The sequence below is a fragment of the Humulus lupulus genome, chromosome 5, assembly GCF_963169125.1.
Source record: "Humulus lupulus chromosome 5, drHumLupu1.1, whole genome shotgun sequence".
In the NCBI taxonomy this organism is placed as follows: Eukaryota; Viridiplantae; Streptophyta; class Magnoliopsida; order Rosales; family Cannabaceae; genus Humulus; species Humulus lupulus.
Genome location: NC_084797.1, coordinates 242,107,576 through 242,227,099, shown reverse-complemented (window position 1 = coordinate 242,227,099; position 119,524 = coordinate 242,107,576). Strand labels below are relative to the sequence as shown.

The following is a 119,524-nucleotide window of genomic DNA, read 5'->3' as shown; positions in this document are numbered from 1 at the left end:
GGATTTAGTTAATTAATTAAAATAAATAAATAAATAAAAGGTTTTGAATTTAGGCCCAATTGGGATTTAAATTCAAAATAAAAGTATTGGGCCCAAGTCCATTTGTGGGAGCCCAATGCTTTTATCTTTTTGTTTATTAGTTTAATTAATTCAAAATTTAAATTTAAATTTAAATTTAAATAAAGCCCATTAAGTTGTCTATATAAGGAATATGATATCTAGGGTTTTCATAAGTTAGAATCAGTTAATTCATTGGGTAAGTGAAAACCTAGACACTCTAATCCTTTCTTAGCCACTTTCTCTTCTTATTTTCTAGATCTCTTTCTCATGTGTTGAGAACCAGCCCACACTAGTTCTAGATTGATCAAAGGCTTGGTGAGGAAGACTGTGTTGCTAATCTAGTTCAATCTCTTGATAATACTCTGCTACAGAAATGAATCAAGAGTTAGAGAGATTGAAGGAAGGAGTTGTTCCAGTTCCGCTGCGTATTCGTAAGTTTCTACATCATTGTGTTTATGTTAATTTACGAATCTAATGTTCATATGTATGTCGTGTTATTCTATGTTTCTATTATGTGTTTGGAAAAATAATAGGAAGCATGCATCTAGATTTAAATTTTAAGATCCTACAAAATACGTGATCCTTTCACTAGCTTAAACAGGATAGGAGCATGATGATTAGTCACCAACATAACCTTCCTCATGACCCTAGAGTCATAACTATGGAACAGCGTTTCCTAGCCATGTGACAAACAGTCACCGGGGCCCTATGCCCTGGCTCTGAGTAACTAGTCCTAGACTAGCAAAGCACTTATAAGTTTCATCGACCCTAGGTTCGGTCCAGCATTAATGCCATAGAGTCATTCAATACTGATATCGATTAGATCTAATCTTCATTTGGCCCTGCGTTCATGACGCTATGCCATTTCTGACTCTTAGGTCAGTATCCCTGACTAGTCAGTACATATACAAGTAAGCAATGCCACCAAACATATATCATATGTCAAATGTCCAAATAAAGGGCATTCAACATGCTTACTCAATAATTACTAGCACAACTAGGATCATGCATAAACACAGAGGCTCAAGCTCTGAACAATATCATACTCAGTATATAAAGCATGTCTTAATCACATGTTTCTCGTGCATTACATGCATCACATTTAATCACTTGACATGCCTCAATAATAACCATGCATGCCACATTTAACTATCCAACATGCACAAAGAATAACCATGCATGTCACATATACACAGGGTGCAGTTTTCTTACATTTGGTCCAAGCACAGGTTACCAATAAATGAGCCACAAGCACGACCCTGATTCCAAGTCTCTCAACATTAGCACGATATGGGTACGATAGAAGGTTTTATTGTTACTATATTCATGTACGATTGGGGTACGATAATGGTACGATTGGGGTACGATAGTTACTATATTCATGTCTGATAGTTTTTTGTTTATTTATTTTGGTACGATAATGTGGTTGTTGGAAAAACTTATACAGGATCTTTATTTATTTTCATGTATATCTGATATTAAACAAATTAATACGAGATAGCCTAAAACATGTTTCTAAATTGAATTCAAAGAGAAACAAACAATATAATACTTACAGTATACGCAGCGGAATTCAGAGTCCTTCCTTCAGTTTCTCTAACTCTTGTATCCTCTCTGTCGCAGAGTATTATCAAGAAACTGAACCGATCTTCTATTTTCTTCACGATCTTCCAATGTATCCTTAGAACCACCTAGACTAGTGTGGGCAATTCTCAACACATGAGATAGATATAGAGAGAAGAAGAGAAAATACAAAGAGGCTTAGAAAAGGACTTGTGTTTAGAGAGAATATAAAACTATTAGAAAATCTGACTTATCAAAAACCCTTCTTTTGACTTCTCTATAAGCACTCATTTTATAGACTCAATTAGGCCATTTAATTTAATTAAAAAATCAATAAAATAACAGCCATTTTGAAGCCCTAGGTCAAAATTATCATGGGCTATAGGCCCGTGAAATTTCCCATTTGATTATAAGCCCATTGGACTTAAAATCAAGGCCTGTATTATTTTCTATTGATTTAATTAATTAAATAATTATTTAAATCCTTTATCAAATTAATTATTTATAATTTGAACCTTGATTTAAATTTATTTATTAATTTAGATACCAATTTATCTTAATTAATAAATCTGCCATAATTTCTCTTTTCTTCTCAAAATTACACAACTCTGTGAAACTATCCAAAATTGACCTGGTCAACTTTGATAATTCTAATTGATGATTAAATCAATTAATTGAGACTATCTAGATGATTTTATCCAAGGTACAATGGGGACCATGGGCCTATGAAATCAAGCTCCAATAAGTTATCATAAATCTAACAAATAAATTTACTAACTTATTAATTCCTCGTGACTCCACTATAGACTTGGAATTGCACTCTTGAATTCATAGAACACTCTATAACAAATATAGATACGCTATTAATTATCCATTGTTACAACCATAATTGTCACTCAATCCTCTATAGACGGTCTACAATGAGATAGGACTAAAATACCGTTTTACCCCTCATTGTATTTTATCCTTAAAACACTTAGTTCCTTGTAAATGATATTTCAGTAAACTAATTTAATTACTGAAATGAGATCTCTATCATTTAACACCTTGAACCAAACTAAAAGGAAACCATCGTTTCACTTCTTCATCAGAAGCTATAGATGTTCATATCTATGATTAACACTCCCACTCAATTATACTACCGAGTTCCCAAGATGTAAGTATGGGCTAGTCCGTAGGGTAAGTTGGTAACGAACAAGTCAAAGAACTCAAATAATACAATCAGTTAGAATACTAACCACTCAGAATTGAGATTGAATTGACCTATGGTCAACTATATGATATGACTAGAATAGATAATAACGGTATGTTTACTTATCTTATCAACTGTCAATATCGGTCCTGTCCGATGTAACAAGTACATCCGATCTTATCTACTTTGCTAATGTTCTGGAAAGAACATAACACTGTAATGTGTAAGAAGATCATATCGTAGATTGGCAAGTCAGTGTAAATCCGGTGCACTGACTAATCTTAGGACTAACTTATTTTTGAACATATAATCATATTTATATTCCACTGTGATTACGTCACTATAAATAAGATTAGCTATATGCTCGGGATTTAATAGAAGTTTATATTAAATAAATAATCATGAAAATAAAACATGTGAGCAAAGTGATTGACCAAGTCAAAAAATGATTTCTATTCTTTTATTGATAATAAAATTAGATTACAAAGAATTTGGGTTTTAATTAGGGCATAAAACCCCAACAGTTACTGACTTAATTTTCCTTTAATGTAGCATTTAGATGCAGCATTCCATCTCATGAGGAGGCGTCTAGAATTTTATCCTAACGTGTACCCTCAGAAATGTGTTGTTATGCCTACAATTTTTCCCGAATCATTGAAGGGTCGGTGGGACGCTTTTCCAGGTTCTGACTACTCTAGATTTAGTTGGGATGACAGTATATTGGACCTGGTTAGGGGTGATGCAGTCCAGTTCTTACCGAGTTGGCAGAACAAGGAGTTCATTTATTTTGCCCTCTTCTTGAAAGACCAAATGCATTGGGTAGCTGTAGAGGCAGACCTGAATGGGTGGATGCTCAACATCTTTGACTCCAGTATTGGATCAATTTCCGAAAACGATTTGATCAGCTTGATGGTTGACTGGTGTACCATTTTCCCGTCGGTCTTGCGACAGTCCGGTTTATTTGAGAACCATGACGTTATACTCGCGCCTCAGTTGACAGCATCAGAGAGTCAGGTCAGACCCTTCGATTGGAAACTCATTCCACGTGAATTCGTACCGCAAACAAAATCCAGGTGAACTTTATTAAATATCACATATTAATTATTATTTCTTAATTACAAAACTTTATTAAATTATTGTTTATTTTCTAATGCAGTGGCGATTGCGGATGTTACGTAATTGAGCATATTGAACATAAGCTTCTACAACTACCATTTGATAATGTAACTGACAATAATATGAAATTTTTTAGGCAAAGGTGGTGTGTAGACTTATTCTACCAAAACTTATGTTGAACGGTCTTAATTTTTTTGAATTGTATAATTTTTTTGATTGCTCTTTTTGTAATTACTACATTTTAATGTGCTTAATCTTTGCATCGTACTATCGTCGATCACTATCGTACTCTATCGTACCCTCACATGCCTCACAAATTTCACGAACTGTACTGAAACCATACCATCGTACCATTATCGGACCAATATCGTACATTATCGTACCCTAATGTTGTACATTAACTATCGTACTACATCGAGCAACGTCGTACCATATTGTAAGATACATTTAAATAATCATACAACAAACAATATCGTGCATTGTCGTATCGGCATCGTGCACTATCGAACCAACATTGGATTATTACATATTTAAGAGTTTCATAATGGAGAAAAAAATAGAAAAAAACCTGCAAAATCCAGCACATAACAAATATTACTAGTTCAAGCAGAAATAAAACATAATAGGTCAACTAGAATACAAACAAAACAAGTTAACCTCGGTACTTGCAAGACGCTTTGTTGTGCCCTTTACCACCACACTTGCTACAACTTCATCTGGCTTCTTCAAAAGCATTGACAAATATAAGCTTACACCCTTGTCATTCCTTATAAGTTCAGGCCGATACATTAACCCTTTCATGTACTTATAATTCACTTCTAATTTCAGGTCATACTGCACTTTGTCAACCTCCAGCTCTGAGTACAGAAGTTCAACAAGTTGTGAGTAAGTTATGTCCTTCTCCAACTCGAACGTTAAATTTTTGACTCCATTAAAAACTCAATCTCTACCTTCACGCTCTCAAACACCATTATACATTAAGTACGCGAACAAAGTTGACCCTATCATGTACAAAGAAAAAAAATCAGTAAATGGCAACAAAATGTCGAAATTTAGTTCAAAAGTTTTGGCATCGTACCAGTATCGGGCCATATCGGGCGGTATCGGGCAAAGTTTTATTTATGTTTTTGATCACTTAAAACACTAATATCGGGCAAGTATCGGGTAACATCGAGTACCATCGTACTATTAGGTCCGCAGTAACTTAATAATAACAATCGGGCATATATCGGACTACTATCGATCCATTATCGTACTTAAAAGGGTGTATAGATTTAAAATAATAATCGGGGCAACCATCGGGTAGCCATCGTACCTTTATAACCATCGGGTAACCAAACTATCGGGCAACCATCGGGTTGCCATCAGACCTTCATCCCTAACCTTGAAACTCAACAACTATCGTGCCTGTATCGGGTCTCTATCGGACACTATCGGGCATTTAGAAAAAAACTCAGGGAACCCAAGAAAACGCAGATTTTCACATAACACGATTTTCACCCAAAAAAACAGCAAAAAATACCAACAAACTACAGATCCAACATCTAAACAGCATTATGAATCATAAAAGCAACCAACAACAACAAGAATCAAAGAAAATCACTTGCCCATTTAATCTCTTTACTATGAGCAAAAATAACACAAAGCTTGGTGTTTCTCCTCAAATAATCCACAATGTCCGAATGTGTATCTTTCTTGCAAGATTTTAGTATAAAAATCTTGTGTGTAAAACGTATGGTGAAGAGAGAGTGAGAGAGAATGTATGGTGAAGAGAGGTAGAGAGGAAGAGGGAGAATAGAGAGGAAAAATGTTATGAGAGGAGTATTTTTTGTATTAAATAAAAGATGAGCATTGATATCATATGGTGGTTAACTTTGGTTCAAATTTTAATTATTAAGCTAATGTAAGTATGATTAATCAAATTTCCCATATTTTATTGAGTAGATACCCAAACGGTTACCGTTTCATTTTCTCGACAGTACTACAATGAATTGAGATGTTCTTGCTGATAGTTTATTATACTTTAATGGTACGATTTAATGTTCTTGCTGAGGTGAGGTTTTGTTATTGTTCTTTATATAATTTGTCAGTTTGACTTTGAACATTTGTTTTAATATAAATTGTTTGAAGCAATTATTTATGCAGTTGAAATGTCATGGTCTTAGAGTGTTTTGTCGTGATCTAAAAAACTAGGAACATATTTTGATTGCTTCACCTGAATATTTTAATAAGATCTATTGTCAGTGTTCCACTATCTTTTTATATCAGATATTTTTTTAATAAGTTGACTAAGTTAGAAGTTGTTTGGTAACACTTAAAAAAATAATCTTTTATTTAATTAATTAAAAATTTAAAAATTAAATATAAAATGTGTTTGATAACTTTATTTTTATTTATTATTTTTTTAAATTTTAATTAAAATTTATTAAATTTTAAAAATAAAAAATTTTCACTTTCAAATTTTTTTAAATAGTTTTTATTTTTTTCTTCTCATTTTCAAATCAACACCTCATATTGTTAAACAAAAAATAAAAATAAAAGTTATCAAACATGTTTATTATTTTTTGTTTTTAAAAACAAAAATTAAAAATAGTTACAAAACATATTTTTATTTTTTAAAAATAAAAAACAAAAATAAAATAATATTTCTATTTTTGTGTTTAAAAAATTCAAAAATAAAAATTTTACCAAACGGGCCCTTAATATGAGTGAAAAAATAACAATTTATTTTGCTGCACTTATAAAATATAAGTTGATGAGGTGTACTTATAAATAGATACATTTTGCAATTTATGAAATGATTTGTATGTACTTTCATTTTTTTCTCCTAATCTACTTTAATGTTGGATAAAGATTTTTAATGGAGTATGATTGAAATTCCTATTGTGATGAAATTTATTCTTTTGAAATGAGTTTTTCAGTTATTCAAATAGCAAAGCAACGATGGAATGGAAAAAAATGATTAATTTTTGTATAAAATATGTCAATTAAACAAATTAATTCCGAGTGTGTTATTTAAATTAAATTACCACCCGTACTGCTAAAGTTGACTTGCATTCCATGTGCATCTGTCTTATCTGTCTTATTAAAAAGATTGTCCAGTTCCAACTGAACTGTAAAATAGCAAATATATTATTAAAAAAAATAGCACAAAATCAAATCAACTTTATTTATCTCATTATTATATTGGTAAACTATAATGCCTCACCAAATATGGTAGAGTAATGTAGCAACGGCAAAAACAAAATGCAGTATTATTTTACTTTTTATATTAGATTTAATAATAAATATGTATGTATATTATTTTATATATAAGATAAAATAGTTTATACTTTTTTGGATCTTGTGTTTTGTTTTATTACCTATTTGGACCTTGTGTTTTGACAAATTACTTTTTGGATCCTGTGTTTTGTTTTATTACCTGTTTGGACCTTGTATTTTGACAAATTACTTTTTGGAGCCTATGTTTTGTAAAATGGTTAAAATTGAACCATTAACTGAATTTTGATGAAGAAAAAATTGAATATAACAACACAGTTTTTAAGCAGAATGATTTTATTTTTGTTTTGAATTGTTAGTTTGGTAAATTATTTGTGATTTTAGTTAAGAAAACATTGACCAAAATCGAGTTTAGGGTTCTATTTTAACCATTTTACAAAATATAGGATCCAAAAAGTAAGAGGAAATTACATTTTATATGAGATTTTTAATAGAATGTGCAAAAATATGGCTTTTTTTTCAAAAAAAGATAATCTATGGCTTTTTTTAAGAATTTTCACTTTTATGAGTTTATCTTCCCATATTTTTGTATAAAAGTTTGTTTATGTCATAGTTTTACTCTTAATCAAATTTGGAAGGGTGTGTTTGTAATTTGATTATTATTTTTTTAGGTTATTTGTTTTTTTATATTGTTTTTATATTACTAATTTTATATTAAATTTTTCTTTGGTTGTTTTGCAAAATTTTTTTGTAATATGAATTGTTTTCTGTAAAAGGGTTAAAATTGAACCCTAAACTAATTTTTGATGAAAAAAAATTGAATATAACAACACAGTTTTTAAACAAAATGATTTTATTTTTGTTCTGAATTGTTAGTTTGGTAAATTATTTGTGATTTTAGTTAAAAAAACATTGACCAAAATCGAGTTTAGAGTTTTATTTTAACCATTTTACAAAACATAGGATCCAAAAAGTAAGAGGAAATTACATTTTATATGAGATTTTTAATAAAGTGTGCAAAAATATGGTTTTTTTTTTAAGAATTTTCACTTTTATGGGTTTATTTTCCCATATTTTTGTATAAAAGTTGGTTTATGCCATAATTTTACTCTTAATCAAATTTGGAAGGGTGTGTTTGTAATTTGATTATTATTTTTTTAGGTTATTTGTTTTTTTATATTGTTTTTATATTACTAATTTTATATTAAATTTTTCTTTGGTTGTTTTGCAAAAAAAATTTTGTAATATGAATTGTTTTTTGTAAAAGGGTTAAAATTGAACCCTAAACTAATTTTTTATGAAGAAAAAATTGAATATAACAACACATTTTTTAAGCAGAATGATTTTATTTTTGTTCTGAATTGTTAGTTTGGTAAATTATTTGTGATTTTAGTTAAGAAAACATTAACCAAAATCGAGTTTAGGGTTCTATTTTAACCATTTTACAAAACATAGGGTCCAAAAAGTAATTTGTCAAAATACAGAGTCCAAACAAGTAATAAGACAAAACATAGGATCCAAAAAAAGTATAAACCCAAGATAAAATAATAAAATAATAAAGAATATACTTTTTGGTGAAGTGGTTGGAATGGAAAAAAAGATGAGGTTAATTCTTTAGTTTTTGTGTAGGTGTATCATGTATAATATTATGGGTTGTATAGAATTATGGGTTGGAGAAGGACTTTATGTCCCCTCCCCTCTTTGCCACTTTTACTTGGGTGATGATATGACTTGATGTTACGTCTCTCGTACATTATTATTATTTAGTTTTTGTTCTATTTTGGAGTTTTATCAAAAGCATCTTCTTTGTTCATTTCTTCCAAATGCTTATCATCGAAAATGATACATGGGAAAGTGGAAAAAGAGCCCAAAAAAATTAACAAGAAACAAGTAATATAGAAGAGGATTAGACCTCTTAACATGTCTGTACTATATAACAAGTAACATGTTAATGGAGCTTTAGAGTCTTCTTGTCTGAAATTAATAAACGTTTCAAGACATTTTAAAATGGAGTTGAATTTTGGATTTTGGGTTTTCTCAGCTTTGATAGGTGGCCTTGTTGCATTAATTTTGATCGTGAAGAGAGCTAATGAGTGGTATCATGTAAGCATGGTGGCTGGAAGGCAGTGCTCTCTGCCTCCAGGTGATATGGGTTGGCCTCTCATTGGGAATATGTGGTCTTTTCTCATTGCTTTCAAATTTGGTCACCCTGATTCATTCATCTCCAACTTCATTTCCAGGTCTTCATCTCTCTCTCTCTCTCTATATATATATATATATATATATTTATATGTGCATAGAAGTATAGACTGGAATGTTTATACACAAATATATGGCCAACAACCCAGAAAAACAAAATGTGTTTTTTCTTACTTCTCTTGTGGTTGTTACAACTTGCAAGCCTAGATATGGCAGAACAGGAATTTACAAGGCCTACTTGTTTGGAAGCCCAACAATCATTGTCACAGCACCAGAAACATGTAGACCAGTCTTGATGGATGATGCACAGTTTAAGCAAGGCTGGCCTAAATCAACTTCTCAATTGTTGGGAAGGAAATCTTTTTTAGGCCTTTCTGCAGAGGAGCACAAGTGTCTGCGCCGCCTGACTGCCGCCCCGATCAGCGGTCAGAAGGCCCTCTCTGTCTACCATGAATTCATGAAAGATGTTATAGTAACGTCCTTGGATAATTTGTCAAAAGCAGAGAGGTCATTTGAGTTCTTGACTGAGATAAGGAAGATCACCTTTCAAATAATCATGCATGTTTTTTTAAGCTGTGAGAGTGGCCCAGTGATTGAGATAATGGAGAAAGAATATGCTAAACTCAATTATGGACTTAGAGCCATGGCCATCAACCTACCTGGCTTTGCTTATCATAAAGCATTAAAGGTCAATTTTCTTTAATTCATAACAGCAATGCTGTTGAGACATTTTTATTTACCATGGAGCTATGCCATCTTATAAAAAATAAAACTAATTATTAGTGTAAGTTCAAGTTTGTTACCCAACTTATTTGGGAGCTTAGTTTGGTGATATGTCATTATAGGCACAGTGATTTTAGTAGAACTTGTTTCATAACATCAGAAGAATAAGTGCTATCTTTGAAAAAATTTGGTAGTAATGACATTCTTGTATTGTACAGGCTCGAAAGAAGTTGGTGAAGATTCTTCAGGGTGTTATAGATGGAAGAAAGGCCAGGAGAGAGAATAGTTTTTTAGAGGATAAGACAGACATGCTCGATTTACTGCTGGATGTTGAGGACGAGAATGGCGAAAAATTAGATGATGAGCAAATCATAGATGTGATCCTCATGTACTTAAATGCTGGTCATGAATCTACAGCTCATGCCACTTTGTGGGCAACCCTTTTCTTACATGAACATCCTGAGTATCTCCAGAAAGCTAAGGTTGGTCAAGATATACTCTTAGGATGAACCGACCTATTATGTCTTCTATAAGCATGGGAGGTCGGTTCACACAGAACCGACCTACCATGTCCACATAGTAGGTCGGTTCTCGCGCAACCGACCTACCATGCTTACCTTGGACATACATGATAGGTCGGTTCGGTGTAAACCAACTTATGAACATGTCTTAAGTCGGTTTAAGGAGAACCGACCTCTCATGTCCGATGGCTGATGTCCAAATTGTAGTAGTGTTGGTTGGAATATGGATGCACTTACTAGCTTTATGTGTTGGCTCCGTTCAAAGTTAACTACTTTCCTAGAAAGAGACTGCAATGTTTATTGTCTCCATCTTCCAAATTCTCTGTTATAGCTAATTATTCTAGCTTGATTTACTGAACTACACTGTCTTATTTATTAAATTTAGAAAGTTTGAAAAGAAAATTTGAAAGTAGAACTGAGGTGCTTGGGATTTTTGTCTCAAGTAAATTTTTGCAAATTGGTTTGTTTTGTTTTGTTTTCAATTCAATAATCTTTAACTCGCTTGAATTTTCAGGCAGAGCAAGAGGAAATTCTGCTGGAAAGACCAGCAACGGAGGAAGGACTGAGCATCAAAGAAATTAGGAAAATGGAATACCTCTCCAAGGTTACATAAAATTTCGTATGGTATTGTTATCAATCAATTGAGCCATAATAATCATAAAGAACTATAATAAGTACCATTAGCCTCTTATAATAATAATAATACTATGCAAATTTGAGTTCACTTTCTATAACAACATTATGTGTGTTGAATTAATTAGGTAATTGATGAAACACTCCGCGTGGTTAATGTCTCATTGTTTACATATAGAGAGGCAAAAACAGATGTTAGCATTGGGGGTAAGTCGTTATTAATCTTTTTTTTCTCTTTATATATATATATATATATATACATATGTAGATATAATTAGTATATATATATATGCACCACAACTTAGTAAGAAGTTTCCCTTTCAAGGATACACGATACCAAAAGGGTGGAAAGTGTTAATCTGGTTTAGAGGGATTCATTTAGACCCGGAATGTTATCACAATCCAAACGAGTTCAATCCTTCAAGATGGAATGTGAGTAAAATGAAATGTGAATTTTGTAGTGAATCATATGCATGGATTTTTATGTAACACTGACTAAAATCTAAAGTGGTGTGAATATGTTTAGGAATGCAAACCCAAGAAAGGAAGTTTCATTCCCTTTGGAACAGGAAGTAGGCTATGCCCAGGAAGTGATTTCACTAAGCTTGAACTCTCAACTTTTCTTCATTATTTTCTTCTTCACTATGAGTTAGTTCCACATCTCTCTCTCTCTCTCTACATTATTAATAGCTTTTTCTACTTAACAATCGTATCATTTTGAGTTAAATTGTTAGCTTAAACTAACTAGCTAGCTAGCCAGGCAATTTACAAATTTCTTGTACAATCATTGTCAGGCTTGAACGACTCAACCCTACTAGTAGCGTCAGATACTTACCGCATACGAGGCCCAAAGACAACTGTCTTGCAAAACTCAACAAACTAACTTAGCCATTCACATGATTGTTCCGTCTCTCTTGCAATTGCATTTGTCTTCGAAATTTATGCAAAGCTTCTAAGTACTTCTCACACTGCATAATCTTTAAATTTACATTTTTATTATGGTTTCTTTTCTATGTTTTATTTTATTTGGGGAAGGGGATTTGAACTCGACATCTTTTCAGTGCCTTATTTCGGGGGAAAAAGTTGAGAACTACTCATTTTTTAGGGGTAGTTAACTAAAATTAGACACTAAATATATTTACTGGAACTTTACCCATTATTATCATGAGATTTCTCAAATTACTCTTATTTGAGCACATGATTAGTGTTGTTGTAATGTGTATTATATGTGTCATATTATAGTTAAATTGGAAATACATTCTAATTGTAGTGTGTTTAAGGAGAAAAAAAAAACATTTAATTGAAGGGGTATAATGGGTACATCAATTAAAAATTTGGGTACTAAAATAAAAGTTAAAAATAGTAGGTAAAAATTAAATTGTATCATTTAAAATAGATACAGGATCTAATTTCCACTTATTTCGGGTGTAGGCAAGCCTTGCCCCCAAGTTACTAAGATTCAATTTTATATCAATTTTTATGAAAATAAATCTTGAAAAATATTATTATATATAATATTTATAAAAATATCACATTTTTGTATTGAGTCCCCCCCGTAAGTTCAGGGTACATTTATCACATGACAAAATAAGTATAAAAAAAAATGCAAAGAGAACAAATCTGGTAGAGTAAATGATCCCTCACTTGTAACTACAATCACATTCTTAGACACTATTCAATTTCTATATTTAGATTTTTTTATTTTAATTCAATAAAACATCAATCGAACCCTAATATATAATATACACTAACATAATATAGCAAAAAAGAAAAGAAAAAAAGTAAATATGATGATCCTTAAAATGGAAGACTAACTAAAAGTTTTGAGTATTAAATCTGTTTTTCTTTTGATAAAGAGTTTTTTAATAAATAATTAATAAAACCCTGATAAATACATTAACATAATATAACAAAAATAAATCCTTAAAATAGAATACTAACTCAAAATTTGAAGAAAACATTAAATTAAATGGAAAAACGTAAGTAGAGAGAGAAGAATAATTAATTATGGAATAATATTTTGCTTGGTTATCCTGGGTAATAAACATAATTATTTGACCATATCAGATTAGTAAACGTGTCATTAAAATATTAAAATAAAAAATTTAAAGGTTAAAAAGACTTACAGATCATATATTAGTGTAGTTTATGTGTGTCACGATAAAGTCAGAATTAATATAAAAAGAGGATTAAAAAAATGGCTAATAAGTGTAAATTTATACATATATTTATTAAACATATATATTAAAAAATTTGATAAAATATTTAATTAATGACTATATTATCTTTTATTGAATCTAATAAAAAAATAACAAATATAAATTATTTAAGTTATTAATTTACTAAATTATATGTGTAATTTATAAAAATATATATTATATATTAATTTATTTTTAATTTAAATGAGAATAAAAGTAGAATCTTATAATTTGAACGGGAATGAGAATCGCAATCCATCCAACTTCATGCTAGTATAAGTGAAGTTGAGTGATGTTGTAGCTCTACAAATTAGAAAGCTTCACTAATATTTAAATTTATTATTTTATCCTATTTAAATTTTTAAAATTGTTGCACCCAATTTTTGAGTACTGTAATTGGCTCGAAAGTAAATAATTGTTCAAGAAGATTTTCACATGATAATTACTTACGCTTTGTTTGTTAAAGTAGAAAAATAAAAGGAAAGAAAGTTTTTGAGAGAAAAGTGCGGAGAAGTAAATAAGTGGAGTAGTTTGGTAAGAGAGAAGATGGAGGGGAAAAGAAAATTGGAAAGAAAAAATTTGGTGGGACCCATTTGAAATATTTTCTCTCCAAATCAAAGAGAAAACCGAGTGGAAACAAATGTTTTGTAATTGATAATTAATTGACTAATATAACCTTGAAAAGTTCAGTAAATTAGGGTATTATATAGTTGACCAATGTAGGAGTAAAAGTGTAAAAAATAATTATCTTATCTCAATTTTAATTACAATAATAAATAAATATATAAAATAATTTTTTTTCTATTTTCTTTCCACTCTTTCTACCAAACATACACAAGAGAAAATACATTTACTTTCTTTCCTTTACCTTTTTTTCCCCTTATACTTTTTCTTTCCATCCTATTTTCTATCCCCTCTACCAAACATAGGCTTAGTGTTCTCTAACAATTTGTACCTATTATACGAAAACAATTAATAGATAAAAACGGAGTTCTATTAATTGTTTTCGTTTAATAGCTACAAGTTACCGGAGAACAAAAATAAAAGTAAAATTGTCAATATATATTTCAAGGGGTGATATGAAAGAGATAATCTCATTTCCTTAATCCAAAATTTGTGGGAATTCACATAATTTATTCCCATTTTTTTATTAAAATTAAGTTTTTTTTAAAAAAACATATTTATTAGACATTATTTCTATTCCCCAATCCCATAGATTAAAAAGGATAAATAAGATAGTTTAATAGATGAGATATCTACATTAATTATTGATATCAACTTTTTCTCAAATACAAGTTATAATTGATCTCTTACCTTTACTCATTGATTTGTCATGCCTTTAACTTACAATGAAGTCCCCATTCCACGATAAAGCTCTTGCGAATTGAGCTTTTTTTTTTTTTTTTTGTTAGTTTATAAGTTATATATATATATATATTGTTAGTATGTATATTTGATGTTTTACACTTGATAGAGTTAAATACTCCATTTTTTATTTTTATGGTAAAAATACTTAATGTTCAATATATCTTAAAGATAAATACTTAATTTTTTTTCTTTACGGCAAAAATACCTAAAGTTGCTAAAATATTACTTTTGTCAGTACCACATGTATTGGAACTGTTAAACATATTGACTAAGCAGACAATCACTTTGTAATCGGTTCATTTCATATTTATTTTTTTAAAAATATTTTAAATTAGAAAAATGAATTTAAAATACATTTTAAATTAATATAAATTTAAAAAATACATATTTTGATAACAAATATACCTAAATTACAAAGTGATATATATCTGTTGAGTTAACATTTAAAATCTCTATTTTATGAGGTATTGAAAAAAAATAATGTTTTAAAAACTTTAGGTATTTTTTCTTCAAAGAAAAATAATTAAGTATTTATCTTTAACATATATTGAACATTAAGTATTTTTACACTAAAAATAAAAGATTAAGTATGTAACAGTAATAATTATAAAATTTTAGTATTTATGCCGCAAATATCCATTTCTTGAAAAATATGCTTTTTTTTTTTTAGGAATGTTTCCTACTAATTTGATGATTTGTATAGTTTTTTATATAATTATGTAGATATCATTTTTTCAAAACTTGGGTACTTTCTTCCAAATAATAATTTCATATTCTGTGGATAGTGGATACATTAATTTTCTTTTCATTACTTATCAACCACATTACAATAAAAATAAAATAAAAAACAAAACAAAACCAATAATACTCATCCATGTATATTTTTTTACACTCCTTTCTCTGGTTGGGATGGTAAAAAAAATACAAAAAGAGTACAAGTTCATGAGCTTTATAAACTTGAAGATAGAGATAATATTATTAACAACTAGCAATGAATGTACAAACACTTCAAAAGAAAAAATGAAACCATACACGAGCGTGTGTGATGAAAAGGGTTCTCATATGATGTTTCACTACTATTTGTTCTAGATGGAAAGGTTATAAAACAAAACAATCTCCACCCAATAAAAAAACTTCAGTAAACAATCACAGTACCAAATAAATTATGATCAACAAGCTATCTGTAGCTATAGAGCTTGGACTCCAATTGCATATCGTCTCTCCACCATTGGTGAATTCCATGAGCTTCCTTCAAATCCCGGGCTGGGGTGGTATTGATGATCAGGTTGGCTGAAGGAATGAGGTGCATTGGCTCTGACTCCCTGCCTATTGCTTTCAAAAACAAACCCCCAACTGAGTTCTGAGTAGCTAACCTCTCAATGGCTCCTGCTCCTATATCATCCATCTTCTTCCTGTGTTCAAAATATCCAATATATTCGGAGCCTATGTGATCGGCTGGATTCACAAACAGACAAGGCATCCATGCCGAGAGAGCTGCAAATGAATCTTCTGAGTGACTCCTCTGCTGGGTAGCCTTCATAGCAATGGTCAGTCCTGCTGTTATCACACTGGCTGCAATGCGAATTCCATGTTTGACGTCCTTATTCTTGATTCTCTCGACGGGGGCAGAAAAGAATGGTGGATTAAAGAGGAAAGAGTTGAGAAAAACGCCAGTCTTGGCCATATTTTTCCCAGCAAGCATTGCCATGGCTGATCCCAATGAATGACCAGCTAACCAGACATTTGAATCGCCCACCGAAGCAACCATATTGCGTACTGCTTGAATAGCAATCTCAAAGCGAGAAGTTCGGTGAAGTCCATGCTGTAGGAAGTGAATATTCAACTCAACGTCCCTTGAAAATGAGCCAGGCTTTGTTAAGGTACCACGAAAAGCAATTACATATCTTGGACTTCCATCTAATGAGTGGTTTAACTGAGTAGTGGGAGGTTTGAATTCATAAATTGCACCAAAGATGGAAGAATCAGCATCATCCACTAGTTGACGAAACAGCTGAAAGTGAAAAAACTCCCACCATGGAGGCGCAAGGGCCTGGGGACCTAACCGTTTCTCCTGGCGGTCTCGCTCTAGAATGTAGACACCTTGAACCAAACTGGCAGCAACGGACCTTCTATGATTTGCATTCTCCCTGCAAAGTTCAAACAAAAGCCGGATAAAATTGGTTTCCTCATCATCTTGCACATATCAAGCACATAACAAAATTGTATAAAAGGATGTTATCAGAAGCTGCTTGGTTCAATCAAAACTAACGTTTTCATAATCCATTATTGAAATGGATGAAAATTAACCTGCAAAAGAAATAAAATTAACACATATTATAACATATACAGATTTGTATGACTAAAGGTGGCCATTCCAAATGGCATGCATAAAAGTTCTGTGACATTGATACTAAGCCAAAGCTCATTACAGCAGCTATTTTTCCATATACCCTTATCAAAGGATAATCGAAAATTAGCCACTCTTGGTGGAAAACAGGCAATCCATTTTGGAGGGCTTGAACTGAAAGAGATAAGCCATCTCAACATGGCTAATCTTATCCAGGTACATTTTCATCATTTGGTTTATTATTAGCCCAAATGTACAAATCCGAATTATAAATCAGCTCAATTTTGTTTTCTTAGCCCTTCAGATGAACCTTAAAATCATTTTTGTATGGATGAAGAATTCAACCTCAATCCTCATGGAAAACACCCCTCATCTACTATGTGTCTGACCACTCAACCTATTCCTCATCTACTGTGTACTAGCACCCATACTATCCCTCATAGGTCACCATCTTAGATTAGTTCAGCAGTAAATATTGAATTGACAGAAATCCACATACCAAACAATTAGAACATATGATTCCAAACAATCTTTTTCCTGGGGAGAAAGAAAGATCTTACCAATCAATGGAAGTTAGATGGAGTGGTCCAGAAAGGTCAAAACATTCTCTCTCAGATGCCATTAACATTATCTGAGAGAAAAACCTCTACCTATAACCTCGAAAGCTTTGACTGTTCTGCATTGTATACAGGTCCAAAAACTAGTTAGCTCTGAGAAAAGCCTCAGAGAAAATCCATAAAATATATATATTGGTAAGAAGGAAAAGGGTCAGAAATCTCTACCGAAATTTCCAAAAACCAAACAGAAAAATACAAGAAATGCAATGTATAGACAAATGAGATTGAAAAAGAACATAATCAGACACTTAAAAACCAACAAATTTATGGAATTGAACCCAAAATTAAAAATTAAAAAAAGTACTTACCTTTGAAGAAATCACAGCCAGAAAAAACAAACCCAGATAGGAACGAACAAAAGAGATAACTTTTATCAATAAATTAGAAGTTGAAAGGTCTTGGTGGGTTTACTTTACTTGGTGTTTGGGGAAGAGAATTTGAAATGAATATTGAATATTTTAGAGCGAGCAAATGAAACAAAAACAAAACAACATTTACACCTTTACACGCCAAAACTACATGACATCACACAAAATAAAAGTAAACCCAACAAGGAAAGAGGAGAAACCTGAGTTGGTGTGACGAGAAAAGATGTCGACTGATTATATGTCATTGTCTTCCATTATTGGCTTTCTCTACCTCTGCGATCTCGAATCCGAGAAATGCTCAACGTAAAACGATGTCGTTTTGTATCCCTTGAGTTGGAATGTGTCGGTCGATTCCTAACTGCATTACCACTTCTATTTTTTCACTTTTTAATTTTTGGGAAGAATTTTTTATGTAATTTTTATTATGATATTTTATATTGTAGTTATTTAAAATATTTGTAAATTTTTAAAAAAATTCGAATAATATAATATGCCAAAAAAATAAGATTTAATTATTGCATGAGTGACTTTTTTTATGCGCCAAAAAGTAAAATATTATTTTCTGCTTAATAAATTATTCAAAATTTTGTAAAATACTGATGTGTCTTTTTTGAGGTGCAAAACAGAATAGGAATAATTCATAAATATTACACATACTTATAATTTAATTTAAGATGGGAAATATTATTACTCATAAAATATTAAGCATTACACTATATTATATCCATTTTATAAAAACAAATTATTTAAGAGACCTGTGATTGTTCAAATAAGACTGAAAATAATCTCAACCTCATTAATCTTGTAATAAAAAAATCTCAAAACACACCTAATTAAATTCTAGTTAAACAAATTTGTCAAAAAATTATAATTAAATGAAACTAAGTATTTATGTCATTTTTTTAATTTTCTATTTTACTATATTTTGTTTCAATATTTTATAATTTTTATTAAAATAATAACATCAATTTGGCCAATATTAGAGTGAAAGTTGATGTCAGCAAAGTAGAGATTCTCACCCTTTTGATTCTTGTCTAACTCGTCTCTGCATATTTGCCAAATATGTGCAAAGCTACATTTAGTTAATTAAATAAGAAAAAGGGTTTATGGTCTTTTAGACCCTCTATTTTGTTATATTATCTATTTTGATCCTGTATTTTGACAAATTATTTTTTGAACTCTATATTTTGTAAAATAATTAAAATAGAACTCTAAAACTCAATTTTGATGAAGAAAAAATTGAATATAACAACACAGCTTTTAAGCAGAATGATTTTATTTTTGTTCTGAATTGTTAGTTTGGTAAATTATTTGTGATTTTAGTTGAAAAAATATTGACCAAAATCGAGTTTAGGGTTCTATTTTAACAATTTTACAAAATATAAGATCCAAAAAATAATTTGTTAAAACACAGGGTTCAAACAAATAATTAGATAAAACACATAATCAGAAAAAGTATAAACCCTACAGAAAATCAAATCACATTACATACAATTCATAATTACTGTCTTAAAATAAAACTAAAAAACTTTAAAAATATAAATAATTAATTATATTTAATATATAAAAAAAAAAAAAGTAAATTATGCTTTGTAAGGGTGGGGAATATCATGCCAGCCCCCACCTTGTTTAATATATGAAGACAAAAATAATCGCTAATCCATCTATTTTATTTTGGGAATAACCTAATCCATTAAGAAATTCTTTTAAAATATATATCTATATATATAAAAAATATAAACATATAATATTTAGTTAAAAGTCAAAAGTAAAATATATTATAGTCCCCACCCTAATGTGTGAGGGGATGGAGTTCCTATTGTATCAAATATATATAAATATATATTAATATATATATATACTAGTGAATGGCTCGTGTCTAAGGCGCGAGCAACCCGTTAACATTATTACTCTTTTTCTAGTATTTTGTTTTTTGTCAAAAGACTAAAATTTATTTAAAAATAAATAAGTAAATAACTATATTTTTATTTTGAATTCTTGTAGGTGAAGAAAGTAAATAATAATATAAACAAATAGTTCATAACTAATAATTTTTTTCTCTTGGGTTTGAAAATTGAATTGACTGTGTTACTTATTGAATTTAAGATTTTTTTATCATTATTATTATGTATTTTGTCACTCACCTGATTTTATGATACACATACAATAACATACATATCTAGCAAAAGTTAATACACATGCATAGTTTTAATAATATAAAAATAATTAAATTAAAAAAAAAACAATAACAGATAAATAAAATGAATGATCATTTGCCTTAAAAAAATAATGATAAAATACTATTTTTTCTTTATTATTTTCAAAATAATTCTATAAAGTTGTAATATATTTGCTTATAATTAATATGAAACTAATATTTTTTTTTTACAAATAGTATCATTTTATTTAAAATAATCCTAAATAAAATTACGTTTGATGGATATCTTTTTATAATTTTGCTAGATATTGTAATATGATATTTTTAAAAATATAAAATATGATAGTAAATTATTAAATAACATATATCATTTCATAATGTTAATTTTTTTTTTTTAAATTATGACATATAGAGTACAAATTTTATTTATTAAATTTAAAAAGAAAATATTATAAAAAAATAATATGATATTTTTTAAAATATATAATATGATATTAACTAATATATATATATATCATATTATAATGTTAATATTTATTTAAATGATGAAGAGAGAACACATTTTAATTACTTAATTTAAAAAAATACTATTAAAAAATAAATCTCAATACAAAATAATAGAAGAAAGGGAATACAAATAATAATGAAAAATAAAAATATTCGAATAAATTTTAGTGAGTAATTAATTTAAGAAAAAATAAAAGTATACAATGATAGTATAAAAAATTTATATGATGGATGATGGTTCTCTGGAAGGAAAAAAAAACTTAGACAAAACAAAAATAGGTAACAAAAAATATAACAAGTAAATAATATTAATAATAAAATATAAGTGTCAAATTTTTATTTATTTAGTAAAAGATAAAATAAGGTAATACATAGTGTCTACACGTGTGATAATTTTAGGATTAAAGAAATATAAAAAAAAATGAAAGGAAAAAATAAAATAAGAAAATAATAAAAAAGAAGGATGACCGTATATGATATGTGATCCACACACTAGCATAGTATGACTCGAGCAACAAGCCTATCAATACATGTAACTTCCACCTGCATTAAACCACGTGGCCTTCGTATATATTAATATTCAACAAATAATGATAGGCTTTTATTATATTACTATATAAATGCAATAGACTTAATACCATATAATCATACATATTAAATTTATATATATAGATACTATATTGTATATCATGCATATACAACTACGAATGAACACGATATAATTAATGTATATTATATATATATACTGTTAACAGAAAAAATAAAAAATAAAGATGACCCCGTATACTTAATACAATATAATGTATATTGTGCATATACAATTACGAATGTCCATGATATAATTAGTGTATATTATATATATAATATTTAACAGAAAAAACAAATTAAGAAAAAAACAAAAAAGAAGAATGACTCCGTAGAGGCGATCCACATATATATATAGTATGGATATACATAGTAGGATTTATATATTTTTTGACCCTGTGTTTTGTCTTATTACTTGTTTGGGTCATATATTTTGACAAATTACTTTTTGGATCCTATGTTTTGTAAAATTGTTCAAATAGAACCCTAAACTCGATTTTGGTCAAAGTTTTCTCAACTGAAATCACAAATAATTCACCAAATTAACAATTCATAACAAAAATAAAATTATTATGCTTAAAAACTGTGTTGTTATATTCAATTTTTTCTTTATCAAAATTGAGTTTAGGAGTCTATTTGAACTTTTTTACAAAATATAGGGTCCAAACAAGGTATAAATCTATTATTTATTACATTTATGAGCACTAATGTTACTTAATTGGTGTCATTTTTTAACAATGAATGTAGACATGCTCTTGATCAAGAAGAGAAAACATTATGGAAATTGGTGTCATTGCTCGAAATTCGTTTGGGGGAAAGGATCGTTCTGTCAAAACCAAAGCTCTCTCATCATTCTCTATTTAATCTTCAACATTTGAAGAATGTGGCACATTATTATTACCATTATTCTTGATTGCAAAAAATATGATAATAGACATTTTGCAAAACAATCACTGAATCAAATGTCCCAATTTCATGTAGATTTTTTTTATGAATAGGAAAAAAAATAATAACAAAATTCACCATCAGTGGAACCCGATATCACTATGCATAGCATCATAGAAAGAAAGAAGTAAAGAGTAAAATGATGATACAACCATATTATATCATAAACATATGATGATGAGTATATAATAAAGCAATTTCAAAATCAAAACGACGACAAATAATGTCATCCCTCTAAACGATGACACACCCCCAATTCATGTAGATTTTTTTTATGAATAGGAAAAAAAATAATAACAAAATTCACCATCAGTGGAACCCGATATCACTATGCATAGCATCATAGAAAGAAAGAAGTAAAGAGTAAAATGATGATACAACCATATTATATCATAAACATATGATGATGAGTATATAATAAAGCAATTTCAAAATCAAAACGACGACAAATAATGTCATCCCTCTAAACGATGACACACCCCCAATTCACCCACCCACCACCACCACCACCACCACCACCACCCCCTTTTTCCAATTTTACATTAGTACACAAAAATACAAGAAGGACAAAACCCCAAATTCTCCTTCCTCCCTAGGAATGTATATATATATATATATATATATAATCCGGGGAATGAATGATATTATATGATATCACATATATATATCAAGCATCCATAACCTCTCTATTTGGACCAAGCAACTGAATCGATTTCAGCTTGAGCAGCCCTGTACAGCTCCAGCCTTTTCGCAAGGGCCGCCCGTCGCTCCATGACTGCTGGATCCTCGTTCAACAAGGAGGACAATCGCTTTTGCTGCTCATCGAAATTTCATGTAAAACACAATCAAGTTCAGACTCGGGAGAAAAGAAAGTTACAAGAATGGGAAAGAGAGTTTATTCCAAAGCTCACCTCCATTTTACCCAAGTCTGTGAAGAAATGGTCGAGTAAGCTTCGCTTTGCTTCTCGGACTTGACAATAGACGACGGACTTAGGAATGGAGTTTCGTAGGCCTGCACAGACCATATTGACGTATGCCAAAACTGTCGTCCCTGTTTATGTAAAGTTATGATCAGTAAGTAATTAGTCTTCCAGAGAGAGGACAGAGGAATTTCATTTTAGCAGAATTTAAGTTTAAGAGATTTACCAATTCGCCTCAGATATGAATCGTTGTATCTATCGAAGATGGAATGTGATGGGTTGCCACCCTTTTCAACGTCTTGAGGAAGCTTGCGGAAGAAATCAACGGTCAAGTAACCACTTTCCATATCAACAAGCAGAAGTGTCGCTTTCTTGCTCTCATCTCTCATTCTTTCAAGAGACTCGATAGCTGCATTTGTCACCTCTACTCTAAGACCAGGATACTGCCTTAACTCCTGCAATTTGAAAATCGAAACCAACATATTTGTAAGCCAGTTTCCAAAATTTTAAACAACCCAATAAATAATGTTATCTGAAAAGCAAAGCTCATGTTGCTCATGCATCTGCGAGAATTAAATATGTATCTATATCAATATATATAAATGGAAGCAATAAATTTAGTCAAGGCCACATACCAGAGTCTCATTGATAGCCTTGTGAACGAGATCTTTCAATAGGGAATGGACCTGGAGTCAAGAAAATGACGACAAATTATTCGTTAGTAATTTCACAAGACAAAAATACTTGAAAAAAAATCTGACACATAAAGAAACTTTTGTGGTCACTTAAAAGCCTACAAACTCTCAAGTCTATCATGCTTAATGCATTATACTACTTCTAAATTAATTTATTTTTCACATACAAGTATTCAACTCCAAGCTATATCATTGATATATGCAGACAGAAGTTATAGCTTAATACATACCGCATCAACAGCTGCCTCTGCAGGACCTCTGATGGTAACTAAAGTAGATTCAATTAGTCGACGGTATCCTTGCTCTGGGGCTATCAAGTGAGGCTGATAACCATCTGCCTCAGTTATGAGCTTTCTTATATTTTCCATTGAGAGCTGCTTATCAAATTGCAATCTTTTTAGGGCAGCGGGAAGCTGGTTATCAAATACATTGTAGATCTTATCACCCCCGGGACGCCTGTGGGCCAACATTAAAGGTATAAAACCAATGCGATTTTGTCAGTAGAAGAACAAAAAACTTATAATAAATGTAAACTACATTGAAGCAAAAGGCCCAAGTTAGGATCATTAAGTGTGATACATACACGCCATCAAGATGCTCCTTGTATATCTGATCGAAAATTCTACAAATCTCCATGATCGAGTACAACTTTCCCTGCAGGTAAAAGCAAGCAATCAATTTCTGTCAAGTATCAACGGTTTACTACTTATTGTGTAACGTTGTTTAGAAAGAACTCCAGCAAAACCTATATTTTATATATGATCAACTAAGATCCAAAAGAAAAGACAATAAATAAAACTTACTCCAGCATCAGCAGCAATAGGCTTTCCAAGACGAGACAGTTCGGTTTCAAGATCAGAAACTGTCTTGCTAATAAGGGACTGGATGCCAGGAATTTTGGACTTGATAACAGTTTCCAAATGCTGAATAATTAACCATTCAAACAGTAAATATAGCATAACAATGATCACCTCAGTAATTTTTAATCCCAAAAAAGGAATCGTAGATGATGACCCTATGCTTACCTTTGAAAGCATCTTTGCTAAATGCTCAGATCCCATTCTGTGAGCTAGGTGCTTATATTCTGGTGTAGTAGCAAAATATTCACGCTCTCGACGTCGGGCAGCAATCATGTCAACATTCTTATTAATATCTTGTTGTGAGCGATTGACAACTCCAACCCATGGAAATTTAAGCCTGTAAGACTTCCCTTCCAAAATCTTCACAGAGCCAAAAGGGAAATAACTCAGAGCACAGAAATGCAAATGGTTTTAACAATTATTAAACATTTTAAATAAGCATGTCACTGAGTAGCTACACAGATAAAATTCACCATTGGTAATGCACAGAAAAACATGCAATTTCCTATCCTTTATCACCTATAAGACTTCCCTTCCAAAATCTAAGCAGAGGCAAACAGAAAATGACTCCGAGCACAGAAACGCAAATGCTTTTAACAATTATTAAACATCTTAAATCAGCACGTCGCTGAGTAGCTACACAGATAAAATTCACCATTGGTAATGCACAGGATACAATTTCCTATCCTTCATCACCTATCACATACGTTTTCAGTTATATCTGCCAACTTAGAAACCATAGGCAATAGCTATTTTTTGAATAATTTCAGGTTCTTGGATATGTCAACAGAAGTCCAACAGAGGGATCCGTGCCTTAAAGACAGTCTGAGCAAAGAATGCAATAACTGTAAGCACTTCAATGCATGATCACAAATGTTTCAGAAAATATCTACCAATAAGATTAAAATCTTCGCAACAAAATAACAGCCACAGATTACAAAGAAATGGAAAAACAAATAAGAGAATAAAACTTGGCACTCAAAATCTTAAAGAAATATCTTGAATTGAAAAGGAAATGTTATTTTCCATCTATCCTCTATAATAAAGTAACTTACCTCAACTGCGTCAGTACCCTTGTCCATAAGATCAATCTTTGTCAAGACACCTAATGTCCTCTCCCCTGAAGACATTAATTAAAAAAAAATCAAGTAAAAATTCATTAATAAAAATATAGAGATATAGCACAAAATCATGCACTCATGCCAATGTCTTACTTTAGTCTCTTGAGATAGAGAAAGGCAATCATTGGAAGGGGAAAAATAGAGTGCAGCGATATTTGATGCTTAAAAATTCCTATAATGTTACCTGTAGGATCTACTTCACGAGAAATCTTAATTGCATCAGATGTTGCAAGATCTTGATTGGCAGGTGAAACTGCCAAAATAATGCAATTAGGCTGCAAAGGTAGTGAACAAAATAATGCAAAAGAGTAAGATTATTTATCTGCAACATCCATCAAAAACTACTTAGAGAAACTAGAAAGATGAAAGACTAAAGAGAAAACCAAAATTAATAATGAAGTGATATTTTGAGTAAAGTTTTATAAAGAACTGGATCAGCCAAATAGAAAAGACTTGTAAATAAGGTTACGTGCTTCTGCAATCTGATATTACCTTCTCAATGTAGGAACGAACCATATTCTCAATGTCTTGCACAATATTTTCAGACTGACCATCTGCCTCATCAAAGAAAATATGTGTCATGCATCTCTTTACCATATTGCATTTTTATTTCAAAAAAGAAGGAAAATAAATAAATTTAAAATTTATGTTTACATAATAGATTCCTAGAATAGTAGCAGCAGAAAATACTCAGTTACTTCATGTAGTTGCCTTCTTAAATGTTGAAACACAAATGATAAAGATTCCAAATTTTCTCTTCATACCTTTCTTAAACTTCTTCACATCATGTATAAGATTCAAGGTAAAATAAAATTTCATGAGCATAAGATGGACATATTGCCAAATGCCCAAATCTAAGAGATGTCAATACTTACCAACTGCCACTTTTGTAAGCCCGGGAAGATCAATAAGTGTCAAGTTGACAACTGCCATCGGCGAGCAAAAGTAATATGTGTCAAAATTACAATTAAGAACAAAAACTGTGCTTCCAATGCTAATATAAAAAAAATTAAGATAGGAAGACAAATACATGCCCCTTCTTACCCATTGGAGAAAATATGCTGAGATGAATTGGAACGCTAGAGATTTGTTTGCTGCGACCAGTTTCTCTATCTGTCTCATCACTAATCTCCTTCCTCACAGCAGCTACACAGATATGACAAGCATTGTCAAGTAAAGTTAATATTTCAATAACTATATGCTTCTATCTAGATCATAACCTATCCCTAACCAAGGTGATGTAACGGTGCGAAGGGAAGGACAGACAAGTATTTTATATCACAGTAATCAGTTCCTCGCAACAACTAGACAGATATGGCAAGCATTTCATGTAAAGTAAGTAAAATCAATAACTATGTCTATATGTATCTATCTAGCTCTCAATCCACCCCTAACCGAGGAGAGATGTGGGTACATAGGAAAAATATGTTAGATTACGGTGATCAGTTCCTCTATGTTCAGGGCTGTTAGTATAATCCCACAAATTTCAAAATGAGATAATGAAATTTACCAAAATCAGTAAATCTTTTTCTCGGAATGTGGAGAAACTCCGCATATTCTCTGCTGCCTTCAGAAATTTTATGAAGCTGTAACACAAGAGGACGCCGAGTAACAATTCCTGCACACATTTTGCATGCATCATTCCCATAATGTTCAAGAAGAACAAAATTCAGTACTCAACTGAATGCAATTGTTTCAATGAAAATGCGAAAAATTACCAGATCCACGAGGTAAAAAGTCCTTGCCAACAACACTCTCCAACACAGAAGACTTCCCTGAACTCTGTTTAACAACAAAAGATAATGAAGGAGCAATCGTTATTGCAAACTGACATTGTTATCATTATATAAATGAGTAAAGCATACAAATAATACAATAAATTTTGGTACAACTTCCTAGTTCATGTTACCACATGTATAAACAGAACCCCAATAAATACATTCATCCATTACATAATCAAAGTTATTAACAAATTTAGTAAAGACCCGATATCATTATTAGTTTTCTACTCCATTTTGACCAATTAGTCAAAGTATACATTAAATTTTTCTAACCTGGTCAAAATAGATCACCTCAAAGTTATAACATGCAACATATATATATATATAGACACACACATGTCACAGATTGAAATAGCCAAAAATCACCGTTAGTGCAGTAATCAATAATGGAGTTGTATTAAAAATAAAGGAACCAAGTTTTATCGATTAATACAGCACAAAGCTGCTTCTTTTAATGCAAAGTATCTTCTAACCCTCCAAAAACTCGTAAACACCCAAATCAATTCCTCCGTACAAACACGCAGAAGGACTAACGTTGAACCAAGTCCACATCCTTGAAACGCAATCAAATAGAAAGGGATCGGGAGCTGACCTGGCCACCGACAACCGCGATCGCCGGCAAGGCGTCCCATAGAGTAGGCAATGCATTGGCTTCCCCATGATCACCAAGAGCAGTACAAGCCCTCTGGATTTTGTTCACCAAAGAGATAAGATTCTCCATTTCTCGATCACAACAAGATCAGCGCCGGAGATTACAAACGTCAGACTCAGATCACCTCTGGATCTGAAAGATTCGCCGGGAAACGGCGTCGCAGAAGCAGAGGAAGAAAGATCCGCGGCGGTGACGATTCGCCGACCAGAGAGTTAGAGAGAGAGAGAGAGAGCTTGTGTTTGAAAAAACAAACAAAAAGAGAAATGAGAGAAAGAAAGCGTGTGATTTGGATTTAAATTTATAGCGTTTTCTTAATTTTTGTTTTCGGAATTTGAAAACGAAAACGAGAACTTATAAAATTTGGGTTTCAAGACTTATGCTATGTTTGGTTCAATGAAAGAAAATGGGAAGAAGGGAAGAAAAAATGAAAGAAAGAAAAGAAATGTATTTTCCCTTCTTCCTTTATTTTATTTGTTTGGTATTTGAGCTGAAATTGAGATGAATCTTTACATTAATATTTATTTTTATTTTTATGTATTATTCATATATTTTAAATATATTTTTTCACATATAGCATAAATAAAAATAATTTTTTCAAACTTATTATGAAGATAAGATAAATAATTAGCAATACATATAATTATAAATATCTTATTGATAAAGATGGTATTTATGTGTTTTATTATGTATGGAATATTATCTATGATTCTTGATTAGGGGTGAGCATCTAAACTATCAAATCGCGGTGACCGATCGCTCCGCATCACACTACACTACAAACTGCGGTGTCAAAAGTAGAATGGTTCGGTATGATTTGTATTTTAGCTAAACTGCACGGTGCGGTGCAGTACGCGGTTTGACGGTGTGAAATTTTGGTTTGCACCACACCGCACCGTATACTTACAAATATGTTAAAAAAATTAAATTTTACATATTTACTATTTTTTAGTAACCCAATCTAAATCTAGGAGTCCACTTAAATTAGGGTATAACATTATTCTCTAACACATTATACACGACAACAACTTTTTCCTCTCTTATCTCATTTACGCCTCCTCCCTATCATCATCTCTCACACATATTTTTTAACACACTTACACCGTGGAAAACCACCCAAACCCCACCACAAAAATAGTTTGGTTTGGTCGGTTTGGTGCAACGAAATCACACTACACGGTGTGTTCTAGCTACTACGCCACACTTGTGGCGCGGTATATTAAAAAGTGTTCAAACCGCTCAAACCACACCATACACACCCCTATTATTGATTATATGTAATTTTATAAAATTATTTTTTAGAGTTAAAATAATAAGAGTTTAATAAACTTAATAACAAATTTAAATAAACTAAAGTAGTGATTATGTCTTGAGATATTTGACATTTGATGTCAAAAATATAATTTAAATTTTTTTATTTTAACAATAAATATATTAAAAAATACTACTACAACTTTTTTAGTCAATGATATTTTGGTCCTATATTAAAAAAAAGTACTTTTTTTATCTTCATTTTTCTTTCCTTTCCTATTTACTCTCCTACCAAACTACTCATTTTCAATACTCCCACTTTTCATCTCTAAACGTTAATGGGAAAGTAAAGAGAGATTCAGAGTTTTTAAAAACAGTATATTTCCAAAAATGATCCTAATTTCAATTTTTTTTGCTAACATCCTAGATCTGCGTTGCCTTGTCATTTTCCAACATTTAAGGCCGTGTTTGTCATATTTTTTTTGAACAAGCTATTTTTTTCCTTTTTTTTAAATAACCTTGACTTTGGAAATTAGACTATCAACTTTTACTCTAGCAAAAAAAGCATATTTTCAATTTTTTTATTAATTTTTTTTTTCTTTTAATAAAACATATACAAGTGGTCATAACTACACTTTTTTGAGTTATATTTAGTTTGATAATGACATAATGAATGAAGAACATTTATTTCATGGCTAGTGTTTTACCATTTATGATTAATAGTCCACCTATTGTCAAAATTTGGCTACAAAATATGTAAAGATTTTATAATGTTGAGTGTTGAGCCAAAAATTCATATTAGGGGTTATTTGTAAATTTTTTTTTTTAAGAAATTCTCATGCAATTTTTTTTTATACTTTTTGAAATAATATTAAAAAAATTGAGTCCTTACCTAGTTGAGACATTACTTGTAATTCCTTCAAACCAAAACACTTAAACAAATAAATAAAAGTACTATTTTTAAAACATAAATGCCTCCAGAATCTTTTGTTGTTTGGCAATTCAATCTTTGTTTTTTCTATTGCAACGTTGGTGCAACTTCATTGATTGAAAGAAAAATTACATATGATAAGGGTTCCATTGCGAAGAGTTGCACGGAATTCTTGGAGGAACATCCTCAACAAGAATGGAACCAGCAAAATTACAAGATCTGGCCTACGAAGCTAAATTGTGAGCTTTGAAGCTACAAGATCATACTAGGGACTTGGTGGAATTAGTGATTACTTTGTAGCAGTTTGCTATCTCTCTGTTAGTAATTTGGCCCATGATAGAATGGATAACCACTTCTGAATCCCCCTCGAAGATGCAAAAAGTGAGTCCACGAAAAAGTGCTTCTTGAACAGCAAAAAAGGTAGCATTTGCTTCTCCCAGAAGAGGCGATGTGTGGCAAAGTTTTGTAGTAGCCACAAAAAATACATTTCCTTAGATAGTTGCAACCAACTACAGCGCCAACTGAGACATCAAAATTTAGCTTGATCCATCCACCAGGTGGCGAGTTCCAATTGGAATGTAGTAGAGGAAATTAGGGCACTATTACCAAAGAGAAGGAGCCATAGGAGGCCTTTAACTCCCTCAAGAATTTGTGAAAATCAAGCTGGACTTGATTGTGTATGACCGCATTGCGTAGCTTCCAAATATGGTCTACAAGGATTGACGCGAATAGGATATGATATTCTCAGCATTCAGCTAAAACAAGTTCAGAGAATTAAGATAAAGAAATCCGTCCTGACAGTTGAGAAAACAAGTATAAGTTACAAAAATAATAACAATTAAGTTATTTTAATTAATTTTTTTAACAAAAATCTAAATTTGGAAAATTGAGATATTTTTATTTTTCTAAATATCACACACATCCAAATATTTGTATTGAAAGAAAAAAAAACCATTTAAAAACTAAGAATTTTATTAATTGCTACTATTATAGAAACAAAGGACTTGATTGTCATTAAACTTAGGGACTAAGTTGCTAGACATAATGAAACTTAAAGGGCATAAATGAAACACATGCAACGGTAAAACTCACCCACCATTACACACATACATGTGTTTTATATTGAAAAATGCCCCACTTATCATTTAACTTTAACTATAGTCACATATGACAATAATAATGCAAATTTGAAACTTTTTTCAGCAAAAAGCCAAAAGCAAAAACAAATTTTGAAATTTCATAGTCCAACGGCACTAAATTGGGGAAGAAGACGTTGGGACCAACGTTATTGTACTTTATATATATTAAGGTTTCCACAACAATTTTTTGAAAATTCTCCATTTTTAAACACTGAAAAGTCTATCTTTTAGTTATTAATCATTCCTTCGAGTGAGGATGATAATGTCAATATTTATGAGATTATGCCCATGTTTGAAATCATTTTGCTCATAATTATTAATGACAATGTGAGTGTCCAAAAATGAGTTGATTTTATAGCCTTTGGTAACCATGCTTTTTTTTTACAATATTTGAAAGAAAAAAAATTGAGCAATGTGGTTATATGAATATGAAGAAATTGAATATTAAATACAAAAAAATACTAAAAAAATATGAAAAAAAGTAATTGAATATGCGATTAGGACAAATATTAATGTATGTATACTAAAAATATACCAAACCTATTTACTTAGTAGCATGTAAAAAAACAATTATTGTAATTTACCTTTCAAATGGCAAATGTATATGAATATAAAAAATATATATTTTTAGTTTATAGTTTGATTTTGTGAAACTAGTGTTTTTATTATTATTATTACAATTTGAGATAATACTATGTAGTACATAATATGTTATGGTAAACTCAAACGTTCTTTGTTAGAATTTTCTCAAGTCGAACACAATCTACCATTGCAGATACTTCAGCATGACGCTGGAGAAAAAAATGTCAAACAACTCGTAAGGAGGGGGACCAACAACACCAGCATAAAAGAGGATGTCAATCACCACCATCATAGAAGAAAATGTATAATACGTACATAATACACATTTATTAGACTTAATCTTAGCCATGATGACCAAACCTCCATCACCCAGTGAAAATACTTATTTTTATTGTAAAAATAGAGATAATATAATAATAAAAAACATGTTATTTACAATAAAGTTAAATATGAAAAAGACTAAAATAACTCTTAGGAAAAAATTTAAAGTAAACTTCTACAATAATAATATTTACTTTAACATCCCTTAAACTTAAACTGAGGAATCATACTGGTAACCCCTCCTCTATATTGTAAAAAATAAACATTTTATAGGGTTTTTTTGGCAAAATAATCTATTTTTTAAAATTATTTTGCACTTTAGTATAATTTTAATAATTATTTATAAAATAATCTCTCATAATTTAAACCGCTAGTAAAAAATTTAGACAACTGGTCAAAAAATTTAAACCGCTAGTAAAAAATTTAGACAACTGGTCAAAAAATTCACACAACCGATCAAATATTGGACAGAGATTATTTTGCAAAAAAAAAATATATCAAAAGTACACCGGAGTACAAAATCACTAAAAAAAAATAAAATAAAAAAAAGTTCATTTGGACAGATTTCTTCATTTTATATTTGCTATTATTTTAGCCCTACATTCAACTAGGACTATAGTCATCCTCAACTAGGATATGGAAAGCTTTCCACCACTATTCTTAGTCGTACAGTTGAACCATTAACTTCACAAATGTCTTTACTTCAAGACAAAATAGAGACCTTGATGTCTTTACTTCAACCCTATATTATTACTTATTGGACTTTGATGTTTTCAACCGAAAATACTTGACCCAAAAACCAAATTCCACCAAGTAATGATAGGACCCAACCAACCATAAAGTGTTGAAATAGAGGCTTCTGTTGCCATAGATATCAATGGTCAAAAGCTATCAAAAACAACTACAATGAGACCAAAGTCGCTATTGTGATAAATTCCATGAAAAATAAAATAAAAAATTCCATTGATCAGTAACTAACATTCTCTTTGGACACGAAACTAAAAAATAAGAAATTTAGACAAAAAAAAATAGCCAGTAGAGTGGTCCAGAGCACACTAGCATGCAAAAGATTGGATTCTTTTAGTTGCTTATAAATTAAACCAGATACAACGCAGTAATGGAGTCAAATGGATCAAAAGAGCTGCTGAAATAATGGGACTTTAATTTGACTATTATTATATATATAAATTATTCTATATAATGATATATACACCTCAATGGTTATCACAGCTTTCACAGGATCTGCCAACAAAAGCTTTAATTTCATACAATGGCCAAAGCTGGACACACCACGGGTGACAAATGATCACTAAGTTAAATAATAATATTAATAAAAATAAGCTTATTATATATGGTTACAAGTATCAGTTTTTGTTTCTTTTTTCAGTTGCTGTTTTCTGGTGATCCATCATAGCCGTAAGGATTTTTACTAGCCCAGTTCCATTGATCCCGACACATTTCTTCGATGCCAAATCTTGCCCTGCAACAAAGTTTTAAGCTTATTAAGAATGTTACCAACTTCATCTGTCAAATTTGATCAAAGAACTTATTCAAGAACTGCAACAAGAAGAGTTTCCTTAGATTATAATGGTTTTTGCACAGCTGTTACTGATTTTGAGTAAGGTTTAGCACTTACTTCCAGTTCAATTCAGTTTCTGCCTTTTTTGTTGATGCATAAACTACTTCCGCATCACCAGGTCGCCGTCCAGCTATCACAAGAGGAATTTTCTGGAGAAGTTGAATGGTAATGGTAACATATTATTAGCTCAGTTAACTTAAAGAATGTCAGACAAAAATAGCCCTACAGCAGAGAAGTTTTATGATAATCTAATATAGCATCTTTAAACATGAGAAAGTGATGGTGGTTATTGTGCGGTTATATTTAAGGCTAAGGATGATGGGGTTATTTGGAATCTTTCCTGATTATTACATGGGCTGCAGTTGGTTAGTGGTTTGAATAGTAAGTGAAAAAGGTCCAAACTGTGCTTATTTATGCCAAAACATATTTGTAGGAGTGATTTCCTAGAGTATAAGTGTAATATATTCTGATTCTGGTGAATCTATAAATTTCTTAATTCTAATTCATTCTGCTTAAATAATCTAAACAAACTACAAAACCAGTATCCTTTTAATTTCTCCTTGTCCTAAAAGCACAGTGTTGGTATGGAGATATAAGATTTAAGCAGAGATCTCTCTTGGGACAATTTTGAAGTTAGGAGTACACAATAAGCCTAAATTTCTATATCCACCCAACTATAGTAATGCATGTTCAAGTTGGATTTCATGAGTGAAGACCTAAGTACCCTCTGGTCTCTTACTTCCTCACAAAAATCATGCAGTCAGCAACGCAAAGCACCAAAGAAAGTGATTATCGAATACTAAAGTCATTGCTGTCAAACAGTTCAATACACAGTGAAAGATGAGAAAGGAAAAAGGTGTATAACCTTTTCGGATGCCTTTTCAAATGCTGCAACCATCTCCAACACCGACGTTCCTTTTCCAGTTCCCAGATTGTACACCTCACAACCTGGCAGTAAATACTTTATATCAAAATTGATGCACTACATGTACATAACAGCCTTCTAATATTGTGTCACAACTCACAAGTACTTTCACTAACTTATCAATAGCCTAAATTGCAAAAGTAGAACAGACCAAATTTTCGAATAGTGCAAAGAGCCAGAAAAGAAGAAACTAAGAGGTGAAGATTCAATACTAAAATGTGTAAAGATCTTATGCTTCCCTCTAAAAGCAAGAGATATTGACACAAAATAAACTTGAACTTAAATTTATCAGCTATGACAAATGTGCAGGTTCCATTCAAATTATAAATACACTAAAACAAGCATCACAAAGAGAAAACCCACAAATATAATACCTATTTTTGCATCACCGAGTTTCTGCAATGCAGCAATGTGTCCTTCGGCTAAGTCAACAACGTGAATGTAGTCACGTACCTAAAAACAAAATATCACTATAAGAACTGATGTCTTTTAAAAAAATATATGTGAAGTGGTCAAATCACATAAAAGATAATCTGAATTCTCCATTTGTAAAAAATAAAATAAAACATAGGATTGACTTGCAGCAAACACATAAGAGAAACCATATCAAGCATGATATGCAAAATCCATAGAATCCAAATTCACCAGAAGGAAATGCAATGGAGAATGACTCTAAAAGAAAATAAAAGGAGTAATTAATATATCCATTTTGAAGCTTGTTTTAAGGGGAAAATTACAACTTCAGATATCACCAAGTTTGAAAGCAAAATAGAATGACACAGCTTCCCTTCTAAACATCCAAACTACAGCTATAGAAAAGATTTGGATATGTCCACTAAGTACTAAGACAAGAAGTGAATCTTAAAAAGTTTGCAATAACTAGAATACCTTAAAATTGAGTTAGTTCTAAAATGTTAATAACATCAGAAAGGCAGAACAGACACCTACCCCAGTTCCATCTTTTGTGCTGTAATCATTTCCATACACTGTCAAGGCTGGTCGCCTCCCAACAGCAACTTGCTGCACGAATGGCATCAGGTTGTTTGGAATTCCGCGGGGATCCTCACCAATATATCCACTAGGGTGTGCTCCAACGGGATTGAAATATCTGAGCAATATAATTTTCCATTCTGAGTCTGACTGGTATATGTCACGACAGATTTCCTCAATAAAAAGCTGGAACATAACCACATTACACATGATTATTAATCCAAATAATATATCTCTTTAACAACATATGGTTTTTCATGTAAAAAAAGAAAAAAGCAGAAAAATTTATTCTGCCAATGAAGCAGAAAAATCCGTTTATACAGCAAGAAAGGTGAAACTGTTATAAATGATTAATCAAAATATGATTTCTGAGCCAACTAAAAAGAACCCACTTAAAGCCTAACTAACCTTAGTTCGTCCATATGGATTGACTGCACCAATGGGAAACTCCTCTGTGCATGGAACCTCCTTTGGACTACCATAAACTGTCGCTGAAGACGAGAAGACAAGCTGAAACAAACTTTTGAAATCAGCCATTACACTAAATTCAATTAAGAAAAGATAAAAATGGCTGCTGCAATAACTTTTGCCAGACCAGTAACCACCCAAGTACTAACTTAAGAACCAAAGAAAGATAAAATTTTGTATTGTGGCAGAAGTTTTCTAAAACTAAACCTTGTTCGAAATTCTAAAATGAGAACCTTGTAAAAAAGAAAAGAAAAAAAAAAGGTGGATATAAAACTAATGTGGGTAGTGGCCAGTTTTTTTAGCAGCAAATGGAGCAAACACTTTGACTTGACAGATAAACTAAAAACAAAGAGTACCTTCTTGCATCCATGGGCAGCCATAATTTCCAATAGAGTAATTGTCCCAATTAAATTGTTGTTATAGTAACGCAGTGGCTCTTTCACGCTTTCACCAACTGCCTTCAGTCCGGCAAAATGTATGACAGCATCAAATCTGCATCGTAAATGGGACACGCAGAGGAATTTTGTAAGAGTTATGAACAGTTACAAGAATCAAAGCGAAACAGAACCGTTTTACATAATTAGAAGGGAAATAAAAATCTTTGAACAAGTAGGTACGTACTTTGTTTCAGAAAATATTTTCTCAAGAGCTGGTTTGTCACGGAGGTCTATCTGCTAGTGGACACAAATAATACATATCAGAGAGGCAGGTCCACCATTATATTCAATCAAAACAATGATGAAAACAGAGAAAATATTAAAAAAGGCAAAACTTTTAGTGGCTGTAATCATCACAAAAGAGACTGCAATCATAGTATAAAGAGTCAAAAACTAAGAGAGGCCAGAAAAAAACAAAACAAAGACAAATACAAAGAGAGGGACGGACCCCAAAAAGAAAAAAAAAACAAATTGACACACTTAAACATGTTGAAAAACATATAAAAGGGTTCTTAATTCCATGCATTAAAACGGCATTTTAATATTGTTTAGGGACAAAGTTTTGCATAATGCCATTACATTCCCCCAAAAAAACAGAACACATACAAAGGTGGCATTTATTATTGTATTTAATCAGTTTACACAAGTTTTTCAATGAAATTTGTCAGCAAAATCACATGAACAACTATAATAAGAGGGTCACCGGTCACAGTCACGGACTTGGTCACCTCACCTGGGATGTACTAGATACACAGAAACTAACCAATACACAATTGACAAGACAAATTTTTTTAAAAAAACTTAGGACAATTCAATAACATTAATTTTGTGTAACCCAAAGTACGAAGTTCATAAGAAAATTAATTGAATAAAAAATGCGGAAATTAAAAAAATATATAAATTCGTCCAAAGAGGTATTCATGAACCATTTCACACCACCAATTAAAATCAAAATTCAACATAATTAACCAAAAAAAAAAACCCAGAAAATATAAAACTAACGTCTACCTTATGAAAGGAAAGGTTATGGCCAAAATCAGCAGCGAGTTCTTTGACTCGGTCAATAGAGATTTGAGAAGCGTTGTCTAGATTATCAACGACGACGGTCTTAAATCCACCAAGCAAAAGCTGTAGCACGGTGTGACTACCGATGTAGCCAGCTCCACCAGTGACAAGTATACTCTTCGCCATGAAAGAAAAACTTCGAAGAAACCAAAGAAGAAGAAGAAGAAAACGAATTATCAGAAGCTAATATTGAAACCGTTTACTCGGATCGCAACAACCGAAGAATGACACAGAGAACTATTTATAGCGATTGGTACCAGAATTACGGTCTTATGAACACGAAGAAGAAGATTTATAATTAAAAAATAAATAAAATTAAAAAACAAAAACCCAAAAAAAGAATTAAAATTAAAAAGAAAATAAAAAAGAAGAAGTTAGAGAAGAAAAAGGAGATTTGGTTTTGATGGTATTTGGGTGTAGAAGGAAAGAGGGCCACGTGAGGCAACGTGGCGCGATTTCGTGAGCTGTGATTTCAAATTTGGCGAAGCACCCAGAGACGGTAGCATCTCCGTTCTAGATTCTACCGTTTTCCGGGAATGTGGAATTACTAAAATGCCCTTGGGCCAATTCTATCTCGCTCGCTCTTGGCTTCGCTGGATTGGAATTTGCTCTGCCCTTGTTTGTCCTTTTCACCGCCTCTGAAAGAGAATTATGTATGGAACCTTCTCACCGCAACTTTTGGACTTTCGGTTAAACCAGTCAACCTCTTACTAAGACTATTTCTTAATTGTTTTATTATTTATTATTATTATTGCTTTTTGAGTTTTAAAGTTATTTAATATTGAATTTTTTATTTCTTGAAAATGATAACTAATTTCGATTTGTTACTAAGATTGGTGATGTTAGAAATGACACTGATATAATTTCTCCTTAAATTATTTTTGCACAAATTTTATTTTTCAATAATTTCTACATAAAATTAGACCAAAAGTAGGGTTGTATTATGGCTAGATTATTTTTTTGTAAAATATTATTTTTGTACTCTTTTTCCTCACCAATATTCGGATGATACTCTATATTTTAAAATTATATATATTTGACACTTTAAATACAAATTTATTAAATATGACCAAACTTTATATGTAAATAAATAATTATATTTGAATTTAGAACTCATATTATTGAAAATATATTGATTAAATTAGTAAAATATTATTTATTAAATTTGAGTTTATAATACTAAATATGTACGATTTTAAAATATAAAGTACTAAATGAGTATTATTATAAACACAGAGTACCAAAATAATATTTTATAAAAATACACATACCAAATGGTTACGTGCCATTTTTTTATTTAATTTAAAATTAATTTTTTAAGTTTTTTTATAATTAATAATTGTTTTAAATAGTGTACCAATCAAAAAGTAGCACGTACTAATCATGTCATCACTAATGGTGATATAAACTATTTTTGTCATAATAAAATATTTAAATGCAATTTTTAACACAATTTAAATACTTTCTCCTAATCAAATTATTTTTTATTTCTTAAAAGGATGATTAATATTGATTTGTTATTAAGATGGTGATGTTGGAAATGACAATGACATAATATGTCCTTAAATTATTTGCACAAAAAATTATACAAAATTAATTATTTGGATAATTAACTGAAAAGTGTTATTTTTGTACAATTTGGTAAAGTTTTGATGTTGATGAAATGTACTAATTCATTGAATTGTAAAATTAATAATGATGTACTTTATGTTTTTTTTTTTCAATAACAAAAGGTTTATTCTCATTCCTATTTAAATATGCCTCTTCAAAACATTTTTCACAAATTCTTTAACAAAAAAAAAATAGAAAAAAAAAACTTCCAATTATAATTTGTTTTAGTATATTAATTTGAATTGAAACTATCTATCATTTAAGAAACTATGCAGACATTTCACTTTTTTCCCCTTATATATGTTTTTAGATGAGTATACATAATATAATTAAAAATTGAAATTAGAATAAAAAAAGTGAAAATTTGAAAATTCATGATAGCATTAACTCTTTTATAAAACAAAATATATTTCATATTTTTACAATAACAATTCATACAAAGTTTCCGTTTTGAAATTTGTAAGGTATCTTATGTTGTAGTAAAGTTTTGAACTTTATAACTTTCACAAAGAATAAAAATAAAAGATTTGATGATAATTGATGAAGAATATATTCTTTTATTTTTTTTCTTTTATTACAAAGATTCATCGAGAACATATTCTATAAATATCATGTTTTGTTTTTTGAAAACACTCATCAATGATTAAAAATTTTGATTCGCCTTTTTAGAGTAATAATTTACATTCGGATATGATTAATTAAAAAAAAATTATTTTTAAAAAAATGATATTAATGAAAGGGGTTACTATTATATTTGCACAAGATTTGATTAAGACACTCAATTTTTATTAAAAATTAATATATAATATATATTTTTATTAATTTATGTTCACATTTTTCTATTTTTTTTCTTTTTTATATTCTAAAAAATACATATAAATAATATATACTTTAAATAAAATTAAAATTAAAACAAAAAATATATAAAAACTTGTTAAAGAATGAGTTTTTTAATAAAAAATAATAATACATTATTTAAAAGGGTTTATATTTTGTTGTATCATGTATTTTGTCTCATTATCTGTTTAGACCATTTGTTTTGATAAATTTATTTTTGGACTCCGTATTTTGTAAAATAGTTCAAATAGATCTCTAAACCCAATTTTGATGAAGGATAAATTGAATATAATAACACAGTTGTTAGACAAAATAATTTTGTTTTTATTTTAAATTGATAATTTTGTGAATTATTTGTAATTTTAGCTCAAAAAACTTTGATAAAAATCGAGTTTAGGGTTCTACTTGAACCATTTTACAAAATATATAGTCCAAAAAATTATTTGTTAAAACACAAGGTCCAATACAGGTAATTTAACAAAACATATAGTCTAAAAAAATATAAATCCTATTTAAAAAAATATATGAAAACAAGGTGAAATAAAAATTATTGAAATTAACAAAAAAAAAAAAAAATAATACTAAGAAAGAGTGTAAAATATTATTTTAATTTTTTTGATTAATGGGATGGCTATATAAATTTTTGAAGTGCAAATATATAAGGAACTATCGAGAAAATGAAAATGTGGTGGTGGACCTACCTAACTTTTAGGTTACTTAAGGTGAAGAAGGAAGACGCGTGTATTGACTATAAAGGTTTTCACATTTTTTCTCTTTCAATTTCAATACGTAACTCATATCCCACACTTTATAATAATATATAAATACTCTTCTCGTGAATATACGTTAAAAAATCGAATATACAATAATAAAAAAGAAAAAAGAAAAAGATAAGAATGGTCATTTTATCTAAACGTAATCTGGAAAAAAAGCAAGAAAGAAAATTTGGGTCACAATTCAAAATAAATGAGAACATGAGTATCTTGAATTGGGTGTGAAATTCCAAAATTCTTGCATGTGAATATGAGTTGACATGCCATTCATTGTGGTTTGACTTCTACGAAGTTGTTTTCCTAAACAAAATAAGAAGAAGGATTGAAGTGTAGATTTGTGATTTAATGTTATATTTTGATGTTTTTATTAAGAAAAAAATACTAATATATTCCTATGTTTTCTTAATACAGAATCTACTCTTGTGTTTTGTTAAAGAGTAATGATATGTGCACTTAAAATATGCACCGAAACATTATATACAGTGATGTGTCACTGTTTTTTAAAACAGATGTATGATTGGCTAAGCTAAACTGCCACATGACTATGTGTAATGTTTTAGTATATATTTTGAGTACACATATAATTACTCTTTGTTAAATGATAATTCAAATTTTGTATTTTATAAAATGCATCAAAATAGTACCTTGACTTATTTTTGGTCAGAATATGTTAAAATATAATATTTTATTATCTACATAGTCATGTGGCAGTTTAGCTTAGCCAATCATACATCTGAACTCATCGCATCTTATTTTTGCTCATTAACTACATTTTTTGCTTTTCTGAACTCATCGCATCGGCAATGACCCAAAAATTGATATTATAATTGAAAATATTTTGACCAAAATCAAATCTAAGATATTATTTTAATCTATTTTGTAAAACACGGTGGCCAATAAAACACATAAGTTGAACGCATATTTTAGAATACATATGCTAAACTGGTATTTTATCTTTTATAAAAAATATTTTAATCTATAATATATTAAATTTAGTACATGTCAAAAATTATATCAAATGTGTTATAAGATATAGTATGTATCAAATTTAGCATAATAATAAATATATTTTTTAATTATAATATTATCACTAATCACAAATAAAAGATTTTAATATATTAATGGTAGATTTTTTTAATTATTTAATTAAATGATTGTTAATGATAGTATATTTTTAATATTAATTTGTTTTTAATAATATTATTGTGTATTGGGGTACACTTGTAAATAGTGTTAAATATAGCATTTATTTATTTTATTTTATTGCTAAATTTGACAATATATTTAGATTATAAATTGGAGATGACCTCATATGGCATGTGAGTGTGACATTAAGTAATATAAGTGAAGTAGTGAGTTGTTTTGGTCACCAAAATTACAGCTAAAAAAGTGGTTGTTGTGGCTATAAGAAGAAGGAGAAGAAGAAGAAGAAGAAGATATATTATTAATTGTGACCTATTTTAATATTTCAACGATGACTCTATGAGTTATGACTAGGTTACTTTGCTTACAAAGCCATCTAATATTTTTATACATATAATATATATTGGAAATTTTTCATACAAGGTTTCACTTTAAGTCTTATTGGTGGGGCTCTCTGTGTTCTCGACCTTTGAACAGTTTTTTGCACGATTTTTTTTATGACCGTATATTGTAGCTATTTAGACCATCATCGTGATTTTTAGAAAATTATAAATAGTTAATAATATCGAAAACTAGGTTAAAAAATGTTGTTGCACGCGTGATTAATTTTTTTATGCGGGTAGAAAGCAACATGTTTTAACCTAGTTTTCGGTACTGTAAACTATTCAAAATTTTCTGAAAATTTGCAAGATGCTCTAAATAACTACAATATATACAGTCATAAAAAAAATCGCACAAAAATTGTTCACGAGTCGAGAACATTGAATAACTCCACCGACAAAGTTTAAAATGAAACTACTACAAGAGAATTGTTATAATGGTTTAAAAGCAAGTTTGTATACGTGTAGAATGAGCTTTAAACCGTCGGTAGCATTTGTGTTTGGTTAATCGATTAAAAAAAAGAAGAAAAAGAATGGGATTAGTTGGTTTTTTTGGTTTTAATAAAAAAGACAAATTTTGGGTTGTCTTTGCAATTATACAACTATTACAACTGTTTTTGAGTGTTAGTAGTATCATTGGAATTAGATGGTTTGTCAAATTAAATAGCTCACTTTTTATAAAAATAAAAATAGAACACAATAATTATGAGTCCAGATCCTCTTTTTTTTTTTCTTTCTTCACTTTAATTATTTATTTTTTCTGACAGAAAGAACCTAAGTGGCACTCTGTCTATGATATGTGTAACTAATCATTATGAATGTTCTGTTATTTGGTTCTTTAAGTTTTTAAATTAATTCTTTTGCTAAAAGGATAACATGTGAGGTGAGCTACTTACCTCTTTTGAGCTCTTATGCAACCTTAGACATTGGGTTATTTTTACCTAATTTTTATTTTAATTTGGAAATTTATAGCATAATATATGAAACTTTATACTTAAGAAATTTAAGTAAATTATGTAGTATTTAAATAGAATGAAAGTGACTGCAACTATATTTTTCTATTGAAATTATTACAAATACCAATATATATATGTATATATATGGGCACTTTTACATTTGAGAAATGTAGATATACATATATATATATATATGTACCAAATTAGCTACACCATATTAAGTATGTATTAACTCTTTCTTTCACAATATATATATATATATATGTTTTTAAATGGTATTTTGTGAAAAGGTTTGTGTTATTTATAAAATAGCATTTATGACTATAATGGGCACCTACTCAACACATCAACATTAAGGTGCTGTGTTGTGTTTGGTGTTCTTTTTCTTTTAATTTGGTATTCATGGATGTTCTGTCCTTGTGGCCTTCTAATGCTTTTTTTGTTGTCATGCTATTTAGGAGGCTGTCTTTATATTTATATATATATATATATTTTAAAAAAATAAACAATAAATAAAAAAATATTGAGTGTGTAAATAAGGTAATTTTATATCCAGTATTTTGCTAAAATAATATCTTAAAAATATACTATCTTTGCTGATTTTTTATTTATTTATGTATATATATTTGTTTAAAAATAATCATAGATATGACTATTATTTTGGCATTTTTATATGAATTAGTGGGGTTGTGCAAAAAATTTTGCAGCCCACCACCCGAAAAAACCACAGAAAATGCAACCCGAATAACCCGATATTTATTTTAAATCGCCCAATTATTATATTGGGCAATCAAGAATTTGTCTACTTTTTTTTTAATTTTATATTTATTTAATTATACATATATAAAACTAAATTCAAATTACTTATTTTTTTTAAAAATCCTATATTTTAGTTACAAATACTAACTAAAAATAGAGAAAATAATAAAAAAAATGAGTGAAAAATAATTTTTTTAATAAAAAAAAAAAATTGACGGTTTGGGTTAGGAATTGTAACTCATTTTAACCCGCTTAAACTGCCGAAACTTTTTTTAAAAAATATTTTGTTGGGAATCCTTAAGAAACGACACACTTTATTTCAAATATTAGATTATTAAAAACAATTACGTATATTATGGTATTTTGCAAAACCTTTTACAGTGTATGTATATAACTCCATATTTTGTTTGGGCCCAAGATAAAATAACTGGCCCAAACCCAAATTTAGGCCCACTTACTTTCACATAAACCTCAGACCTCTTTCACTGTTCTGTCCTAACTCCACCGCCGTTATCGGCTCACCGTCGGACTGTATCTTCCACCGCTGAAAAAGCTCAAGCAGTACCAAGGCCTTGTTTGGATGACCCAAAATTTATTCGTTACTAATTGAATTTATCGATTATTCATTTATAATGGCTTTTGAGCAAAGCGAAGAGCTCTTTACTTGAGCTTTTTCATGTAGAAGAATGTGGAGAACCGCCCGGAATCGACGTCTCTGGCTTGGTACCAGACAGTACTCCAGAATTCGTCCACCGCCGCCGGCTGGGGCCCAGCCCATTATTCGAGTTTCCAACAACGTAGCCCGATTGGGCGGCCCAAAAGAAGGCCCAAAGCCTCGCCAACTTCTATCTTTGCCTCCTTTCCCCGGACTCCCTTTGCCGGGAAAAAACTCGGTGACCGTTCCAGGACGATCCCCACATGTCACCGCCATTAGCTGGGTTAAGTATTACTTTGATGAGCTTCTTGACAATGCCGTTCAGTCTCATTTCAACAAGGGTCTTGTGAGTTTACATATATATCATTCATTGAAAAAATTATAGTTTTATTTGGAATTTTTGGTTTTTAATGGAAAATTATGTTTACCCAGATTAGGATTTTGCATAATTGTTGTGGATTTGGATGTATAAATATTGGGTTATGCTTATTTTTATAAATTTCTGGGTTTAGGTTCAGATAAAGAGCTCAAATTTTAGTGACTCCTTGAGTGATAAGGATGGAAAAGCAAACCCAATGATGAAGGTAGAGAATTGATCACATTGATTTGGTTCATTTTATTATGAGAAGTCTGGTGTGTTTCATTCCTATTTGGGTTTAATTAATCTACAATACTACAGATATGAACTACAGATAAAGCCCAATGATGTCATGGAGGAAGGGACCAGAGTTTATGTACCTGTGTCAGTAGCAGAGAGTAGGATTTCCAGGAGATTTGATACTATTCCAAGTGGAACACTATACCCAAATGCTGATGAGATAGCGTACTTGCAAAGGCTTGTTCACTACAAGGCATGTCTTAGCTGAATTCTTAGTTAAATTTCGATCATTTAAAAAAAATTCTTATTTGTATTTTAAGTGACTATGGTGGTTTCTTTTCCTCGGGTAATTTCAGGACTCTGCTATACTTGTTCTGAACAAGCCTCCAAGAATGCCGGTTAAGGTAAGGAACTATATATGGAATCATATTCTCAGCAGCAAATGAATGTTTGCTTATTGCTTACAATAACTCTGGGTTTCTTACTAGGGACATCTACCAGTTCATAACAGCATGGATGCATTGGCAGCAGCAGCACTATCTTATGACTATGACGAAGGCCCTAAGTTGGTGAGTGCCTTCGTATTGATTTTTCTGAAAAATTTCGTTTAGAGCAATAGTTTTGGCCGTTCATTGTATCTTCCTTTTCGTACAATTGGTTTATCTCATCTTGAGTTATGTCATTATTCGAACTGCTTCTGTTTTCTAATACATTTTGCTAATCTAATTTGATATTAATTCTCTTCAGAATCATTTGGTTCTCATATAGATTTCCTTTTATTAGGTTCATCGTCTTGATAGAGAGAGTAGTGGCCTCCTATTGATGGGAAGAACAAAGGAGAGCATAAACCATCTAGAGTGGCTATTCAGTGATGCCAAAATGAGATCCTCGTGTAAGGTAATCAGCAATTGACGCAAAGGGCCGGTGAATTTCTAAAATTATGATTTACATTGGTTGATCACTCTTAAATTTATGGCTGATAAGCTTAATGGGTCATGTTAGGCTTGGAACAAAGCATGTGATGCTACATATCAGAGGTATTGGGCATTGGTCATAGGGTCTCCCAAGGAAAAGGAAGGCTTTATTTGTGCTCCTCTTTCTAAGGTTCCTTTGCCCTCTTAACATTACTCTGTATATAATTCAAATTCTTATAGAAGAATATGTGATTTATTTGTTTGATTATTCAATGCAGGTGCTTCTTAATGATGGAAAGACAGAAAGGGTCATCATAGCTCATCAATCAGGTTTTGAGTCTTCTCAAGAAGCAATAACTGAATATCGCATGCTCGGACCAATGATAAATGGATGCTCGTGGCTTGAGCTGCGTCCGCTTACTAGTCGGAAGCATCAGGTACAGTGTCTACATCATCCTCTCTCTCTCTCTAACATAGAATGTATAGCCTTGTTTTCTGAAAGATTTTACTTTGTTCCAGAACAAAACTTATAGCCAATTTAGACATAATGAAAAACATTGTTTTTATATTAGTACCATTAAAAGAGGGGCACATAAACAAAACTAATTGAAAACTTTGTTTGGTTTGGTATTATCAAACATGATTTTGGAGAATTCACAGCTGAATCCTTTTGCAATCTGTGTATGGTTTATAAAGTGTTGAATTTAAATTTATGTTTTGCCTCGGTAACCGGGTTTCAAAAACTTTTTTTTTTGTTTGTAAAGCTCCGTGTCCATTGTGCCGAAGCTCTTGGCACGCCAATTGTGGGTGACTATAAATATGGATGGTTTGTGCACCAAAGATGGAAACAAATGCCTCGTGTTGATATTGAGCCGACGACCGGTAAGCCTTACAAGTTGCGCAGGCCAGAAGGACTCAATGTTCAGAAGGGAAGTGTTCTATCGAAGGTCCCTTTGTTGCATCTGCACTGTAGAGAGCTTGTGCTCCCCAACATTGCTAAATTCCTTCTAGTTTTTGATAGAAAATCAGAGAACCGGGACCCTGCACTTAGCTCAAAGCCAGATCTTCTTCGGTTTGTGGCACCTATGCCATCCCACATGAAAATTAGTTGGAATCTTATGTCATCCTATTTAGTTTAAAGATTGCCAGACTGGTTTCTAGAGTCTGCTTTAAACAACAGCTTACAAGATAGTCCTAGATTGATATTTTGTACCCAAATCTGAATTGTTAGGATTTTGAATCGAGCTTTTGTTACTATTACAATTTTGTATATCTAAACTCCCCAACAATTTTGTAAATTGGTTTGGCATAGATAAGAATGTTGTAGTTAGTGGTTGGCAATTTTTTAGTGGACAAATTTTGTCAGCATAATCCCTTTTGCAAGGATGTTCACATGAATTGCATCATTCATAAATGAAAGAATAGGCAGAGTTATTATTGTACAATTTGATTTCTTTGTTAAAAACAACAGTTTTTAAGGAAGATGTGATCAACTGATTTGAATTCTGTTGCCCAATTTACATAAGATTCCTTCTGTAATCCTAATTCTCAGTCACTATGAACCGTCGACACTTTTTTTTTCGACTCAGTGATGAACAACCACCTAGTCTCTATGTCGTCGATCTCTGAATACCATGCCTAGAAATCAATTTCTTCCGGAGGTATTGGTGGGGTTTCTTGAACATCTCACAAACATTTAGCATTGCTTAGATGGTGCAAAAGATCTTTGAGGCTGGAAGACATTTGATTTTACACCTGTTCTGTTGGCATTGGTTGGGAGCTAAGAAGTCTTTCTGCCTCATCATTTGCTTCAGCTTGTAACTTCCATCTCTGCAAAGAAAAAATGAATGGCTTGATAGACAAACACTGAAAAATGGAGGATCTCAGGGTGAAGTTAATATTATATTTCAACTTATTCATGGTTTTTTCTTTTTTTGGGTAATATATTTTAAAGATCTCCATGCTCCAAACCAAGAAAACTGGTTTGTTGTTCTTTTCAATAGTATGTTAAAAATTTGCATACCTCTTCAAGATTTTCTAACTCCATTATCTGCTGTATTTGTTCAGCAATACTCTCCTGCAAGTGAAAATCAGAGTGTTCAGATACTATGAGGTATTACAAGGTTGGAAGAAATGTAAAAGAACCACTTCATGCATACCACATTGCTTGCTGCTTCTGCAGCAAGAACGTCTGAGTCCAATTCTACCTCAATTTCAATCATCGAAGATATCTGAACATTGAAAAGCCAAACCACATTAGCTGATGGCATTTGGCCAAATTAAATGAATCTATACTGATTTCAGTTTCTGGGATAATGAGTTAAGAGTGGAAGGACTAAGTTGTGCTTTCTAATAATGGAACATACTCTTGCATAGCTGTCAATCAGTTCAATCCGTCCCTTGAGAGAATTTTCCAGTCCTTCTCTAACTCTTTTGACTTTAGTTCTTCGAGCACTATATGTATTTTAACAAATCAAAAACATTGATTAAGAAAAGTGAATTTCGAAAATTCTACTATACATGAAAAGGTAATAATGTTAAGAAGGTTTCACCGGTAAGTAGGCTCTCCTACAGCAAAGATTTTGTTCTCAAGTTGGCACATCCGAGCCAACATCCAAACCTACAAAGCAAGCGTGTATCATCAATCAGCATACAATCCTGTTTTAACTATGTGCCATGATAGTTCCAGAGCCTCAGCTTACCTCTTTTTCAGCAGCTTCTTTCAGGCCTCTAATGCGAGACTGAAGAACGTCGTATTGAGATAAAAGTTGCTGCTTGATAGCTATTGCATCCGCTGATTTTTGAGGAAGCTGAGACCATGGAGAAAAAAAAATACTATTACACAGAAATATTTGTGGAAAAATGAGACAGCAGCAAAGTAGTTAACTCAACCATTTTAAATATTATATGTTAGCAATTAGCAGCTTTTGATAACTTTAGCCAGTTTGATTAGGAAATGTGCACTGCCCAAGTTTGGAATGCATAGGGGCAACCTTGTCAAAATTTGCAACTAAAGATTATCAGAAAAAAGGAACCTTTAAAGCATACCTTACTCAATTGGGGAAAAACCAATGTGTTCAGAGTAGCTCCAACAGCAAGAGATGCTACTGCTGCAACTGAAATGAATTGGGGGAGGCTGGGGTCTATAACGCCAGAGGCGGCATCTCCACTTGCTAGCAATGCAATGACTGGAAAGAGAATGGAGGGGTTAGTTAAAGATGAGCCTTTATCTTTAACTGGGGCCCTTAATAGTTGTGATTCTCTGTCATCTTCATGGTTTGTCAAACAGATAGGTTCTCCTGGATAAAAATTTGGGGACTTTGGACTAAATTTTAAAGGACCTATTTGTCTATAAACACTGGATGGAGCTGCTAAAGCAATGGTTACTCTTTCTCCTTGTTGTGCTGGGACATCAACAGTTTCAGTAGCAAACCGGTGTGTCCGTGCCATACCAGAAGGGGTCTGAACCTGAAAATAAGAAAAGTATCTACAAAAACTTAAAGCCGCTTAGAAGGTTCATCAAGTACAGGAAGCAAACAGTATCATTATAAGAATGATGATAAATTTCATTAAAAAAAAAAAACTAAAATGTTAAGCTCCTTGTGCTCTGAACTTTGTAGAGTTTCATTTTTTGGAAACATTAGAAGTTTATGTAATATTTTTTAACTTACAATTTTTTTTAGTGAAAAGTATGACCTTTTTAAGTTGCATTAAATGGAAGGAAATGTGCAAGAAGACGCTCAGCATGAACAAAAATTATACCACAATAGAATGAACAGCAGCAGGAATGCTTTGCTTATTAATTTGCAGGAATCTGAGCCCCCTTTGCCATGCTGGAACATCCATGCTGCGTTCGGCAGGATGAGATCCTTAGAAAAGGCCAATATCCCAAGATCAACACCACACACAGGTACATTGCAATCAACAGACAAAAAAATGTGATAGCTTTCAATATCTATTTCCAAGAATGGCTAGTATACATATGAATATTGTTATGAGACATCAAATGGTGTCCAACACCACTTGATGCGGCATTTTATGATCGGTTAAATTTAATATCGGGCTCTACATATTTTAATTTAAAATATTAAAGCCACTATACTTAACCGCCCTACTGGATGCCACATCAAATGACGTTGAGCACAATATGGTGCCTCATAGTAATACCCTATGTATATACAATAACTTCAATTAAATTAGCTAAAAATAGGTCATGTGAGGTAAGATCATTATTATTACAGCCATTCTGCAAATGTTCTTTATATATACGTGGATCATCCCCAGTAGCCAAATATAGTTCTACAAGCAAATAGCTTCTAGATTGACACAAGAGAAGATGGAAGCTGTCCCACCTGATTTCTTCCGACTCAATGCTAATTATGTTTCCAGAAACAAGTTCGTACTGATAGCGGCACTTTGAACAAGATGCTATCTGCACCATAAGGACTATGCTGGATTAGAACATCATCATATAATTATGTCTAGAGTATAAAAGTAATATCTTAACTGAATCTGCCTTCATTTATCATGCTACTGAAACTATCTTCAATGTCATGAAACCACACAAGAAGTTACTGTAGAGTCAAATTTATATATAAAAATGATTCCAAATTGCATTGCTTGATAAAATGATATGACAAATTCGAATAAAAATCAAACTCCTGGTGGTAGTAAAGCTTATCTTCAAAATTAGAACAAAACTCGATTCAGAAGTCAAAATCAAGCTTGACAGAACCAACTAATGGAATCAATATGCCAAAAGCTCAGACATATAATGGTTTTCCATAACTGCTGTTGATCTTTGGGCATAGTCATTAGTCACACAAGGTGAGATTAATATTTGGATACTTAATCACTCAGATTATCTTCCAAAAAAAAGATGAGGGCTAGATATTACCTCATTTAAAGAATGGAAGTTCAAGCCATACCTGAATACCCTGTTGAGGTTGTGCAACCGCTACAGCTATCATACAACTTGGACATCTCACAACCTTCCCAAAGGGGACCTGCAAAACGCTCCCAAATTACAACCATACCAATTGTTTGGGAGCCCATTTCCTCACTAGCTGATTAGGGAATGGACTCGATATAAAGCTCATTTAGTAAGACAAGGAAAAAGGCAACTGAATTTGTTTTTAGCATGACTTAGAATCAAACTGATGCAAAGTGGGAAAGAAGAAGACATACCTCCTCAGCTGGAGACACTCCAACTTGGCAAATGTTGTTGATTATTCTAAGAGCATCAGAAACCCTTAGCGATGCTGCAAGACCCTGAACTAGTGACGTGTAAACGCGAACATCTGGCCTTGACCACTTCCATTTCTCAACAAAAGAGCCAGTTTCTGCAACCCCTGCTCGTGATCAAGAATGTAAATGTCACTAATTGACTAATGCAAGATATAGATATCAAAAAATAAAATTAGTAACTCAAATACTAGTGATCGTGCAGGATAACAGGCAACGTCAATTGTTTATCTTGATCAAATGCCGCTCTTTAGTATTCAAAATGAACTTAACACGATTATATCAGAAACCCAATACATTGTGACAACTAACGAGTATAGTTATCGTGATTTGAACACTATTTAAACTTAATTTCAAAGCTTTTAAGAGGTGGGTCAATACTGAATATTTATAATTCACAACAAATAAATAGTTTTGATCTCAAAAATAAAAACACCTTGATCGAAACTCGAACGCATTGCATAGAAAACAGACAAAGCCAAGTCAGGATTGTTCCGTTCAATAGCAGCCGAAATGATCATCAAGCAATCTGAAACAGACACAACACCTCCATTTCTCTCAGACCTTTCCTCGATCATCTGCAATACCTCATAAGCATCCTTAGCAGCCGAAACTTGACTCAACAACTCAACGTCTAAAAGCTCCGAAACCGGGTTCTCAGCCAACCCATTAGAGCGTTCGCTCTCACCCAGAGAGGCTTTCGTTCTGAAAGACTTAGAAAGATTGAGAGTGAAGCTTTTGAAGAGCAGAGTATGGTTATTTCCGAACTGGTTATTGGGAAGACACAAAGCAGGGTAAGAGAAAGAGAAGCGCAAAAGCCATGGAGAGCTCAAGCTCAAGGCCATTAAACAAAATGAGGGTTGGGACCAGAAGAAGAAGAGAGATGGCGGTAACTGAGTTTTGAAGGAGTTTTTGGATTGGAATGGTGATAGATAAAGATGAGGAAGGAGAGGTGGTGACTGGTTCGGGGTTTTTGGGACAGTGACGGACTGTTCTAAGCCATGTTTAGATGCATGTTGGTGCACCACAGCTATATTGGATCGCTAATTTTGAACCGTTCGATTATTTGAAAATTTGAAAAATAGATGAACGGTGATGATGATTGATGAGACAATATATATAATAAAAAATAAAAGAGTGAATAAAAAGGTGGAGGTGCGGGGAATCGAACCCCGTGCCTCTCGCATGCGAAGCGAGCGCTCTACCATATGAGCTACACCCCCTAATTGAAATGTTCATTGTTTTGGAATTTCTTATTCCTTATATAGTCACGTTATTCACAGAAGATGTCGTTTTGTGAATTAAGTCTTTTTCAAAATGATGTCGTCTCCTAGTGAAATTGTTGTTTTTCAAAATTAAGTCGTCTCTCATAAAGATGTCGTTTTCTCGTGGAGTCATTTCGACGAATGATGGTGTTTCCGAAATAGTGTCGTTTATTCTTGAAGATGTCGTTTTTGTGAAATATGATGTTTATTTTTAGGATATTGGCAGTGATAATGCTTAAATTTTTCCAAAAGTTATATTTTAATACCCAAATTTTTTTTTGGCAATAATAATACATAAATCTACAATTTTTGTGTAACCGTTAGTACTCAATGATTTGGGTATTATCGCTGTCAATATTCCTAAATTCTTTAAATACTATAAAATTCATTTTAAATTTTATAATATTTAAATAATTTAGTCTAAAATCATCCAAAAATGCATATGTGTCACGTGGATACTTAACAATGAGTACTAACAGTTGCACAAAAATTATAGATTTAGATATTACTGCAAAAAAATGGGTATTAAAGTGTAACTTTTGAAAAGACTTGAATATTATCGCCGCCAATTAGACTAATAAAAATATGACACGTGGATACTTAACGGGCAGTTAACGGTGAGTACTAAGAGATGCACCAAAATTACAAATCTAGGTATTATTATTGCAAAAAAAAAAGATTTAGGTATTAAAGTGTAACTTTTAAAATTTTTTGAGTATTATCGCTACCAATATCCCATTATTTTTTTCAATTACTCTCGCTTTTTATTTTAATTTTATCGTCAAATTAGTGATGCAATGTTAAAATATAGCATATTCTATAAAAAAAATATGTTCTAATGGTGTGATAAAAGTTTTGTCAAATTTAATATGGAATATTGTATGATGCATATTTTGCATCACCATAAATGATACATTTTTTTAATATTTTTATTATTTTAGCATTATTTTTATCTATCAACATTAAATGCTAGATTTTATATCTTATTGTTTTATTATTATCTTTAACTAGAGCAATAAAATATAGTGGAAAATTATTAATTTTCAATAAAATATCAAATAAGCATTAAAAGCAACTTCAACCATGCTCTCTATTTTTTAATTAAATTTGAGTTAAAATGGCTTAAAAATGATTTTATGAGTCACTTTTAACTTAACAACTTCAATCACACTCTATTATAGCTAGCTATCGAATAATTTAATATTTTTTATAGAACACACTTTGGTTCTATAAGCATACATTTTATTAAAATAATAATTAAATAGCAATGATAATGATAAAATAATAATCAAATAAAGTTTAGCTTTGATAGCTAAAAAGATAAAAGTTAAAATGACTAAAATATAGTGAGTGATTAAAAATACAAAATAAATTACTTTTTAGCTAACTAAAATAAGATTTAGCTAATGTTGGAGATTCTCTAATGACACTAAAAATTAAGTCAAATATTTCCTATGTGTTTTTTTTCCCACAACATAGCACATACTGAAGATGGTCTTAAAAGAGCACATCATTCTTTTATACCTTCAGTTATACATGAACCAATAATTGTTTATATCATCTCAAAAAGCTTATATAAAAAAGGGGCTACATTTAAACAAAACTAGTTCACTTGATTTTATAATTACATTAAATTAATATTTCCAACATATAATCAATCTAATTGAACACATTAAAAAAATAAAAAATAACTCGGCCATTCCAATAACTAGAAGAACAAAATGAACATAATAAGCACTTATGGGATTGAACTAGAAAAATCTATTTACATCACATTAACTAACGAGGGAAAAGATAGAAGAATCACAAGTAGCCACAACCGAGAAAGAAAGAAAAACCATAAAAACCAGAAAGGTATTCAGCTGCCCTAAATGAAAGTAGGCATTATCAAGGGAACACCAAGATGCCCAATAAGAAATTCTACTTCTAATAACAAACATGAAGATGTTGGCATTGGTTTAACAGCTTAGTTGCCAAAACGACCTCTTCCCCGGAAAGGCCTTTGCCGACCGCCCCTGTTGTGTTGTTGTACGCCATTGTTCTTCTGTCGAAGAAACCTCATCCTCTCCTCTTTCGTGTTTGCGAACAATAAATCCAGTGTTTGAGGCCTCCGCTTATGCATCACAGTAGTATTCCACTGCTGATGCCGATGCTGATGCTGATGCTGAGATGGTGGCATCTGCTGCTGTTGTGGAGGCTGTTGAACAAATGATAAACATAGTTAAGGTGGTGATATTCTATGGCTGCAGTGTGGAAAAATATACCAGGAATTCCAACCCAAGTAGGGTTTTTGATGAAACTATACGATGTGTAGTAGAGCATTAAACTTATTATGTTTTACTTGTTTGCTTTAACAAATGTGAAGACTGGGATAGATTATGAAGCAACCATATTACTGTTAAAACTTCTAAAAGCTACCAATTCTAACTATCAAATCTTAATAAAGCTGTAACTTTCACAATCTGATGACTTCATAGCTGTACCTATACTGGTCCAAATTCCATCAACCATAACGTGGCCCCTATGCATCAAAAAGATGAATGAGCATAAAATAGTACCTTAGAAGCAAACCTTCCATTTCCGAACCTTCTTTGAATAGGTGGAGCACCAGCCCTGCATCCAGTAAAACAGAAGGACAATTGACAACCAATATACATTTGAGAACAAAACCGACAAGAGAGAATCACTATTCAAGATGCTGGTAGCAACAATAGTAATTATTATACATCGATTAGGGATCGGGAGTGTGCATGGCTTGAGAGTGGAGATTCATACCGCTATAAATTCTATAGTATCCAACTCACAGACACATAATACAACCCAGTGCAAGACTATACAGTAAACGAAAAAAAAAATGAAGATCCTTCTGCAGTAGAAAATCTTCATGCCCAGCAATAGCTCTTCACAACCAAAAGCCGACTTTGGAGTTCAAACCTAGCAACAAAATGCTTTGGTAAGAAGTCCCAAACTAAATACCACCAATAGAAGTGAAGCGGGAGACCACCACCACTCTCTCCATAGGCAAAAACTTAAAAGACCTTGTCCAAAACCAAACATAAGCACATGCAAAGAAGCTTCTGGTAGTAATAGATACAACTTTCCCACCCCCATAGACTAAGTTGTATTATTTACAGTGCTCATCACAACTTCCACCCGCTAAAGGTACTCCAGAAAATTATAATGAGCAAACCTATGCCCCCATATATCAGCCCATTTTCTCCCTCTTGTTATGATTTTTTTACAAAATTATCCATACAAGCTCTATCCCGTAATGCCTTATAACTGAGAAAAGAAATCCATCATCCAAGAAGCATGCAGGTAAATTTCAAGAAATTCAGATGAATTATCTTTCAGCATAAAGTAGACAAAACCGGACAAGTTTCCAAAAATCTCAGAAATGGTGCTAACAGCTAAGTTGCAAACTAACAGCCCTGCAGGCATTGTCTTCTTAGTTCACATCCACCTTCAAAATTTTGAAAGGCCAATCGACATATACAAATATTAGAATGCAAAACGGAACAAAATAGCAGGGGCCACTTCCAAGAACAGGCGCTCTAGCAGCTCAAATGGTAGATGATAGCACTGAATCTATAACATGGAGGGCCAGCAGAAAAGCAGTAACACTGACTATAACTCCCCAGAATGATTAAAATCCAAACAAGAACTAATATAGTGTGTCATGCTCATCATATTAATAACAATAGCATCAATACTTTAACACTGCAAGATGTGTAGAGAATCTAGATTCATAAAGTCAAAAGGAACACAATGTTCCCTGATCCAGAGCACGTGTGCAGGCTTCTTTGCGTGAAATTGTGATATATACTTCAATAGTTGAATTCTAAACGAGCTTTTGAAAACCAAAAGCAGCCCCTTTCAAATTAAACCCCTCCCCAACACTTGTAATCCATTGCTTTGACAGCTAAACCAAAAACAACACGACTCCAGTTCCCATTACTGAATACCCACTATCAAAAGAGATAAGCACCGCACAACATGTAATTTTTCATTCATGAGGTTTATGATGCAGAAATTCAATTCTTGATGCCAATTATGAAAACAGTCAACACTTCCCAAATTGGCTGCTTGCCACATAACAGGCAATATGAATTATTCCAGTTGAAGATACTTCAAATCAAATCTGAAGTATATGGAAGATGTCAACAGTAATGTAGAGAGATCTTATTTACCTGCCAAAGAAAAATAAATAAGATGACAATAAAATTAGCGTATTTGAAGTTAACACACAAACTGGACGTAATCAATGTTTATTTCGCTGAAAAAAATAACAGAACATGTACCTTGCTTTCCAATTGGCCACCTGGTTGTATGAAAAAGTTTTATTGCGGTATGGAGCACTTGCAGCCTTTCGTGCAACCTCAGTTGCCAACTCAAATTGGTTTCCCTGGTAATTCGACCTTCTCTGAGCTAGAGCACCCTGAATCCAATAAATAAATTAAACAACAGATACAAGATCAGAGATAGTTTTCACTACGAGAAACATATAACAGTTAACTTCGTCGGAAACCCTTCGATACCTGTCTAACTGAAGATCTTGAATCCATATACCGCCTCATCTTTGAGGATTTTTCATGGCCAGCAGTTTTCAGAAAGCTCTGACTTTTATTCTGCGGGAAAATACTAAATAAGGTACTACTACAGCAATCAAACATCATATAACATAAAAATCACCACCATAAATAGAACGAAAATAACACAACTCTTACCGAAACCCTACGCTGCTGCTGCTGCTTCTTGTTGGTTTTCGACATCTTGATAATGTCATCTACAATAGAGAAAACGTAAGGAAACAAATTAATAATCAAGAAAGTATGAAATTAATTAGAGATCAACAGAAGCTTAGGTTGAAAGCACACCTAATGTCATATCCATTTTCTTTTCTGTGAGAGCAATTGCCTCAGTCGTAAGTGGTTTAGTAGCAGCCATCTGAAGAAAACATGAAGAAGAAATAGTCAAGACAAGTCAACCACACAGAAGCATTCAACAAGAACTAATTAATCAGAACCCCAATACAATTTTGATAAATTTTACTAAAAAGATTCACTTCGACGCAGCCAAAAAATAACAAATTTTCACTTCGCCTAATTGTCTGTATAAATCCTAAAATCCCCCCATACACTCCAAAAAAAAATATAAGAATGCAACAAATTTATATGCTTATCTCTGCTGTTTTCTCACATTGCAGACACAAGTCTAAAAAATCAATATGAAAACTAGGGTTAATTAATACTAATAACAAATCCAAAAAAGGTAAGAAAAACGATTTATTATGAGATTGAGAGAGAAAATATACCGATTTGGAGGAGATAAGCGAAAGCGCTAAATTGAGAACAAATTAGGGTTACGAAGCTCTGAGAAAGGAGAAAATTGTCGCGGGTTTTCTGAGAAAATCAGGGGAGACTAAGACGTGGGAGGGATTAATATATAGGCAGAGCCAAAGCGGCGGATTTCAAAAGCGGAATTAAATGAGGGATATAAAATCCATTAAAAAAACCTTAAAATTTTCAAAATAATAAATTATTTACAAATTTTATAAAAAAAATTTGACAAAACAAAATTTATAATATATTAATTGACAAAAAAAAAAGTTTATTTGTTTCAATTCATTTTGAAATAAATATACTAATGTATTTTAAGTAACAAAATTTTCTAAATAAAAAATATGACTGAAAACAGATTGAGATGTCCATAAAATTACTATTTAAAATTATTGTTAATTTGCTAAAATAATAATAACAATATATTTTTTTAAATTTAGTAATGAACTATAATGGTAATTCTTCCTCAATTAATCAATTTTGGGTCACTTTCAACTACATAAAAAAATAAAAATCTTTTGTTCCGTTTATTTTGGCTTTAGTTTTCCTTATGAAACATGATTGGTTATTATCTAGAAAAAGAGAGATTTTATTTTATATTTATATTATATTTTTTTAACCTTGTGCCTAATATTAGTAGTACCAATTATTATGTTATCTTGAGTTTGATAGGCAGCTATTTCTGTTTTGTACAAATGGTAACTAATTATGTTAGACTAACATAACCTATGTTTAGTGATTCTAACTACTTACCTATATATAGGTCAATCCCTTTCTTTGTAAGGTTACAAGTTTTTCAGACTAATAAAAAATAAAACTACATTTCTTTTTCCCTCACTCTTCTTCTCTCTAAGTGCTTTGCACTAATATGGTATCATTGTTCATCATCAACATTCAAGATTGAATCAATGTTGTTGATAATCCCAGCAACATATATCCCTTTGTTAATGGCGATTCAACTACTGTTGTGATAAGGTCACTTTTGGTATTAATATTTGTTAAGTTTTTCTATGCTTTGATGGTGTTATGATAACATTTTTAATAGTTTTAACTAAATTTCGTGATTCTACAATATATTTTCTACATTGCGTTTTATGATGATAAATCTGACATTTTGATGGCAAGTGTAGTTAAAATAAAATTTTAGGAGTATTCCAAGCTTTCGGGATTGATATGTTGAAGTGGTGACAACGTACAAGCTATCTATGATCAAGAATTGAAGAAATTGAAGGTAGGTCGCGGCTCATAAAACTCAGACTGCGGCACTTTAAATGGAATTTGAGTTTCAGAATTTTTTTCTTCCAGACAGGCCGCTGCTCAACTTTTTCAAGCTACTGCCTAGTGTGCTAGGCCGCTGCCTGAGTGGCAGATTTATGCACAGATTTTGTTCTAGGCCGCGGCTCGCATTTTCCAGGCCGCGGCTTGCGACATCGTTTTCAGATTTTTTTATTACTTTTTAATTAGAACTTAATTGAGACTATAAAGGATGATTAGGGTTAATTGGAGAGGAGATTTTTATTACGGTTTAGGAGAAAAAAAAAGACGGCAAAAAGGCTGAAGAAAATATTACAAGACTACATTACTCTTGTTCATCAATCTAGTTTCTTTTCTTCCCTTAATCTCTTTAATTTTAATTATAATTATGTTTGTGATTATGATTACTATTATAGAGTAGGTTCTTTTTAGGTTAAGGGTTAATTCAAAACCCAAGACATGAATTCTTGATTGTTGATAACGAATATCATTCTTTAATTTCTCTCAATATTAAATTGTTTCTATTTTTCCAATTGAATGTTATGAATTTTGTGATTTCTTGTTAGGTGGCCAACTAATTAAGGTTTTACATTGTTCAATTGTCATCTTATAATTACCACTCACCTAATAGTTTAGGATTCTAAGTGTATGTAATAAATTGCAATTGATAGTGATGTCAAAAGAATTGTTGATTGTGATGAAAAATAGAACCTAGGTTAAATGAATTATATGCTTCATTAATCTATTTCCTAGACTAACTTGTTTCCATAGGACTTAATGCTTTATCTAAGTTAAATAGATTGTATGCTTCATGGATTTATTGCTTAGATAAAAGAGTTAATTATTGAGTGCTTCGCCTTGATTACTTATAATAGGGAGACTTGGATAATTGACTGCTTCAGCGTTATCTGCGGGGTTAATTGTTTAATTGAGAAATTTGAATAATATTTATTATTAGTGATTAGGAATGATTGTTGAGGGTGGAGATTAATCTTTAACTGTTTCTTAATATCATAATATCAATCTTTATTTGCTTTATAGTTTATGTTATTTAATTTTGAGTTAAAAATCAAAATCCCCTTTTAAGTTTTAGTGTTAATTATTGAATAATAAAGTGAACGATAGTCCTCGTGGGTTCGACCTGTGCTTGCTATTATACTGAAATTATTGGAAGTATTGAAAGAAAAATCATTATTAAATTTGTGTGGTATACGACAGCCATCATGTTGCTAGCTCTACTTCTCTTCACACCACCGATCGACTAGTTCACGAGGATGTTTCAAGTCCCTATTTTCTGAGCTCAGGAGATCACCCTGGATTTGTTATTGTCTCTGATTTCCTTATGGGTCCTAACTTTCAGTCATGGAAAAGGGTTATTTCCATGGCTCCTGCGTTAAAGAATAAGGCTGTTTTTGTTGATGGGTCTCTTCCACACCTTAATTCTATTAACCATTTGTTTAGTTATTGGACCAGGTGTAATAACATGGTCATGTCTTGGCTGTTGCATTAAGTCTCCTCAGATATTGCTCAGAGCATTATGTTCTTCAATCTTGCTTCTAATATGTGGAATGATCTTGCAGAACGTTTCAACCAGGGTAATGGACTAAGAATCTTCCAATTGAAGACTAATATCTAAGGTCTACACCAAGGAGACAACCCGATCACCTCATACTTCACCAAGCTCAAGACCATGTGGGACGAGCTTAAAGAATTCCAACCAACCCCTAATTGCACTTGTGGAGCCATGAAAAAGATCCAAGATTACTTCAACCGAGAACAAGTCTTACAATTCTTGACGGTATTGAATGATTCATACCACTCGGTAAGGGCACAAATTCTTCTTATTGATCATCTTCCCTCTCTTTCAAAAGCTTTTGCTATGATTGTACAAGAAGAGAGGCAGAGGAATCTTGTCAATTCCCATCCCATTTCTCTTGCCTCTGCTCTTACTAATCCATCAAACCCTTCTCGGAACAAGAAACATCGCCCTTCATGCACTCATTGCCATAAACTCGATAATTTGGTTGATAAGTGTTTCTTTTTACATGGATTCCCACCTGGCTATGGTGACAAACGAAAATCCGATAAACCAACTCCAAACACTAACCAAGCTTCTATAAGCCAAAACCCATCTGCCATAACAGCTTCCACCACCACTTAAGCTCTCAATACCCACTGCCAACAACTTTAGCATAATACCCCACGGGTTGAAGCTACTCGGGTCATTAAGACTCATCCTGATGAGGCTACTCCAGCTCAAGACGCATCAAACTTTTCTGGTAAAACTAAACGTTCATTTACATATTATTGGGTTCTTGATAGTGGTGCTACTCACCACATTGGTCATGACATGAAATTGTTTCGTTCATTTAACACATTTTCTTTTCCATCTCATGTTCTTTTACCAAATGGTCAATATGTTTTTGTTCAAAATATTGGTATAGTATATATCAACAAAGATATTGTTCTTACTAATGTCCTTTATGTTCCTACATTCACGCTTAACCTATTTTATGTCACTCGTTTTCTCAAAGCCTCTTCTAACATCATGGTTTTCATTGCTGACTCATGCATAATTTAGGCACCAGCTTAGAATTTAAATATTGGGGCTACTGAAAGATTCAATAATCTCTACATAATTGAAGAATGTCATATACGGTATCAAATTTAAATATATTTTATCAATCACTTATACCAGCTGTTGACCATCGATTTGGCTAATGACACGGAGTCAAAATAACGACAATAAAATAAGAAGGAAATGAAGATTGGAATCAAATGGGAAGAGGGTGACACAAATGATTTATAGTGGTTCGGCCCCAATTGTGTGGTAATGACCTACGTCCACTTAGTGTTCTTATTGATGTTGAATCCTAATGTTGTGATCAAAGAACTAGGGTTCTTGAGTTTCACAAGCCTTAAGAGAACTACAATTTTTGGTGAATAAAGAAAAACTATCTTCAATCTGTGAGTATTCAAAAATCAGAAATCAGGTCCCTCCCTTCAGTCTCTCATGCATATTTATAGGCTAAGGGGGGTTACATGGGCCAATGGGCCTTAATTATCCTTAATATTAGCGTATCAATGCAATAAAGAGAGAATAATAAATGTAGTTATTACAAGATTTCATATCTTTAAAGGAAATAAACTGAAGCATGCGACCAGACTGGTCGCACTAATCACGAGATCTAATGATGCAAGGAACACCTAGTCGATTATCGAACAGCATTCCTTCATTTCGATGCTGCCACGTGCCAACCACGTGTAATAAATTATTGCCACGTCATTAGGAGCCATTTTTAGGTAAACACCAGCTACTTCAGTATAGCGGTGAATAAGGGTCGAACCTACGAGGACTATGATCAAACTATTATTCAAAATAAAAACTAAATAGAAATTAGATAGAGGTATTGATTTTAAAAACTAAAAACATAAAATGAAATAATGATCAAAGATTAAATAACTAAGGATAAAATGATATTAAAAAAATAGTCAAGAATTACTTTCCAACTTCGACAATCAATCTATCAACAATGACAAATAATATTTCCTATTCCCAATTAAACTACTAACCCCGCATATAACACTTAAGTTGTCAATTATCACAGTTTCCCTATTATAATTATTCAAATCTAAGCGCTCTTAAGTAATCATTTTTACCCAGCAATAAACTCATTAAGCATGCGATTTATTTAACTTAGTAAAAGCATTACGTTTTATGGAAACAAGTTAATCTAGGCAATAAATTCATTAAGCTTGCAATTCATTTAACCTATGTTCTATTTTTCATCACAATCAAGATATATGTCACAATATCCTAATTGTAGTTTATCACTCTACTTAGAATCCTAAACTATTAGGTGAATAGTAATCCTAAGATGATAGTAGAAGAATGCAAAACTGTAACTCCCTAGTTAGCCAAGACCGTTACAGTGTGTATTTTAAATAGTGCTAAACTCGCTAAACGAATCATTTGGCCATAAACGTGCAACTAAATATGATTAACGGTTCACAGTTAAAAATTTAGGTTAAAAGGGATAGATATTTCATTAAAACATTAAGTAGTGCATGAGATCCCATAATAAACATTTACAAAGCTGTATGCAATTCCAACATGGTAATTACATCTCAAAAGTTACAACCCACCGACCTAAGCAGCAAAAATAGGGTTTAACCCTAGTTCCTCTGAAAAACATTGGTTGTGGTGGTCAAGCGGTCACATATGTACACATTGCCATCAAAGCTCTCAAACTCATGGTTGGTCCAGCTACCATTTCCCCTTACCTGCACCACATAACACCCGTGAGCCAAGGCCCAGTAAGAAAACTTAAACATGTTCATAAGCAGTTAATAAATACATGACCAAACAATAATAAGCATGCCTAACAGTAATAACATTACCCATGCATGCATACCATTCATATAAATGACTACAACATCATATGGGGGCCACTGCCCTAATTAAATGATTATTGAATCATATCAGGGCCCGTTGCCCAAAATACATGATTAGTGAATCATACTAGGACTCTGTAACGCCCTAATTTCTCATAAATTATCGAGAACACAGCGTTGGATCATAAACATAAACATTTCTATTTTATTGAATGAAAATTTTAAATAAGTAAATGGATCGATGGTTTTACAAAAATAAAATAATTGTCTTTAACATACTAAAATGAGCAACATTAAATAAAACTTTAGAAGAAACATGCTTTAATAAAAATAGGCCCGCTTGATCTTCCTCGACTATATGGCCCCCACGAGTACATCACGAAGCTCCTAGGTCCCATTCACCACCGGCCTTTCTATCTTTAATTGTCTGAATCAACAACATCATAAAGGGTGAGCTTCTAAGCCTAGTAAGGAAAATACAAACAAGAGTTAGTCATATAATCATACAATCAAACATATCATTGTTAGGAGTGTGTCCTAAAAGCATGTAAAGACATTTGTTTTTTTCTGTGAATAAATAAATACAATGGTTTAATTATTATTGTTATATTTAGATTGTTAAATTATTGTTTGAATAATTTTGTAAATATCAGAAAAATTCCATATTCATTATTGAGGATGTGATCTTGTATTAGTAAGAAAGAATTAAGATCACATGAATGAATAAAAATAGTCAACAACAACAAATTAAAGTTATGAGATTCTTTAATTGGAGTTGTAAGTACGGTTTACTGAGTATCATAATGATACAAATAATCTAGATTCAGATTATTGATGTGGTAAGACATCTCGGTAAATGTGCTTTATATAATATGATTATTTATGACATAGAACGATATGAATTAAAGTCTTTATCCAAAAACCATTTAATAATAAAGACTTGTAATTCATATCATAACTGATGATTATTTATAGATCAACCTAAATCCTGAGTGTTCATGAACTCATGTTCATGTTTATTAAATCTTTTGATTCATTCGTTAAGGTCTCTTCAAATAATGAAGCTAATGGCTTTTGTTTTGGAGATTTAATATCATGGATGGCTGGGAACATGTATCAACAATAAGGAATCTAATCTTTCCTAACGGATCGTATATTAGTTCCCTTAAGGGTTAATTCTGAAATTGAATGATTTTGAGCTCAAATCTATAATTAGATTATAGATTAATTATTCACTAGTGAATTAATGGTACTTAAGGAATAAGAAGTAAATTAGAAAGGTTAAATGGTGATTCTCCCATTCTAATTTATGAACTAATTAATTAGAGGGTTGAACTATTGTAAGATGGTTATATCAATGGACGACTTAAGAAAAAAGATTTCTGTAAAAGTATATCTATAACATAAAGAGTGCAATTCTGAATTTATAGTGGAGTAATATCAGAATTAATAAATTAACTATTATAATTAAAGAGTTTAGTTATTTAGTTTCAATTTATTGGAGCTTAATGTTATAGGTACATGGTCCCCAAAATGGCTCAAACAATCACTGTCAAAGGCAAATACAAAAAAATGGGCAAAAATGACTTATGTGATAAGTAAAATATTTTTCTATGTATCAAACATAATTATTGTTTAATTATGTGTAATTAATTAATTAAGAATTAATTAATTATTTGATTTAACAAATATATAATTAATTTTGAATTAATTTATTTTTGGGATTTTTTTGTATTTAAATAATAATAAAAATTGGGAAAAATCACATGCCTGCACAGGCATGTGGTACACGTGTGGCACAGTGCGCAGGCACTGCTACACGCATAAGAGATGGACTGAGTCTCTTGATTCTACAATTTTAGTTATTTAAATATTAAATAAATAATGAGATATTTTAATATGATTAAATTATTATTATTTAAACAAAAATCTTATAACTGATCAGTTATTTTGAATTTGTTTAAAATAACAAATATTTTAATATATTGGATATTATTAAATATTGGATATCAGTTTTCACATAATGTAATTTTTCAGGGATAGAAAAATATCTAGGAATCTCTCTTAGAGAAAAGAGAACACTGACAAAAACAAAGGTCATTGTTTTTCACAAAACCTAAGTCCAAACTTTATCAGATCTCATGTGTTAAGAACATCTGATAAATAGTTTATTGCCTATTATTTGTATAGCGAGCCCACACTCGTTCTTTGTGTGACTGAGAACATTTTGGAAGATCTTGGTGTGAGATCTCAAGGATTCAGCCATAGGAAAAGATAGCAGCAAGGAAGGACCTGAGGTAATTTTTCTATTCTTGTCCTTGATTCAATATATATATATATATGCATGTGAAGAAGTAGATCTATAAATTTTATGGGATTAATCTGACAATTTGATTGTTATTCTGCTGCGCTTAATCTCTGATTTGATCAATAAAAACCAACAATCATAAATTTCACAAGGGTCATAATATAACTTATTTATACTAATCATACAACATCATAAAATCCTAGGTCATAACATAGCCTAAGTCATAATCATAAATCATAGGTCATAAGTCATAATAACAAGACAGATATAATAAAAAGATAAGTGCTTATACAGGGGTGGCAATTAAGCCCCGGACAATAGTCCATCATACACCAGACATCAACTGAGGTCCGCCATAAAATTTTGGCAACCGAACCTACCGGACATAGATCCGTCATACATTATTGGATACCTTAGGTCTAGCCACACTTTGTAGCACCCACATTATTTTGATATTATATAGACAATAATCACATGATTGCATTGCATTACATTACATATCACACAATATGATTTGAGCATATGCATATTCTTATAAGTGTTTCCATGTATAAGTATAAAAGTTGTGTATATGATGTCTATGTGTATGTTCAATATTTTTAACCTTGTGGCGTTTGAATTGTCTTTTATGGGTGTGTGATGTGCTCAAGATATAATAAAGTATAAAAAATATGGACAAGGCATGAAATCAAGTGAGATATAGAAGGCAAAAGATGCTAAGCGGTGAAAAATAGTACATGTCGAATACTAGTATTCGGTATAAAATTGAGTATTAGTGGTGTTATCCCAAAAATCAGAAGTGAATGACATGGCAAGCATTAAATACACGTGGCTGACATCTGGCAGAATCCGTGCTCGACTATCGACCAGGAAGACATCTATTGTCACGCGATCGACTTCTTCATACGACCAGCCTGGTCGTACGCACGCTATACACGGAGGAAATCTTAGGCAGTTATGATTGAATCCGAAATAATCTCCCATGATTTCCTGAGTATCCGATTATTTAGGAAAGAATATCTGTAACAAATTAATGTAAATCTTCCCTGAGTTTATAAATAGAAGAAGAGAGCTCAGGAAAAAGGACTGATTTTTCTCTTGGCTAGAGGATCTTTTGAGATTAGAGCGAGATTACACTAGAATATTTGTATCTTCTTCTTCAAAGGTCAGTGAAACTCATTGAACCCTAGTTCTTTGATCACCCCTTTGGATCTCATTTCAATAACAATTCAAGTGGACGTAGGTTATTACCAGATCCTGGGGCCAAACCACTATAAACTCTTGCGTTCTTATTGTTTTCATCATCACATTCATTTCAACATATTTGTCCACGTCAAGCGTATTTTGACTCCGTGTCAGTTGGCCAAAATTAGGGTCAACATTCTGGTGCTTTCATTGAGAGCTTGATACAGTATCGTTGAAGATCAATGGCGAGAACCACCAAGAAAACTGGACCGGCGGCCGACGCTGCACCTTCTCACCCGCCTCCTCCTCCGAACGTGACTGAGGACGAGCCGCATTTGGACTTTGATGAGGAGGAAATGGATTCTGAGACGTTGAAAAATACCCTAGGGGTATTACAAGAAGAACTGGCCAATCTGAAGGCCAGCCAGGAAAGTGCTGCCGAGATTATGGTGCGGCAGCAACAAGAGATTGAACGACAACGCCTGGAGCTTAGTGAGAGGCAGGCGGAGATGGACCGCCGTCAGAGGGAGGCCATGGCAGCCCTACAGCTGGCTAGAAGTCAGGCTGCGCCCGCATCACAGCCTAACCAACCCACAAATGGACTACCCCAAAGGGGTCCTAATTCTAGCCCGCTTGTCCAGCCCTCGAGCCCACAAAGGCTCGAGCAGCCGACGATGCTTCAGGAAGATCTCCCACCAAGGGATCCTGAAGCACAGCCTATTTCGCAGGCTGGTCGTGGCAATCCCCCGCAGTCAAGGCAGAATAGGGCCGGGCAGTAGCCCCGTAGTCCTAGACGCCATAGGGGTGATGAGCCAAACCCTCCGAGCAGAGGACAACGTCCTCCTGGTAACAGAAGGAACTCAGAGTCAGGCTCTGCGGTCTGAGGCCCCCCACGGCATGATAATGCACGGGGACCTACCGACTAGCGCAGGCCACCCTCTAATGCTCGAGAGGTACCAGCCCGGGAAGGCAACCAGGGGAACGATCGATCCCATCGTGACCAGTCGAGTTTTAGGGATGGTCACGATTATAACGAGGCCGACTCAGGCAAAGGTAATGCCGGTCGGAGGAACGAACAAAGAGGAGGGGCAGAAGCCCACCACTTAGGGACGACTACCCTGAAGGACGCGATGCTGGGGGACAGCCCAGACATAACAACGTCTTTGATCAGCTTGGAGCTAGCGAGCAGAGAAGAGGAGACGAAGATCCGCGAGACATACTCAACGATCGCTGAGAGCGACACAATGAATACGTCCCCCCAGCAACAGCAGAGGCCCCGGCAATTCCTAGCGCCGTGCAGGCTCAAATAGATGCCCTCAACCAGGCAGTGCAGCATCTGGTCGGGGGAAGAACATCTTATATTGACCATGATAGGAGAAAGGGTACTCCTTTCATCCAGAGGATAGCCATGGCGGAAACTCCTAGCAAGTTCAAAATGCCTACGCTTCCGAACTTTGACGGGTATGGTGACCCAGTATCTCATGTCAACAAGTTTGATATACAAATGGACATTCAGAAAGTGTCCGAAGACGCTTGGTGCAGGATCTTCCCTGCAACACTTTCTGACGCTGCACAGGAGTGGTTTTTTAAATTCCCTCTTGCATGTATAATTTCCTGGGAAATGTTCGTGAAGGATTTTTACGGACAATTCTATAAGGGTCGTGTGCACCCTACTGTAACGCCCTACTACCTTAGAGCCGTTACTAAGTGAGTTTAAAATAGAAATCGTGCTTTTGACTGACTCTAAGTGGTTTCTAAAACCAAAAGTGTGGATAAATAAGAATTTAAGGCTGTACTCTTTAAAATGTTTAACTTCATTGAAAACGTAAGTATAAAACATCTGGGATCCCAAAATAAGGTTTACAAAATATTTACAACTCAAAAAAATAGATTTACATCAGGTTAACTATCAAAAGAATGGATCAATACAGCCATTTACAAAATGCCCCCAACCAAAGCAGTCGGGCAGGCCGAACATGTACGCGCCGCCCCCACGCTCTCCATACTCATGGCCGGTTGACAGACTCCTTGCTTTTACCTGCCACACGGAGCACCCGTGAGCCGAAGCCCAGCAAGAAAACCCAAATAACACATAACATATGCAATAATAATATCACTGGCATAATTCACTAAAATAAATAGGAAAATCATCGATTTAAACAAGCACGGCCATGCCGCCCCAGAGGCCTTACCAAAGCTTGGGGTCTCGGTCATTACCGTAGGATAACTCACGTATCCCTTGGGTCCCACCCTCGCTATAGCATCCCATGTGCTGAGCGTTGCTTCCGGCCCCGCTGCCGTACCCGGCTCTTGCCGCTCTCGGCCTTGCCGTTCATTCAATTACAATCACACATATCATACATTATGAAATAGCCATTCAAACATACAATAGTTTATCTAAGATTACACATTTGCACACAATACAAGCTAGGGCCGTGCCCTACAATCACACAATGGGCCCATGCCCTAATCTCGGGTGTTACGGTTTTCTTACCTGTAATCCGTGCTTTCCGATGCACCACGGTCACGAGCACGGTCCTCTAGCACGAGCCTCTCCGAAATCCTAGTCACAACACACATAAAACACTTTTAATACTAACCAAACCCAAAACCACTTCCCGGGACCAATCCCGCACTCTCAGGACCTCTAAAACCTTAAAACAACACCCCGGAGGCATCCCCCGAACCCCCGGAGTTAAGACCTAAAATTGCCAAAAAAAAGCTATCCTGAAAATTGCCTTGTGCCGCGGCACCCATCAGACAGAAGCTCCCTTGCCGCGACACACAAAAACCCTGCCGCGACACACCTTCGCAGACCCATAATTCTGGGTTTTTCCTGCAATTTTTCCCGAGCTTTAACCTCTCCAAATCACCCCAAACCAAAACCTAAACCCCAAAACTCAAATCCAAACCTCATATGAACAATCTAACACCCCATAAACACTAGAATCAAATCCAAAACATCAACACACACAAGATCCACTCCTTTGATTTCAAATTCAACAACCCAAACCAAAACCCATGAAAATCTTAACTCAAGCATTAAATTCCTCAACCAACACAGAAAACAAACTTAAATAAGCATAAGATCCTTACCTCAAGAGTAGAATCCACCCTAAAAGTTCCCTTGATCTCCTTCTAAGCTTCTCACTTCAGCCCCTTCTACACCTCTTCTTCTTTCTTCTTCTTTGCCCTAGCCTTTCTCTCCTCTTCTTTTCCTTCTCTTCTAATTTTATCAAAGCCACAAGTGAACCCAAATGCCCAAACCGTACCCCCTAAATCCCAGCTGCAAAATGTCTATTTGCCTTGCCAAAAGACCAAATTACCCCCCCTTACTAATCCTTCTAAGCTAAACCTTCAAGGGTACTTAAGTCTTAACACTTTCATTTCAATTCTACCACTTCCTATCTTAAAACTTGTTACTCACAGCAGTTACAAATGGTTACCAAAATACCAATAACTAATCACTCTTTCTAAACTCAACTTATGAGATTCCCGAAGTACCCCTAGGCTCCTCCCGAGCTGGGTACAACATCCCGTTGTGACTTTTAGACTAACTGGCTCACTAAGACCGTCTCGATGCGTGCATCCTGATAAAAACATCACACTCACATGGCACAATTCACATAGTACAATTATCACAGTTATGCCCTAACATGGCCAAGTTACAATCATGCTCATTCTAAGACAATCCGTTCTACATGCATACTGATTCACATAGTCATGCATCTCAAATAATCAAATAGTCATATAACGTGCAATAAATCATAATGATGCATTAAACTTAATAACGTCATACATAAAATCTCATCGTGCCCTCCAGGCATACTACTCCAGGCCTTAAGCCTTAACACTGAATTTGGGTCGTTACACCTACTGAGGCAAATCAGCTGGTCGAGATACACCAGCAAAACGGAGAATCGCTGAAAGACTACGATCAGCGTTTTATACGACCAGCCGCCAGAGCAAAAACGGTGGGCGATGAAGGCAAGATGATGGCCATAACAGCAGGAGTTAAGCGTCGTACCCCTCTCTGGGAGAGCCTCAGAAAGCATGGGGTTAGGACGACCCAGGAATTCCTAGATCGAGCTAATCACTATATCAAGCTCGAAGACGCCATTGCCAATGAGGGAAAACCCCCAGGCAAAGATAAGGGGATAGCCGAGCCCACCAAAGCCGCCAATGGGTCGAAACCCAACGGCAACGGCAAAGGCAACGAGAACGGCAATGGCAACGGCAAGAATGGTGGGAAACGACCACACAACGAGCCCTCCACCTCTGATAATAAAAGAACCAAGGGTAATCATTATGAACCTCGGTTCACTAACTATACTGCCCTTATTGAGTCTCGGGGAGAGGTATATCAGGCCACGAGTTCCAGTGTGCCTTATAAGAAGTCTGCCCCCATTCGAAAGGATATTTCGAGAAGAGACACTACCAAGTTCTGTCGTTATCACAACGACTACAGACATGATACCAATGAATGCAACCAGTTGAAGGATGAGATTGAGTTCCTTATCAGACAAGGACACTTGAGGAGATATGTACGGGCCTCGGGAAATTCCCAACGAGAAGCTCCAGGTGGCAACGAGCAAGCGCCCACACGCCAACGCTCGCCACCTTTGCAGCCTAATCCCATAGCTGGCACCTTATTAACCATCTGCGGAGGCCTGCACCTCGCGGGAAACAGCGGAAAGGCCAGGGAACGATATGCTCGGACTCTGCGCCACAACCAGGACATCGAGATGATGGCTGTGGAAGATCGCGCGCCGAAAAAGGCTCGATCAGAGAAGGGCGAGATAACCTTCTCTGATGACGATGCTCAGCATGTTCGGTTCCCACACTCCGATCCGCTGGTCTTAGACATCCAAATGGCCAATATGATGGTGAAAAGAGTGCTAGTTGACACAGGAAGTTCAGTGAACATCCTGTACAAGTCTTCTGTGGAACGCATGAAGTTGTCCGTCAAGGACTTGGAGCCTTGCAACCAAAAAATATACGACTTCTCTGGCGAGGGGCTCGCCCCCGTAGGGTCAATCAAACTTCCAGTGACAGCAGGTACAGCGCCTGCTACCAGGACATTACTCGCTACTTTCATAGTGGTCGATTGTCCCTCGGCGTACAACACGGTCATTGGAAGGCCCATATTGGTTGACCTACGGGCCGTCACCTCTATATGGCACTTAGCCATGAAATTCCCGGCAGACGCAGGGGTAGGACGCGTGTTGGGAAACCAGAGGGAAGCCAGGGAGTGCTACAATGCCTCGGTCACGAAGGCAAAGAAGGGAATGCTAAAAAACACTCCCCCTGATAGGTTGCAAATGGCAATTGGTACACAAGCCCAATCCGGTGAAGGAGTCACCAAATAGGGTGTTGCCCAAAGTGAGGATAGAGATTTCGATCCTCGCTTTGGGGATTTTGAGGATACTGTTGGACCCGTTGAGGACCTGGAAGAGGTCCAACTCAACGAAAAAGACCCGACCAGAGTAGTAAAGGTCGGGAAAAATTTGGAAGCAATCACGAAGCATGCACTGGTGGAATTTTTGCGACAGAACCAGGAAGTTTTCGTCTGGTCGCACAAAGACATGGTTGGGATAGATCCTGCAGTTATCAGTCATGTCCTGAACATAGACAAAAGTTTTCCACCTGTGCAACAAAAGAGAAGGCTGCTCGATAAGGATAGATCGAAAGCCTTAAAGGAGGAAGTCGAAATACTAAAGGAGAATGGATTCATCCGGGTAGCGTTTTATCCGTCGTGGGTCTCTAATCCAGTGCTGGTTCCCAAACCTAACGACAAATGGCGAACTTGTGTGGATTTCACAGACCTCAATAAAGCCTGCCCAAAGGATTGCTTCCCACTCCTAAGGATCGACCAGCTGGTCGATGCAACTGCAGGACATGAGATCCTCTCCTTTATGGATGCTGTTGACGGTGAGAACTCGTCAACTAAGTTGAGTTGGAAAAATTATCAGATCAAGATCACTAATCGGAAAGCTGTAAAAAATTTGAACAATAACTCAAGAACAATGATAGAACAATAATGGAGAATTCAGTCTTTCATTCACACTCAAGCCTCTGCTACAGTAAAATTTCCAACCCCTTTTCAGGTGGTCTTAGAGTCCATTTTATAGTAGGCTCTAATGACCTTAGGTACATAGTGGTCCAGGAGACCATAGGGTACATAAGTACTATGTCAGGGGAGTGGCTTCAGAGGTTGTGGTCGTACATCCAGCACAGGAGCAGGTGTCAGGAGAATGCCTCCACTACTTGTCTGTACCCATGTCTGATGAGTGGTGGCAGGCGTAGTGGCGCAGGAGGTAGTGGTGTCGGCTCTGACCTATGGCCGTAGACGTACAGACCATGACTCTTGCCCCAGCAGTCTCACTGGCACTGGTATCCGTACTCAGTACTAGGTCGTACAAATATGTCCCATTCGACTCGTACTGGATCTCTTAAGCATAGGGGTCTCAAGGTGTAAGGAATGAGACCCTTGGTGTGAGGTGGAGATCTTGGGTCCTTGGTATGAAATGCCTGAAGCCTCCTGAGGTCACTCACAAGTCTGGGCGATAGGCATGTGGCCCTGGCAGACGTCTAAGGATGCATGACGAGACGCCCTCCTTGCGACCCCCTTGATGGCGTGGCTCCCTAACTGTTCAGGAGGCCCTCCTCCTCTCGAGTGGCCATGTGATGGTGTGCGCAAGCCTTCTCGGAAGCTCTCACAAAGCATGCTTTCAATATAGTGCTCTGCCTCATTGTATGAGGCTCTCAATATGTCGCGTCCTCGGAGGAGCCCACCCCTTGCATGGCCCCTCGCCCGAGTGTTGGCCCCGCGAGACGGTGGCCTCGCCTATGCGTTGGTCTGATGCGCGCGGATGAAGGCCTCACGAGAGGGGCGGCCTCGCGAGATGGCCTCGCCCATGTGTAGGCCTGATGCGCACGGATGATGGCCTCGTGAGAGGGGTGGCCTCGCGAGATGGCCTCGCCCACGTGTTGGCCTGATGCGCGCGGATGATGGCCTCGCGAGAGGGGTGGCCTCGCGAGATGGCCTCACCCATGTGTTGGCCTGATGCGCGCGGATGAAGGCCTCGCGAGATGGGTGGCCTCGCCCATGCGTTGGTCTGATGCGCGCGGATGAAGGCCTCGCGAGATGGCCTCGCCCATGTGTTGGCCTGATGCGCGCGGATGATGGCCTCGCGAGATGGCCTCGCCCACGTGTTGGCCTGATGCGCGCGGATGATGGCCTCGCGAGAGGGGTGGCCTCGCGAGATGGCCTCGCCCACGTGTTGGCCTGATGCGCGCGGATGATGGCCTCGCGAGAGGGGTGGCCTCGCGAGTTGGCCTGGCCCATGTGTTGGCCTGATGCGCACGGATGATGGCCTCGCGAGAGGGGTGGCCTCGCGAGATAGCCTGGCCCATGTGTTGGCCTGATGCGCACGGATGATGGACTCGCGAGAGGGGTGGCCTCGCGAGATGGCCTCGCCCATGTGTTGGCCTCGCGAGATGGCTGTGGTGAGGTGCGATGGCTTCCCGAGTCGACAGTGGCCCAAGGGCCTTGCCTCGGCCTCATATTTTCTCTTGATGAGATTATGAGCATTAACAGATGCATACTCAGGCTACAATCAGATCAGCATGCATCCCCCTGACGAGGATCACACCAGCTTTCGGACCGATACGGGATTATACTATTATAAAGTGATGCCCTTCGGACTGAAAAACGCGGGTGCGACTTACCAGCGATTGGTTAACCACATGTTTAAAGAATTGATCAGAGCAAACATGGAGGTGTACGTGGACGACATGCTAATAAAGTCGAAAAAAGTAGAAGGGCATGTGAAGGATTTACAAGAGTGTTTCGATGTATTAAACAAGTACCAGATGAAACTAAATCCTCTCAAATGTTCCTTCGGTGTCGGATCAGGCAAATTTTTGGGGTTCATTGTTAATTCAAGAGGAATCGAGGCCAACCCTAACAAGATAAAAGCCCTGATCGATATGAAATCGCCAGAAAAGATCAAGGATGTACAAAGTTTGACTGGAAGAATTGCGGCCCTAAGTAGATTTATTTCCAAATCAACGGATAAATGTGTCCCTTTCTTTAATCTACTTAGAGGTAGCAAGAAGTTTGAATGGACGGGAGATTGCGAGCAAGCTTTCCAGGCCTTGAAAGCCCATATGGCACAACCTCCTATTTTATCAAAGCCTATCGAAGGAGAAACTTTGTTCATTTACCCGGCGATCACTAAAGTTGCTGCTAGTGCGGTACTGATACGAGAAGAAGAAGGCGTACAAAAAGCGGTTTACTATGTAAGCAAGCGGCTAATCGGAGTAGAACTAAGGTATCCCCCCATCGAGAGGTTAGCATATTGCTTAATCCTGGCCTCAAGGAAGCTACGTCCTTACTTCCAAGCCCACCCCATCACAGTCTTAACTGACTAGCCCCTTCGGCAAGTCCTCCAAAAACCAGAAGCGGCTGGGCGTCTATTAAAATGGGCAGTCGAACTAGGGTAGTTCGATATCATATATTCACCGCGAGCAGCAGTAAAGGGACAAGTCTTGACCGATCTCATTACAGAGTTTACCGAACTCCCAGACGACGAGCAGTGCGAAAAGCCTAATGCGCCTGAGCCTCAAGCTGAAGCTCCCTCATGGAAGTTATTTACGGATGGGTCGTCAAACGAATCTCACGCGGGAGCAGGAGCGATTTTGATAACGCCAGAAGGGCATCGATTTCACTATGCCATTAGGTTTGACTTCGTAGCATCGAACAATGAAGCAGAATACGAGACCCTCCTCGCTGGATTAAGATTGGCAAAAGACATGAATATAAAGGTGCTCGATTGTTGACTGTGTTTTTAGCCAACGACGTGAGAACGTCAAAAACGACAAACCTTCAAGAGAAATAAAACGACACAGACGGTTTTTGAACAGAAAGTAAATAACACACGCAATTTTTATAGTGGTTCAGCCCCAATATGTTGGTAATAGCCTAATCCACTTAGAGTTGTGATTATAGATCTGTACTCAAGATCAGATGAACTGAGCCAACTGAGTTTCTTCAGTACAGATTACAATAATACAAGAATTCGTTATGATACCAGCACTTTCTCTCTCTAGAAAACTCAAACCCAAAATTTCCCAAAAGTCTCTCAAAAGAAGAGGAAGCCCCTTTCTGATCTCATAAGCCATATATTTATAGGCTTAGGATCATACATCTGATATCCCCTAGAATCGGGATATTTTATTATATTTATTACATTTAAATTACAAAAAACATTCAAAATGTAACAAAACCCCCAATTTGTGGGAATAATGAGAGATTCCCGCGCGTGCCAAGACCGGTTCTTGTTGAAGCCGTTTCTGGGAATCTTGACTTAGTCCTCCTCTATCTGGTCGACCCATATCTCCTACTGACCACTCATGCAAGTGCTGGTCGGACACATGCATGCTGGACATATGCAAGTGCTGGTAGGACATACACTTGCTGGTCGGACATGTGCATGGTGGTAGGACATGTGCATGCTGGTAGGACATGCACTCCTCTCGCCTAACATGGCACTCTCCTCTAGCATGCCATATCTCTCCTCTAACATGGCACTCTCCTCTAGCATGCCATGTTTCTCATCTAACATGGCACTCTCCTCTAGCATGCCATATCTCTCTTCTAACATGACACTCTCCTCTCTTCGGACCAAGATCCGACCACCACCCTTGGGCTCTCCTCGGACCAAGGTCCGACCACTCCACCTTGGGCTCTCCTCGGACCAAGATCCGACCACACCATTGGGCTCTCCTCAGACCAAGATCCGACCACTCCACCTTGGGCTCTCCTCGGACCAAGGTCCGACCATGCCCTTGGAGTACTCCTCGGACCAAAGTCCGACCATACCTTTGGAGTGCTCCTCGTACCAAAGTCTGACCGGGCACACGTTAGCCCAAGTACTCTCCTCGGGTGCACTTGGCTTGGACATGCCACCTCTCAAGCAGTCCAAACTCTTCACTGATGCACTGGGCTGCTGCTAAGCCAGATCACCCAACTACTCCATGCCACTTGCCATTTCTATTGCCACATCATCATTTTCAAATTTTGAGGATAACATCGATATTTACAGTGATTCACAGCTGGTGGTGAATCAAGTTCTAGGGGAATATCAAGCACGGGGCCTCAAAATAGGGGCCTCCTTAAACAAAACTAGAGATCTGTTGGCACAGTTCCAGAAGTATACCCTCCAGCAAATACCTCGAGATCAGAATTTGAACGCAGATGCCTTAGCCAAACTCACAAGCGCGAAAGATGCTGACACTTCGAACATTGTGCCAGTGGAAAGATTGAGCGAGCCGAGCATACGAGCAGATGTGACTAGCATGGAAATCCGGATGGAAGACACATGGATGGCACCATACTTGGAGTATTTGACCAGTGGTACTGTAACGACCTCCTTTCTTAACATACATATATATAGTGTAAAAACAAAGTTTTACCTGAATATAACAATACTGAAATTCTGAATTTACAAAAACTTTATTAAATAATACATAAACTAATGTTCATAACTTCAAACCGTACAATACTCACAACTAAATAAAAACTTTATCTTACATACAAATCTTAATACTTTTATAAATAATTTCCGTGGCGTTACTACACCTTAACGTAGAAATGAAGATGTATCCAACCGATAAATTGAAAAGCTTTATGTAAATTACAACGTTCATGAAATACTTTTAAAGCTTTAAGTAAATTATAAAGTTCACAAAATAATTTTAATGAAATATAATTATAAAATCAAGTTTCTCGTTTATTTATAAAATAGCATAGCAGAACTCTACTCCCTTCAGGTCAGCCCCATATTTACAGTCATGTTGGCTCCACGTATACTCATCAATAATTTATATTTGGGGCCTCTTACCTACAATACAAAACATTATTTGATGAGCTAAGGCTCAGTAAGTAGAATAACTACCTCATATGCATTAAAATAAACATGCAACATGCTATGTATTTTCTTTCTTTCTTTCACTTTCCTTTCTTTTGGGCCCTAGAGGATGCTGTTGCCGGCATTACATAGGGAATCACAATCCCACCTGAACATAAACATGATAATAGGGAATTTCTCCCTCATAAACATTCATTATATAGGGACGTACATCTCCCTCCTTACATTTTTGGGATGTAGGTCTCCCAAGCAGCACCTCTACTTTAACGCTTTCAATAACTTGTTTGTGAACATTAAGCATGCTTATGCATAAGAAATATAACATTCTTAAAAATAACTTATGCATAAAAACATGTCAGAATAACATATAAAGCATATAAATGCACATAAGACACATAAAAGACTTGTATTGTAGATGAGGATTCTACTTACCTTGCGTCTTGATAAAACAACTGAAATTGTTAGCTTCCTGATAAAAACACAAACTATTAACTTACATAAAATCTACATGATGTAATTTTAGTTTATAGTTGTTGTTATTCTATTTTTCTTTTCTTCTTATTTTATTTTTTATTTTATGTCCAGGCATATGGTCATACTATAAATGTCCATGGCAAGATCCCGGTCTAAAAGTCATGGTCATGGTCATACGGAAATGTCCAGGTCATAGTATCAGTCCATTATAATAGGGAATAAGGTCATATAATAAAAGTCCAAATAGTCCAAAGTATGTAACAATAGTCTATATAAGTTTAGTATTATAAAGATACATAAAAAAAATAGTTTATATTTAAATTTTGGCATTGTAAAATATGACGACATGGTAAAATAATCCATATATAAATTTTAGCATTTTAATGGCATAGTAAAGTAATCTATATAACTTTTGGCATTATAACGGCATGGTAACATAATCCATATATAAATTTTGGCATTATAGTAAAATAATCTATATATAAATTTTGGCATTATAACGGCATAGTAAAATAATCTATATATAACTTTTGGCATTATAACGGCATAGTAAATTAATCTATATATAAATTTTGGCATTATAACGGCATAGTAAAATAATCTATATATAAATTTTGGCATTATAACGGCATAGTAAAATAATCTATACATATATAATAACTAAATCACTAAAAAGAAAGGTTCGAGAAAGAGCTTACCTAAAAGGTTTTCATAGGCTAGCGTTTCAGACAGAACTTCGCCTAGATCTTCAAGGTTTAGAACTTTAGAAGGGTGTTAAGAAGATTTTTGGGTAGAGTAAGAGAAAGGAAAATGAGGTTTTTTTGTGATTTCAAGATGAGTTTTGGAAGGGCTATTTATAGGAAAACTTTGGGTTACTATGCTAATAAAATATTTAAAATATAAAGCATAGTGGAATAATAAAATATTCAAAATATAAACATGATGGTTTGCTAAAGTCATCATTATATCACTATTGTATCATCATGTGGGAACCATGGGGTGGACCCCGCTGTGGGACCCATGTGGACCCTACTGTGGGACCCTTGTGGACCCCACTGTGGGACCCACTATGAATAGTACCCGGTGAATAGTAAAAAAATGAAAATTTCCCAATCTTCTTATATTACTTAGTTTAACATTTTTTACTCACAAACTTTTCTGAAAATGTTTCTCTAACACCCATAAATTAATTATTCCCACCTGTTGGTTACTTCAACAACTTACAATTGTTAAGATCCCATAATAGAAAACAACCATATCCCCAACGGTCAGGATCACTATTCACCAACGGTCATAAACGGCTAGTTTTTGTCCTATAAATACTTGTTCTTTCAACCATTTACTTGCACAACTTCTTCATCTCTTAACCTTCTAGATAAAATTCATCATCAAATCATGAATTTCTCTTTATTCTTCATAACGTTAGTGATCGTTTGCTTGTATTTAGCATCATTCTATGGGTATTATACTAATGAAATGCCCATGAATGTTATAGTTGCATATTCATTAGTTATTCTTCCACTTTACTTAATAGCTATAGCATTCGGTTAGCATTGTAATGCACTCAAAAGTATGAATAAAAAATATCTTCTCTTATTTTTCATAATTGTTGTAATGTATTTGTAAAAAGAAATGGGAGTTACAGGTACACTGCCGACAGATAGGAACAAAGCCAGAACTCTACAAAGGCAGGCTGCGAGATATATACTGGTCGATGGTGTTCTGTACCGAAGGGGATATTCCATGTCGCTGCTTAGATGTATTACACCAGAGAAAGCTAAGGAACTGATGAGGGAAGTACATGAAGGCTTTTGCGGAGATCATGCTGGGGGGCAAAGTTTGGCAAAGAAGATTCTAAGGCAGGGATATTTTCTAGCCAACTATGAACGAAGACTCGGCGGAGTACGTGCGGAAGTGCGATAAATGCCAAAGATTTTCCAAAATCCCACCTCCAGCTCCAAACGAGTTAAAGCAGATGCAGAGTCCGTGGCCTTTCGCAGTATGGGGCATAGATTTGATCGAATCACTGCCAACAGGAAAATGTGGGGTGAAGTATGCAATTGTAGCAGTCGATTACTTCACCAAATGGGCCGAAGCTGAACCACTCGCTACCATAACGACCAAGAAAGTTCTTGACTTTGTCATCAAGAACATTATTTGCCGATATGGTTTGCCTCGTAAGATTGTCTCAGATAACGGAACCCAGTTTGACAGTGACTTATTCACAGACTTCTGCGAAAGGCACATAATTATTAAAAGCTTTTCTTTAGTCGCGCATCCGCAAGCAAATGGGCAAGTAGAAGCGGTGAATAAAACGCTTAAGTCCACCCTGAAGAAAATACTAGAAGACGCAAAAGGAGCATGGCCAGAACAGCTGCCTGAAGTCCTCTGGTCGTATAGAACTTATCACCAAACAACGACAGGTCATACTACGTTTTCCTTAACATACGGGTATGAGGCCATGTTGCCCGTCGAGTTAGATCCGCCCTCGCATCGAGGAATTACATACCACCAGGACCAGAATAGCCAACTGATGATGGAGTCCCTAGACTCGCTTGAAGAAAAACGAGAAAAAGCCCAACTCCGAGTAGCTGCGTACCAGCAAAAGGTCGCCTGGTATTTTAATTCAAAAGTGAAAGAAAGAAAATTCAACATCGGAGATCTAGTGCTACGAAGAGTTTTCTTAAATACCCGCGACCCCATTGCTGGAGTACTCGGACCAAACTGGGAAAGACCTTACCAGATCGAAGAAGTCCTTCGTCCAGGCACCTACAAACTTGTACGCTTAAATGGAGATCTCATTCCACGCTATTGGAATGGAGAACACCTGCGCAAGTACTACCAATGAACAATCCTTCTTAAAGGACTGACTTGTATTAATTCTTACTTTTTACAAGTTTCGAAAAAGGGTTAGCCACGTTGTATGGCTAATCGCTTATAAGTGTAAGATCTTTTTTAAGATCCCTCGTACATATATGTTTAGTCCACTTTAATACGAGATTATAAGGGACTGTGCGCAACCAGTCATTCTTGCCAACCCTTGTAAATTTATTTTTACAAGTATTTGTTCATTACGTGTGTTGTTTTGCTGTATTATAAGTGTTGAATTTCATAACGAGCAGCAGTGTTCGAATAGGTCGTGGTCAAGGCAAGTGACCAAGGACCTAAAGCTCCTCAATCACTTGGGGGGCATATAAGGTACATCGATAGCAAAGCATACCATGAGGTATGTAAACACATGAACAAAATGAGTGAAAGCATGCTACGGTACTTAGAGCATTTTTCAAAATTTATGTTTTGTTAAGTCAAACCAAAGTACTATGCTAAGTTCGGTCATGCGAACATATATTATAATAAAAGAAACATTATAATATCAATAAGGCAATCATTTACACCGTGAGCATTATTGCTCGGATGTAATTGTGTAAAAGAAAAAGATTTTACACCGCGAGCAGTACTGCTCGGATGTAATTGTTCAAGTGTAAGTAAAAAAGCTGCCCTCGCAGCAATAAAAATAAATTGTCTTTACAAATAGACCCGTGGGCCATAAAAGCATAATGAAAAATAAAAAGAGAATTACTGGGGAGCAGGAGGGTCTTCCGGATTAGGAGGAGTGCTCTGATCAGCCAGAGGACCAGCTTCAGTATCAGCAGCAGGGGTCTTGGCCTTAGCTCTCTCCTCTGCCTCCAACCGAGTGGCGCACTGCGCCATCAGCGTCCTTTGCAGCCGCTCGGAGAGATAGTTAATGTTGGCCTCCCGGTTGTGCTTCCAGAAATCGTAGAAACAGAGGAAGGTGGCTTCCTTGTACTTCTTCAAATTTCTGGCCCCGTCCTCCTCGAGCTCCTGCACACACCCCTCAAGCTCCTGCACCCGCTCCTCGAGTCTCTTTGTCTCTTCCCTGCTGCCGGTCAGGTCAAGATTAAGCTGCTTACATTCTTGGGTGACGAGTACAGCACTCTCCCTTCATGTCTTCCGCTCCTCGTTGGCCTTCTTCAATGTATCTTGGGCCTCCTGAAGCTCCTGGGTGAGAGTGGCTTGGTCCTCGCACAGTTGTTCGTTCAGCTTGGACAGCTCCTTGTTCTCCTCGAGCAGCTTATTGTTATCAGCCTCAAGCGCTTGCTTAGCCTGGGCAAGCCTGGAGTCGAAGTTCTTTTCTCGAGAGACCAACGCCCCAGCACGGCGCCAGCTAGCAGTTAAAGACAGCAGCCCCTGAAGAAAAAATGAGATAAAGTTAGGAAAGGAAGTCTGACATAAACGATAAAGTAGCAGAAAAATGACTTACGCTGACTATCTCATTCAACCCTCCATTGATGATTTGGTCAACTTCCATTGTGGCAGTGTCATTGATGGCGGTCTGGCTGCGTCTGTGCTTTGAGAGCTGATATATCCTCTCCCTGGCCATGCCAACTATGTGGCTGGGCAGGGAGCCTTCGGACAAGTTATCCAAAGTCTCCTTGTCGGCAGCCTTAGAGGAAGGCTGGAGATTGACAGGCGTGGGGGTCGTCTGCTCAGAGGCGGGCGGATGTGGTAAGTCCTCCTTGGAGGGGGCGTCGACAGGAGCATCTTCTGTTCGGGTCTTCTTCGAAGGGGTCTTGCTGCTTTCCCCTCGAGCCCTCTTGCTGTCCTTCTTCGGGACAGAAGAGGCAGCGACAGCCTGATAATGCTCGAAGAAGTCTCTAGAGTCCATACCTGCACAAGGGGAAACAACTCGAACAGTGAGATTAAATGGTCATGGGAAAACAGAGATAAAAGTAAAAGGATTACAAAGTAAAGTACCCGGGCTACAACTACTGGTCGTAACATTATCTACTGAATTACCTAGTTCCTGGAAGAAATCTGAGTTTAAAGAAGGGGCGTTCCTAAAGTTGTCATCCCCATCAAATAGATGAGAGGGAATTGGCAAATTATTTTAAAACGAGATTATTGTACCGTTTACATCCGACGAGTCGTCAGAAAGTTCGGTAGGCTCGGCAGCCTTTTGTTTCCCCTTGCCCTCGGGGACCGAAGATTCCGCTGCTTGGTGGGGAAAGGCAGGTTCCCTGATCGTAACCCCAGTTGGCCTCCTCCGTGGAGGGGGTGCCTGAGGTTGCTGCTCGAGTTCCTGCTCAGGTTTCGCATCGACTTGGACACCACCCGCCGAGGGTTCGCTCGTCGCAGATTGGGAGCCCCAAAGGCCAGCCAGCCTAAGGTTAGCCTCATTGATTAAGTTTTTTACACTCTTAGCAGCATTTGGCATGCTGGCTAAGAGTGTTGCCCTCGACTCCATTCCTGGAGTGAGGGTCGGGCGTAACCATGGGCTTGGAACACAATGGAACAGCGAGATATTATGACAAGAAAGGATTAAAGTACAGAAACTACTGGTGTAGGAATTGTTTTTTTACCTCCCTGAGTGAAGGCCAGATTATCTACGGCAATGTCGGGCGTGAGGAAGTACTCGTGATGGTACCTCCCCACGTTGGAGATGTGAGTGGTGTCGGACAGAAAGGTGCGCCCGATCTCCTGGTGGCAGAAGTGGAAGAACCCCGTACCATCATGGTTGGGGTTGGACTTGAGGTCAAACAGAAAATTGACCTCATGTGGAGAAGGAGCTGGCCATTTTTTGAGCTTGTAGAGGATATAGAGTGCGGCCAGCATCCTATACCCATTCGGGGTGATCTGAAAGGGGGCTACTCCAAAGTAGTTTGCCACCCCTTGAAAAAATGTGTGAAGAGGCAGGGTGGCACCTGCCTCGATGTGGTACCTCAACCAGGCGCTGTAAGCCCCTCCTAGCAGGTTGGCTCGCTGGTCGGTAGAAGGTCTGACCAGGGTCACCCCCGTCAGATTGTATCTGTTCAAATAATTGGCGATCATACGAAGCGTCATCGAACTTGGGGGACGACGTGCCACTCAACAGCCAGCTGGTCAGCATGGCGAGGACGGGCACGCCTCTGGACATTGGTCTCAGGGGAAAATTCGCCTCGACCACTGGTCGAGGGGGCATCAGCAGAAGGCTGACCTGGAGAGTTAGGGTTTCATCTTTTTCGAGCTTTGGTTTTTGTTCTGGCCATTTTCTGATTGGGAACTGGTGGACAGTTTGGGCTAGGACGAGAAAAGGGGATTTCTGGGATCAACGTAGATGGGTTCTCTTCGCCTTCGAGTAGTTGGGCCAAGAGCTCGTCTTCAATAGGTCTTTCTCCTCCCCAAGGGTCTTGCATATGAACTGCAAACAGCCAATGGAGGAGATAAGACACAATCCGCGAAGTAGTGTGGAAGATTGGGATAACGTTGCTCATGTCTAAATAACCAGCAGCATCCTAATCCTACGCTAAGTTCAACGCGAATAGTTTGAAAAACGGATAAAAAAAAAAAAAGTAAACTATTTTCTGAAAGAGAACTTTTTCGACTCTTAAGGGGCGGGAAAAAATTCAGTTTTTTCACCTGGCTTAAAGGTTAAATCTTTCATCAACCTAACGTCCCAAACCAATGATCCTAACTATCAAACTAAAGTCCTGACCTATACAAAGCGTAAAGACGCACTCTTACCGAGCAATGGGCGGTTTATACCAAAAAACCCTTAAAACCCTACTCAAGAACACAGAAATCACAGAGCATAAAAATGGCATGCATGGCGTAATGGAAAGCTTAAAGAACGAAGTGCTTACCTGGGCAAAGATGGAGATTCGGAAGAAGGCGAAAAATTCGAATCGGAAGACCTTCAGCTAGACGTCGGACTGGTTTCGAAGCTCTGTATTCTGGGGCAAGTTCTTGAAAATCTTGGCAAAGATGGTGAGTAAAAAATTTTAAAAAAGAAAAAAAGCTTACTTATAGGGACCGAGGTATGGCCAAAAAGCAGTAATCATCACTTCCCATTTTCGAAACGTGGGGAAGTGTATAAGCCGTCAAATTGCCTTTTTGGAAACTGAAAATGCTTGATTAGACATAATTATGTCATAGTTTTCGAAAACGCATGGGGATCCTGACAGACATCGTGGGGATGTGAACGGTTGTTTCCTTAAGTTTCTTTATTGCTGGTCGCACTAAACAAACTTGGGGGGCAAACGTTATCCAAAAAATCAGAGGTGAATGACATGGCAGGCATTAAATACACGTGGCTGACATCTGGCAGAATCCGTGCTCGACTATCGACCAGGAAGACATCTATTGTCACGCGATCGACTTCTTCATACGACCAGCCTGGTCGTACGCACGCTATACATGGAGGAATTCTTAGGCAGTTATGATTGAATAGGAAATTATCTCCCATGATTTCCTGAGTATCCAATTATTTAGGAAAGAATATCTGTAACAAATTAATGTAAATCTTCCCTGAGCTTATAAATAGAAGAAGAGAGCTCAGGAAATAGGACTGATTTTTCTCTTGGCTAGAGGATCTTTTGAGATTAGAGAGAGATTACACTAGAATATTTGTATCTTATTCTTCAAAGGTCAGTGAAACTCATTGAACCCTAGTTCTTTGATCACCCCTTTGGATCTCATTTCAATAACAATTCAAGTGGACGTAGGTTATTACCAGATCCTGGGGCCGAACCACTATAAACTCTTGCGTTCTTATTGTTTTCGTCATCACATTCATTTCAACATATTTGTCCACGTCAAGCGTATTTTGACTTCGTGTCAGTTGGCCAAAATCAGGGTCAACAAGTGGATTTAACAAATATAATTGAGGTATGATTAAGGTCTCATTGATGAAGTAAAAATGGTTTTAGAACCATTAGATCAAGTCTTGATGGGAGGTATACATAATCAGTGGTATTGACGCAAAGTCAAAACGAGCTTAGCATAAGTGCGCTACGCTCAATCGGGTAAGCATAACTATTGGGTATAAACTCATATGGACCTAAGGTTTGGTGTGAGTGTTTCACACATAAGGATAATAGGCATAATAGATGATTAAGTCGAAATTATTGAAGTGATAAGGTTTTCATAAGTTAAAAAGTGATATGATAAGGTGAAAGGTGTCAAATTTTGATACAATAAGGCCAAATCATTGAAAATAAAGGATTGTCATCAACCTTATCACTTTCCACGACCAAGACTCTGAAAAACAGAGATAAAATAAATCCAAAAACCATTTCTTGGCTGGTTTGAAGAGATTCTAAGGAGATCCAAGTGAAATCAAAGCCAAAGAAGTGGATTAAACTTAGTTTTGGCATTTTTATAGTAAGTTCTCGTATTTGGAAGTTAAACCATGTTTTTGAATTTTGCTGAGAGCTTATCTATGGTGTTTTATCTTTTTTAAGATATTTCTTGGTGGTTTCCATGTGGATTAAGGTTTAGAAAATCTAGATGAGATTGTTTTCGCTGAAAAGTTGCTCAATAAGTGAAAATTTATGTTTTATGAGGTTTTTGTGGTTCTTGGAGTACTAACTGATTTTTTGTTACTTGATTGAGTATATAAGAGGGTAGATATGTTTATAAATGTTTGAATAGACGTGGAGACTCATTTAATTTGGGTGATGATCTTGGAAATTAGAATTTTATCAAAATCGGTATATGATAACTTCGTGATGAATAATTATGTTGGTATTTGGGATATATGGTTATGACATATTATTTGATGTCTAATACTGATTGATTTTGATATTTGGGGATAGATAAAATAAAGGGGAAACTCTGTCAAAATTTCTCGAAGTGTCTAAGATAAATCTAACGCTCGATCTAGGTGGTTTAAGACATTTTAAGCATGATTGGATATGAAATTTGATATGATTTTTATGGGTATTTTTAGATGATAGTTCAATGTATTATTGCCATCATTATGATGAGAAATCCATGCCATTGTTAGGATAAGCACATCAACACCTAAGACACCACTTGTTACACGGTGAAATATATTTTGGACAGAAGGTAAGTAAAGTACTCAACTACAACACAAAAATTACATGTTATGTGAAAGTATGCATTATATAAATATTTTGTGAGTAAGTGGTATTAACATACATTGACACTTCATCATAAATTTGTATGCATGGCATAATAGTGATATGATGAATTATTGTATGATATATGACCATGCATGATATTATGATGATTAATTATGTGATGCCTTAGCAAGTTTTATGCAACATAAAAGTAAGTTGTAATAAGAAGTTAAGTTGAGTGCCACTGTTTTGAAAAGGCAAATGAAAGTGTAAGTAAGTGTAAACGGATGCCTATAGTTAGGCTCATAGTGGCAGCCCAATAATTTGGGCTAGGTTTTAGCGAACCAATTATATTGTTTGCCATGTTCCCATTTTTATTTATCCTCCATATGAGTTATTGTTATATGTATTGACACCACAATGTGTGGCTGCCTGATAAGGTTGGTCGTGGTCGTGGAACCAATAATTTGGGATAGGTTTTATTTTCTCTCTGTTTTTCAGAGTCTTGGTCGTGGAAAGTGATAAGGTTGATGACAATCCTTTATTTTCAATGATTTGACCTTATTGTATCAAAATTTGACATCTTTCACCTTATCATTTAACTTTTTGACTTATGAAAACCTTATCACTTCAATAATTTCGACTTAATCATCTGCTAGACATATTATCCTTATGTGTGAAACACTTACACCAAACCTTAGGTCCATATGAGTCCATACCTAATAGGTATGCTTACCCGATTGAGCGTAGCGCACTTATGCTAAGCTCGTTTTGACTTTGCGTCAATACCACTGATTATGTATACCTCCCACAAAGACTTGATCTAATGGTTCTAAAACCATTTTTACTTCATTAAATGAGACCTTAATCATACTTCAATTATATTTGGTAAATCCACTAATACTCAATTTTACACCAAAATACTAGTAATCGACATTGTACTATTTTTCACCACTTAACATATTTTGCCTTCTATATCTCACTTTTCTCACTTGATTTCATGCCTTGTCCATATTTTTCATACTTCCTTATATCTTGAGCACATCAAACACCCATAATAGACAACTCAAATGCCACAAGGTTAATAATATTGAACATACACATAGACATCATATACACAACTTTTATACTTATACATGGAAACACTTATAAGAATATGCATATGCTCAAATTATACATATTGTATGATATGTAATGTAATGCAATGCAATCATGTGATTATTGACTATATTATATCAAAATAATGTGGGTGCTACAGAGAGTTTGGATACTTAGGTAGATATTGGCTATATTTGCTTGATGAGGTTCAATATTTAAGCTATAATAGGGTTTAGAAAGACAATAGTATTTAAGACAAATTAAAGAAAATAGAAGAAATATCTTGAACACTATAAGGACTAGTGTTTCGGCTATGGTTATGTAGAGTGTTTATGACAAAATAGAGAGAGCTTTCTGGACTATGGATTCCAAAATTATGAGAGGTTTTTGAGAGCTTTTATGTAAAAAAGAACTAAAAATAACATTTAGAGAAGTAAATGATATGATTTGAAAAAATTGGAGACTTAATTAATACAAAATCAATTTTTGGGACATAAGTAATACAAAACGTAAACAATCATAACGGGAGCTAAAAACAAATTTATTACTATGTTTCAAAGTAGTTTCTCATTTCATTTTCAACACACCTTTCTTTTTATCTTCTTTTCAGAACACTTTACACGCAATTGACCCAAGCTCCCTTAATTTTTTTATTTTTTTCTGGTTACTTTTCTTTGTTCAATTATTTTATTTTATTTGTCTTTTATTGAATGTTAAAGTAAAAGTTGGATTAAAAAGTCTTTTCCTTTACTTCCCATTTTTCATTTCTACAAGTAAAGATTTTGAGAAATTATAGAGTGTACCCATTTCTTGTTTTCTCTACAGGAATGAACAATTTTTTATTGATAATTTACGTTATAATGATTTAGAGCATTTTGTAAATATTTTTTTTTGAATACTTTATGATATAAAAAATAAGATTAAAACATGTTATTTTTCATAATCATAAAAATAAAAAACAATCAGCCGTGCAACTATTTCAACTTTGTTTTCAATACTAAAAATAATTTGAAATTATCTAAAAATTTACTAAATAATCTATATAATTACAATATACAGTCATAATTTTTTTTTTCAAAAATCATCCATGTATTAAAAATAGGAGGGGTTGCACTCTAGCAGCACCCAATGGTATTAATTTATTCATTATTATTATTATTTTGCAACATAGAAATTGGAATTACAGCATGGATTATTTTATTTGGAAGCAAAATAGGATATATATATATATATAAATGTGAAATGGTATTATGTGAAAAGTAGTAATGAATAAAGTGGCAATGTTAAATTATTGAATGAGATTCTACTTGGCCAATAATATTATTGGCTCAACTCACCTCAATAAAAAAACAACATTATTATTATAGTAAAAATGTGAAATCTTATTGTGCTACTCTTCATGTGGACTTAGCTTAGCATAGCCGGAAATGTGTATTATTTATTGGAAGAAAATTTCATTAGTTGTCTCCATAGACCCACTTCTCTGAATTGCTTGTGTAACTTACCAACTCTTCTGGCTTGAACCACAGATTGATTTCATCTTTTGCAGTCTCTGGACCATCACTCCCATGAATGATATTTCTGCATATACAACATATATATATATACACACACATATATATTAACTGATTTGAGCTGTTGATAAAAAAAACACTAAGATTTCTACTTAATTTTATTATATCAGAAGACCAGAAAACTATAACAATTGTTACGTAGGTACTCAAAAGGACTCGAATGTCGGACCTTGTGGGACAAACTATTTGAGCTACCCTTCTTGGGTACTGTTTTTATTTGTATTAAAAACTATACTAAGGTAAAGATTGTCTAAAGCAACACAAGTATACCTAAGTAGGGTAGCTCAAATGGTCACACATGTGGTTTGCTCTTACAAAGTCCGAGTTTTGAGTCTCTCTTGGGTACCCATATAGCAATTGCTATAATTTTCTAGTCCCCAAATATTATAAGATTAGGCGGGGAGTCTAGTTTTTTTTTTTAAAAAAAAGTATTCAAAGCTTAAGTATTTAGTACCTTCCAACAACCACAGCTAGATCACCTCTGATGGTTCCAGGCTCTGATTTTTGAGGATCTGTGGCTCCAATGAGTTTTCTTCCGTACTTTATTACTCCTTCTCCTTCCCAAACCTGAAAGTGGTAACAAAAGAATAGAATTATTATTAGCTTGGTAAAAATAGTTGCTGGTAAAACTGAGAATGGAATAAGTAAGAGTTCTAGCTAACCATAGCAATGACAGGGCCAGAGCTAAGGAAGTCACACAGGCCATTGAAGAAGGGTCTTGCACTCAGATCATGGTAATGCTTCTGAGCAAATTCCTTTGAAGGAATCACAACTTTAATGGCAACAAGTTTAAACCCTTTACGCTCGAACCTGGCTATGATTTCTGAAATCTGGATAGGAACAAAGAAAAAAAAAACATAAAGGTATTGGCTTAGCAAAAGAACATCTGAACATGTAATACAAACAATTGTTCTAAACTACAAGAAATCCTCCACACTCCCTCTTTTTGGGACGAATAAGAGAAAAAAAGATGTAAAAAAAGATGGGATTCGGATTCAAACTCTAATAGAAAACTAGCAACATGTAATGATAAGAATCAAAGATAAGTATATTGAAGTTACTTTCCCCTGTCAACTTAAGTACAATTGATCGTTTCAGCTCAGCTATTATGAATGGTTTTAAGTGAGATCCCCATGACAAGTTGACAATATAAGAAAAGGGAAAGGAAAGAAAGAAAGCATGGGAGGGAAAAGTGAAAAGAAAATAGATTGCTTGGTAGGAAGAGAAAAGTGGGGTCAATTATTTTTCTTAACACCAAAAAAAAAAAATATTAATAATTTAAGGGTAATATAATAATTTTACAATAAATCAACTTTCTTCCCTTCCTACACACCAAACAACCAAGAAAGAAATACACTTTCCTCTCTATCCTTCTAATTTCTTATCTCTCATATATTTTCTTTCCATCATAGGAAACACCAAACATAGTGATGGAAACATAAGTTATATAGTCAGCTTACCAGTCCTCTTTGCACCCCATCAGGCTTGATAGCAATAAAAGTGCGTTCGAACTGGATGGAGAAGCAATGGATTCAGAATAAAGCAAGAGAAAACAATATTTGAAATGAGAAAAAACATCATTAGAAAATAATTTTGAGAAGTTCAGAATACCTCTGCAGCGTGAACCTCCTGGTCCAGTACCATGTAGGCTACATAAGTAGAAAAAGAAAATTGATAAAGTGTAAGTATTAGGAAAGAGTTTGAAGTTGTTAAAAAAATGCATGAATTATCACCTTAATGTGAGGCTAAAATAGTCATCTCCATGCTCAATTAGTAATTTGAATCTATTTGATTATCATCTCCATGTTCAATTTTATCTACATACAGATAGTTGCTATAGCCCCCATTGGGTCAATAAGTCATTTTTTTTTATTAAGAGTAAAGTACTCTCTTCTTTCACTATTCCATTTCATATAAAACATGCTGCCACTTATTAGCAGGTTGAACCAATAGGAAAGGCCCAAACATATAAGTCAGCCAATGTTAAAAATTCATTTTAGAATATTTGAACATCTACAGTGGTCAGTGACAACCTACCCTGAAATCCCAATTTTGCTTTTTGTGTACTAAGATACTATAAAATATGACAGTTTGAAGGCTCAGCAGTATTTTCCCAGTACCGAATTTTGATGATTTACGCACTATCGAGAAAAAAATGATGAAGTATGCCACATTTCCCCAAGCATCAAGGCCAAGCAATTATTCCTAACCCTCAGGAAAAACGCCAAAACTAAAGCAGGAGACAATAGCCCCTTTCATTTAAGCTATGAAATAAAAGAGTTAAAGTGTTCACATATGTAAACAAGGAAATACTGAACTTTGAGAACAAAAACAAAGTCAAGGGGAATAAAAAGAAAAAGAAGAAGGAAAAAGATTCTATAGATATGTTTTGTTATGGTCTTACTCTTCTCAATTGAAAGAAAAAAATGTCAAAATCAAGACATACTATCAAAAGTACATTGTATGAAAGTCGAAATTGGGAAAATAATACACAATGCCACTAATAGTCATAGATATACATTTGTGTACAGGATATAAAGAAAAAAACAATTTTTATTATTTCCTATATATATACCTGCGGCATGGATGGCAAGAGCTCCAGAAATCCATCTGGTGTATGCATTTTCAGAACCAGCTTTTCCAAAGTTTGAAGCTAAGAAAGACCCATTTCCTCTTGCGGCTAATGTTGCTGCTGCAGCTACAGTTCGTCCCTCTAAAAAGGGGACAGTCACAGCACTAGTTATACAAAGATATATACACACACAAACAGCTTCGAGGGTAGTTGTATATACGCACACCCACATAAACAATTTTGAGAGAGATCAATATTTATGCAAATAAGAAAACTTTGGAATGTTACTGTACTTGGGTTGTCTCTGATTATAATGGTTAGGTTATTTCGGGAGGGTTTAAATCAAATCAAAAAACATATAAAGTTATCATAAAGATTCATATACATACACAACTACGTACATATGTACATGAACACACACACATATGTATATATACGATTAAATCCCAACAAAATAATTACATCTTTTCATTTGATTCACTTTTTTTTTTCTCTCAATGCTGACAACAATTAATTGTATGATTACAGCAACAGTTATAGTTAAAGGCTCCTACGTCCACACCAAAACCATACACAGTGATCAAACATTTCAGATCTAATGTTCCATCAAAACAAAATAGCGAACAGTAATAGTAAAAACTAATAATAATCATAACACAAAAAGTTGTTTCTTTCTCCCCCCACTTTTTATATTCATCTTAATTTCTTTTCCTTTTTTCGATCTATAATTGACTTGAGAAAAAAAAATCCAATCATTTCTTCTTATAAAGCTTACCAACTCTTAATTCAAGACTAAATTTTTTGAGGGGGTGAAACTATTTTCCACCAAAACAAACACATACCCAGTTCAAAAATCGGCATGAAGCTTTGAAATCATAACAAACCCAATACATTTATACAAAAAAAAATATTGAGTTACATCACCAAAAACCGAGTGAAACAGATATGAATGAAAACAGAAAAATACACATACCAGGGTGAAAACGAGCGTTCTTAGAAGCAGCCTGGAAGGATCTAAAGGCTCTAGCGGCAGATCTGGAAATCTGGGAGCTCATCTTTGGTCGATGAATGGATGAAGATATCAGTTTGGGAGTGCGTGAAAGAGTGAGTGTGTGGAGTGAACGAGTGAGTGTGGACCTCGTAGTTGGCCTTTTACTTGGCTCTATTATATGTCAAAACGACACCGATTGGCTCTTTTTATTTTGTGTGGTTAGGTCAAACCTTACCCCATTGGCTATTTCGGAACCAATATCACGTGTGAGTAAATTTTCATTTCGGTACCTAATTTTCCCCAAAAAAAAAAAAATAGTAAATGTAAGGGTATAATGGTAATTTTACAATCTTATAATTAAAATAGAGTTTTCCTTTAGTTTTTTTTTTTTTAAATTATATATAAATATTTTTAGTTTTTGAGTTGAATCTTGGATTTTAGATTGGAAAGATAAATCAATTTCAAAAAATGTAATTTTTTAGTGTTTGGATTTAAACAAAAAATTGAGAATTTTTTTATTTATTTAAATGTAGTATAATTTTATAAAATTTAGAATAATTATAAATATATCCAAGAAAATAAAATAAAATATTAAAAAAATCTCTTATAAAATTTTAGAAAAATATTTTTCACCATTTTTTTCTTAGTAAAATTCAAAATCTATACATAGCCTAAGAAAAATTAAAAAAAAAAGTGTGAATTTTAAGAATTGGAACTAAGGGATCATTGTTTACTACTTTTATAAGAGTTTTTTTTTTTTTTAATTCCAACTTTGTTTTAATTAAAATTTAATGGAATTAATTAAGAACTATATATATTTTTTCTCTTTAATTGTTAGTTGACATGACATTATTATGTGCATGGTTGTTTCCCTTTGTTTGGTCCTTTTTAACTTTTGTAAGTAAAAAAGAAACTGTGCTAGGAAGCTTCTTAGTTTCTAATTGTGGCCAAAAGAGCACCATATTCCACTTCCCTGGTGAGAAGGAAACTTTTCAATCAATAGCCAAAAATAGGCCCAAGAAAATAAAAATTAAAAATTAAAAATTAAAAGAGAAAGGAAAAGAAAAAGTGGGTATTCTTCAACAGTTTTAAAGACCACTTTATTCTTTTAGTTAAGGTTGGCCCTTGGCACAAAGCAGATACTCTATTCTGTATTCAGATATTTTAGGTTGGGATTGGAAGAGTATTCGAATTCAATTTTATCATTTTAAAAACTTAAAAATAGTAGAACCTACAATAATAAGTGATTGGTAGAATATTTTTTAAAATAAAATTCAAATCAGTATTCTAATTTTGTGTTATAAAATCAAAAACAAAAAAATCACGTTTTCTCTGATTCTAAATTATTGTCTCCTAAAATCCTACAAATCTATCACTTTTTTATATTTTTAGATTCCATACCAATTACATATTCAGTTTTTTAAAACTTAAAAACAGTTTTCAGATATTAAACCAATCACATTTTCAAAAGCATATTTTCAAACTATAAATTCAGATTTTATTTTACAAACACACTTTTTGAAAATGCAATTTTTCAATCACGAACCAATCAAGCCCTCACCTTTCTATGTAAAAACTTTTTTCAAATTTACCATTTTGTTACACTATGGAGCTAATATATTGTTTATAGCAAAATAATGATTTGTTTAGAGTCTACTTATCATGTTTTGGTACATAAACTTTGCTATTATGTAAAAGTAAATTAGGCCTTTGCTTTTTCTAAAGCACAAAGTAAAAAAAAAATGGTTAGAATTGGTTTTGAAACATTATTATATAAGAAATCTGAAAAAAGTTTGAGAGTGTCCATGTTAATGAAGCTTGGAATCATTTTGTTTTATTTTCTATTCTTGAGAATATAGTTAGAGAGCTTTATGGCATATTGAGTAAACAATATAATATAAGTGATTCTTATAGAGTAGAGGGCTAATCTTAACTATTAAATGTAAGAATGAAAGATAGTGAGTCTTCAATTTAACGATAAAATACATAGGATTTTTGTCCCCCCGTCCTATTGCTACTACCAGATCGTTTCTTTTGAATTTTTCTGCTTGTTAAAAGTTCCTCCTAAACTATGTCCGTTACTTACATTTATGATTTATATTAGTTTTTGTCCTAAGTAGCTAAAAAAAAAGAAGCTAATTTAGCATTTTGGACAATGTCACATGTCTAACTCTAATTGAAAATTAACTTAAAATTAAAAATCTAAAAATTATAATATCTATTTTCTTGTTAAAAATTATTTTTTCCTATTAAAATTTGATAAAATCTAAAAATTATTAAAAAAATATATAGTTTTAAATATTTTATTTGAAATTTAATAATTTAAAATAAATTATTTAAAGAAAACATGAAAACATTTTGATAATAAAATAGATTTTTTAATTTTCTAATTTTTTAAATTAATATTTTTATTTGAATTATACACGTGGCAATGTCAAATGAGGTAGATGAAAACCAACAAAAGTTTTATATTTCAGTAAAGTTATAATTCAGAAACAGATTTTAATAAGCAAAAAAATTTGGGATACAATCTGGTAGTAGTAACTGTGGCAAAATTCATATTGATGATATCTCATGTACAAGAGACATAATGAATGAATATTATGACAATTTACTTGAAAAATTATAACTTTTTTCAAAATGACATAATTCTTGGGAAGTGATGGTTTTTAAAAAACGACAATTGTATTTGGAAACGGCAAATTCTAAAAAACTACAATTTTTATTTTAAAACGACATAAATATAGAAAAACGACAACTTTTTATAAACGACATCATTATTAAATACGACAATACTTTATGGAACACAGTTTTTTGAAAAACGACAAAAATTACAAAAAACGATCATTTTCAGAAAAACGACATAGTATCTTTAAAAACAACAGTTTTTTTTTTTTCAAAAAAAAAAACGAAACTGTATATGTTAGGTACATCTTAATAGTTACCAAAAAAAATGACAATATTTACCAAAAAAAAAATAAAAAAATTGAACGTACATCTTAATAGCTTCTAAAAGTTGCCACTTTTTTCTTATACATTGAATCATTGACCTCACAATACAGTAAAATCTTTATAAAGTGTTACTTTATATTGATTCTTGTAAAATTGAAAAAAACAAATTTAGTTTCAATTTAGCTTCAGCTATAAATATAAATAATTCATATTATAATAAATTATAATATTTTTTATCTCTTCTTTAGAAAATATGTCTTCACAGAGTATTAATTATCTTAATATTAAATATATTTATATATATGTTATCTCTTACGTACTAAAAACTCACGATAAAATTAATTATCAATTTAATATTGTAAAATAACTTTTTATATTTTCAACATTATATATAATTATGTATATTGTATCTATATCTTTATGTCATTTTTGTTTATCAACGATTTACATTAAATTTGACATGTTTGATCAATTATTATGTAATTTAAATTTGAATGTGTATATTTATAATATTTTATAAATATAATTCTATTAAGTTATAACATCGTTGTAGTAATAAAATATGTTCGTCTCAGTAGTATTATAGTAGAGTTTGAATTGGCTTTGAAACATCATTATACAAGAAATCTACAAAGCTACAAAGTGTCCATGTTAATGAAGCTTGGAATCACTTTGTTTTATTTGCTATAACATTTATCTCAAACTCAAGCTTTTTGGCATATTGAGTAAACAATAATATGAAATAAAAGAACCAAAGAACAGTGAGAAAAGACAACCTTCTTGTTCTTCAATTCAATGATATTTCATGTACAAGAGACAGTGAATGAACCATCCTTCTATTGACATTCAATTAACTAGTTCAGACATAAATCTAACTCACCTATCTACAGATTACAGTTAAAAAAGGAGTGAAGAAAATTTACTTTTTACCATATGATATTTCATGGGGAGGTTTAGTATCAGAATCCAGTTTTCATTGTTTGCAGTCTTTTTGTAATTCTACCAGAAAAACCAACCCAATTAAACCAAGTAATAAGACATGACTGTAATGAATTATCATAAGCTATGGTGAATGAATGAGCCACCATCAATGGAAAATGATCAACCACTGCAAAGACAAATATTTAACATGTATTTAAATGAGATCCCATCTTTGCATTTTTTGTTTTAAATTTCTTTTGGTGAAAAAATTCTGGTCTTCTTGTTCTTGTATTTACAATCTAAACCATCCACTAGTCAGTTCTGATCTGATCAATAAGTAATACAGAATAACAATTCTGTTTTGTTGGTTAGTTTTCTTTCTGGTTTAAATTCTGTTCAGAGTTAGTTACAGAGTTAATTGTTGTAACAACTCTTATTCTTGTATTCTGTCTATAAATAAAGGCCATGAGCTCAAAGACAAGCTAAGCTTTTGCAAGTCTTTGTAACTCAATTCTCTCAATTGTGTTCTTGATAGTCTTGCATTGATAAACTTCTATATGGTATCAGATTGCCATTGATTTTCTTCGAAATCTCCCATGGATCCTGGTGTTTTAGACAATCCCACCGCTACTCCGGCGACCACTGCTACACAGGTTCCCATGGATCCTGGTGTTTTAGACAATCCCACCGCTACTCCGGCGACCACTGCTACTCAGGTTCCTGTCGCACAGCCGCACCAATGGAATCCCTTCCAAAATTCCCTAAATTCTTCCCTTACTGTTAAACTGGATCGCACCAATTTTCTTGCATGGAAGTCACAAGTAATACCCACCGTCATCGGCCATGGCCTCGACGACATTCTTCTCACTGGAGTGGCACCAGTTGAACGACTCATCAATGGCGTAGTTAATCTCGAGTTCACCACCTGGAGAAGAAAGGATCAACTACTGTTAAGCTGGCTTCGCTCGTCTATGTCCGAGACCATTCTTGGATCTTTAGCCCAGCACACCACCTCCTACAATGCCTGGAAGGCTCTTGAACAAAGGTACTCTAGTCAATCTAAAGCTCGTGTTCTGCAAATTAAATCTCAACTCTCCACCATCACCAAAGGCAATCTCTCTGTTTCTGACTACTATGATAAGGTCAAGCTTCTTGCAGATTCTTTATCTACTGCAGGTCACCCACTGGATGAAAGCGATCTGGTTATGCACTTGTTGAATGGGCTGGGACCAGAATTTGATCCAGTTGTGGTTCATGTCACAAGCCTTGTTGACAATCTCTCCTTTGAATCTATCCAGTCCCTTCTCCTTACTCATGAGAGTCGACTTGAACGACATTACAATGTTAGCGATCTTTCCTCCAAAATGGCAGCAAACCTCTCTATGTCAAACTCAAGATTCTCCAACAATGGCTATAATAGACAACAGGGGTACTCTGGCCGTGGTTCGCACTCATTTTCTTCTAATAGACCACCTAATCGATCGTATGGTCGCAGTAGTCACAACATTCCACGGCTCCTTTGCCAAGTCTGTCACAAGCTAGGCCATACTGCTGCTATTTGCCACTACAGGTTTGACAAGGAGTTTGTCACGCCAAGAATTGGTGAATCCAAAGCCTTTCTCACTGAAATTGAAGATGGTGATCTACCCCAGGCCCACTCTTCCCATTCAATTCCTGACTTTGGTGTTGATCACGACTGGTATGCAGACACGGGTGCCACAAATCATGTGGCTCAGGGAATGGAAAACTTTGAGACTGAAATCCCCTACAATGGACCTAAATCCTTGGCTGTAGGGAATGGTAAGAAACTTCCCATTACTCACATTGGTAAATCCTTCTTACCCTCCTCTTCTCCATCTAAATCATTACATCTTAACTCTATTTTAAAAGTCCCAAGTATCACTAAGAACCTTGTCAGTGTTTCCAAACTCACAAAAGATAATAGAGTTTTTCTTGAATTTCACTCAACTTGTTGTTTTGTTAAGGACAAAATCACAGGGAGAGTCTTGCTTAAAGGAAGGGAGAAAGATGGTCTCTACTTGCTGTCTCACCATACATTTCCACATCCTCAAGTTCAGCTAGAGTGTCACCTTGCCACAAAACAGTCATCCTTTTCATCCAATTTAGATTCTGTTTCATCTGATTGTAATCATAAGGCTGCCATTGCAGACCCCAACTCTTGTAAAAACTCTCATCTTAATAAAATGGATTGTACTGTTCTTTCCAAATCTGTGTCTCCAGAATCACTTTTGGTTAATAAAATACCTGATGTTAATACTTGGCATTCAAAACTTGGGCATCCTGCACCTAAAACTCTTGCAAAGGTTCTCACTCAACTAAATTACTCAAGTTCTTTAAAGAACTTAGCCTTCTGTGAAGCCTGCAAAACAGGCAAGAGTCATAAGCTTCCATATGCAACTTCCAATTCTAGAGCCTCCCAGCCATTAGAATTAGTGCATACAGATGTTTGGGGTCCATCACATATTGCCTCTAAGGATGGCTATAGATATTATATTCACTTCATTGATGATTTCAGCAGGTTCACTTGGATCTTTCCTCTAACATTAAAATCTGCAGCTTATGCTACTTTCCTTCAGTTCAAGATCCTAGTTGAAAAACAGTTTCAGCTTCCTATAAAAAGAATTCAGTCTGATTGGGGAGGAGAATATAGATCTTTTGCTTCATTTCTTGCTCAAAATGGAATTCAATTCCAACATCCTTGTCCTCATGACCATGAGCAAAACGGGAGAGCTGAACGCAAACACAGGCATATCACAGAAACAGGACTGACATTGCTTGCTCAATCTGGTTTGTCTCTAGACTATTGGTGGCATGCTTTTCACACTGCAGTATTCACTATCAACAGGCTTCCAACCTCTGTAATTGGCAATATCTCACCCTATGAGTGCTTATTTCACAAGCAACCGGACTACAATTTCCTCAAGTGTTTTGGGTGTGCCTGCTTCCCTCACCTGAGACCTTATCTTCACAACAAACTCAACCTAAGGTCCAGCAAATGCATCTTCATCGGCTACAGCCTACAACACAAAGGATACCTCTGTGAAAACACTGAAGGCAGGGTATATGTTGCCAGAAATGTAATTTTTAATGAAATAGACTACCCTGCACATACAACCGGATCTTCAAATCAGGTACCCAATCCTGGAGCCACAAATGCTGCATCTTCATCAACTAGACAGTCTGCACCTTCACAAGAAACCATTGCTGCACCTGTTGACTTCGTCCATTCTCCTGTGTCCAGACCAATTGATATGCCACATCCTAGCAGCTTGCTCTCCAACCATGACACCACCAACCAGAACTCAATTGGTTCCGAGTCTCCCACCCAACCAATATCTCTTCCAGCAGCTTATACAGATACACTTCCCACACCACAACCTCAGATATCCCAAACAGCAGCCCCAACCCCACCTCAAAATCCTACACCAAACACCACAGCCCCTCCACCAACCACAAACAACCACCCAATGCAGACTCGATCTAAAGCTGGCATACATAAACCAAAAGCATTCTTATCTACCAATCACCCTCTCCTTGAGTCCCTTTTTCCAAAGGAACCAACAACACTTAAGCAAGCTCTAGCTGACCCTAAATGGCATGCCTCAATGGACCAGGAAATGCATGCTCTAGTTCGAAATAAAACTTGGACATTAGTCCCTTATCAGCCACACATGACACTTGTTGGGAACAAATGGATTTACAGAATAAAGCTTAATGCAGATGGCACGATCGACAAATTCAAATCGAGGCTAGTAGCTAAAGGCTATTCTCAAACACCTGGCATAGACTACACTGAGACCTTTAGCCCAGTTGTGAAACCTACAACAGTTAGGATACTCCTCACCTTAGCTGTTTCTTTCAATTGGCCAATTCAACAACTTGATGTCTCCAATGCTTTTCTCAACGGTACACTACAAGAAACTGTGTACATGCAGCAACCCCCTGGCTTTGTGGACTCCACTAAACCTCACCATGTGTGTCTTCTTCACAAGGCACTTTATGGCCTCAAACAAGCACCACGGGCCTGGAATGAAAAGCTGAAACACACACTATGCAGCAAGGGATTCACCATATCTAGGTCAGATAACTCACTGTTTGTGCATGGCTCTGGTTCCAATTTGATTCTCCTATTAGTATATGTTGATGATATACTAATCACTGGACCAAATCAAAAGCTACTTGCTCAACTAATCAGTGAACTCAACACTGAATTCTCTGTCAAAAATCTTGGGGAATTACATTATTTTTTGGGAGTAGAAGTAAAACGAACAGCTTCTGGTATGTACCTATCTCAGTCCAAGTATATCTCAGATCTCCTCCATAAGCTACACATGGAAGGTGCCAAGCCAAGTCCATCTCCAACAAGCTCCACTCACATTCTCTCTCTCCGCAATGGTGATCCTTTCCCTGATCATAACCTGTACAGGAGTACACTGGGTGCACTTCAGTATTTGACATTGACACGGCCAGACATAGCATTCATAGTCAACAAATTAAGTCAATTCATTCATGCTCCCACCTCAGTCCATTGGGAAGCATGTAAGAGACTATTTCGATATCTCAAAGGCTCTGTTAATGAAGGACTTCTCATTACACCAGCTATCAGATTATGTCTTCAAGCTTACTCTGATGCGGATTGGGCCAGCTGCCCAGATGATCGTCGATCCACAGGTGGATATGCTGTATTTCTTGGAGGGAATCTTGTTTCCTGGTCAGCAAAAAAGCAACCAGTGGTAGCTCGCTCCAGCACTGAAAGCGAATTTCGTGCTCTTGCAAACTGTGCTGCAGAAATCAAATGGATTAAATCTGTCCTCACTGAGCTTGAAATTCAGCTACCCTCTGCTCCTATAATCTGGGTGGACAATCAAGGAGCTGCCAGCCTTGCTGCAAACCCTGTGTTCCATGCCAGATCTAAGCACATTGAAATCGATCTTCACTTTGTTCGTGACCAAATTCTGGACTAGCAAGTTGAAGTTCGATATGTTCCATCAGTAGACCAAGTAGCAGATATACTAACAAAGGCCTTAAACAAAGAAAGATTTCTCTATCTCAAATCCAAACTCAAGGTGTATCCTACACCATTTCGTTTGAGGGGGGATAATACAGAATAACAATTCTGTTTTGTTAGTTAGTTTTCTTTCTGGTTTAAATTTTGTTCAGAGTTAGTTACAGAGTTAATTGTTGTAACAACTCTTATTCTTGTATTCTCTGTCTATAAATAAAGGCCATGAGCTCAAAGACAAGCTAAGCTTTTGCAAGTCTTTGTAACTCAATTCTCTCAATTGTGTTCTTGATAGTCTTGCATTGATAAACTTCTATAATAAGTAAACAGTGCAGTTCTGTCTTCAAAATTTATCTTAGATTTGAGCCAAGAAAATCATACTTCTAAGTTATATGCAAGTGAAAAGAATAAAAATTGTCAAAACTATTAAGGACTATCGTGATTTTACACGTTATGATGTGTAATTTGAGTGTGCAAATTAAAAATACATTTATTATTACTCTGAAATGAATCGAAGATAAGTATATTGAAGTTACTCTCTTCTTTCACTATTCCATTTCATATCATATAAAACATTTTGCCACTTATTTTTAGCAGGTTGAACTAATATAAAAGGCCCAAACATATATGTTAGACAATGTTACAAATTCATTTTAGAATATTTCACCATTTACTGTGGTCAGTAACAACTTACCCTGAAATCCCAATTTTACTTTTTGTGGACTAAGATAGTAGAAAATATGACAGCATTATTCTCTCAGTACCAAATTTTGATGATTCAAGCACACTGTCTAGAAAAAAATTATGGAGTTTGCTTGCCAAAGTTCCCCAAGCAATTATTCTTAACACTCGAGAAAAACGCTTAAAACTAAAGCAGGAGACAATAGTCCTTTTCATTTAAGCTATGAAGATTTCAAATAGTTAAAGTGTCCATATATGTTGACAAGGAAACCACCAACCACGTGGCTTAATGGTAAAGTGGCATGTCCGATGTCTTAGAGATCAAGGTTTGAATCTGGGTGACTTTTTCTAGCAGCAAGGAATGACAGTCCAAAAAGTCTTAAATGTGTGCGCTAGTCCAGCCACCTTTGTCCTCTGGCTTAAGGTCGCTTTAGTATCATTTGGTTGATGTGACTCAAGTGATATATCCTGTGACAGTCAGAATCCCATGATCCGCAAGGGGAAAGACCGGGTAAGCTGTGCAATCCCACATCGCTTTGGGAATGTCAAGTGTGATGATTCTAAGATTGTGTAGGTATGAGACTACACAGTTGAAGAGGGCTTAAATGGATTGATGGGTACTACCTATATCAACAAGATGCATCTTCTTTTCGGTAGCCTATCACTTGAGAACTCCAAAGTTAAGCGTGCTTGACTTGGGTTAATCTAGGGATGGGTGACCTCATGGGAAGTTTTCCTAGGAAGCATGTGAGTGAGGACAAAGCACGCTGAAAAGCCTCGTGTTGGTTTGTAGGGTCAGTCGTCATTCCAGAAAGCAGCCATAGTGACGTGGGGCATCACACATCCGATCGTAGGTGGGGTCGACCCGTCGAGTAAGGTCTTGGCGAACATTAATTGGTAGGATTGGAGCTCTCGTAGTAACGTCCTGAAAAGGGAGCCGCAATGGTAGCCCCCTTCTCTCCTTTTTGCTATCAAAGAAAAAAAAAAAAAAAGATTGAATTTTGACAACAAAAACAAAGTCTAGGGGAATAAAAAAAAGAAAGAAAAAAAAAACAGAATAGACAACAACACCTTTATTGTTTCAAGATTCACAAGTATTGCACTTGGTTATAGACATGCTTTGTTATGGTCTTACTCTATATAGTTTGACTCTGATTATAATGGTTATTTCGGGAGGGTTTAAATCAAACTACAAAAACGTACAAAATAATCATAAAGACTCATATATCTACATAACAAACACAGTGGCGGACTCAATAATTGGTTTTAGGGTGCAATTTTTTTTTTCCGAAAAAAATAATATAATATGCTAAAAAAATAATTAAAATTATTTTTTGTGAATAACTATAAATAAATTACATTCATTAATTTAAAAACTACACAATATCATAAAATCTTAACATAATAAATTAATTTTTCAGCTCTTACATTAATATAATTTGTATTCATATAAATTTTATTCAGAAAATTACAAATATCAAATAAATATAACAAAAAATTTAAATATAATTTATATTCATATGTATAAATATAAATTGTAATTACATACAAATTGAACAAATTTTTTTTATATAATTTGTATTCATAAATTACAAATTTATATTATAAAAATATCAAATAAATATAAAACAAATTTTTTAAATGATTGACGGTCAATAGTTCTTCTAATTAAAATTAATTAAAAAATTAAAAATTATATTAATAAAACTATAAATTATTTTTGTTTAGATAAAATGGAATAAAATGATTATATAAATAAGAATTAGAGAAAATTTAACCCTAAAAACAATATAAGACTTTGTATTTCTCTTTTTTTTTAGTGATAGGAAAGTTTTTACATCAAATTAATTATTATTTATACCCAATTATAACAAACAAAATCAGTAGACGAATGATTAAATAGCCTTTTTTTCCCACAACAAACAACTATTCAATTGATTCACTCTTTTTTTTCACAATGCAGACAACAATTAATTCTATAATTACAGCCACCACAGCTATGGTAAAACAGTATTTATACACGTACGTGAACCATGCAAAGGTTCCCACGTCTACACCAAAACGATTAACAATTATCAATTCAATAATAAGTGTTTCTACTTTTTTGAGTCTGTGTTTTGTCTCATTATGTGTTTAGATCCTGTTTTAATAAATTATCTTTTGGACCCTGTGTTTTGATAAATTACTTTTTGAACCCTATGTTTTGTAAAATAGTTAAAATAGAACCCTAAACCCGATTTTGGTCAATATTTTCTCAACTAAAATCGTAAATAATTTACTAAACTAACAATTTAGAAAAAAAATAAAATCATTTTGCTTAAAAATTATATTGTTATATTCAATTTTTTCTTCATCAAAATTGAGTTTAATGTTTTATTTTACAAAACATAGGGTCCAAAAAATAATTTATCAAAATATAAAATTCCAAACAAGTAATAAAACAAAATACAAGTCCAAAAACTTATAAACCCTAATAATAATCATTACACAAAAATCTCTTTCTTTCTCTTCCCACTTTTTGTTTGTTTGTATGTTAGCTTGTTTTTATTCTATCTACATTCGAGTTGAGAAAATAAAACCAATCATTTTCATCCTAAAGCTTATCAAACTCTTAATTCTAAGACTAAATTTTTTTGGGATGAAAATATTTTCCACTAAAACAAACACATAACCAGAAATCAGCATGAAGCTTTGAAAAATCATAACAAACCCTATACATTTTGTTGGGCTCAAAATGTTCAGCCAAAATATCTTGTTATTTTTGGGAATGAGTAAAATGAAACTTTTAGACCAGAACAGAGAACACGAGTTAGAGGTGAATTTATCTTCTGTCTTTTGCAAATTGGATATATAAGAAGGTATTTTGGCGGGAAATTTTGTTACAGCAGTAGCCAATCAGGGAGTGGATTGTATAACTATTGTGCAAAGGGAACTGGCTTAAGCATCAGAGTATCTTTTTTGCAGGTACACCTAGGTGATTTAAAGATCATCAGAGCTATCTGTGTCACCGAAAGAGATCGGAGAATCAACATTTAATATTAAGTACCTCCCGAAATAGAAAGATCGAAATTGTTACATCAACACATTTATGCTGAAAAGAACATGAATTACACCACCAAAAACCGAACGAAAACAGAGAAAAATATACATATATACCAGATGTGGAAATCTGAGGAGACTCATCTTCAAATATCAATTTGGGAGTGAATGAGTTTGGAATATGTCAAAACGACACCGTTTGGTTCTTTTTATTTTGTGTGGTTAGGTCAAACCTTATCCTATTGAGTCATAATAATTATGGAAATAAGCTCATTTTCCGGTACAACTTATTGATTTTCCTAGGTATTATACACTACAACTCTATTATCACAATATAATTCATGGAATATAGTATTTGAGCATAAATGATAGTAATATTTTACAATTCACATAAGAACTCTTTGTTTATGTAAGGATATTTTAGTCTTCCATAAAAAAAAAAAAGTAATTAGGAACTCAACTGTAAATGTGCCAATTATATTATATTTAGTTAATTTTTTTAATAAGTTGTTTATATAGTACTAATGCTACACTAATGTGATGAGTTTCGACAATCATAATAAGTAAAATAGCAAATTTTGAGATATATATCTGTATTTTTATAATTAATTTTTGTATGTTTAACGTCAATAATCTCTATTTAGACTAATTTCAGTTGTTTAAATAAACATTTGCATGCAGTAACTTTGCATGTGAAAATGAACATAATGTAACAAAAGGGATAATTTTGCAATAATTTTTATAGTTCGAGACGCATTTTGACTAAAATAAATAGTTCACAGGGGCAAAACTGTATAAATGCTATAGTTAAGGGGTAAAATTGCTATTTGTCAAAACAAAACTGTATAAATGCTATAGTTCAGGTCCAGAAACTTGCTTTTATAGAGTTTTCAATGGTCTGTTGCTTAGCCACTGAGGAGTGAGCGTGAGAAGCGATCTTCCTCCAAAAAAGGAGGAATACATATTCTCTTGGGTGAGTTATAGATTGACCCAACTCCCTTGCCCACATTTTTGACTTGTTTTGTTGCTATAAAACTTTTTGGGCTTACAGAGTAGTCAAAATCCAACACTACTCTTGATGAGTGGGCTAAGGTTTGTTTGGGGCAAAGACTGGCCTGGTTGTTCAAAGTAGTTTATTACGGACTTAACTTGATGGTCTCTTTAGTGTTTAATGAGCTATAATTTCTGATTGGGCTGATAGCATAATTGATTTGGGTCTTGTGAAATTTTTAGGGGATAACTTGAAAAATACCCAGATTTAGGATTAGTTAACAAAAAATAGCTACTAATAACATTTAGTTGAATATTACCCACTTTTTTAATCATATTCCCCATATTACCCTTAAAACACTACTAGAAGTCTAATGTAAAAATCTCAATCTTTGCTTTTGTCGTGCTATTTACTTTCCTATTTAAATAATCTTCTACCAGCTCCACTAGTTCAATATAAAATGAGAGGTATATAATAGGTATGTTAATGAAATAATGGGTATTAAGGTCAAAATCTAAAATAATTGGTGAAAATAAAAGAAGTTCCTTTAAATTGGGTACCACATCTAATTTCTACAATTAATTTTTAGCCACTACATTAATAAACATTCATGCGTTAATTTTGCATGTTACATCTGACTATTAATAAACGAAAAACGTGAAAATTACACCTAGTACCCAATTTAAGTTAACTTCTTTAATTTTTACCCACCTTTTAAAATTCTTTGATTAATACCCAAACTATTAATGACTCTACCCATTATACAGTGGTCTAGTGGAACTGACAGTAGAATATTGTTTAAAGAGGGAAGTAAATGACACGACAGAGGCAAAGATTGAGATTTTTACATTGGACTTCTAGTAGTATTTTAAGGGTAATATATGAAATGTGCTTAAAAAAGTGGGTAATATTCAACTAAATATTATTAGTAGCTATTTTTAGTTAACTAATCCTAAAACTGGGTATTTTTCAAGTTATCCCTTAATAAACTACTTCAAAAAGTATACATAATATAACAAAAGGGATATGTTTGCAATAATTTTGATAGTCCGACTCCGAGACACATTTTGGCTAAAAAAAAATAGTTGAAAGGGGCAAAACCGTATAAATGCTATAGTTGAGGGGTAAAATTGCTATTTGTCAAAACAAAAATTGTCTATTTGAGTCTCACTGAGTTGCATCTTTATCTCTTTCTGCTCATAATCAAAGCTATGCTGGTGAAAGCTTATTCTCCGCTTTTGAAGTTGGATTGGAACTCCAACTCCAACTCCATCTCCATCTACCGCCTCAGCCATGGCCGCCGCCTTGACTCTTCCTCAATTCACGCTTCTTCTTCTTCTTCCAACAACGCAAACATAGACTTGGACAAAACTCAATCCCCTCCAGGTGCTTTTCTTTACTCTACTTGCATTTTCTTTCTTTTCCATTCGCGGAGTCCAATTTCGCCATTGGTGTGTTTGCAGTTTTACGTTCGAGGTCATCTTTTGGCAGGTTGAAAGTGGAGAGAGTGAGAACTTCTCGGCCCAAGGAGCTTGTTGTACAAGAACGAACCGAAAATCCGCCATTGCCATCATTTGATGGTGATGATAATGATGGTGTTGAATCTCCACCACCACTTAGGAAATGGACCAGAAAAGGCAGTGGAACTAGAGTGGGTTCGTCTTCCAAGGGATGGAACTTGAAATATGACTCACTCGAACCAGATTCAACCCCTCGAACCAAGTTCTCTTCTGGTTCTGATTTTTTCAGTAGAAAGTCTTTTAGAGATGTGGGTTACAGTGATTTCATGATTGAATGTCTTAGGAAGCTCAATTTCCAACGCCCCTCACATATTCAGGTAAACCTCACCTTATCCCAACCTTTGAATTCATTTTTTTTGTGTTTTCGTTCATGTATTTCCACTTCCTTATGAAAGGGATTCTTTCAAGTATTGTGTCTTAAATCTTAAGCGAAAAGATTTCACTTATTTCCAATTGTTTTGCGAATTAACAAACACGCGCTTATTTGTTTTACTTTCTTGGCATTCTTTTATCTGATTTGCTTCTTTGTCTCCTGATTTAGGTTGTTAAGATTTTGCATATTGCTTTAGCTTGCAAAGAATTGTAATTTTTTTTTATATGATGCTGGAATTTGTTTTGGCTGATGATTATAGTGTGTTCCTGTTCTTTGGAGATTGCTATATTATACATTTTAATTCATGTATGTCAATATGTCATATCCATATTCGTGTTGGTTTATGCTGGACGATGTCATGGCTTTGTAATCACCTTTGTCTTGCATTCTTTAGAGAACTATGAGTTTGAAGTGTGTGAATACTATAAACACTAGCATTGAAGTTAAGTGGGTTTTTATCAACTACAGGCCATAGCTTTTGCACCCGTTAAAGAGGGAAAGAGCTGTATTTTAGCTGATCAAAGTGGATCTGGGAAGACTTTAGCATATCTTGCTCCTGTAATTCAACGTCTTAGGCAAGAAGAAGTTGATGGAGTAAGCATATCCTCGTCACAGAGTCCTCGACTGATTGTACTGGTACCAACTGCAGAGTTGGCTTCTCAGGTCTGTGACTGTTTCGAGTAATGTTGCAACGTCAATATTTCACCACCTGCTTTATTTGTTGTCACTGTAAAGATTTAGTTTCTTATCATCCAATGCCGCTCCCTTTCGATAGTACCTTTAAAACATATTATTTTCTATCTGGTGAACTAAGAAGATACTGAAAATTAATTACATAGGTGGTGCTCTTTTAAATACAACTTTTTTCTCTATCTTTTATACAGAAAAAATAGAAAATAAAGTTTATATCATTTGAACATTTTTATGAGTTTGTGTTTAGTTAATGCAACTGTAAATTTGGCAGGTTTTGGTCAATTGTCGATCAATGTCAAAAAGTGGGGTCCCTTTCAAGTCAATGGTTGTGACAGGTGGTTTTCGACAGAAAACTCAACTTGAAAGTTTACAACAAGGAGTAGATGTCCTTATAGCAACACCAGGTCGTTTTATGTATATGATCAAAGAGAGTTTTTTGAAGTTAACAAATCTAAGATGGTATGCCTTTCTTCTTTGGAATATCTTATGGCTCCTATTGCTACTTTAAGCTCATTTAATTTTTCTTGCATGTCATATAAATATGTATATACTTTTCTGCTGCTTTATCTGCTTTTTTACAGAACAAATTTTACCTCAGAAAAATCTTTAAGTGGTGTTCTTGATAAACCCATAGATTTGATCTCTCTTTGATCCAGAAACTCCCTGGACAAATAGTTGTATTAATTACTGGGTCCAATAGAGTTAAAACCTTGTATTGCAGTGCCGTGCTAGATGAGGTAGACATACTCTTTAATGATAAAGATTTCGAACCAGTGCTACAGAATTTGATAAGTTCTTCACCTGTTACCACTCAATATTTATTCGTGACTGCAACTTTACCAGTTGCCATTTACAACAAATTAGTTGAAGTTTTTCCTGATTGTGAGGTGACTATGGGACCCGGGATGCACCGAATAAGCACTGGCCTAGAAGAGGTCAGTTCCATAATTGCTTTTACTAATTACTTGTTATGGTTTCTAAGAATTACATAGATCACTAGGATATCTTCGAATAATATGTAAATTTTATGTGTTGATCATAATTTTTCGATATTCAGGTCCTTGTAGATTGTAGTGGAGGTGACGAGACTGAGAAAACTCCAGAATCAGCATTTTTGAACAAGAAATCTGCGCTTCTGCAGCTTGTGGAGGAAAGTCCAGTTCCCAAAACAATAATTTTTTGTAATAAGGTAACAAGAAAATTCTCCTTAGGCATGAATAGTTCTTTACTTTATGTGGTTTTTATGAGGAACTTTAGTAATCCTGTATCAGCTGTTTCTGTCTATTTAACAGATAGAGACATGTAGGAAAGTTGAGAATGCATTAAAGCGTTTTGATAGAAAAGAAAACCAAGTTAAAGTTCTACCATTCCATGCTGCTATGGCTCAAGAATCGCGGCTCGCAAATTTGGAGGAATTTTCCAATTCTCGTCCGGACAGTGGGTCACAATTTTTAGTTTGCAGTGATAGGTAACTGCTGTAGCTTTCTCTAGTGTATGTTTGAAACAATTCACAAACAAAAATTTGATGTTCTGATTATTTTTCTTCGCATATATAGAAATTTCTGATGAAATGTATGGCAGGGCATCGCGTGGAATGGATTTTGCTGGAGTGGTAGATCATGTTGTTCTCTTTGATTTTCCGCGTGATCCATCTGAGTATGTTCGCCGTGTTGGAAGAACAGCTAGAGGTGCTGCTGGGAAGGGCAGGGCATTCATCTTTGTGGTGGGAAAACAGGTCTTCCTTGCACGCCGCATCATGGAAAGAAATCGAAAAGGTCATCCATTGCACGATGTGCCATCTGCTTATGAGCTCTCTAGATGAAGACATGTTTATTGCTTTGTAAATAAAACAAAATATAAAGTAGAGGAGTTTAATTTAAATTCAAAATGAAGCTATTTAGAGCCCGAGATGATGAAAGCAGGTATGTATGCCTTTGTCTTCCCTGAAAAATTTAATCATTGTGCCTGTCTTTTCTGTTGAGTATTAAGATATAACCACTTTGTGTGTGTTATTGTCATGCAGACATTTAGTATTTTTCATTCATTATTTACTTTGTGGTATTTTTTTAATTCAGAATTCAACTACTTTTTCACCTTCCGGTAGTCTGCTCAGGGTTCTAAACTCTTGATTATTGTAATTGCTCAGAATATCTTTTTTTTTTTTTAAGAATTCTTTAGTATAAGATATCAATAGTATTAGGTGAACGAATCAGTAGCATTGGATGTCCTTCATGTCTTTGTGGACTTTTTGTGACCCTTCCCCTTTAAAAATGTCCTATTTTATACGAAGAATAGTACTTAATTACTTGTTTAGTAAGTCCATTATTATCTGTTATTAGCATTTCTTATGAATGCTTTTAAATTTCTACCTACAATGGTAACATAGCACTTTCTGCATTTTGGCTGTTGTATTATCTACTTATCTGTGGTATGTTTTGTGTATAGCCATTCACTATTGCTGCTGACAATAATTTTTTAGTGGTGTTTATCTTTTTTTATTTATTTAATTTAATTATTTTTTATAACAAAATGTTTATCTATTTCATAGAACTTAACATCATTATTATTCTGTATGTTAGTTTTTGCTCATAACATTTTCGATCCTTTTCTTTCAAGTATGGAAGTATAACAAGGAAAAAGGGGTTTCAGTTCCAATAGAGTCATAATAGGACTGCTTGCTTATCTGAATTTTGTTGTTTTCTGATATGGCATATGTATAGCCTTTGTCACTAACAGGTTGTCAAAATTTACACTTCTTTCTACTTTAATATTTGTTCTAAAATCAAGGGTTTTTTTCCTACCAATTAAAAACTTTCATTTTTAAAATTTAAAATTTTCATTTTTTTTTCTACTTTATTTCCTCGTAAAAAAAATTCTTGGTAAAATTCAAGATGTAAACATAGTCTAGGAAAAATTAAAAGATAAAGAGTTTTTGAATTTTAAGAATTAGAACCAAGGGATCATTGTTTACTACTTTTATGAGAGATTTTTTCCCACCTTTGTTTTAGTTAAGATTTAATGGAATTAATTAAAAAATGTCTTTTTTTTTTCCTTTTAATTGTTTCTTGCTATGGCACTATTATGTGTATGGTGGAATGAGAAGGTAGAATCCCTTTGTTTGGTCCTTTTTAACTTTTGCAAGTAAAAAGAAACTGTGCTAGGAAGCTTCTTAGTTTCTATAGAGGACAACATAGCACAATATTCCACTTCCCTTGTGTAGGTAACTTTTCAATTAAGAACCAAAAATAAACCCAAGAAAATAAAAATTATTAGAGAGGAAAATGAAAAGTGGGTATTCTTCTTCAGTTTTAAAGACCACTTTATTCTTTTGATTGAGGTTGACACTTGACACAAAGCAGATTCTCTCAACTTTATCATTTTCAGATATTTCTCCTTTCTATGTAAAAACTTGACTCTACTTTTATTTATTTACTTCTGTGATCATGTTTTGGTACATAAAACATTGCTATTAAGAGTCTATAAAGCAAATCAGGCCTTTACTTTTTCTAAAGTCCAAAGATTAGAATTGGTTTGGAAACATTATTATTTACTTTGTTATATTTGCTAAACATTTGTCTCAAACTCAAGCTTTAGTATATAGTTAAAGACCTTTCTGGCATATTGAGTAAACAATACATATTAAGTGATCTTTACAGAGTAGAGGGCCAGTCTTAACTATATATGAAAAATAAGAATCAAAGATCAGTGAGAAAAGACAACCTTCTTGTTCTTCAATTTAATGATATTTCATGTACAAGAGACATAATGAATGAGTTATCCTTATATTGACATTCAATTAACTAGTTCAGACATAAATCTAACTCACCTATCTACAGGTTACAGGTTACAGTTAAAAAAGGAGTAAAAAAATCACTTTTTACCATCTGATATTTCATTGGGAGGTTCAGTATCAAAATCCACTTTGCAGTCTTTTTGTAATTCTAACAGCCAGGAATCTACCTGAAAAATCAACACAATTAAATTACTATGGTGAATCACAAAATAGTAACAGATACATGTGAATGAAAGAACCACCATCACTGAAAAATGATCAACCAGTCCAAAGAAAAATACTTAACATGTATTCAAATGAGATTCCCCCCTTGCATTTTTTTGTTTTAAATTACTTTTCTTGATGATTCTAGTCTTCTTCTTGTTCTTATATTCACATTCAAACTGTCCACTAGTTAGTTCTATTTTCTTCTGATAAATTAGTAAACTGTATACAGTATTTTAGAGCCAAGAAAATCACACTTCTAAGTTACATGGAAGTGTAAACTGTGAAAATCACACTACCTTGATCTTAGAACTGCTTGAACATTCGATTCGCAAGCCTTGGCGACTTAAGATGTAAAAGGCATATACTGTTCCTTCTCCCTCTCGAACAAAGCTCGGCAAGGAACCTATTTTAATAACATCAGATAACAGGGTGGAGTCCTGAGGACTCAGATCTGCAATTTTAATCTTTAAGTTCATCAGCTACCAAGCTATTGAAATGTTCATAATATAGCTACAAGATCATGTCAATACATGTCTTCTAGTACTAAGAACTATTGGAGACAGATGCCAAATTAATGTTCCAAGCAAGGTTTTTGTTTTGCTTAGCACATTGATCCAAATCAACTGTGGACAAGTAAATCAACTGCGATTTGTAGTCATGTTTGTTAAACAGATACAATGAAACTTAGGGTAGTTTGAATGACCACAAAAAGAGTACTAAGCCTACCTAGAACTATCTACTTATAAACTCAGACCATAAGAACGTAAAACATAATGAAATGAAAAGAAAATTGCCAAGGAGTACCACTGGTGTCTAACAGCACAAGAAGGTGGCATACCGCTATTGGAGCAATCTAATATTGGATCCCACTTGGTATCGCTAATCAATCATGAAATGCCACCTCATGTGGTGTTGGACACCTTAAGATGCCAAATATCAACACTCAAATGAAAACCCATGACTAATCAGTTGAAACACACTCAATGGAAATATAGTCAGGAATTGCCTCTACGACGAGTTAGTTTCACAAGCGGTACCAAACTACTTATTGCACATACTACCAAAAAAAATATATTCCAAAGCCTTTAAAATCGAGATAAGCAATTCAGGAGTGAGACCAATAATATTGCCCACTTCTATAGCACCACCTAGACTACAGTCCACTTCCCAACTAGTGTTAAAATATGCTACCACAAAGCAAGCTTATTAAATCAAAAATGCATATAAACAAGAGGTTCTCGCTAAATAGTGAACAACCTTGTTCGCAGACCGTTTGATAAAATACAAAGAAACATTCGTTAAACTAGACAAAATGCACTGAAAATCCGAAAATAATTAAACATCTTAATTGTACTTGTAACAAAAATATTTAAACTTCAACAATTAATTACCTGTGGAATAAAGATAGAAGAAGAGACATACTCCGTGCAGGACAACAAAACGTGGAAGCCAATCATCAACCTCAAAGTCGTCGATTGGAGGTTCTCCTGGTAGTGCTTCCCATCTCTATTTGAGGGATGTTTAAGGACAAACTACTAGTCAAATACAGATGTAGTAGTAAAAGACATATAAAAAGAAAATAAGTGCTGAGAGCGATCACTACCGTTCTTATGTATAAATAGCCAGTAAGACGAGCTGACCGCAGAACCTCATCAACATGTTCCAACCTGAAAGAAACATGACATTGTCAATACAATGGAAATGGATTTGTGACTAAAATTAAAAAGGGTAAATACTAGTTAGACCCTTGTGTTTTTCCTAAATACGTGATCGGTCTTTGTGTTTTTGTTAAATGACAATTCGAACTATGTGTTTTACAAAATAGGTCAAAATAGTACCTTATATTCAATTTTGGTAAAAAAAAATTCAAATATAATATTTCATTCTCAACTCCTCGACCACTTTCTCAATTTCTCTGAACCCATCGCATCACTAACGACCTGAGAATTGATCTTATAATTGAAAATATTTTGACCAAAATCGAGTCTAGGATATCATTTTGATCAATTTAACAAAACACAGGATCTGAATTGTCATTTAACAAAACACAGGGCCGATCGCGTATTCAGAAAAACCACAGAAACTAAAATGGTATTTTCCCAATTAAAAAAAAAGAATCTAATAAAAGAAAACAAAGGGGCGCAGCTTGTAACATTAACGAGTGCAATAGCAAATGACAAGAAAAAGCAATTCCAAGATGATATTACTAGGCACAAACCATGTCTTTCATACAAGTCTAACATACATGTATATATATATATATATATTGTGAATGAAATGGAAGCCATTTTCTCTTTATGATTCAAGGCCATAGATTCAAACACTTGGGACTTACACATTAGCCATTAATGAAGCTGAAATAAGATTTGCCTAAAAGTCAAAATAAAACCAATAGTATTATATCCTAATCAGAAGGGGCATCAAGTTTCCCTTACTGAGCTTTTAAATGAGCTTCCCTCTCTTCTATTTCAGCAAGCTCTGACCGTAGTGATTCAAGTTCTGCAGCAGTAAGCTCAACCTGACATCAATGACTGTGGTCAGAACATAGAAATTTCCCCAACCACAATCAACAAATCACCCACCAATATATATATATATATATATATGTATATATATTTGTATTTGTGAGTGAATGAAAAAGAGAGTTTCTTCAAAAAAAACCTTTTTTTCACCATCTGCATCAGAACTCCATGGGAGTCCCCTTAGACTAAACAAGTTCAACATGTATGCAGCACTCCTAAATCTTCTCCGTGTACTCAAACGACTATGAGACCTATACTACACCAGAGAAAAGCAAACTGAGATCAACTCAACAGCCATTAAATTCCATTTTTCCCTTACCTTCTTTTCTTCTCCATTCTTGTTTTATTTTTGAAAAAGTAAATACCTCAATGAACTATCAATCCTTGGCCTTAAAATAGATGAAGGAGAAGGACTGCTTTGAGGAGATTCCAAACTGGATTCTGAAGGTGTAAAGTGATCTGGAATAATCTTTATCTTCCCAAGACCATCGTCCATGAAGCTTGATTTCACTTTGTATAATCCTAGCCTATAATATTAAACATGAACGTCAACTGTTTGTAATAAGATCCCAAAGAGCACTTGTTGAAAATTGAAGTTTTATCATAATCTAACCAAGAAACTCTATTTACCACAAATAAAAACACAAACACAAACAAAAACCCAGAGAACATTGCACACAACTACATAGAAAAATATTAAAAGAAAAGCTTCAAGAACCAAACTTTAACTGAAACCAATTGCAATAAGCCAATAATTTAACCATAAACTCAAAAGGGTTTGCCCCAAAAACAAAACAATGTTCAACAAAACAGATCAAACTGTAAAATTCCCGGAAATGAAATTTAAACACATCAATAAAGCTGACAATTTTGTATGCAAATATCTCAGCATAAATCATAGAAATCTATTAAAGTAAAAAAATTAAGACTAAAATAAATGTAATAAAAAGGCAAAGATGTGATCGTACCTGTAGAAAGAGACTTTCTTTTTGCAGAAGATAATTTTAACAAGGTTCCTTTTGTTCATGGAAAAGCTTTGACCCCATGTTATGACTGTTCGGTATAATATAGTTCTAGTTAATGTATAAAGACTTTTCTACCCCTACTATGTCAGGTATCTGGAAAGTGCTTTTTGACATAATCAGGGGCATATTCGTGATGTTGATCAGTTTCATTACTTATAAAACTCAATAAAGAAAGTAAAAATGATTAGTCAATGAAAACTTTATCCAAAGTTATTTTTAAAAAACTGCCTTATTTGCTAATTTAACTTTTTTAATTCCATTTTTACTAAAAACACAAATTTTAAAATTATTTACAATAACAATTTCTTACACCGCTAGACCTTTGATCAGACAGACTCAACTTAATATTAGATTGGTTATTAAAAAAAATATTTAAAAAAGTTTATTTATAATTTTTGGAAATAAAATTTATGTGCTGTTTATTTAAAAAAAATACTTATTTAAGCTTATAATGAGGTGTTGAGGTGAGTTAGCTTAAACTAGAAGAATCAAAAATAGTTGGTTAGACCTAATACTTAATAATTATCAGAACTATTACTAAACTAAATAGTTGTAACAATGCTGCTTAGTCATATTGGTAACATTTTTTTTTATACCAAAAGAAAAAGTCAAAAAGTTGGATACACACAATGAGAGACACAATTAATACATAGCAAACAATAATGTCTATTTTATAAAGATCATCATGTCAATGATCTTTTTGGAATCTTATAAACACAACACAAATATATTTCTTTATTGAAAATAATTATTTGTCATGAGCACTATCTAATTCTCATCTCATAACATATTTTTAGTGGGTACTTTTGGGCATCCATAAGCTATCTTTCTAATATTAAAAAAAAATATATATTTTAGAGAAAAATATCTCAAATGGAAAATGTGTGAGTACATTCAATAATACATAAGAGCATGAGTTATTCTACTTATCACTAATTAGTTTTGAGATTGAACTTCATGATTCTTACTATGCATTCCATTCTACTTCTAGATCACTTTTTACATAAGAGTATATTCAATAATACATAAAAGTGTGAGTTACTTCATTCATCACTAATTGATTTTGAGATTGAACCTCATGCTTTTTATCATGCAATCCATGATAATTTTAAAACAATATTATGAGCATTAAATCCATAAATCAGATTCAAAACAACATTATATGCTCATACAACAATCCAAGAACACATTTTATTTAGAGCATTGAATTGAAGATAGCAATTGATAGAGATAAAACATACCTGACATTGAGTCTCCAATGTTCATCTTTGAATCTCTCACGATCTACACAAAGATGATTAGAAAATAGCAATACAAGAGAGAACTTATGGAGAGCAACCCTTACCAAAAACCACATGCATATCTTCACCCAACAACATATATGTTCTATATATATGTCTCGTATGCCTTCTTACCCTAAGGGGTATATTGGGCCTATTGGGCTTATATTATTAGATATGGTAGACTGTGGTTTAATGGGCCAACCTATAGTCTTTAGAGTGCTACCATGTGCCTCAATTGCAATTAGATTAATATTAACCATCCCATTATGGTCTTTAACTATTCGTAGGCACTCTAGAAAATGATTGTGATAATGGAATTATGTTTGTAATTATATTAGTCCATATAAA

At 34.0% G+C, this 119,524-nt stretch overlaps 10 protein-coding genes and 1 non-coding gene across 15 annotated transcripts; 3 read left to right on the top strand and 8 right to left on the bottom strand.

Annotated features, from left to right (window-relative positions):
- Positions 1 to 8,891: 8,891 nt before the first annotated feature.
- LOC133834111 (ent-kaurenoic acid oxidase 2-like) lies at positions 8,892 to 12,372 on the top strand. The gene is made up of 8 exons (XM_062263617.1): positions 8,892 to 9,390; positions 9,557 to 10,037; positions 10,291 to 10,554; positions 11,108 to 11,197; positions 11,355 to 11,433; positions 11,552 to 11,658; positions 11,753 to 11,874; positions 12,021 to 12,372. The coding sequence occupies exons 1-8, from the start codon at positions 9,158 to 9,160 to the stop codon at positions 12,112 to 12,114; spliced, it is 1,470 nt and encodes a 489-aa protein (XP_062119601.1). The 5' UTR covers positions 8,892 to 9,157; the 3' UTR covers positions 12,115 to 12,372.
- Positions 12,373 to 15,737: 3,365 nt separating this feature from the next.
- LOC133778614 (GDSL esterase/lipase At4g10955) lies at positions 15,738 to 18,477 on the bottom strand. Of its 2 annotated transcripts, none has more exons than XM_062218599.1 (3): positions 18,325 to 18,477; positions 17,700 to 17,815; positions 15,738 to 16,939 (listed from the first exon to the last, which is right to left on the bottom strand). In XM_062218599.1, the coding sequence occupies exons 2-3, from the start codon at positions 17,765 to 17,767 to the stop codon at positions 15,970 to 15,972; spliced, it is 1,038 nt and encodes a 345-aa protein (XP_062074583.1). In that variant the 5' UTR covers positions 17,768 to 17,815; positions 18,325 to 18,477; the 3' UTR covers positions 15,738 to 15,969. The 2 variants fall into 2 exon arrangements, with proteins under 2 accessions (XP_062074583.1, XP_062074582.1); XM_062218598.1 differs by lacking the exon at positions 18,325 to 18,477 and adding an exon at positions 18,065 to 18,314.
- A 3,922-nt stretch (positions 18,478 to 22,399) lies between these two features.
- Positions 22,400 to 28,624, bottom strand: LOC133778612 (dynamin-related protein 5A). 2 transcript variants are annotated; one of them, XM_062218595.1, is made up of 17 exons: positions 28,289 to 28,624; positions 27,634 to 27,697; positions 27,426 to 27,533; positions 26,960 to 27,061; positions 26,791 to 26,841; positions 26,408 to 26,469; positions 26,100 to 26,190; positions 25,850 to 25,914; positions 25,314 to 25,336; positions 24,960 to 25,131; positions 24,738 to 24,857; positions 24,518 to 24,588; positions 24,165 to 24,390; positions 23,875 to 23,925; positions 23,466 to 23,694; positions 23,231 to 23,370; positions 22,400 to 23,134 (listed from the first exon to the last, which is right to left on the bottom strand). In XM_062218595.1, exons 1-17 carry the CDS (start codon positions 28,415 to 28,417, stop codon positions 23,006 to 23,008), a joined length of 1,833 nt encoding a protein of 610 aa, XP_062074579.1. In that variant the 5' UTR covers positions 28,418 to 28,624; the 3' UTR covers positions 22,400 to 23,005. The 2 variants fall into 2 exon arrangements, with proteins under 2 accessions (XP_062074579.1, XP_062074578.1); XM_062218594.1 differs by lacking the exon at positions 25,314 to 25,336 and having other exon boundaries at positions 24,960 to 25,154.
- Positions 28,625 to 33,625: 5,001 nt separating this feature from the next.
- LOC133778613 (UDP-glucose 4-epimerase GEPI48) lies at positions 33,626 to 38,606 on the bottom strand. 2 transcript variants are annotated; one of them, XM_062218596.1, is made up of 9 exons: positions 37,977 to 38,606; positions 37,153 to 37,205; positions 36,888 to 37,023; positions 36,472 to 36,573; positions 36,022 to 36,249; positions 35,448 to 35,526; positions 35,014 to 35,096; positions 34,206 to 34,297; positions 33,626 to 34,049 (listed from the first exon to the last, which is right to left on the bottom strand). In XM_062218596.1, exons 1-9 carry the CDS (start codon positions 38,157 to 38,159, stop codon positions 33,953 to 33,955), a joined length of 1,053 nt encoding a protein of 350 aa, XP_062074580.1. In that variant the 5' UTR covers positions 38,160 to 38,606; the 3' UTR covers positions 33,626 to 33,952. The 2 variants fall into 2 exon arrangements, with proteins under 2 accessions (XP_062074580.1, XP_062074581.1); XM_062218597.1 differs by having other exon boundaries at positions 37,153 to 37,202; positions 37,977 to 38,601.
- Positions 38,607 to 44,995: 6,389 nt separating this feature from the next.
- LOC133778611 (RNA pseudouridine synthase 3, mitochondrial) lies at positions 44,996 to 48,030 on the top strand. Of its 2 annotated transcripts, none has more exons than XM_062218593.1 (9): positions 44,996 to 45,430; positions 45,660 to 45,731; positions 45,840 to 45,998; positions 46,102 to 46,149; positions 46,234 to 46,314; positions 46,529 to 46,642; positions 46,748 to 46,849; positions 46,938 to 47,096; positions 47,424 to 48,030. In XM_062218593.1, the coding sequence occupies exons 1-9, from the start codon at positions 45,179 to 45,181 to the stop codon at positions 47,796 to 47,798; spliced, it is 1,362 nt and encodes a 453-aa protein (XP_062074577.1). In that variant the 5' UTR covers positions 44,996 to 45,178; the 3' UTR covers positions 47,799 to 48,030. The 2 variants fall into 2 exon arrangements, with proteins under 2 accessions (XP_062074577.1, XP_062074576.1); XM_062218592.1 differs by having other exon boundaries at positions 44,996 to 45,493.
- Positions 48,031 to 48,047: 17 nt separating this feature from the next.
- On the bottom strand, positions 48,048 to 52,820 carry LOC133778610 (uncharacterized). The gene is made up of 12 exons (XM_062218591.1): positions 52,340 to 52,820; positions 51,847 to 52,010; positions 51,588 to 51,665; positions 51,012 to 51,091; positions 50,422 to 50,506; positions 49,708 to 50,127; positions 49,362 to 49,469; positions 49,212 to 49,279; positions 49,026 to 49,113; positions 48,819 to 48,890; positions 48,683 to 48,736; positions 48,048 to 48,489 (listed from the first exon to the last, which is right to left on the bottom strand). Exons 1-12 carry the CDS (start codon positions 52,746 to 52,748, stop codon positions 48,409 to 48,411), a joined length of 1,707 nt encoding a protein of 568 aa, XP_062074575.1. The 5' UTR covers positions 52,749 to 52,820; the 3' UTR covers positions 48,048 to 48,408.
- Positions 52,821 to 53,053: 233 nt separating this feature from the next.
- TRNAA-CGC (transfer RNA alanine (anticodon CGC)) lies at positions 53,054 to 53,126 on the bottom strand. Its single transcript has one exon. It is a non-coding gene; the product is annotated as a tRNA-Ala (tRNA).
- Positions 53,127 to 54,890: 1,764 nt separating this feature from the next.
- LOC133778609 (uncharacterized) lies at positions 54,891 to 58,627 on the bottom strand. Its single transcript, XM_062218590.1, has 7 exons — positions 58,483 to 58,627; positions 58,046 to 58,115; positions 57,896 to 57,954; positions 57,707 to 57,796; positions 57,470 to 57,606; positions 55,727 to 55,781; positions 54,891 to 55,365 (listed from the first exon to the last, which is right to left on the bottom strand). Exons 2-7 carry the CDS (start codon positions 58,113 to 58,115, stop codon positions 55,135 to 55,137), a joined length of 642 nt encoding a protein of 213 aa, XP_062074574.1. The 5' UTR covers positions 58,483 to 58,627; the 3' UTR covers positions 54,891 to 55,134.
- Positions 58,628 to 90,242: 31,615 nt separating this feature from the next.
- On the bottom strand, positions 90,243 to 94,346 carry LOC133778608 (nucleoside diphosphate kinase 3-like). The gene is made up of 7 exons (XM_062218588.1): positions 94,136 to 94,346; positions 93,166 to 93,303; positions 92,202 to 92,239; positions 92,051 to 92,101; positions 91,253 to 91,420; positions 91,045 to 91,157; positions 90,243 to 90,597 (listed from the first exon to the last, which is right to left on the bottom strand). The coding sequence occupies exons 1-7, from the start codon at positions 94,215 to 94,217 to the stop codon at positions 90,474 to 90,476; spliced, it is 714 nt and encodes a 237-aa protein (XP_062074572.1). The 5' UTR covers positions 94,218 to 94,346; the 3' UTR covers positions 90,243 to 90,473.
- A 14,598-nt stretch (positions 94,347 to 108,944) lies between these two features.
- Positions 108,945 to 112,508, top strand: LOC133778606 (DEAD-box ATP-dependent RNA helicase 50). Its single transcript, XM_062218586.1, has 8 exons — positions 108,945 to 109,146; positions 109,224 to 109,597; positions 110,122 to 110,316; positions 110,618 to 110,805; positions 111,068 to 111,281; positions 111,404 to 111,535; positions 111,639 to 111,814; positions 111,928 to 112,508. The coding sequence occupies exons 1-8, from the start codon at positions 108,972 to 108,974 to the stop codon at positions 112,166 to 112,168; spliced, it is 1,695 nt and encodes a 564-aa protein (XP_062074570.1). The 5' UTR covers positions 108,945 to 108,971; the 3' UTR covers positions 112,169 to 112,508.
- A 1,544-nt stretch (positions 112,509 to 114,052) lies between these two features.
- On the bottom strand, positions 114,053 to 117,922 carry LOC133778607 (uncharacterized). Its single transcript, XM_062218587.1, has 8 exons — positions 117,837 to 117,922; positions 117,234 to 117,395; positions 117,008 to 117,119; positions 116,782 to 116,864; positions 115,950 to 116,013; positions 115,738 to 115,852; positions 114,643 to 114,797; positions 114,053 to 114,306 (listed from the first exon to the last, which is right to left on the bottom strand). Exons 1-8 carry the CDS (start codon positions 117,893 to 117,895, stop codon positions 114,217 to 114,219), a joined length of 840 nt encoding a protein of 279 aa, XP_062074571.1. The 5' UTR covers positions 117,896 to 117,922; the 3' UTR covers positions 114,053 to 114,216.
- Between the last annotated feature and the right edge of the window lie 1,602 nt (positions 117,923 to 119,524).

What these genes read in the sequence shown, in the direction of transcription:
- LOC133778611 (XM_062218592.1), top strand. Translation starts at nt 45,179, where the DNA reads ATGTGGAGAACCGCCCGGAATCGACGTCTCTGGCTTGGTACCAGACAG. An exon ending in CTCATTTCAACAAGGGTCTT is followed by an intron (nt 45,494 to 45,659) that starts GTGAGTTTACAT and finishes TTCTGGGTTTAG; the next exon opens with GTTCAGATAAAGAGCTCAAA. An exon ending in AAGCAAACCCAATGATGAAG is followed by an intron (nt 45,732 to 45,839) that starts GTAGAGAATTGA and finishes TATGAACTACAG; the next exon opens with ATAAAGCCCAATGATGTCAT.
- LOC133778606 (XM_062218586.1), top strand. Translation starts at nt 108,972, where the DNA reads ATGCTGGTGAAAGCTTATTCTCCGCTTTTGAAGTTGGATTGGAACTCC. An exon ending in AACGCCCCTCACATATTCAG is followed by an intron (nt 109,598 to 110,121) that starts GTAAACCTCACC and finishes TATCAACTACAG; the next exon opens with GCCATAGCTTTTGCACCCGT. An exon ending in CTGCAGAGTTGGCTTCTCAG is followed by an intron (nt 110,317 to 110,617) that starts GTCTGTGACTGT and finishes TAAATTTGGCAG; the next exon opens with GTTTTGGTCAATTGTCGATC.
- LOC133778613 (XM_062218596.1), bottom strand. Translation starts at nt 38,159, where the DNA reads ATGGCGAAGAGTATACTTGTCACTGGTGGAGCTGGCTACATCGGTAGT. An exon ending in ACTCGGTGATGCAAAAATAG is followed by an intron (nt 35,097 to 35,447) that starts GTATTATATTTG and finishes ATTTACTGCCAG; the next exon opens with GTTGTGAGGTGTACAATCTG. An exon ending in GAAACTGAATTGAACTGGAA is followed by an intron (nt 34,050 to 34,205) that starts GTAAGTGCTAAA and finishes ACTTTGTTGCAG; the next exon opens with GGCAAGATTTGGCATCGAAG.
- LOC133778607 (XM_062218587.1), bottom strand. Translation starts at nt 117,895, where the DNA reads ATGAACAAAAGGAACCTTGTTAAAATTATCTTCTGCAAAAAGAAAGTC. An exon ending in CTTCTATCTTTATTCCACAG is followed by an intron (nt 114,798 to 115,737) that starts GTAATTAATTGT and finishes TTAAAATTGCAG; the next exon opens with ATCTGAGTCCTCAGGACTCC. An exon ending in CAAGCAGTTCTAAGATCAAG is followed by an intron (nt 114,307 to 114,642) that starts GTAGTGTGATTT and finishes TTGATTTTTCAG; the next exon opens with GTAGATTCCTGGCTGTTAGA.
- LOC133778608 (XM_062218588.1), bottom strand. Translation starts at nt 94,217, where the DNA reads ATGAGCTCCCAGATTTCCAGATCTGCCGCTAGAGCCTTTAGATCCTTC. An exon ending in AGGAGGTTCACGCTGCAGAG is followed by an intron (nt 92,102 to 92,201) that starts GTATTCTGAACT and finishes TTCTCCATCCAG; the next exon opens with TTCGAACGCACTTTTATTGC. An exon ending in ATGGGGTGCAAAGAGGACTG is followed by an intron (nt 91,421 to 92,050) that starts GTAAGCTGACTA and finishes GTTCCTATCCAG; the next exon opens with ATTTCAGAAATCATAGCCAG.
- LOC133834111 (XM_062263617.1), top strand. Translation starts at nt 9,158, where the DNA reads ATGGAGTTGAATTTTGGATTTTGGGTTTTCTCAGCTTTGATAGGTGGC. An exon ending in ATCTCCAACTTCATTTCCAG is followed by an intron (nt 9,391 to 9,556) that starts GTCTTCATCTCT and finishes TTGCAAGCCTAG; the next exon opens with ATATGGCAGAACAGGAATTT. An exon ending in AGTATCTCCAGAAAGCTAAG is followed by an intron (nt 10,555 to 11,107) that starts GTTGGTCAAGAT and finishes TTGAATTTTCAG; the next exon opens with GCAGAGCAAGAGGAAATTCT.
- LOC133778612 (XM_062218595.1), bottom strand. Translation starts at nt 28,417, where the DNA reads ATGGAGAATCTTATCTCTTTGGTGAACAAAATCCAGAGGGCTTGTACT. An exon ending in CAGAGGCAGCTGTTGATGCG is followed by an intron (nt 23,926 to 24,164) that starts GTATGTATTAAG and finishes TCTTGACTCCAG; the next exon opens with GTCCATTCCCTATTGAAAGA. An exon ending in CAGACTTGGGTAAAATGGAG is followed by an intron (nt 23,135 to 23,230) that starts GTGAGCTTTGGA and finishes TTCGATGAGCAG; the next exon opens with CAAAAGCGATTGTCCTCCTT.
- LOC133778610 (XM_062218591.1), bottom strand. Translation starts at nt 52,748, where the DNA reads ATGGCCTTGAGCTTGAGCTCTCCATGGCTTTTGCGCTTCTCTTTCTCT. An exon ending in TGATTGACAGCTATGCAAGA is followed by an intron (nt 48,891 to 49,025) that starts GTATGTTCCATT and finishes TTCAATGTTCAG; the next exon opens with ATATCTTCGATGATTGAAAT. An exon ending in AGTTAGAAAATCTTGAAGAG is followed by an intron (nt 48,490 to 48,682) that starts GTATGCAAATTT and finishes TTTTCTTTGCAG; the next exon opens with AGATGGAAGTTACAAGCTGA.
- LOC133778609 (XM_062218590.1), bottom strand. Translation starts at nt 58,115, where the DNA reads ATGGCTGCTACTAAACCACTTACGACTGAGGCAATTGCTCTCACAGAA. An exon ending in GAAAATGGATATGACATTAG is followed by an intron (nt 57,955 to 58,045) that starts GTGTGCTTTCAA and finishes TCTCTATTGTAG; the next exon opens with ATGACATTATCAAGATGTCG. An exon ending in GTGGCCAATTGGAAAGCAAG is followed by an intron (nt 55,782 to 57,469) that starts GTACATGTTCTG and finishes TACTGGATGCAG; the next exon opens with GGCTGGTGCTCCACCTATTC.
- LOC133778614 (XM_062218599.1), bottom strand. Translation starts at nt 17,767, where the DNA reads ATGTTAATGGCATCTGAGAGAGAATGTTTTGACCTTTCTGGACCACTC. An exon ending in CATCTAACTTCCATTGATTG is followed by an intron (nt 16,940 to 17,699) that starts GTAAGATCTTTC and finishes TGAACTTTGCAG; the next exon opens with GGAGAATGCAAATCATAGAA.